This window comes from Eleutherodactylus coqui, chromosome 2, assembly GCF_035609145.1.
Source record: "Eleutherodactylus coqui strain aEleCoq1 chromosome 2, aEleCoq1.hap1, whole genome shotgun sequence".
In the NCBI taxonomy this organism is placed as follows: Eukaryota; Metazoa; Chordata; class Amphibia; order Anura; family Eleutherodactylidae; genus Eleutherodactylus; species Eleutherodactylus coqui.
Window position 1 is genome coordinate 263667118 of NC_089838.1, and position 144179 is coordinate 263811296.

At 45.4% G+C, this 144179-nt stretch overlaps 3 protein-coding genes and 7 non-coding genes across 12 annotated transcripts; 1 reads left to right on the top strand and 9 right to left on the bottom strand.

Annotated features, from left to right (window-relative positions):
• Positions 1 to 3036: 3036 nt before the first annotated feature.
• Positions 3037 to 11297, bottom strand: RPL4 (ribosomal protein L4). The gene is made up of 10 exons (XM_066592925.1): positions 11183 to 11297; positions 8272 to 8443; positions 7415 to 7521; positions 7064 to 7202; positions 5961 to 6085; positions 4539 to 4668; positions 4215 to 4371; positions 3856 to 3939; positions 3529 to 3649; positions 3037 to 3329 (listed from the first exon to the last, which is right to left on the bottom strand). Exons 1-10 carry the CDS (start codon positions 11183 to 11185, stop codon positions 3099 to 3101), a joined length of 1269 nt encoding a protein of 422 aa, XP_066449022.1. The 5' UTR covers positions 11186 to 11297; the 3' UTR covers positions 3037 to 3098.
• Positions 4017 to 4086, bottom strand: LOC136613698 (small nucleolar RNA SNORD18). The gene has a single exon (XR_010790921.1). It is a non-coding gene; the product is annotated as a small nucleolar RNA SNORD18 (small nucleolar RNA).
• LOC136613696 (small nucleolar RNA SNORD18) lies at positions 4443 to 4512 on the bottom strand. Its single transcript, XR_010790919.1, has one exon. It is a non-coding gene; the product is annotated as a small nucleolar RNA SNORD18 (small nucleolar RNA).
• LOC136613697 (small nucleolar RNA SNORD18) lies at positions 5405 to 5473 on the bottom strand. The gene has a single exon (XR_010790920.1). It is a non-coding gene; the product is annotated as a small nucleolar RNA SNORD18 (small nucleolar RNA).
• Positions 6937 to 7006, bottom strand: LOC136613695 (small nucleolar RNA SNORD18). Its single transcript, XR_010790918.1, has one exon. It is a non-coding gene; the product is annotated as a small nucleolar RNA SNORD18 (small nucleolar RNA).
• LOC136613706 (small nucleolar RNA SNORD16) lies at positions 7274 to 7375 on the bottom strand. Its single transcript, XR_010790929.1, has one exon. It is a non-coding gene; the product is annotated as a small nucleolar RNA SNORD16 (small nucleolar RNA).
• LOC136613692 (small nucleolar RNA SNORD18) lies at positions 7597 to 7667 on the bottom strand. The gene has a single exon (XR_010790916.1). It is a non-coding gene; the product is annotated as a small nucleolar RNA SNORD18 (small nucleolar RNA).
• On the bottom strand, positions 8518 to 8616 carry LOC136613707 (small nucleolar RNA SNORD16). Its single transcript, XR_010790930.1, has one exon. It is a non-coding gene; the product is annotated as a small nucleolar RNA SNORD16 (small nucleolar RNA).
• ZWILCH (zwilch kinetochore protein) lies at positions 11280 to 51196 on the top strand. Of its 3 annotated transcripts, none has more exons than XM_066592923.1 (19): positions 11280 to 11295; positions 13669 to 13717; positions 14510 to 14605; positions 17285 to 17400; positions 18384 to 18595; positions 21711 to 21787; positions 22790 to 22945; positions 23050 to 23121; positions 24279 to 24372; positions 26864 to 26916; positions 27866 to 27971; positions 31504 to 31583; positions 39291 to 39447; positions 42378 to 42406; positions 43084 to 43220; positions 44185 to 44280; positions 45440 to 45558; positions 48680 to 48785; positions 50314 to 51196. In XM_066592923.1, the coding sequence occupies exons 3-18, from the start codon at positions 14528 to 14530 to the stop codon at positions 48769 to 48771; spliced, it is 1674 nt and encodes a 557-aa protein (XP_066449020.1). In that variant the 5' UTR covers positions 11280 to 11295; positions 13669 to 13717; positions 14510 to 14527; the 3' UTR covers positions 48772 to 48785; positions 50314 to 51196. The 3 variants fall into 3 exon arrangements, with proteins under 3 accessions (XP_066449020.1, XP_066449018.1, XP_066449019.1); XM_066592921.1 differs by lacking the exon at positions 11280 to 11295 and adding an exon at positions 11683 to 11750; XM_066592922.1 differs by lacking the exon at positions 11280 to 11295 and adding an exon at positions 11683 to 11750 and having other exon boundaries at positions 50317 to 51196.
• LCTL (lactase like) lies at positions 50164 to 90724 on the bottom strand. The gene is made up of 15 exons (XM_066592924.1): positions 90662 to 90724; positions 85513 to 85554; positions 83701 to 83894; positions 83309 to 83469; positions 82088 to 82175; positions 79711 to 79820; positions 77509 to 77637; positions 77300 to 77395; positions 76206 to 76260; positions 59902 to 60063; positions 59195 to 59469; positions 58284 to 58410; positions 57555 to 57754; positions 55142 to 55205; positions 50164 to 50535 (listed from the first exon to the last, which is right to left on the bottom strand). The coding sequence occupies exons 3-15, from the start codon at positions 83822 to 83824 to the stop codon at positions 50420 to 50422; spliced, it is 1707 nt and encodes a 568-aa protein (XP_066449021.1). The 5' UTR covers positions 83825 to 83894; positions 85513 to 85554; positions 90662 to 90724; the 3' UTR covers positions 50164 to 50419.
• Between the last annotated feature and the right edge of the window lie 53455 nt (positions 90725 to 144179).

Below are 144179 nucleotides of genomic sequence, written 5' to 3' on the forward strand. Positions count from 1 at the left end.
TCCCTAGTCCATCCATATCTACCTCATATCTATCCCTAGCCATCTCATATCTATATCAAGCCTTCTCTCATATCTATGTATGAATCTATCTCTAGCCATCTTATATCTATGTATCCCTGGCCACCTCCTACCTAACCCTACTCCATCCATCCATCTCTAATCTATCCCTAGCCATTATCTATTTATATCTAGCTCTCATAAATATGTATATATCTAGCCCCCTCGTATCTAGCCCTGGTCATCTCAACTCTATCCAATTTCTATCCCCATCCTTCTCTCATATCTGTGTATATATCTACCTATCTCATATGCATGTATCTACCAATTGCATAGCTATATCTATATCTAGCCATCTTATGGCTACCTCATATCTATAAGGCTGGGGTCACACAGGGCGGATTTGCCGCGGATTGCCGTTGCATATTCGCACTGCGGCAAAACCGCTGTGTTTGCAGTGCAATGCAGCACAAATGAGATTTGCCAAAAAGCTGTTCTCACAGAGCGGATTTTTTCCGCACAGCCGCAGTGAGGAAATGCAACTTCATTGCGGTTTTAACAGATGCAGCATGTTCATTCTTTGGTCGTTTCCGCAGCGCTTTTTTGTCCATAGACCTCTATGGACGCAGCCAAAACCGCACCAAATACGCGACAAAAGTAAAAAAGCGCTGCGGAAAAAACCGCTTGCAGATTTTTCCGCACGAAAATCCACAGCAAAATCCGCAAGCCCAAATTAACCTTTGAAGCGGTTTTGCCGCAGAAGCAGTTCTTCTGCGTCAAAACCGCAACGGAAAAACCGCAGCAAAACCGCAACAAATCCGCCCTGTGTGACCCTAGCCTTAGAGATCTTTCTATCTCATCTATCACTAGCCATCTTATATAGATAAGATGGCTAGGGCTAGATATATAGATTTGAGATTGGTAGATACGAGAGAAGGATGGATATCTACCAATCTCAAATCTATCTTTAGGCTGGGTTCACACAGGGCGGATTTGCCATGGAAATTCCGTCCGGAATTTCACCACGGCAAATCCGCCTGCGGCCGCTAATCCCGGGTTTAGCCAGCCACGTGGACGAGATTTCTCAGAAATCTCGTCCACACGGGACAGCAAAGCTGGCACTGCGGCGCGGATTCGCCAGCCGCAGCATATTCATTTTTTTTTACTTCTATGGGAGCGCCGGCCGCAGCTAAGTCCCGCAGGTTTTAAGGCAGCGCTTCTCCCGGTGGAAACCTTGCTTTTTTTGCTGCAGCCAAACCGCAAGATTTCCGCCAGGAATCCGCCCCGCGTGAACCCAGCCTAATAGATATCCCTAGCCATCTCATTTATCCATTACCAGATGAACCAGTGCTGCAGGGGCACCATTATTACAGGCATTTCCGTATATTTAGAGGGAACCCCGGCTGCCTGCTCCTAAAGACAGCCTGTCACTGGGGTCATTCTGCCTGAACCATGGCCATCATGAACCCGAGACAGGTTTGCCCATTGCCCCAATGTTGTGTTACTCTAAAATGCTAGTGTTACCATAAACACATTTTTAAGTTTGATTCGTAACAGATTTCCGAGTCAAAGGGGTGGGCTGTGCCGGCCAATCTCTGCCTGCTGCATATAGACTGAAAGGTCATAGGGAGAGCGCAGGTCAGTCTACATACTGAGGGTGGGGAGAGGCTGGTATGGCAGACCCTGTGAATCGTAGCTCCTTTCCAAGGCAAGCTTCAAAGCGTGGTTATTGTAAACCAACGCAGTGTTTCAGACCATCACAGGGCAATGGGCAAACCTATCCCAGGTTCATGATGGCTGCGGTTCAGGCAGAATGACCCCAGTGATGTGCATGTAAAGAGAACCTAGCTGAAACCCACCAGCATATCAACTTCAAGAACGGACTATTCACGTGCAGCTTGTTTATTGTATAATGTGCAAAAAGGGTGGACACCAAAGCATCACTGCTATAGGAGCTTGTGGGGTTCTTATTCCAGAACCATGGGTGTTAGTAGGAACTGGGCTTCCCTCTGTGGCCATAGGTTTCCACTCTTCTGTGAACACTTTCCACAAGATTTTGGAAGGAGTTTGTGTAGAGCATGTACTCATTCAGCCAAAAGATGTGTTCAGTCAAGGTTGGGGTGAAGGTCTGTCTTGTAACCCTCCTTCCAGTTCATACCAAAGATAGGACTGAATTTTGGACTCATGAATTATGTCTTTATGGGTAAAGTCATACTGGAAGAGGGAAGGAGACTTCTTCCCCAACTGTTGTCCTCTAGCATCAGCATTACCCCTCATTGGAAATGGGGTGTTAAACCTCCACATGCAGCTTCTCAACCATGAAACCCCACTTCATGAAACTCCTAAAAAACAGTTCTTGTAGTGTTTACCCCTCCCCCCCCCACCTCTTTAAAGGAGTTCTGTTAAATAAAAGTTCTATACTTACATATTCCTCCTTAGGCAGTCTTCTTACTAGATCTTTCACCTAGTGGCTCTTCCAGTACCCAGGACACACCACCTGCAGCCAGCTAGATTCTTTTCTGTGACGAAGCGTACATTGCCAGCATTCTGCTCCCTGCAGGTCAGTGTACACCAATGTCACTAGTGATGTAGTGTTCACTGCCTAGCAAGGAATGCTGACTCCTTGGCAGCCTGCTTTAGCACACATGTATGAACACTAGCAGCAAGACCCCACACACTAAAGCAGGCTGCCGAGGATTCAGCATTCCTTGCTAGGCAGTGAATGCCAACGTCACTAGTGATGTGCAGGAAGACGAATACTGGCAATGCACACTTCGTCACAGGAAGAGGATCCATCCAGCTGGCGATGAGGTGACCCGGGGGACTGGAGGAGTCAGAGGATCCAGGGGAGATTAAGATCTAGTAAGGCGGCTGCCTGGGGAGGGCTAGGCAAGTATAGATTTCTCTTCTTCCAATGACAAAACCCCTTTAAGGAGGAGCCATCAACATAAGTGACAGAGAACCACCATTTACCATTAAACAAATTCAAAATGAGGTATAGCAATGTAAGAATAGGCAGAATGAAAAAAGTCACATACATTTCATATTAAACAGCATTTATTGAGAATGAATCCAAAACACTGAACTTCAGCAAGTCAGATTTAAGATTTCTTTGCTGCAGCTTTTGCTGGGGCGGCTTCCTTGCCTTTTCCTGCAGGCTTTGTTTTTGCAGCTTCCTTGCCTTTTCCTGCAGCCTTTGTTTTTGCAGCTCCCTTGCCTTTTCCTGCAGCTTTTGTTTCTGCAGCCTTGGCTGCTGCAGCTTCAGCCTTGGCTGCTGCCCTTGCAACAGCTTTGGCTGCTACTTCCTCTCGCTTCTTCAGTTTTGTCTTAATCTGGAACAAAGAAATGAACACATGTTATCAGTTGTGTCAGCAACTAGTTCTGCATTACAAACAAAAAAGTTGTAGACTGACAATGTCTGCCATTTACAGACACCGTTACTCCAAAGCTTATAAGGCGTGTGCTGAGTACAAGTAGTAAACAGTGAGGTACATCGGACCCTGCCAAGACAAGAAAAGATCCAACACTCACGTTGTCAGCCTGGCGCAGGATTGCATTGCGTTTTGCTGTCTTTGCGTATGGATTGAGCCTCATCATGATTCTCAAGTTCTTCAATGGGTTCTTCTTGAGTTCTCTGCGCTTCACCTTCTTCCTGTAATACAAATGCATCCAAGGTCAATTTCATCATTCATAAACAGAATCTAGAGATGCTGCACCTTTATATTACAGCAGCCAGAGCTTTTACTCATGTCAAAGTTTCAGAAGCACGGACTAACGAAGTGGAAAATCATATAAGTGTAATTCTTAATACAGATAAAGTACTTTAGTAACTAATACTCCGCTACATTGAGAACTTACTTTGGAGCACGCAAAGCCTTCTGGATCTCTTGACTCTTCAGGATTCTGCTCAGATCTGTATTTGTCATTTTGTGCATGGGAAGGCTACAAATAAAGAATTGCAGGTTAGTAAGAGTATAACTCAAGAATTACATCTGTAGTAGATGGCAGGCAGATTGCCGTTATTCAGAACCTTCACAAATCATTGAGTTTCAGAAACACGGACGATAGAAATGTAGCTCATCATAGATCAGCTGCTAGATATCGAGTACACATGGACGATGCTGAAGATACATCATGCAGTCAAGTGCCTCAATCCTAACAAAGGCAATACAGCTCACGTAGTGATTTGTACATATCCACCATGCTTATTTACATACTTGTAATTTGCCTTCAGGATAGCTGCTTTACGCCATGTGCCATAGAGATCATCCAGCTTGCGGAAGGCACTTTCTGTCCAGATACAGAACCGTCCAACATGACCACCTGGAGCCAACCTCAAAAGGTTCAGTTTCTTTACACTGAGAAGCGTGATTCCTAGAGGGTGAACAAATATTTCATTTAGAAACACAGGTTTCAGTTTACTGTTAACTTGATAATATACAGCAGAGGTCAGAACTTCCATGAGATCACAGTTTTCAGAAACACGGACCATGAAGTGGAAGATCATCATTCCTGAGTTCACTTCTTGAAGATCTTAGTACCTGGGATATTTCTGAAGGCTTTAACAATGCCACTGTCTTCATTGTAGATAATACAAGGCCCTCTGCGCTGGATACGGCGACGGTTTCTCATTTTACCCTTACCAGCACGCATACGTTGGGAGGCGTAGACCTGGACAGAAATGTATGTTAATAAGTACAGAAAGTTTTTTTTTGGTTCTGAGCAAATCTGCCTGACTGAAGGGTAAGCAGAATCTTAAGACTAAATCATTAAGATCCAAATGTTCTAAGCATAATTGCTCAGTGTCAGTTATACAAGGAGATTCAAGAAGAATGGTGCAGACGTAAAGCCGATTGCTTCATACATGAATTGAAAAACAGCCAGAATGCCACGAAAAGATAGAATGCCAACTTTTTAAATGCACCTTACAGATAGATGTTTGATGTACTATAAATCAGTGGGGACACTACATTATGTAAAACACATCACCGCTACAGTGAAGTCAAACTGGATATTTTGGGACACAGCTGGGTAGTAATGGAAAAGCGACTTAACGTCTGTCAAGTCACCGACGGCATTCACATAGTTTAGTAAGGTGCATTAGAAACCTGAAGAATTCTGTTTTCACGTTTTTCTGGCTTTTGTATATCAATGCTTGTTTGGTTAAATCAATTTTGCATCATTCTTTTTTTTAATCAATCTGTATTGTTAGTTGAGAAAAATCGATCTCACAAAATTCTGACTTGAAAGCTTGTTCCACAAAAAAAAAAATTTTTTTAAAAAGCTAATGTAACCACCTGGAACAGACTTCAAAAAGGTTGTTACTTTACACGGAGGAGCACGATTCCTAGAAACTGAACAAATATTGTTCCATTTGGAGATACAGGTTGACTGATAATTTACAGCAAAGGTCAGAACTTCCGTGAGATCACAGGTTTCAGAAACACGGTACAGAAGTGGAAGATCATCATTCCTCAGTTCACATCTTAAAAATTAAACGCTGTTAGTCTACGTATTCGGTTTAAATACCAATCTTATAGTCATTCTCTTATACAGCGAATATGAATGACTGTTGGCTCTTTCAAATGAGCTCATTCAAAGTGTCTGCCTGTATAAACAGACTGAGCAAACTGACATTCTTCATTCAAATGAGATCGTTTGGTGTAAAGAGACCCTTAGTTGTGATCAGAAGTCCTGACAGTATATTGCAACTGATCACCTCAGACATGCTTTGACAGCAGCCTCATAAGTTTGGAGCTTCCCGTGAAGGATGAAGCACTTAATCTATAAAGAACAATTTTCTACATGACAACCCAAATATTAACGTCTCTTTACCCGGAGTCCTTCACTTTCAAAACATAGCAGCAGGCAATAGGACTGCATATCAAGAATGTGATTGTTTGTAGAACTTTCTGGCACTGAACACAATGCTGCGCAGGTCTGAACCTGTGTTTCTTTCTCACCTTCTTGATGTCATTCCAGGCTTTCAATTTCTTCAGCAACAGGACAGCTTCCTTTGTTTTCTTGTAGCTTTCAACTTTATCTTCGACAACCAACGGGACCTCTGGGATCTCCTCAATACGGTGGCCTAAATACAATATGCAAAAAAGTGTGATACACTAGAAAAAAAAAAAAGCCATGGTCTACAAGCAAGGTTTAGCATAGATAACTCAATAGCTAAAGACATCGACTACTGGTTGCACGCTCACAACAGGCCACCGGGTGCCAGGTAGCGCTGATCGTGAAGACTTCGGATGTAAGTGAATTTTCTGAAAATAGCTGTGGTTACACAGCCGATTTAAAGTCAAAATCTGAACCAGTGGTGCAGATTTGGACTGTTTTAAATTTGCTAGAAATTATGTAAAATTTGCAGTGGACATTTTGCAGTATTTCTGCTACATATAAACGTATCCTAATAGTTATTCTCATCTTACACATTCCTGGCATATCCAAATGTGATAGGTGTGAGTCCCACCAGCAGAGGGTCTCCCAACATCATCCCCACCTGCTGAGGCAACCAGATTACGGAGACAGCACAGTTTGCTGTATTCTGTGGTTTCTGTAACTCCCACAGACAAGAATGGCAACCTGGAGACACTACTGTATAAGCTTGGATCCTTTTACAGTGGTGTAATACTGAATCCTCATGTATTGCATGTCCCATACTGTGACAGGGTGGGCACTTGTACAAGGCACACACCAATAGTGTAGGAAAGCTTGTTCCACTTAAAAAGGCCCTCTACAGAGAACGATTATTGTTCAAACTAGTGAAAAATCATTCAGTGCAAATGCAACCAAAGATCGAATAAATCGAACAAACTTCATAGGGCTCAGTTTCTTTACACTGAGGAGCGCTATTCTAGAAGGTGAGAAAATAATATCCCACTTGGAGTCACAGGTTTCAGGATACTGTTGACTTAATGTAGATAATTTACAGCAAAGGTCAGAACTTCCATAAGATCACAGATTTCAGAAACACGGACCATGAAGTGGAAGATCATCATTCCTCCTTAATGATCGTTGGCTCATCCACTAATCGTTAAGCTAAAATAGTCGTTAGCCTTACCTTTAGACATGACAAGTGCAGGAAGAGCTGAAGCAGCCAAGGCAGAGCACACTGCATATCTCTTCTGAGTTACATTGACTCTACGATGCCAACGCCTCCAGGTCTTGGTAGGGGCAAACATACGCCCACCGCGGCACATCTATAGTATTCGTTAAAGAAAACTGTAGAACATACAAAATCTGAGAACGAAATCCTCTTTTCAAGCAATCTCGCTCAGAGTTTACATTTTTCGTCAGACATCCACACTTGCATTATGACAGCAGGCAACTGTCGCACGGCGTGGAGTAAGACGCAAATTACGACATCATAGCAAGCAGCAAAGCATGGGAAACATCAATGGATAAAGGATACATTTCCAAATGCACCCTGGCCAGAGCGGTGTGTTCCACCCCCACGGACACGGGGAATACGGGCGACAGCCCTGCCTGTTCCCCATGATTCAGCACTGGTCTGGTGACCTAAAAAATAGAAGAAAAAACAAAAAAATCAAACATTGTTTACATCGGACAGTTCATCATTAGTGTCTTCCATTACACGTCAGAACTTCCACAAATATCATTAGTTTCAGAAACACGGACCAATGAAGTGGATCTCATCATGATGAAGTGGAATGTCATGTAGCATGCAACTACATGGGTACTGCGAGGCCTCAGACCGCTATGGTTTGTGCGTATTTTACACTGCTGTTCTTTTTGTAATGTCCACATATTACACAACATAATTCATTCTTTTATGTGCACACAATATACACGAGTGGAACAATGAAAATCAACGTACTTTCATTGACACCATTTACTGTGTATTATGCGCACATAATAAGCAATGCAAATACGTTTGTGTGAGCCCGGCCTTACCCCCAGTTATTGCTTACAAGCAGGGTACCATCAGCAGTCATGTGCTGTACTAATGGCATCACACCTTAGAGATGGGAGCCATGATGGCACGAGTGCACCATGTGACCGCTGAGCAGTCACTAGCAGTACAGTCATTGCTGACCACTTGCAAATAAAGACCAGTAGTGGACTGCCAGAGTACAATCACAGGGGGGGAAAGTACTGGTTCTTTGTTTTGTACCATCTGCAGAGGTTTTCACATTTTTTCACTTTTTCGAGAGCACCTTTAAAATCGGGGATAATACACCCATCTTGGCCTTTGGAAAGTCAGCAAGTTGACAGGTTATGATCCACCCTAGGTAGCCAATGACCTACCAGCACGTTCGCTCACTGCATATGGCTGCCGGTTGTTCTTCCGCAGGTTGGTGTGGACAAAGTTGACTATATCTGGGCGTATAGGAGCCTTGAACACAGCAGGCATGGTCACATTTTTGCCTGAAGCTTCCCCCTTTTCGGAGTACACCGATATCAAAGGACGAGCGCAGGCCTAGAGGGGAGAGAAGAAATAAGTGTTCATATCATCTCACCCCACATCCACTGAACACACAACGTATCGCTCTATGCTCAGACTCAAGTGTCGTCAGTCCGTGGTACGGGCACAATGACAGCAGGCTACTGTCACCCAATACCTGGTAAGACGCAAATTACACCATCATGGCATAAAGTTCTACACAAAGCAAACCAACAGGAAGAAGTTGGAAGCATCCGGCCTTGTTCACATTTGCATCAGTGGGCCTCATTAGGAGAATCCATCAGATTTCACTAAGTTACCAGAAAGAAAATAGCGCAGCACTGCGTTTCAAGTCGGGACTACTGGCACATTCGGTGGATTGCTGCGCTAAAGGTAAAAATGGCAATGTGATTAAGGATAGTAAGACCTTAAACTATCTGTAAGTTGTGTATGCTCACCCCTTACCCCATGTAAAAGATGCTTAAAATGGGTTGTCGAGGGTTAAATAACATCTGCTTTCTTCTAAACAAAGCACCACCCTTGTCCATAGGTTGTGTGTGGTACTGCAGCTCAGCTTCACTGAAATCAATGGGAGCTGAGCTGCAATGCCAGAAACAACCCATAGACAAGAGTGGCGCTGTATTTAGAAGAAAGCAGTAATTTTTCTAAGCTTGGACAACCGCTTTAAAGGGATTTTCTATAACGCATGTGGATGACCCATGCTTAGGATAGATCATATATACCTGACCAGCATGGGTCCCGAGTGGTAAAAACCCACCAATCAGGTAAATTTGATGGGTTCGCAGCACTTTAGGGTACTTTCAGAAGTAGTGGACTTGCTGCAAGCTTCGGTTCTTCCCGTGAAAGGGTAAACTCTGTTGCAGATTCACATCTATTGGTAAGGATTTTGACAGATTTTGGCGTGGATCAGCAACAAGACGCGCCGTTAGGCTACTGAGATGGACAAGTGCAATTTTGGTCAGTGACCAATCTCACACATGGCCACATGTGGCCAACAGCAGCAGCTGCATGGCGGCACATCACTCAAAGCACATGGAAGTAGATACACAACATTGCAGGCCCAGTGACAAAGAAAGGGGGGCTCGTACATCTATGTACTTACCTACTCTGCCGGGTGTTTTGATGCTGAGAGATGCTCCCCAATTTCCAGCAGTGAACTCTAATCTGCTCACCGACCTATGGAGAGAGGGGAGTGCTTCGGGATGGGAAAGCCTAGGGTTGGCGGGTCACTATCAAGCAAAGTGGAGGTGCCACCTTTTCTTCTTGGAGGACAGTCACTTGCCGTCTGCCCTCCTCCTAGGGAACAGGAAGAGTCCTGCCGGCCCTGTGTCCACATCCCTGTAGTCCTGAAGACCTTGTTTGAAGAGGTCTGCCTCCTGCAGACACCAAGCCAAAACTGAGCTAGCTTGGTGCTGGCAGGAGGGGTATAGCTAATGGGAGGAGTTAACACTTGGGTTTAGTGTCACCTCCTAGTGGCAGAAGCTATACCCATGGTTAGAGCTGTGGTCCCCAAAGATGCCGACAAGAATGGTGATTCTCGAGGGGTGGATGTAGCACAAAGACCGCAAATGAAGCGATTTTTTTAAAACTTAGGTGTAAAGTAACCCAATCAAATAAAAGGAGTTGTCCTTCTGGGAACAGGATGGTCCTTGCAGGGGTAGACCCACCGCTGTGATCACACCTGCAGGTAGGGTCACACGGCACAATCCAACCGAGAACTTTCTGCACAGATTCCGTCTGTAAAACTGCAGCAGAAATCCTAGACTAAGCCACACATCCCTGCCGCGCCATCAGCCCCGTCCATGGGCAGACTACATGCGCAATTTCCAATGCGTTCCACACCAAGTATCATGTGACTTCACGACACAGGAACTCCAAGCATGGATTCTGCCCACTGACAGGGCGAAGGATAACTAAGTGTTGCTGTACTCCCCTCCGCCTTCACACAACGACTGGAGTGTTCTCAATGGAGCCTCTCCAACAGCTGCGGGATCGCACCATAATTTGAGCGGAGTCTTCTATTTTAGACGAAAAAACAAAACAAACACAAGACCTCTGCCTTGAGTAGCCCAATAGGAAATCAATGCGCTATTAGCATCACATGCAGTCAGGTTGCACGCACAATGACAATCCACTGGGGCGGCAGCCTTGGATGCAGATTTCTACTGTGGCTTTACAGACTGAATCCACACAGAAGATTCCAGAAGGGATTCCGCCGTGTGAATGTAACTGTACAGGCACACCATACACAGCCGTAGGGGGAGGTACCTATAGAAGGAGGAAAACCCGACTACACTGCTTCACCCCATCCCGGGGCCATGATCACTTAGAAAGTTTTCCAACAATGATAAAAAGTTTGAGAACTTTAAACACTTTCCCTCCTACACAAGACATGTAACATATGACATAATCACATCATATACACACTACATATATGACATATGATATAAATCACATCATATACACACACTACATATATGACATATGATATAATCACATCATATACATTACATACATGTGACACGCACGCAGGGACAGACTAGGACCGCACATAGCAGCCCCACGTGCCGGCGCCGCGGTGCACCCGAGGACTGCGGCCTCCTCACACGCGGCGGTAACGTGGCTGCGGCCTACAGCTCACAGGCCGTCTGGCAGCCCGGAACCCCGCGGGTACTGCCCCGTACAACATACGACCCCTCATGCCCGTTATCCCGAGGTGACCGGCATAAACCCGCAGCCCCAGCCCGTCCTCACCATGCTGACCGCCGCGCCGGTGCTGCCTCTATGGCGGCCACAGAGAGAAAAGGGAGGACGTAGCGCACCGCAGTGCTATATCCGCCCGCCAGGAAGAGGAGGGGCGCAGGCGGGTATGACGGCCCGGGCTCGGGGGATAGAAATCAACTAAAGCCTAATATTATATCATGAAAAATTATAATAGAAGCCGCGCCGTCCGCACCGGAGCGCAGTTAGCGCGGGGCGGCGGAGAGACGGCTAGAATCCAGTCACGGATGTTGGGACTATTTTACGTCGCGGAAGGAGCTGTCGCTGCATGAAATGACGTGTAATGAGAAGTGTAAATATGAACTAAAACAGTAAATATGCGGTCGGCAGGGGGTCCTGAGGTGGGACCGGGGGGTGACGGGCCAGTGTGATGTTGTTTTGTGCGGTTTTATCGGTTTGTGCCCGGTGGCGGCTGGCTGTAGTTCCGGGGGCGGGGTCCTCGCTGACGGCCGCTGCGCGCGCAGTTTGACTTGGGCTGCTGGATAATAATGTGGCAGGAGAGACACCGGGCGGCCGGGGAGCTGTACGGGGCGCTGCTCAGGTGTGTGCTGCTGGGACTTGTAGTCTGCTGCTGGGACTTGTAGTCTGCTGCTGGGACTTGTAGTCCTACACGTAATCAGTAGGCTGCCATACGAGTGATTTAGTTATAAATGTTATTTTATTGCGCTGGCGTTTTCACGTATGCAAGAACCGTCCCTGTAAAAACGCGCACCTTTTTAATTGTACGTTTATGTGCGTAAATTGTACGTGCGGTTTTGTTTTTGTGCATTTTTGATAAACTTTTTGTAAACTTGTTTTTTTAAAATAAAGTTTTAAAGTTCAACACTTTAAAAAAAATTGTTTTAATGCATTTGATCACAAAAACCATACCCGTTAAGATGTACCGCCATACTTTAATACGTTTTGCATTGTCTGTAATTAGAAGAAGATAAAAGTTAGCGTAATTTATTATCTTGTGGGATGGGAAAGTTTCGCAGGCGGGGAGTTTCAATCCTACAAAAAAAAAACCAAAACATGGAAACGTATCCCCTGTGTTTTTAACGCTACATTAATCGCAGTATAACGCTCCCATTTAAATCAATAGGGTCTCACAAACATGCGCTCGATCGTGGCGCTGGACGGCGCTTTCAGGTGGCCAGCGCATCTCATCACCCATCACAATGATGGCGTGCGCTAAAACGTGCTGTCAGACACAGAGCTGCGGCCGAAAACAAAAGTAAAGTCATGACACAGGGCTGTGATTGAAATCTCTCTCCTTCCTCCTGAGTATGCTCGCTCATCTCTAATTATCACTAGAACGATCGCCCATTAGCTCTTCTTTCTTGCGCTCGTCGGTTGCTGTAAATGGGCCTTAACTGCACTTTTAAAAATACTTTTTGGCCCCTCAGAGACCGACGTGTGAAAAGCTTCATTTGGTTAGGATCCGGGCCGAGACCCCCACTGATCACTGAATGAGGGGCTTGCAGCACTCACCCACACGCTGCGCCCTCGTAGCTGTCATCGCTGCTTGTTGGCTGCCCTCGGCAGCTGAAGACGGGCACATGGATGCCCACAGAAGTCTACGCATCTCTTCTCAGCTGCCAAGAGCAGCCGCAGTGGCCACATCCACACCTAAATAGTGCTGCAGTAGTGGATCTGCCATTTGGTATAGCTATACCTGTGAAGTACAGCTAATTTATTAAAATATCACAATATTAATCCCGCATGATGAGTGCTGGCCGTAAAAAAAAAAAAAAAAAGCAAAAAAAAAACACAATGCCAGGATTGTGCTTTTTTTTTTTTTTTTTTGTCACCTCTACAAAAAGCGGGCCCTCAAAGAGTCCCATCGATGGAAAAATGAAAAAAACTATGGGAGTCAAAAGATGGCAACAGAAAGCTAATTTTTTATTTTTAATAGTGCATAAAAAAAACGATATCAATTTGCTGTTGCTATAATTGCACTGATACAGAATAAAGATATCATTTTACTGCACCAACGGTGTGATTACTATTTTTCCCATTTTGCCACTTAAAATTTTCTTTTTAAAGTCTTCCAATACATTATATGGTATATTAAATTTTATCGTGACACCGACGCTAACGCTCAGCGAACAATACAGCTGTTCTGCATAAGCAAACAGCTGTACTGTTCTCCGTTATTACAGCTCGCATCCCTCTGTGAACTACCAGCAGGACATGAGCTGAAAGAATCTTATCAGCGCTTCCGACTGTGATAACAGCCTGCACCGCTGATAAGAGTTCATCCTTCAATTCTAGTTTTCTTGAATTGAGCAATGAACAAGTCATGCTTGAAAACTGCACCATGTCCGTGCATTTAGACTCAACGGTTATCGCTCAAAAGATGTCTTTGAGCGAATTTTGAGCAAGAATGGTTGGGTCTAAATGGGCCTTAATGTATAGGGTAGAATACAGATCTGTCATCCGTGTAGCTGATGATGTCTATATTCTGCTTTCCGCAGCGTTCGTGAGCAGTTCAAGAAGGGGGAGTCTGGTCCTGTTCCATATAAGGTGTGTGATGTGAATAACGCTTAAAGTTTTCTGTAACTTTCTAACATACTTTGTGTGCCAAGTCCTAACTGTTCTTAAGATTCCTGTCCGCTTTCAGTGACTAACAACCTTTCATTTACATCCAGCAAACCTGCTGCAATCATGGCCCACTGCCAAATAATGCTGACTTGTTAAGGCTTCGTTGACAGCAGCGTTCAGGACTGTTCTGCGCCTCCATTGCTGAATTCTGTATAGAGCTTAAACACAATAGTGCTGCATGGAGCGAAACAGAATGCACCCCATTATAGTTAAGGGGGTCCGATCGGCCAGTGGATTCTGTTTTCCTACCTCTATAACGGTGCGGGATAACTGAACCCACAGTGCTAATGTGAATGAGCCCTAAACTGGTTGTCCACTTTCATCAGCTGATATCCATATTTCTTAATAGAGACTATAGACAGTGGTTGTCCTCATGCGAAAACCCTTCTGTGTGTCACAGCTAGCATTTTTGGCCTTGGTGACATTTGCACACCATAAACTGGCTATGGCATTTTTAAAGGCCCCCACATTAGACAAAAGTGATCAGAACCTACCAGTTTAGGTGAGACTGGATGAACCACACGTGTATGGGGCCTCCCAGCTTTTACACAACAAGATCGAGTGTGTTGAATCTCAACATCTTTTGGTCAGTCCTGGAGATAAGCCGTTGCTGGAGCCGTCTGACCACAACTGTCTGGCGGTGCCCATATGCCCTAAACTTCTGGTAGATGTCGGTGCAAAATTAATTGTCTCTCTTTTTTTCCCTCCTACAAGGATGACCTACAGATCCACATGGTCAGTCCTGGCCAGTGCCAGTCCTTGGAGAGTTTCTGGAGTGGGAATGAAACAGCTTTTATGGTGGAGAGAAGGGTATGCTTTATATTCCAAAATAACATTGTGTTCTTCTAGATTAGGGTGTTCTTGCATAACCGAGACCGCATGTGTCAGGAACAGTGTGTAGCTCAAAGGTGAGCGAGAGAGAAAACCAGCAGTTTAAGGGTGGCCATGGATACTAAGTAGCTGGTGGCCAAAAAAAAAGCTTTTGGCCAACAGCAATCTTGCCGACACCCTCATACCTGTGCGCATTTAAAGGGGTTGTCTCACGGCAGCAAGTGGGGGTAAGCACTTCTGTATGGCCATATTAATGCACTTTGTAATATACATCGTGCATTAAATATCAGCCATACAGAAGTTATTCACTTACCTGCTCCGTTGCTAGCGTCCTCGTCTCCATGGCTCCGTCTAATTTCGCTGTCTTCTGGCGTTTTTAGACGCGCTTGCGCTGTGCGGTCTTCTGCCTGGTGAATGGGGCTGCTCGTGCCGGAGAGCTGGTCTGCGCATCGTCATCGTAGCTCCGCCTTCGTCACGTGGTGCTGATCAGCCAATGAGGTGGCTGTATCAGCAGTGGAACGCGGAAGACAGAAGAAGAAACTCCACGGTGCACCATGGGAAGACCCGCGGTGCACCGTGGGAGAAGACCAGCGGCGCCATCTTTAAAAGAAGAAATGAAGAAGCTGCAGAATGCTGATGCAGGTAAGTGCAATGTGCTTGTTAAAAACTAACACATGCTTTCTTTTTCACAGGGCATAATGCAGGGGTCCATTTAAATAAAAAAAAATTCGCTTTCGCCGCGAGACAACCCCTTTAAGGTCCATTTATATGCAACGCTAATCGCTCAAAATTCGTGAAAAACAATGGCATATGGCTGATAATCATTGCGTGTAAACTCTGGCATTGTGCACTGTTCGGTTGAACTATGATTTTAAGGTGAGCTTAAAATCCATTGTTCAGCTGAAGTAAATTAACAGACTGCAGGAGTCGAAGATTACATTGTATTCTGCCAACAGCCCATGGGAGAACAAAGCAGCTGTGTGCAGAGCCCAGCCCACATGCTGGGCTCTGCAAGCAGCTCCCAGAGGCCCTTTTACACACAAATGAAGCTGATAAAGTGTTAATGAACATTAGTGTCCATTACCACTTTATGATCGCTAAAACTTTCAATCGTTTGAAAGATTGTATTTGCGTGTAAATGGGCCTTTAGCATGAATGTGGAGAGGGGAGAACGTTGTTGTCAGACACCTCCGGCAGCGACTTGTCTCCTGACTGCAATAGGATTGGGCAGTTGCTATCCAAGAGCCCAGTCCTTATCTCCCCAACATCTGCTGTCTGATGGAGAGTCAGGAGGCCTCCATACACAGTAGATGAAAATCCAGCCCTGCTGAAATCGAGTGATGCCATTCTACCTCTAAGGCTAGGTCCACACGGGGCGGTTTTGCCGCAGAAGAACCACTTCTGTGGCAAAACCGCTTAAGAGGTTCTTATCGGCTTTGGATTTTCTTTTTGCTTATTTTAGCCGCTTTTTTGGCTCGGAAAATCCGTAAGCGTTTTTCTCCGCAGCACTTTTTTACTTTTGCAGCGGATTTTGCTGCGTCCATGGAGGCTATGGGCAAAAAAAAGTGCTGCGTAAAATCCAAAAGAATTGACATACTGCATATTCTAAAACCGTGACGCACCTGCATTTCTGCACTGCGCCAGTGCAGAAAATTTCCGCCCTGTTAGAACAGCTTTTTGGCCAAACACATTTGCACTGCGGTTTTGCCGCTGCGCGGGTATGCAACGGCAAGCCTCAGCAAATCAGCAACGTGTGAACCCAGCCCAATACGTACAGGAACACTAAAGGTGCGTTTAGACGGAACAATTATTGTTCAAACAAACGAAAGTAAACGATAATCGTTGGGTCTAAACGTGAGCCGACGGCCGAATGAGACTTATTTGCTTCTTGTTCATCATTCAGTTTCTGCCGAACTAACAATCCTCGTTGGCTCGTTCACTTGTTGTCCCGTTTAAACACTTCTGATTCAATGTTTCATATAGGAATGTGAAACGCTGAATGAGAAGTTAACGATTCTCAACCATGAATCTGCCTTTATGAACAGTCCGCACGAACGAGCGGCGGATGACGTCATCGGCTCCTTCACTCGTGCAAACGAGAATTGTGCAGTTCTCATTCGGTGTAAAATGGCCCTGATGGCCTCCCATGGCTTTTACTGTTTTTTGTTGTGAGACATTGATAAAACAGCTTAGTCTACAGTATATTGCACATTACTATATTTATTGCTGGATTTATGTCTGAAGGCCCGTTTACATGGGACGATTATCGCTAAAAATTCGTTTACTATTCGTTCACTTTCAATCGGCCTACAAACTGCCGCTGTGTCACTCAGTATTAATACTCCCCGCTCAGCCCTTTTACATAGAAGGTGAGGCGCTGAGCGAGAAGCCCGCGGTCCAGCGGTGACGTCTGTCAGTCTAAGTGCTGTCTGCGAGCGGTAACGACGTCAGCTCCCATGCAGTCGTTTAGGGACTGTCGTCCCGTGTAAATGGGACATTGCTGATTATATGGTTTGTGCTCTTGATACACATGAGTGTTGATGAATATTAGCCTTCTCTGAGCAGTTTAGCTGAACGGATTCATTTCTTAAATGTAAATTGCTAATCTATGAACCTGTTAGATACATAAATATGACAGATGTTACTCTTAACTTGCAGACTTTAAAACTGGAGGAAGATATGTTGGAAGGGTCTCGGACTAGTGACAGCCACTCGTTGAATCTTTCTGTAGAAAAACCCTGTGATCCGCTGCCTGTCTCAACCATGCAAGCCAGGTACCTGCTCTCTGATTATATTTGGTGTGTACGCTGCAGGAAGCCGATATCTCCATACATTGTGCAGTAATGCAGGCACAGCTCTCATTGAAGTGAATGTAATACCGATCTTGGCCACTGCATGGAGAACGGAGTGACCTACTTCCTGCACAGATCAGCTTTGAGCATGAGCCCAGCGGCTCTGCAAACATCTGATCAGCAGGAGGTCCCGGGCAGCGGTCTATAATTGATGGTCTGTCCTGAGGATAGGCCAATAACTCAGTGAATGTTACAAATGTTAGACCATATGAGTTGTTAAAGTTGATCAAACTGAACCATACATGGCCAATAACACCGGGCGACTGACGAATGATCTTTCTGGGAACATTCTTCTAAAAAGAGAGATTGTCTACCGGATGAAAATTTTAACCACGGCTGAGATCTTTCCAGATGATTTGAATAAACTGATCGTTTATTGTTAAATTTCACCCAGCAAACAGTCATTTTGGTTGAGGTTGTCCATTTTTTTTTAGAATCAACTTTAGGCTGCATTCCCACGAACGTATATTGGCTTGGTTTTCACGCCGAGCCGATATACGTCGTCCTCATGTGCAGGGGGGGGGGGGGGGATGGAAGAGCCAGGAGCAGGAACTGAGCTCCCGCCCCCTCTCTGCCTCCTCTCCGCCCCTCTGCACTATTTGCAATGGGGAGAGGCGGGACAGGGCGGGGCTAAGTTCTGCGAATTATCCCGCCTCTCCTCATTGTAAATAGTGCAGAGGGGTGGAGAGGAGGCAGAGAGGGGGCGGGAGCTCAGTTCCTGTTTCTGGCTCCTCCATCCCCCCCCCCTTCCTCCCCTGCACATGAGGACGACGTATATCGGCTCGGCGTGAAAACCGAGCCGATATACGTTCATGTGAATGCACCCTCAGTTTTATCTGTAGACACAACTTTTTACTTTCTTCTTACACTAATTTTATTCTGGGTTAACGTGTTTTTCTCTATAGGCAACTCCTTTCCAGCTACACTTTGACACATAATCCCAACATGGCGCAGTTTGGGCAGTTTGGTAATGAAAAACCAATGGAGGTTCTTCCACAGTTGTGGGTACGATGCGACCGTACAGATGCAGAAAGTACCTGCTGGCTTGGAGCTGAGCCCATCAAAACCAGCAGGAATGAGATGACGGGGATGAGCTTCCATATGGTAACGTGTGCAGGTCAGTGCAGTGGCTACTGCTGGACGTCTCCTCCAATCTGGGACTTAGTCTCATTCTTCTGCAATGTTATAGAACATAGTTGCTTAAATTAAGACATATTTAATTTAGCTTTTCGTTTTTAAAGGAACATTATACCCAGAAATCAACACTATAAGTAAGGGCTCATTCACACTGGCATTTTCCCTCCAATCAGACTTTGTCTTTCTGTTCAGTTTTTGGAGCAGAGACTGAATTAACCCTTTCCAATCCACTGTCTGATGTCTGAAGACAGTCTGATTAAAGGTTGTACAGCTTCGATGTCGGAAGACGTCCCACAGGGTATTCTTGCTGTATATTACTGGCCGCTCTGTTGTCAGGGGCCTCTCCAGCATGTCACATACCGCAGTACTGGCTCTAGCCAGCAGACGGCGCTATTGTATAATGGCAGAAAGAGAAAGCCCCCTAGGAAACCCTGAATCCAAAAATGGATTGCAAAGGGTTAAAGCAAAAATAAATGTATCTATTGTCCCGATTTAATTTAGTTTTTCTAAATGTAACAAATGGCGTTTAAAAACTGAAACCAAAGGCAATGGAAGTAAACTGAAAGCTTTTTGTTTGCGTTCATCTTTCTAAAACCCCATTGAAGTCAATGGCGGTAATAATGGATTATTTTAATACCCTTTGAACTTCATCTCGCTGCTCCAAAGAAAACTCACAGAAAAGGAAACCGGATACAAGTCCAGACGGGTTCACCCCCTGTTTTTTTAAACCATTTTGGTAACGCCTCACTCCAATCCTAAATGGGTCGTTTAACCAGGTATCGCCCTCAGCTCCCTTTCCTCCTCAGTCACTTATGGCTCATATCACGGTGCTCCCCAAACTAGGGAAAGATCCAGGGGTATGCTCCAGTTACCGCCCTATTTTGCTCCTCAATCTTGATGTTAAGCTATCTTCCAAGGTTCTAGCGGGCAGGTTGGCTCCCATTCTGCCGGCCCATATACACCATGATCAAGTGGGCTTCATAAAGGGGTGTGAACCTAGGGATAATACCAATAAGGCCCTCCTGCTGACTAGTCAAGCCCAGCAGTTGCCGCAGCCATTTTGCCTCCTCTTGGTCGATGCAGAGAAGGCCTTTGACCATGTCGATTGAGTCTTCCTGAGTTCCTCACTGACGCATCTAGGTCTGGAGCCACGGTTTCTGAACTGGATTCTGGTGCTATATGGGAACCCGTCGGCGCAGATCTTGGTGAATGGCCTTCTATCGGACCCGGTACCTATTAGAAACATGACGAGACAGGGCTGTCCCCTCTCCTTTACGCCATTGTTATGGAGCATTTGGCTGTGGCACTGAGGAGCAATCCTGATGTGCGGGGCCTGCAGACTGGTACCTAATCCTGTAAGACGGCCTTATATGCAGATGATCTTCTCCTATTCATGTCTCAGCCACGCACTTCATTCTTGGGAATCATGCGTGGGTTCTCCAATTTTGGGCACTTGAGCAACTTCAAAAGGATTCCACAGCAAATGCCGCCCATAGCATGCTATGGCAAAACACAATATCCTCTAGAAGAGGGGAAATCGATTGTGATTTTCCATTTGCAGAGAGAAATCACAGTATTCTGTGATTCCGTACGGCTTATGTGCGGACAGCTTCTATTGCCGAAAGGTTGCGTAATCCCCGTCATCGCCTAGAGACGGTGCGGCATAATCTGTACTGCATCGGCTGTCACATCCGCAGCACAGATATAAAGATGGCGGACAGGTACGCAGGAGTCACCGGCCGGGCACAGAGTCAGATTCCACTGCGGGATCCGACCCAGCCGTGTGCAGGTGGCTGTGCAGATTCATCCTGGTCTGTAGTTTGTGCTCTGTTTCTCCAATTTGGATTCCATCTGGGCTCCCTGTTCTCCGTGTCATGTACACCACGTTGAAGGATGTACGGGATATTGCGTCAGTGAGTTTGTAGTTCTGTGGTGTGTTGGGTATGTGGATGATGTCCATTGGTAGGATGTGGGTGCATGTCCTGTGTTCTCTGGTGTTACAAGAGGAAAGTGCCAGTCTGTGATGCTGATGAGAGGGCACTACTGACGAGATGGGGTGTAATATTTTCCCAATTCTGTTGTCTTTGTGCAGTATGGGTAACCCCGTCTACCTGCCCTGACAGCTATTACACTGCATACTTAGAAAACTGCCATTCACAGAGGGCAGGTGAGGCTACAAGGCCTTATGAATAAGCTGGACTCCACTCTTGCCAAGATCAGATTTATCAGGGAATTTTCTTTATTTTTTTTTTTTTTTTATAGACAACCTTTTCATATGAGAGAGCTTGGTTTATCATGAATTTTGGGCGAGGGTTAATCCATTTGTATGCAATAGCCTTATGGGTAACAAATAATGTTTCTCATAGAAAAATACTGTGATAGGCAAATAAAATGGGTTTTCCCTCTATTTAGAATTGCTCCACAACCGCTCTGACCTTCCTGGTTGTTGCTGACCAGGACATGTGACTGCTGCAGCCAATCACTAACCACAGCAGTGGCCTTCTATAGCCAGCGATTGGCTGCAGAGGTCCTGGTCAGCAGCAACCAAGAAGTACAGAGTGCTTGTGGAGCAATTCTAAGTAATGCGAAAACCCCTTTAATGACGCTGGCGGGACTGGGATTCCTAATACAGTGGAAATGAGCTGCCTCCAAAAGGGAGTTAAGCTTCGACAGTCAATTATCATGTGTCCGCCAGGAATAGGAGCCTATCAGGAACACACTGGGAATGGTATGCTGCCCATTCTATGGAGCCTAACTGGAATTAGGTAGGCTTGGTGCATAATATACAATTGAGTGAGTCTGTTAGCTGCTGGGAAAACTGAGGTGTGTGACTCCAAAATGCTGGCGCATGTGTTATCATCAATATGTCTTCATCAATATCTAACATTAGGTCATCCGTTTTGCTGCTTGCATATCTAGTAATACTGCATGATATGGGGCAGACATGGGGTTGATGCTGATCTCTTCCTGATGTTCACAGGGCTGCTATGTGACTGCAAAGGATAACTTATCAGGGATCAAACCGCATACAGCAAACTGCGACATTGACAAATACTGTTGCCTCGACTCATTTTGAGTTGTCTTGTTCATTACAGGTCCAACTTCTGACAAATCCTCTTTTCCAAGTCTGGAAGCGCTCAAGAAATCCCACAAGGAAAGACATTCTCCTGCAGTAAGTTTGTGAATTAGATAATGTTTTACATGTTGTTACTTTTGTTTTTTTTCAGTTTATTGTGTAATTGAAATACTGTGTCAGACCCGCACAGCTTCAGTCTGTGACCACCGCAGGCAATCATTCAGCCCCCTTAGACCTCATGCACACGATCGGGTCGGATTCTGACTGCGAAATCTCGCAGCGGAATCAGACCTGGCGCCCCCCAGAGACCCTATGCTCATCTGTCCGGATCTGCTGCGAGTTTCTCGCCCGGCGAGCCAGCATGTGCACGCAGTGCAGAGCATGACCCACTGGGCTGTGACGCAGATTCCTGCGATACTCCGCAGTGCCCCCTGTGCAGAATATCGCGGGACGGATGGCTTCCATTGACTGCAATGGAAGCCGTCTGTGTGATTTTTTTTTTTTTTTTTTTTTCCATACAAATTAGAACATGCTGCGATTTTCCCCCGCGAGCAGAAAATCGCTATTGATTTCCACTCATGGGCAGGGGAGAATCCTTTAACACAGCATGTCTATGGATGGTCATTGCTGCGGAATTTGTGGCCAGGCGTCTAGCCTTGAAGTCCGCAGAGATAATCCGTCCGCTGGCATTAGCCCTTATATATAATTATACATTTGACCTTTGTAGTTGAGAAAACTATTATGTCTTCTAGACTATATTGTTAAACAGGGATCGTTCGTTTTAGAAGACCTGTAAGTGTAATTTTTTTTTTTTTTTTTTTTGAACATTAGTATTTTATTGAAATCAAGGCATGTATTACCAGAGCAATCACATTTTGCTGATATCTTACAATAGTCAAATGATACCGATTGTTCTTCTTTACTGACAATCACCACTGTACGAATTACAATCTGTCTAGACATCTGTATACCGTTATTACTAAACATCAAATTTTATTTAACATATTGCCAATTCTTTCTTTCTGCTAGCAGGACTAATACCTGAACTTCTGGAAGTCTATTTTCTTAACCCCACTCCCCTTTTCTCACCTTTACCAGATGCAAACAAGAGGATTTGCTCGCTATGATTTATTTACCCCAAGCACAATAGAAAATTCTGTTATCGAATCAGAAACTAGCGTCACAGTGGACTTCGTATGGAACGGGGTAGACAGGATCCTTCACATACCACCTCTGACTTCTGCTGCAACACTGGTATAACTTTTGTCTATTTCCACTACTTAGAAACAAATAATTTATTATATTTTTGTTATTTGCATTCTTGCTTGTTTATAAACCTTGTTCTTTCTATTTCCTAGAATATCAGGGTGGAGTCTGGAGATCTCAGAAGTCCCGTGTACCCTGTGTATAGAGAGCTGGATTTCCTTCTGGTAGATCAACTATCTTTCTAATCTTTAGGGCTCATGTCTGAGCGTTGCGGGATACGCCCGTGGATTTACGCTGCAGGGGTACCGCCATCAAAAACAAAAAAAGTGACTGCTGGTGATCGCGGATTTCCGTGGTCTCCATTAATGCTATATTAATGGAGACCTCATGCGGCGTAAATCCACGGCAAATAGAACCTGCTGCGATTTATTTCCCACTGCTCAAATCTGCAGTACAAACCGCATGTGAGCATTGGCAGGAAGAAAGCTATTAGGTTCAATAGAACCTAATAGCTGCATAATTCACGCGTGGATTTCTGCCGCGGGAAACGTGGTAGAAATCAGTCAGTGGGCATTCACCCTTAAAAGGGTTGTCAGGGACTTCTGCTGGGATGTTCTAACCTCATAGGTCCTCAATAGTTGAATGGTGGGTGTCCTTTACTTGGGATCCCCAGTTTATCACAGAGTCCAATGTCAGTGCAGACGGTGCTGGAAGTAGAGATAGCACTGTCCGTATTGCAACAGCCTGCAGACATAGCTTCCATTGAATTCAATGGTATGCCTGTAGTACTAGCCTGGGTCACAGCGCTATCTGCTTCCAGTGCTGTTCTCATTGACAGCAGGCCCGGCGATCAGCTGATTAACTGTAACATGTAACACGTACATTACATGTAACAATTATCACTCAAAATTCGTTCAAATGAACGAATTTGAACGATAATTGTGCAGTGTGAATGCGAAAAAGTTGCTCGCTTGTCGTTCACGGTTGTTTAAGCTGAATTTTCAGTCCGCTTAAAAAACCTTGATACCCCTCACCGGCTTCTCGTCCTATGTAGATGCTCCTCACTCGGCGCTTCCCATAAGAGGTGAAGCACTGAGCGAGAAGCCTGCAAGCCGGCGGTGAGACTTTCAGTTTAAATGCTCTGCACGAGTGGCGACGACCTTAGCGGTGACCTCAGCGGTTGTTTAAAAGACTGTCAGCCATGTGAAAAGGCCTTAATGAAGACCACTTCTTGTACTGAAACATTCCCACCAATCTGCTGCCGTTTGTCAGGAGAAGCTTTGAACAACCATACAGTAGATAACCAGCTGAAAAATAGTATTAACAGCTGGACATTTAACGTCGATGGCCTACTATGGACTCATTGTGTCATTTGTGACAGGTTTTGGCTGAAGCTTTGAAAACTGGAGTAACGGAGTGGCCGGAGACTTTAGAGACCAAATCGGCCGTGGAGCTTGTTCAGGAACTCTTAAGTGGTAACTCCGTATTGCTGCGAAAATCATCTTGTGTTTTATTTTCTGTCCACATATGCTCTTGAAGGTTTATGGTTTCTGCACTAGTTGTGGGTATTGCAAGCCAATATGTTTATTTCTTCTGTATTCTGCATGAGTTATTGCTCCTTGATAGCAGTCAACTAATTCAGCATCACATTTGTTTTCTGTTTAAGGCATTTACTCCGAGGGGTCAAAATTAACTTGCCTGCAGATCTGTGATGTTACATAGGATAAAGAAATATTGGGGGCATGAATCCCTCCTAAACATTAATTTGTAAAATTGAGAGGGGTAACCCATAACAAGGAGTGCTTGTACAAAAGTGTGATATCCACATGCGGATCACCACTATTTGCTGGGCTACACCTGGATCTAATAACTAGAAACTCACAGGGGCAGAAAATATGTCTATATAGTAGAATTTGAGGCCCTTCACAGAAATAGACAAACTAAAATAACTTTTATTCAAGACTCCATAAGATCAAGACGTGGGCTCACAGACAAACAAAAAACATAAGGACTCAGGGACAGATATAATGTACAACGGGGTAGGTCAGAGATTGATCCATCTTCTTACATCTCATGCCGGTTTGTCTTCTATAATTGACGCCTATTGTGGACCGGATATTCAGGTTCTTGTATATATCTACACCTAAGGACTGGATATTTAGGTCCCTGCGTTTATTTACATCTAAAACTCTGGGCTATTATATGTCATTTATAGACCCAGTCACAATATCGTCCTCACTGGATCATAACGAGAGTCAGGTCAATATTCTATTGAGTCTTCAATCTCTGACCTACCCCGTTGTACATTATATCTGTCCCTGAGTCCTTATGTTTTTTGTTTGTCTGTGAGCCCACGTCTTGATCTTATGGAGTCTTGAATAAAAGTTATATTTTAGTTTGTCTATTTCTGTGATGGATCTAATAACTAGTCCAGGTGCAGCTTGGCATTTGGCTTTGATATGCATGCAGTTATCGAAGGACATCCATAATGTATATGGGTAGCTTTAAGCTGCTATTAAGGCCCATTTACAAGGGAAGAATGTCGGGCAAGCGGACACTCATCCCCGCATAAACTCGCTCCCGTGCTGTTGCACAGGAGCAAGTATCGCTGGCTCGCTCACAGAGAGGCCAGCAGGGGCCGGGATGGCTGGAGGAGATTTCTCTTCTCGCTCTTCCCCACCCCTCTCCATTCACTAACACAGTGGCTGTTCAGTACTGAACAGCTGCTTTTTACACTGAACAATCATTGTTCAGGATTTTATGCAGCTTAAATCCTGTTCAGTGTAAACAGCAGCCGTTCACTACTGAACGGCCGCTGTGTTAAGTGAATGGAGAGGGGCGGTGGAGAGCAGGGAGAGAAATCTCCAGCTGCCCCCTGCTGGCTGCTCTGTAAGCAAGCCAGCAATGCTCGCTCCTGTGCAGCAGCATGGGAGCGAGTACACACAGGGACGAGTGTTGGGCATAATTGTAAACAGGTCTTTACACGGCAACATTTCTCAGGGTGAGAAACGCTGTTTGCAGCCGCCACCTGGACTTGTCTTAGTGATTGAACTGAAAAGTCCTAGTGCTGACTGCCATCTACGTGACGACTCCTGTGTTTTACAGGGGAAAAAGGCTTATGTAATAGCACCCTTAGGGTGTGTTCACACAATAGAATTCCACCTCAAGAACAGGGTCACAATCTGTGGCTTTTTGACATGGATCCACATTCGAAATTTACCCTGTCGATGGGCAAAATCCACATGCAGAATTCTGACATGTCACTTCTTGATGAGGAAACCCTTTCCATGTCAGAATTCTGCACGCAGATGTTACCCATTGGCAGGGTAAATTTGGCACGTGGATTTTAATGCTGTTTTTGAGTCGAAATACACCACAGAGAATTCCACAATAAATTACATTGTATGCGTTTTTAGTGTTAATTGTTCTCACTAATGTAAAACGAATGTTCGTTTTTACATGCGTTTTTTAACGTGTGTCTTTTTAAATGTAGAGAAAAACCGCTGCCATGTAATCGCAGGACCCATGTCTCTAATATGTTTAACTAAGTGAGAAGACATGCTGGCAGATTCTCCTTATCTACTACTACCCTGCTGAATTTCTCATCCCTACCAACTTGCCCAATGTTGCTGTTTAAAGCATCTTGTAGAATTTCTCCATTCTTCAGGCCCTCAAAATAAGACCGGTTTAACATATTTGCCTCTATATGTTTTATTTCATGTGTGATCCGTGTTGTATGCCAGCTTGACATAAGGGTTGGGAACCTCTGGCCTATTTGGAGCACAAGATTGCTAAACAACGCATGTACCTCCTATGTAGCGCCAGCAGACTTTTTTTTTTTTTTCAATTGATTCATTCTTCTGCTTAAAATCCTCAATCTTTTTGTTTTACCATAAAATTTGTAACCTTTTCATGTTGTAATGTGCTGTACGATGCAACAAATATATATATATTTTATCTCCCCAGAGCTAAAGAATAAACTAGACGGAGTTAATTCAGCGCCTAAAAAGGAAGCAGAGGTGAGTTCACTTGATACGAATGATTTACGGAATCGCTCTGACTCCGTTCCTCCAGCACCGAGAAGGTGTGTATGTTTTGACAAGGTCAATATAAAGCTATTTCTCTCCTGGCTGCACATTGTAGGTAATACTCAGGAGTAATATTGCAATTATTAAACATGGCAATTACACTGAGTGATGCACATTCCGGCTGCACAATTCAGCTGCGTTGCCTGAGGGTGCATAAAATAAAAAGGAAACCTAAATAAAAATTGATAGAAAGCCACGAACAACAAGCAGGCCTGAGGGGAAATACTTTCATGTCGAGGTCTATTGCTTGTAGACTGCTGAGGATTTACTCTCGAGGCTTGAAGGGTATCCAAACAGCCTCGATAAAATGATTTCCCAGTCATTCGGCTCCGCTCATGTATTATGTATACGGCAGTCTCGCTGCACACATGATGGATGTGGACACTTAATTTCTCTCCGCCATTCTTCATATGTACGACTCTTTAAACAGGTGACTAAGCCATTTAAGTGCTGAGTGGGGCCGGTTAACTCTTTCACTGCTGGACGCATTGCAGGCGAAACCTAGTAAGAGCATAGCTATGGGTATTTACACATTATCGTCACGCTCTGCTGTCGTTCAGATGTTGTCTGGAGCTGGAGGGGCTTGTTCCAGCTCCTAATTGATTAATCATACAATGGATGAAATGGTTACGTTGTTACGTCTGGGCTGATATTATTCTGTCTGCGTAGGCGTTTTTTTTTTTTCTAAAGTCTTAAAATTAGTAAGAAGATGCAGCCAGACTGGCAACAAGGAGAGACAGTTTGATTGAATAGTAACCAGCAGAGCGATGATCAATCACACAAGTTTCTTTGTATCGCCTGCATTGTGTGGCGCTGATGTGGAGCCGCGTGTGAATGACTTCAGCTTGTGAGGCTGACGCTACTCATTATTCATTTCTAGAAAGTAAAGAGTGATACCGCCGCCGTGGACAGCTCCATCCAGTCGTTTGTCACAGAACGGGGAGATCTGGACTTTGCCGAGATGTTGTGGTGTAAAATGAAGAAAAGTAGGTGGTATTGTATAGCTGTCTATTTCTCGATCTAGAGTCTGCATTTTAAGCCATTTCAGACCAAGTGCTGTAAATTTGCAGTGTTAGGTCCTGGGCTTTAAACCCGTGCCAATATGTGGTGTGGGTTTAAAGCTCCTGCAGTCTAGAAGAAGCAGGTTGGGAGCTCAGCTGTCAAACAGCTGAGGACGCCAAGGAGTAGACAGAAGCAGTTTATAAGTGCTTCTGCCTTCCCTTTTCAAGCTTGCATAGCACTCAGTGAGCGCTTTGTGGTGAATAGAGGAAGTGGCAGTGCCTTTTCCTCTATTGCAACCAGTGATCACATGATTGCTGGTGATCCCTGGCATGGCATAGCTGCTGGGTCTTTGCTCAGCTCTGCCAGTGACTATTGTCACACTAATGAGGATGTTTTCACACTTATGGATGCAACCGTTCTATTGGAAGAATGTAAAATATGAAAGAGAAAAAGACTGTGAAAGTCCCCCAGAGGTTTTATATGACATCATTGGGGACATAGATGTTGAGAAAGTTACAAAAATAAGTTAAAGAAAGAAAAATGCCCATGCCAACTTAAGCCGTCACTATAGCCACCCTGTAATCCGAGACCAGACATGTTTTATATATCAAGATCAAAATAAAACGGGAGACCCCCTTTTTTTTTTATTTTTAATTTTTTTTACTTTTTGAACATATTACCCTTTAATAAAACGAAAAAAAATTTCAGTGACAGAAGATATAACCGCAATTATAATTTGGCAGCCCAAGAAAGAAAGTAGGACCACTAACCACCACATGTGTGAAATCGCTAAAAAATGCCTGGTCCTGTAGGGCGGAAAAACTCTGTTCATTAGAGGGGCTAATGGTTCTTGGTTAAAATATACACTGGACTTTGTAATAACTGTATGTTATGGTAATGTAAGGGCTGTGATCAACTACCATACATATCTGCAGACACTTATCTCACAAATCATGGGACACTATAAAAGCCAACCACTAGGCAGCCCCTATACCTACTAGAAGCTTTCAGCATTCTAGCAAAATCGCCAAGATCTGCCAACAAATATTTTAACCCAGTTTCTAGTCTCTAATAGGAGATTCTTTTAACACTTGTCATATTTTTTTAGCACCAAATCGGCTCTCAAGAAGTGTTGCATTTGAAAAATTTGCATAGCATGGTCACGCAAAAAAGAAAATATGCCGACCTGAAAGCCGTATATAGCGAGACAACATTAATGCATAGCCACAATCGAACTCAAAACTGAAGAAAGACGTACGTGGCAGCATAGATGTGCGGTAAACTCCAATGGTATAGTTTATTCCTCCATGATATGTAGCAATGTTGCAACCCCTTAGAAAGACCCTTAGAGGTCGAAACGATGCTACATATCATGGAAGGATAAACTATATGATTGGGTTTTACCGCACATCTACGCTGCCACGTACATCTTTTTTTCAGCAAAACAAAAGAATGGCGCTACATGTAAAGCCCTGTTACGACAGTCAACTGGTCTGCCAATAGAGCTGCTCATCTGGGTCTGATGTGGCAAAACACAGCAGTGAATGCGCTCCTCACAATGTAGTGGCCGCTTGGTATGCTGGGGCGGCTCGCTGCACGGCTTTTTATGATGGGCCAAGCAGATAGAGGAGGTCCATTTCTTTCTAAAAATGTAACCTGCATGGTCGCTGCATATTTTACATTCCCATAGCCTATAATGGTGCGTATTACGCTACAAAATAGGACACGCTGCGGGTTTTGTTCAGGTGCATAATACGCAGGTCTGAATAGCCCAAAGTAGAGGCCTCATGTCCACAGGCGGGTCAGGTTCTGTGGGCGGGAGCCCCACCGCAGGATCCCACACTGCCAAGGGCATGAGGACATTATTACCAGTCCGGATGCGTGCGGGTCGTCCGACGTCTCCTCCGTGCATATGGGCGGGCCCGCTGGCTGGCACATCCCTGCATATGAGCAGTGGAGATTATTTTATTTTTTTCCAAGTCTTCTGCTTTTCCGCGGGACCCGCAGCACATCCAGAGTGACAGTCCTGGGTGTGCAGCAGATCAGACTGTTTCCACTGACATCAATGGGAGCCGTCCCTGTGGGATCTGCGGCAAAACTGAGCATGCTGCGATTTGTTTTCTGGACAGGAAGGTCCGAAAAACAAACCCACATGCTTTAATTAAGCAGTGGGTACCCATGATCGTCTCTGGCCGGCTTGCCGATTATCTGCACGGGTGCCCCACGCGGATCCCGGAATTCAAACCCGCCTGTGGACATAAACCCTTTTATCAATGACATTTTAGCATTCTGTATCATGCAGCCAAAATATGCTTGTGTGAGGGAGCCTTAACAGATCCATAGGTTTAAGTGGAGCTTTCATCACGCTTAAAAGTGTTGGTTAGACAAGTTTCTTTTTAGTATCTGTTTTGTTTGTTTTTTTTTCAACATGACAGCCAAATGGAGACCATCTCATTATTCTTTCCTGTTAAACAGGATCCATTTTTTTGTACAATGCAAAACTATGGCAATAGGATGCTACAGGGTAGGCATGATAAAACCTAAAGAAAAACAAAGGAGGTTTCAACCAGATGAAGAAACTGGTGTGAATCTAGCTTAACTCCTTAGTGACCACCCCATAGTGTTTTTACGTCCTGCCTAAGTGGGCTTTAATCCCTGAGGATGTAAAAAACATGCATCCTCTGTGGATTAAAGCTCTGCGGGCTCCAGGCTGCCGACTCCTGGAGGTAGCAGACAACCTGGAGCTGTCATGGGGGGCCGCGGGAAGTCCCCACCCCCACACCTCGGTCACGATCGCATTAAAGTCAATGCAAAGTTAAAGTTTCAGCTTCCCTTACGGATCGGATCCGTAAGGGGAACTGAGGATACTTCCCTCCATCCTCTGCAATGTCCCGCGGTGTTCTCATCCTCTAGGACCTGACGCTGGCATCAGTGCTAGCGTGCCAGATGGCATGTCACATGCGCATGCACAGATGGCCGGGAGGCCTGGGAAATTTTAAAACTCCCTGCTCCCGGATAGTACGAGTAGCCGAGAGCTGTTGCTGGGAGCCGCTGTACTACTTTGACAGTTGGTATTATTTGAAATCTCCGGGGCTTGCTGCGCTGAGTATGCAGTAAAAACCCTGGAAAATTTCAGATGACAACTCAGTAGTCTGCACATTTCAGCACTAGAGCTGTCCACGGAAATCTTCCGGGGTTTAACTGCATGGTCAGTGCAGCAAGCCCTGGAGATTTTCCGGGTGTTCCACTAAAGGGGTTAAAGCACATGTCATAATGCCTGAATATCTACAGGCTTCCTTAAATTACTAGGCACTAAGAGTCAGTTACCTCATAGCCATGACTAGTGATCACGAGATGGGCAACATTTACCTAATACTGCACTGCCAAAATAATAATCTGTCAGTATGACCCTTTATGTTTAAATTGTAAAAAGCCTATCGATATTACTTGATGTAGAAATATCTGTTGATCCCGACCAAATGTCTACAGCTATTTTTTTCTGTTTGTTGTCTGAAGGTGTATCTTCTTATCAAGATGTTGTAAACTGCTTCTCACTCGTCATACAATCGCTGATACATGGCGATGTGCACCCCTGGGTAAGTAGGATTCCCTAGTTGTTTGTTTTTAAAATCTTTTTGATTTTGTAAAACTACAGTAATAATAAAACTATAAATTTGGCATCTTCCTAATCGTACGGTCCCACAGAATAAAGTTATGTCACTTTTGCTGCATGTGTGTGTTCACCCCCCATGTTACTCTAGTTAGACGCTTTTCTAAGTTTTCCACTAAATTATGTTTTGCATTATGGTTCAAAATGTATTTATTGGTTTTATGACAACGAAAAACAGATTGACATCAACAGCAACAGCAAATTGGCATAGATGTAGCAGTAAGGCGAGCTAAGTGAACTTAGTGTAGCATCATTGAGAAGTTGAGAAATTTGACAGCCTGTTTGCCGACATTCCGGCGTTATTAAAGGGCTGCTGCTGTATGAATTTGGTGTTGTAACATTATGAGAACACTACTAGTAACATGTCTATAAAGTGGGTGGGGGTATGGGAGCAAGGTAAGGGGGGGGGGGCAAATTGGGAGTGTAATGGGGGGGGGAAGGGGGGGCGGCCGTCGGCGACCAGCGCTCTGTGTCAGATTCCAGAAGTTGCGTGACAATGACGCAACCGATGTAGATTAGGTTAGCGGGGTAAAGTACCTGTTAGAAGCCATGTCTTTAGGTCGGGGGAGTTCCTGAATACAATCCAGGCCGTCCAAGCGGCGAAGTACTTAGGTGAGTTTCCTTTGTCCGCGGCACCAAGGTCCTCCATACGGCAAATGCTGTCCATGATTTCCAACCAGGAGGACCTCGTGGGAGACAAGGTTGTCTTCCAGAGTCTTGGTATGTTCTGTCTCATGGCTATCAGAAAGAATCTGAAGATGCTTTTCTTTGATTTGGAGATAGGTCCCCGCACCATGGACAGTAGGGCCGCCTCAGGTGTCAGGGCCACATTGTCTTTGTAGATTGCGTTGTAGAGATTTGTGATTTCCTGCCACAGAGGCGTAATCATGGGGCAGGACCACCATATGTGAGTAAGATCTCCCTTGCCGCCCTGGCATCTCCAGCATGCGTCCGAGGTTTGTGAATACATTTTGGCTAGCTGAGCCGGGGTTCTATACCATCTAGACATGATCTTATAGTTGGTTTCCTGGAATTTAGAGGCGGTTGCCATCGCATGGGTTAAAGTGAAGGCGTTTTTCCAAGCCTCTTCCTGGAAAGACTTCCCTAGTTCCCTCTCCCAACTAGCGACAAAGCTCGGTGGGTCCTCTCGTGTCTCCGCCTCTAGGAGGAGGCTGTAAAGAGCCGACACTTTGGTTGGCCTGTGGGTCGAGGACATGCATAGTTGTTCGAAACTAGAGAGAGGGGCCTGCAGGGAAGCCAGGGAGCCCAGAGATAGGACAAAATGTCTCATCTGTAGGTACTGATACCACACTCCGGTCCGGGGGCCTCCCCCCTCCAGCAGTTAACACATTGATCGGACCCCCGACGGCGACACCACGTCTCTAACCCTAAGAGGCAAAGAGGACCCCTCTGAGAAGGTCGTGTTGCCCTTCATAAAAGCCGGCAGTTCTGGGTTGCCTGTGATCGGAGTAAGTGGACCGGGGCGGGAAACCAGACCCAGGTGTGGGGCAAACCCGTTCCAGGCCTCCAAGACCCGTTTCAATAGGGGCGAGATCGAGTCCATTTCAGGCACCTTTGACGGCGGTAGCCAGAAGGAGCCCTTTGCTATTTCAGGGAACTCTTCCCGCTCTAAGTCCACCCATAGCTTGGTTGGGTTGTTATGTATAATGTCCAAAACGCATCTACATATGGACGCCTTGTAATATGTGGAGAAGCACGGTATACCTACTCCTCCATCTCCTTTCCTTCTGATGAGCGTCTTGTATTTAACCCTCGGTTTAGATCCTCCCCAGACAAACTCCAGTGCGTTCTTACGGAGTTTAGCTAAATATAGGTGCGGGATTTTTATCGGGAGGGTTTGGAAAAGGTACAGGAGCCTGGGCAGAACATCCATTTTCAGAGCGTTTATTTTCCCTAGCCAGGAAAGGGTGAGGGGTTTCCATTTGGCAAAGTCCTTTCGGAGGCTGTCGAGCATATGCTTATAATTTGCTTCAAAAAGGTCTTTGGGGTCTCTGGTAATCTTTACTCCTAGGTATTTAATGTGGTCGTCTCTCCACTTCATGGTAGAGAATTTGCTGACCGCAGAAACCACCTCAGGGGGGATTGAAATATTGAGAATTTCTGATTTATTTATGTTGATTTTGAAATTGCTAACTTTCCCGTATTTTTCGAATTCTTTTAGCGCTATTGGGAGGGCAATTCTGGGGTTCGTGATGAACACTAAGAGATCGTCTGCAAATAGGGAAAGTTTATGTTCGGTGGAGGCTAGCTGTATTCCTTGAATGTTAGGGTTGTTTCTTAGGGCGTTGGCTAGGGACTCCATAACCAGGACATAGAGAAAGGGGGAGAGGGGGCACCCCTGTCTTGTCCCGTTTTTAATTTTAAATGGTGTGGATAGGGTCCCATTGACTCTAACTCTGGCTGACGGGTCGCGGTAGAGTGCCATGATCCAATCAATAAACCTGGGGCCCAGCCCAATCTTCCGCAGAGTCGCCTCCAGGAACCCCCAATGGACCCTATCGAACGCTTTTTCTGCGTCTACTGACAGCAGACACAAGGGGATCCCCGAGAGGCGTGCCCGCGAGATCAGGGAGATCGTTCTTTTAGTGTTGTCCCTAGCCTCACGGCCCGGGACAAAACCAGATTGCTCACAGTTGATTAGGGATGGGATGAGGGGCCTCAGGCGTGAAGCTAAGATTTTTGAAAACATTTTGGTGTCGATGTTTATTAAGGATATAGGGCGGTAGTTGGAGCAGAGCATGTGGTCCTTCCCCTGTTTTGGAATAATAGTGATAATTGCTTGGAGGGCCTGGGACGGGAAGGGGCATGATCCAGAGATAGCGTTGAAGGCCTCGGCTAGTGGGGCGGATATGAGGTCTGCGAACACTTTGTAGAAGCGGGGAGTGAACCCGTCCGGGCCAGGACTCTTCCCCAGTTTGAGGTTTTGGATTGCTTCTTTTATCTCTCCCTCTGTGAAGTTATTCTCTAGGCTAGTCGCTGTGTCTTCTGGGATAGAGCCCGGGGCGAACCCGTCCAGATATTCTGCCCTCGCCTGAGACTGTGCGCTCCCCTCATCTCCCTGTAGATTATATAACTTCCGGTAGTATTGTTTAAAACAGTCCAGTATATCCTTATTTGAATGGATTGTTCCCTTAGAGGGGGAGTTGAGAGATGCTATGTATGGGGTGGATGTCCTAGGATGGAGGGCCCCAGCCAACATTCGCCCGCATTTGTTACCCTGTTCATAGAAGTTACCCCTCCATCTGTCCCTAGCGCATAATGATTGTTGTTCTAGGATGGACAGCACTTTGTTCCTAGTATCTGATAGTTCTGCTCTGGTAGCCTCAGAGGGCGAGCTCTTATTAGCTGTTTCTAGACTACCTAGTCTGGATAGTAAGGTTTTCAACCCTTGCGTCCGTTCACGCTTCAGCCGCGCGCCGTGGGAAATGAGGACCCCTCTTACAACGCATTTTAGGGCCTCCCATTGGTTGGGGCGAGACGTGGGGTCGTGTAGGTGATCCGTCATGAAGTTCTGAATCGTTTGTTTAACCTCGTCGAGGCAGAGAGGGTCCCTAAGAAGATTATCGTTGAGGCGCCACGATTGGCAGCCTCTCCTATCCGTAAGGCCCTGTAGCGACCCCAGGACCGGAGCGTGGTCAGACCAGAGGAAAATCCCAATTGAGCTAGAGGGTGATAGATCCAAAAGGTCGTGGGAGATGAACAGGTAGTCTAGGCGGTTATAACTGTTGTGAGCTAGTGAGTGGTAGCTAAAGTCTTTGGTTTTGGGGTGCAGGAGCCTCCATAAGTCCACTAGTTTTAGGGAGATTAGTGCTCTTTTAAATTTTCTAAGGTCAGAGAGGGAAACCCCGGACTTACCCGCTGCAGAGTCCAGGGCGGGGTCGAGACAGAGATTAAGGTCTCCTCCCAGGATTATCCGTGAGCCTGTGGCGAAGGTCGAAAGGGCTTCCAGAGTCCGGATACCAAAAGGAACCTGAGCTTGATTGGGAAAATAAACATTTGCAATAGTTAGGACCCTGGCGCCGACAGATATTTTGAGAAACACGAATCGCCCCTCCGGATCTATCTCCGAGGCAATGACTTGGTGGGGGAGGTTTTTATGGATTCCTATTGAGGTGCCGCAAATTTTTTTCTCTGGGTGGGAGCTATGGAACCAGGAAGAATAAAATTTGGACTTACAGTTAGGGGTATTGTTCAGAGTAAAGTGAGTTTCCTGAATGAGCGCGATCATGACTTTGTTCTTGTGGAGATGTCTGAGTATTTGTCCTCTTTTGGAGTGTTTGTTCAGACCTCTAACGTTGTAGGTACAAAACGTTAGGCTATCCATTATCCTTTTTTGCGAAGAGAGCACTGGTCACCGACAACCTAGGAGAGGACAGGGTAGGGAAAGAGGGGAAGGTGCAAACACAAAAACAAATTATACATCCGGGAAAACCCAGAACAAAGTAGGCCATTCCCAATCAATGTCGGGTATTGGACCACACAAGGTGTCGTCCGGCCAAGTGGAGGTAGTAGTTGACAACAGCGGGGCGGAGTGCCCCCGTCCGTCACTTGTATGAGTCAGGTGTCCCCCTACCAGAGTAGGGAGGGGGACCAAAGTGGTACCAGGTTATTAAATGACAAAGAAGATTAGTTTTGAGAAGCAAGGCAAATCAGCTAGGTGAAAAGTAGCAGTAGGACAGGTGGTTTTAGTTTGTAGGAGAAGCGTATAGCACGCGAGTATTGGTTATCTATAGGTATAGGCAGAAGAGACCAGGAGCGGGAAAGGAGAAAGACGTGGGACAACGAGACGAAACCCCGCAAGTCGTCCAGGGAGTGGCGTCTTGTGTTCCCCTTCCCGGACCACAAGGGGCTCAGGGGTCCCCTATGTGGGGGAGACATGGAATCCTCATCTTGGTGGTGTTCTGGGCTTGCGGTCGTTTCGCCTGCGTGCCGGGCCGGCGGTTTGCCAGGTCTCCGAAGATGCTTGGGCTGGCAAGAACGGTGGAGCCGGCCAATCTGGAATGGACACCATCGGGATTTCGAAAGTTCCCAGGAAGTTGGGGAGGTCCCCTAGGGAGCGAAAGGTGGCTGATTTGCCGTTTTTCCAGGCCGTCAGTTGAAAAGGGTATCCCCATCTATATGGGATGTCCTTCCCTTTCAGGGCCTCCAGGACCGGTCTCAATGCCTTCCTTAATTGGAGAGTTCTCTTTGCTAAGTCTGGTAGTAGTAGAATGGGCCGGTCTTGGTGGACTAGGTTCCCCGCTTCTCTTGCTTTTTTCACTATGTCCTCTTTATCCTTATAAAAGTGGATGCGACAGATGATGTCTCGGGGTCGTTTTGGGTCGGGGTTTTTGGGCCCGAGGGATCTGTGGATACGGTCGATCTCTATAGGTTTGTCGCGTGGTCTTTGTACGAGGGTGCCAAAGAAATCCTGGGCCCATTGCTCTAATTGCGCATTAGTGATATCTTCTGAGAGACCCCGCACCCTGATGTTATTTCTTCTGTGTCTATTTTCTAAGTCATCAATATGCGCAAGAATGCTGGTAATCTGGGTAGAGTGTGACATGATGACTTGTCTATGGGCTTCGATCGTGGCGTTAGTTTGCTCTTGGGCTTCTTCTATGGCTAGTACTCTATGCCCGATTTGTTGTATGTCTTTTTGAATCTCTGCGACAGCTTGTTTGTGAGTTTGTTCAAGATGTGAGAAGGAGGAGTTGATTTCCGCTCTGGTAGGGAGAGCTCTAAGATGGGCCTTCCAGTCCCAGTCGCCGTCGTTTGAGTGTGTGCTGGGTGATGGGGAGCGTGAGGCCCACTCTCCTCGTGTTTTCTGGGGGGAGGGGGTGTGGATAGTACCCGAGCTGTTAGTGCGATGGCTGTGGGGACTCCTGCCTGGTATGTTTTGAGGCATGGGGTTGGGACCTCTGGAGGCAATCATGCCTTCATTATACTCTGCTGGCAGCTGAAGGTGATCATGGGGTGTAGGTCTTCCCTTCCCTGGGGCTCCACCAGCTCCACGTGGGTGGGGGGGCTCTATGTCCGCCATCTTGTGGGTCTGTGCTCTGTTTATAGAGCTTACTGTCACTTTTGTGCGAGTCCCCCGTGTTCCCCAGCTCTCTTCTGTCGCCTCCCCCCCCTCCTCCTGTGACACACACCTTGCAGCCCTCTGGGCTCTGTCGGCTGGTGCGTCCGGGATCCCGGCAGTGAAGGGGTGTTCATGCTTCTGCCCTCCGTCCGTCCCGTTCGACTCCCCGGAGGTGTCTGGTGCCGCTCCGCTCTCCCCCTCCTCGCTCTCCCTCCACGTCGCCCCCTCGGCTGCCACTGCCTCTGGTTCGCTGGGCTGGGTGAGCTGTGTCGCTGCCTGTGGCGGTGCCAGCGCGTCCCCCCGCCGTCTCTCCTCCATGCCCGCCCCCGCTCCGTCCTCCGCAGCTGTAGCCGCCGGGCTGAAGAAGCGGTTAATACCGCCGGGGTCTCTCTCTGCTGGTGCCGGTGTGCGTGGCTGGGTCTTCCTCTTGCCCATCCTGTCGGGTAAGTGCTGGTGGGGTGCCTGCTTCTGCGCTGTAAACCTGGTTTTTTGGTGCCGGTCCGGGAGCTCGTCCTCAACGCCGCTTATCCCGCCATTGGCAAGCCACGCCTCTATGTTTTGCATTAAATGGTACCATTGAAAAATACAATTTATCCTGGAAAAAAAAACACGCCCTCATGTAGCTAGTAAATAGAAAGTTATGAAAATTATTATTATTTTTTTTTTTTAAGTGAGTAGGAAAATCAAAAAAGTGGAAGAAGAAAAGAAAAAGGGCTGTCTCCTTTACACTGCACTCTCTGAGGACAGCATAGGGTAGTGACCTCTGGACTGTAATGCCTTATTGCTTACAATAGCAGTCATAGACCATGGCAAGTAATCGTGAAGTGTCAATATCGGAGGAGCGCGCTCCCTCTGTGAACCCTGCTGCGATATACTTTGATTGCGGCATGTAAGGGGATAACAGTGGGGATCGCTGTTCTCATTGATCCCCCACCCCCCATGTTGCAGCGGGAGGCCACCAGTCAGTCATAGCTGGCTCCCACTGCAGGATGGTGTCGGCTCACTTCTAAACCCGCATCATCTACTGGACGTAAGTTTACGTCCTATTGCATTAAGTATCATGCATCCATGACATAAACTTACGCCCTGTAGCGTTAGGGGGTTAACCCTTTCCAATCCACTGTCTGACGTCTTCCTACATTCTGATTAAGGTTTGTACAGCTCCAATGTCAGAAGACGTCCGACAGGGAATTCTTACCGTCTATTACCAGCCACTCCACTGTTGGAGCCTCTCTGGCGCATACACACTGGCTTTAGCCAGTGTATGGCAATGTTGTATAATGGCAAAAAGAGAAAGCCTTTTAGGAAACCCTGAATCCAAAATTGGATTGGACAGGGTTAAGACCAGTGACACACCACTATATTTTGACACAAAACCACCAGTGAGGGATTATCCCAAAACCACTACACAGGCAGAGGCGTAAATGAGCCTTATTGTAACTATTTATTTGATTGCGTCTGCAGTAAATGACAAATAAGAGATGACAATAAGACTTGTGTATTTTTCTATAGCATGAATGAGGTCTCTGAATAATTGTTTGCTTCTTCTAGATCCATCGTGGGAGCACCAGCACGCTGAGCAAGCTAATTCAGCAGTCCTTCCATGGGAACATGCAAAACATCTCCCTTTCAGGCCTCACTCCCATCCGCATGCTGCTAGAGATCGGCCTGGACAAGATGAAAAAAGATTATATCAACTGCTTTATAGGTTGGCAGCCGGTGATACCTCCCACTGTGCCATTACTCACACACAATGCACCCGTCATGTTGGAAATTAATGTCAACTGTTTTGCTTATTTTTTTACTGTTTCTTTTGAAGACTGTAATCACTGTAAGTTATGTCCCTTCTGTGATGTGAGACAAACTCGAGGCAGCATAATTTATTCCATAGATCACTGGAAGTAATCCGAACTGAGAACAGTCACTGGAAGTTACATTCTGGCCTCATTCACACGCGCACCAAAATTATAGACCCTTTTTAAATGATAATGATCAGAATGAATTATTTATGTAGTTCCAACATATTATACAGCTTCTTACATTGGAACCCCACCTGATCTGTAAGGAAAGTGATTTATCTTTAAGGCTATGGACACATTTTGGGGGGCAATTGTTTTCACTTAAAAGGAACTTGTCACCTCCCTATATCACCACAAACTGAAAAGTCAGATTTTCATCCAGCGTGCAATCTTCAGTGGTGGACACTGTGGTAACCAGGGAGCTGGTGAGTATACAAAAAAAATACAGCAACCGGCTCCCTATCACCACTCCTAACAGTGCCGTAACTTAGTTTACTCGGTTGCCTCTGCCCTGTGCCGGTCACTGCACTGGCTGCCCGTTAAATACAGAATTCAATTTAAACTCACTACCTTCATCCATAAAGCCCTCCACAGCGCAATGCCACCCTACATTGCTTCCCTCATCTCAATCCATCACCTAGCTCAGTCCCTCCACTCTGCTAACAAAACCAGACTGAGCGCCCCTTTAATTTGAACTTCTCATTCCCGCCTCCAAGACTTCTCCAGAGCAGCACCGGTCCTCTGGAATGCACTACCAAAGGCTACCCGGGCAATCCATGATTTGCAAAACTTCAGGCGTGCTCTAAAAACGCACTTCTTCAGGGAGGCATACCATATTCTCTAAACCAAACCCCTCTGTACTCCGCCTGATAACATGTCCCTGTCCCACAGACTGCAATCGCTGCTAGCCACCATCAACTGCCCCCTGCAGACACGCTGTTTTTGCCGTCACACGGCTTAATGCCTGACCATTGTCTGTGTATAGCATCCCTCACTCTTCACCTCTCCATACCAGGCACATCTCCAGCCCCTTTACCTTCTGTATCACCCCACTATTAGTAGTATAGAAGCTCATTGGAGCAGGACCCTCACCCCTACTGTCTCCATCAACTGATTACCATGTAACCGTGGTTCTTTAGTTTTTGTACTTTTGTCTTTCCGTATTCCCCATCTTTGTAAGCGCTGCCGAATATGTTGACGCTATACAAATAAAGTTGATTATTATGATGATGTAGGGAAGCGACGGGTTCCCTGTAAATGTATTTTGGGCTGAAAATTATTTTTGCAATAGGGTTTCTTTAGACATTTTTGCATTGTTTGTCTTCTGAAGCTTATACACTTTATGTAGACCCTGCAATCAAAGGGTTACTTCATCTGGGACAATTGTCCCACGACTATCGCCCCTGTATTCTCACACAGGAGCAATAGTCGTTCAGTGAATCAAGGTGGAGCATGCCAGAGATGTATTTTGGCCGTCCGCGTCTATTCACTATGAACAGGTAGTCATTCAAAGATGAGCGACTCCCTGTTAACACTGAGGAAGGGCTACTCATTAGTCGCATTGTTGTCAGTGAGCTGAAACAAAGCCACTACTGAGCTGTTTCTCACGCAGTTGTTCAGTTTAAACATGAAACCTGACAACATACTATCACTTAAAATCGCTTGTTTGAGCTAATTTTTTGGCTGATACTTAGGGCCCACGTAAATCCCCTTTTGCACACAACGATTGTCGTTTTAAACGAATGACTGAACAAATTAACCCCTTCCTGGCATAGAAATGCTAGGCATTTATACTTCAAGATAATTGTCTGAAATCCTCTCCATTTCCCTCATTAGCTAAAATCATCAGTGTATATGTTGTCTGCTCAGCTGGGCGTGTGTTCATAGGAGGAATCTCTAGTAGGAGGTTTTTAATTGGTGTGAAGAAAAGCCATTGTCTTCGGCCCCCAGGAGTAAACAAGTAGTCATTGTGTTTAGCTGGGCAAACAATCACCCCTCCTCTCAAGTCATTTAGTCTTTCAAGACCTAAAGAATCTCATGTGAACGTGCGAAAAGTAAACTAACAACCGTTTTTATGCAGGCTGAAACTCCGCAATAAGCGACAAGTGAACGAATACCACACGATGGCTTCACATTTACACGTAACGATTATGGCGCAAACTCGTTAATTTGAATGAATTCTGAGCGATAATCGTTGCGTGTCAATGGGCCACCATTTCCTTCCTTTTAGGATGAAACTCCTAAATAGGTCAAATTCACAGTAGTGGGCCCCTGCCAATTGGGCATCTTTGGTATGTCCTAGCGATGATGGATGAGGAGAACTAGGAACGCCTGTATTAGTGATTACTGGGACCCCAGCGGATAGATTCTAACTATTAATTGATGGAAAACGTCTTTAAATAAAATATAATCTATACAGTTCTATGTGTGTATTGCAGATCAGCCCTATTCCATAGACTTTGTTTTCTTTTTGACCCTTTTATTTCTTTTAGCTATAAGTGGATCCAGCGGTATATGGTGGCCACTTACCTCCCTGTATTAATATTTGATAATGATGGGAGAGCCAGGAGTGTTAGTTCACCCCTATCTAATGTGTGTGCACATCTTTCAGACTATTTTGATAGTAAAATCTTAATTAGTGATACTGGTGATTACAGTAAATATCTAGCCCTAATGAGATGTGTTAGCAGCAGCAAGTCTGCATATGGATAGTTTGCAGATGGCAACAAATAAGGGCTCCAATGTGGTAATTAAGAGGATACCAAAAATTGTGAATGTTTTTGACTATACAATCCTTTGGAATTAAATGTTAATTAGCTGATCGCTTGTCTTTTTACAGGCCGAGACCTTGCAACATTCAATTACCTGGTAAGTGTCATAGATAGTATCACTTTGTTTCAATTTATCGTGCAGAATGTTACCAATTTAGCTATTTTTGAAATCTTATTTTATTTCTTCAACAGCCAAGCAGCTCTTCCATGTCCTAACTCTTTATAATTTTCAGCTAGGACTCTACAAGTGCTCTTCACAACCAATCAAGTCACTGCTTTTATGTACCAAGATGCCTGGAACTGCAGTCTGATCACTTTCTTTAAAGGGATTGTGCAAGTTTAGTTTTTGTTTTTTTTATTTTTCAATCCCTGCTCCCCCCATGTGTCCCCGCTGCTCCAGCGCCACATCTTCTGGTTTCCCCTATTATGCTGTGCTCACTGGCTGCAGTTAGCCTGTGTATGAGATGTCAAAGGTTGCTGCAACCAATTACAGACTTCAGCGTTTGAGAACTGAGGTCTGCGATTGGCTGCATCAGCCTCTGATATCCCTTAAACAGGTTGATTGCAGTCTATCAACAAAGACCCAGGGTGGAGAATGGAGCTGTGGGGAACCAGGAGAGGTGAGTTTACCATCTTTTATTTTTACAGATAGGGGAGCAGGGGTTTACAAAAAAAAATTGCTTGGACAACCCCTTTAAGCAAAACCTACTTTTTGTCCTTTTGGAATATTATTTATATATAAGGCCTGTTGTAATCCTATCCTTTCCTTCTCAGGATTACTTCATCAGCACATCAGTAGATCTACGGGAACAGGTGCACCGAGTCAGGAAGCTCCATCATATGCTAGAGATAGTTGTAAACTGCAATGTCTTCCTGAACCTGGAGCACGAGAACCTCTTTCCACTGACACAGTGAGTCATTGCTAGAAGGATACTTAATGTAAAGATGCATGGATTAATGCAATCCGATCTGCTAAAATACAACCTGCTCACACAATGCCAACAACACAAACTAAATTTAACTTGCTATTGTCAGCTTAAAGTTTTTTTGTTTTTTTTCCTCTCGGGCCACATAATGAATGATGGTGATCTCTGGCCTGAGAAGGGGCCGCAGCACTCGGGGCTCTGCAAACAGCAGCTCAATAGAGGGCCCAAGCGGTGGACCGCCACCAACTAGATATTAATGTCCTATACTAAAGATGGGTCCTCAGTATTGGAGTCCCTAGAAACACCCTTGTCTATCGACAAGGTTTACAAGTTTATTGTTTTGCAGGTCTTTTTGCTGTCCTCTTAAAGGGGTTTTCTCACATAGAAAACATTGGTGGCATATTGGGCATGCATCACATAGAAAATAAAAAACAGTACTCACCTCCCGCTGCCACCACAGTTCTCTTTTTACTTTGGGCTGTAGTGGTCATGGGGTTTGTTTTACGCACATTACCTCTGAAACCAATAGAAGATCCAACAGGGACACCATCAGGGACCTCTGGTGAACTTGCCTAGGGCTTCTACATTAGAAGCCATGTGACAGGTTTATGGGACATCTGGCTGGGTGATCAAACTGTTTTTGGTAGCATTCCCTCATGCAGATTGAATGTGGTGCAGTGTCCCTCCATCCCAGACTCGATAGGTATTAAAACACTGGTTTTGAATGCACTTAAAAATTTATTTGCCAGTTCCGGTCGGGTGATGTCACCTGTCAAATGCAGATATATATATATATATATATATATTTATATATATATATATATATATATATATATATATATATATATATATATATATATATATATATATATATAATCTCCTATAACCATATTTTGAGTTTCCAATTTTTATTAACAATCACTGAGAAATCATTCTTCTTTCTGATCAGGTCTTGTTTAAAGTACTACAAAGAGAACCCATGGAATGAGCAGCATGTGTTTCAGCTCCCAATACGACCAAGTGTCATCAGCAACTTCTACCAGAAGTAAGTTGAGATGTTGTCAAGTTTACCTGAAGTGAAAAAAAAAAAACTGCTGCTATACTTCGATAGAAGATTTTAAGGACTCGTCTTATGAGCATGTGTCTCTACTGGTGAGCCCTCCTGTAGGAGATAAACGGGAGAGCTCTTCTGTTAGAGCAGCTTCCTCTCTGGTGGACTTGTCATTTGAATGTCCATCATGTAATGCTGTGTGCTAGGAGTAGTACAGTGCGGTTGTCATTAGATCTTTATTCTGAAATCTCCAAGACTTTACAAATGCCAAGAAAAAACTTATCAGGAAAGACTTAAAGACAACCTTTCAAAGGATTGAAAGATTGACAGTTCTGCAATTATTTTGCATAAAGTACTAATGGGCAATAATGCACATTAGCACTTTAGCAGCTTGATTTGCATGTAAATGAGTCTCCAGGAGCTGTTTGCAAATCCCAGCATGTGGTCTGGACTTTGCACTTAGCTGCATTGTCTGTGCATGATCTGCTGCGGGCTACCCGCTGAATACAATGCAATCGTCTGCTCCCAGGGAGAATACAGCCTGCGGTCCCTTCTATCTCTCTCCAGCTGAACGATGGATTTTATGCTCACCCAAAAATTATCATTCAGCCGAAGAATGAAAGATGGAAGCGTTTACACATAACAATTATCGCCCAAAAGCCATCGTTTGAATGAATTTTGAGTGATTGTTGCGTGTAAATGGGGCTTAAATTTGTAAAGCCTTTTTTTGCACCAGGACATTGTTGCTTGATACCTACAATTATCTGCCATATTGGCTCTAATGGTCACCTGATAACTCATAGGTTCTTTCACTGACTGTACTTCCTGGGCTGTCAGTCACAGAAAAGGGAACTTCCCTATCCCCCGTATACAGACCTGCTTGATTGGCTGTGAGCCTCTAATATGTAAATCATGATCTAGGACTATTAACCAAATATCAGGTGTCAAAAAGAGCCAGTCTTCACCCTACTCTCTAGGGTCACCAGTTTTTTTTGTTTTTTCTGCAAATTGAAAAACAAGTACGGTAATCCTGGGAAGATCAGCTGTAAGTGACGGTGCATCCAAACGTAGCAGTTCTAATAATTAACAAGTGTTCTACTAGATCTTGAATATTCAGCTTAACAAGAACCTAGTAACAAGGATCTTTCTTCAGTTCTCACCCACAGATATGGAGAGTGGAGATCCTCAGTGGACATGGGCAGAAGGAAGTCAAGACTATGTGGCAGCTAAGTGCCAGACCTCCTGTAGACCACGTGTCATTTGATATCCCAGGTACTGAATCTAAGCTCTGGTATAACCCATGTTTGTATTGTATGAAGTAAGTGCCGAGTGTTTCTTCTTCGTGAAGCCATGCTTATGTTTAACCTCAATTCGAAAATTAAACGGCTAGTGACCCTTCTGAAGCTTGAAAACATACATGTCGCGTACACACTTTCCCAGCAGGTGACGTGCGTGCGACTGCAAGGGGTTAATCTTTTTTCACTTGGGTTACAAATGGAACATAAATGTTACCCTAACACAGTCTGTATACCCCCAAGTACACATTGCCACCACTCCTTGAAAATGGGAAAGGAGTTCTATACACCCTCGCATACTGCTCTCCAGCAGTCAACGAGTTAACAGTCTCACAGGCTATAGCAAAATAAGATGATATATTGTACAAGCAAAAGGGGTATTTTACTATTTTTGACCTATCCTTAGGATAGATCATCAATAATTGATCGTGTGGGTCTGCCGTTCGGCATCCCTGCCGAACATCTGATCCTACAGCCCATTGTCAGTACAGCCAAGCAGGATGTCTGTATTGGGGTCAGAGACAGAAGTGGAATAGAAAGCTTCGCTCCTATTGAAATCTATGGCAGAGGTACCTTCAATTACACTTCTGGCTAGAGGGGAATAGCTCCCATTGAAAGCAGTAGGAGCAAAGCCTTCTATTATGCTTTCAGCTCTGACCCCAATGTGGATGTCGGGTTCAGCCACACTGAGAGCGGGCCGGAGGATCGGATGATCAGCGGGGATCCCGAGCGGCCGCGCCCACTGATCAACTAATGATGACCTATCCTGAGAACAGGTCATTAATAGAGATGAGCGAACGTACTCGGATAAGCACTACTCGTCCGAGTAATGTGCCTTATCCGAGTACCGCTGTACTCGTGCTGAAAGATTCGGGGCGCTCCGCTGCTGACAGGTGAGTCGCAGCGGGGAGCAGGGGAGAGTGGGCGGGAGAGAAGGAGAGAAAGATCTCCCCTCCGTTCCCCCCCGCTCTCCCCTGCAGCTCCCCGCTCCGCAGCGCGTCCCGAATCTTTCAGCACGAGTACAGCGGTACTCGGATAAGGCACATTACTCGGACGAGTAGTGCTTATCCGAGTACGTTCGCTCATCTCTAGTCATTAATAATAAATGCCTGGAATATCCCTTTAAAGGGGTTGTCCCGCGCCGAAACGGGTTTTTTTTTTTTCAATAGCCCCCCAGTTCGGCGCGAGACAAACCCGATGCAGGGATAAAAAGAAAAAAACGGGTAGTACTTACCCGAATCCCCGCGCTCCGGTGACTTCTTACTTACCTTGTGAAGATGGCCGCCGGGATCTTCACCCTCGGTGGACCGCAGGTCTTCTGTGCGGTCCGTTGCCGATTCCAGCCTCCTGATTGGCTGGAATCGGCACACGTGACGGGGCGGAGCTACGAGGAGCAGCTCTCCAGCACGAGCGGCCCCATTCAGAAAAGAAGAAGACAGGACTGCGCAAGCGCGTCTAATCGGGCGATTAGACGCTAAAATTAGACGGCACCATGGAGACGGGGACGCTAGCAACGGAACAGGTAAGTGAATAACTTCTGTATGGCTCATAATTAATGCACGATGTATATTACAAAGTGCATTAATATGGCCATACAGAAGTGTATACCCCCACTTTGTTTCGCGGGACAACCCCTTTAAGGTCTTTCTGCTTCCTTCAAGGTCAAAAGAACAAGGGGACAGATATCCTATTTAGATGACCCCCAAAACATGAGCTCAATTTTATTGTTTAAAACATGTTATAATTCCGGTCCCTGTATCAGACTTCAGAACTGCCCATTAGTTCATGATGCGAATCTCTTGTTTAGGACTGGACAGTGAGCTAATAAGGGGTAAATGGTATGACTATTAGAGTGACCCTCCAGTCCATCTTCTCTGACTGATGTACACTATGCACTGGTGTCAAATGCAGCACTCCGCTGCAAACTACTAGAGCAAAGCTAAAGTGAGCCTCCAGCTTCAAGACAAAATTCTGACCCGGGAACGGTGGGGGTATATTACCTGTAGATGAGCTAATTGGCTTTCTCTCCAGTTTGGCATTTCTAGGTTCCAATTCCTGGCAGCCAAGATAGCTGCTGCAACCTTTAGACTACCTAATCATGCATACTGCATTGATAGTGTTGGGTCTAACAATGCACTATACCTGCTCTGTGATTAGTCAGTGCTGTTCACATGATTAGCGTTGACCAATCACAAAGTAGTGCATAGTCTAGTTAGAAAATGGCGGCGGCCATGTTGGTCACCCATAAATGAGATATGGAATGAAGGGATGGCTGAGGAAATTGTCTATGGATAATATAATCCTCTCCACCAGGGGGTTGCTTTCACCTTTTGGATGCCAAATGTACTCAGTTATATATTACCTTTTTATCACAGTGTAGCCAGCATCCATTTGTTAATGTGGTATAGAAATGCCCATGAATTAGATATCATGATGCTTCAGAACTGCTGGGCTGCAAAGGTCTTGGAAATCTATTCTTCACCCCCAATGTTGTTATCTACCACCAAACTGTTACTGGAGGTTCTGGAGATTTATGATATAGCAAAATGAACATTGATTTGGGATAGTCTGAACTAAAGGATGATGAATTGCAAATGGAAATAGTTTTTTGTTTTTTTTCATTCCAAAAAAATATTCCATTAGGGTTTATTAATCTTGATTAAAATCATAAAATGTACAACCTGCAAAGTTGTCTGGCTGCACAAGAAAATTGGGGTTTAGTTGGCAGCAAATATTTGCAAATGGGTTCGGGAAGGGTATCGTTTTGTCTTAGGAGAACACTTAGAAGGTGTTAGGAGACTTGTAAGGCCGTGCATGCTCCTCTGGGAAATATGCAAACGGGGAAATGGAACAATATCTCTGCAGCGCAGGCAGGAACGTTGCCTTCCACTAGGTGGCGCTGCAGAGGTACTGTGCTCCATCTTCCTATTTGCAGAGGAACATGCACATTTATTTATGGGCAGGAAACCCAAAGAATATACTGTCTATGGATATTGTGGATGTAACTTAAGGATCATTTTTCTGCTTGTGTATATATTTTGAAATGCTAATTGACTAGTGGACGTAACATCTTGCTGTTTTTGTTGTTGCTTTGCTAGATGTCCAGGTAGATCTGACAATGAATGGAGAAAGTGAAGACGTTCTTTATTACCAAGCACAGAGCAGCTGCAGTCAAGTACATTTCTTATAAAAGCGACCAGTCAGGTAATACCATGTATTCCCACTGCAGAACTTCACTACGAATGGAGTCTATTGTTCTCTAACCATTAGTGATGGGCTTTGGTTCCACAAACGGGAATGGTCAAATATTACCTGGATCGCTGTACTGATCTCTATATGTGTGTAAAGCATAGGTGCTGCTTGTATGCTACCTGTTCTTCAGGTTCCATAGTCCTGTGACAAGCTAATAAGACTTTGGGTATGGTTCTGTTGTGGGGTGGGCACTGGTAAAATCACCTACCAACTACTGGTTTCTGTCTTAGAAATCTGACACCGTGTATAGATGGGAGGAATGACAAGCGATCCGTTGTTTAACTGTAAATTTATTAACACAATTTGCAAAAATAAAGTTTTTCCACATTGTTTTTATGGACTCCACCAGCAGCATTGACCATAGTCCTCGTCCAAAGGCTTTAAATCAGTCTATGAAATCATGAAGATCAGTCCAATGAATTGCACACAAAACATCCAGCAGTGTTCCCCCTGCTCCCCAATACTGTACACCTTTTTGGTACTCTTGTAGTCCTTAGTAATACAATGTGCAGTTGAGAATCTTATGTAAGACTTAAGAAATGCAGAGTTCTTTTCGATATTGGAATCTTGGAAAGACGCTGTATCCTGGCGTAGAGTTACAATTTTGTGATAGGATTCTGGGAACCTTGTGCATAAGACATTAAAGAGGAGCTGTCGCCAATCCTGACATGTCTGTTTTAGTAAGTATTTGCATTCCACATGAAATAACCGTTCTGAATAATCTTTTCTGGGAACTCCTTGTTGTGCTGTTCCTCTGGTATTCCTTCCGGAATGTCTATGAGTAAACTGGCAAATGGGTGTTTCCATTCACATTTTCCAGTGGGTGTGTCCTTACCGTTAACACTGATTGGACAATGTCAGACTGTGTAAAATACATCCCCAACTGGTCGTACCCAGGGGAAGAGTGCAACACACAGATCTAAGGCCGCCTGCAGATGGGCGGAAATTCCGCGGCGGGATTTCCCACGGGATTTCCGCCGCTGGAAGCCTGCATAGGATTGCGTTAAGAAACGCAATCCTATGCAGACGGCCGTGGTTTGGCCGCGCGAAATCTTGCGCGGCAAACACACCGCGGCAAGCCCCGCACAGAAACGTCACTGACCCGTTTCCGGTCTGCGCATGTGCTGACACATGAAAGATCCGGAGCTGCGGGGCGCGGGTGAGGTCGCGCTACTCTCTGCAGGTGCTCCGGTCGGGTGCCGCGGCGAGAATTCTCGCTGCTGGATCCAACCCGGCCAGCTGCAGGCGGCTTAAGAAAAGATTCCCCAAACTATTTTTCATGAAGAATACAGGTATTTACTAAGACAGACATATTAGGAGAGCTGATGGGTCTTCGTTAGTCGGGACCTTAAACTTAATAAATTGTAGGAAAATCCATTCCGATATAAAAATCGCTACCCATCAAGTGTATAATACTCACAATCCTCCTCTGAAAATACCGTATAGGAGGTACACTTATCACAGCATGCCTTTTCTTTAGCAGAGAACCAGAAGAGGAGGTCTTCAAGTTAAAGTCCTTGTTCTGGGCGGAGTTGAGAGCACTTGTCAGATGGGGATTTTATCTGTGCGCCACCATGTGGGTTGTCCTAGCTCTTTCTGCGCAGGAGGATCATCAAGAGCACAGCGCTGATGAGTATGCACAATGTACAGACTGTAGGCACCACAATCTCGGTCACCATCTCCATGTGGCTGGTCAGCGGGTCTACGATGAGAAAAACTCAACATATGAACATGACTGTGTACTGTGTTTGCAGTGCTTAATAGTGCATGATCTAGCCTTTTTTCTTATATTAAATGGCTTCATCATGCTTCCCTGATCCTAATTATCTGTCATCATGATGTTCGCCATAATACTATTTAACAAGAGAAGAGATTACACATTTTAGGTTGCCCATAGACATGCTATAATTGCTCACAATCAACATGACTATCTCCCCCCCATTAAAATGCTTGTGCTGTAAGGCCCACTTACACGTAATGATTATCGCTCAAAATTTGTTAAAACGACTGAAAATGAGCGATAATTGTTACATGTAAACTCAGGCATCGTGCACTTTTCATTTGAACGATTATTTTAAGGTGAATTTAAAATCCATAGTTCACCTACTGGAGATGAAGCAAACATGTTTATCTCTTAGTAGACCGCAGGCTGTTATCTCTGCGGGGAGCTGGTAGGTAACATTGTAACTTGCCGGCAGCTGCCACAAGAACAATGCAGCTGTGTGCACAGCTGGGCGTGTAATAAATCTGCAAACAGCTCCTGGAGGCCCTTTTATATGCAAATGAAGATGATAAAGTGTTAATGGTCATTAACACTTTATGTAAAAAGATCACTAATAGAGATGAGCGAGTATACTCGCTAAACGCAATTGCTCGAGCGAGCATTGCCTTTAGCGAGTATCTCCCCCGCTCGAGACTGCAGGTTCGGGTGCCGGCGCGGGGGAGCGGTGAGTAGCGGCTGTCAACAGGAGGGAGCAGGGGGAGAGAGATCTCCCCACTGTTCCCCCCCGCAGCTCCGTGCCCGCTGCTGGCACCCGAACCTTCAGTCTCGAGCGGGGGAGATACTCGCTAAAGGCAATGCTCGCTCGAGCAATTGCCTTTAGCGAGTATACTCGCTCATCTCTAATCACTAAATCTTTCAGTCATTTGAATTATTATCTTTGCGTGTAAATGGGCCTTAACTTGAACTTGCATAGTAATTCTATGGACTCTTATAATGCCGATTTGTCTCATTGAGACACTCTAGAAAAGGATTATTCCCAAATTATACTAACCTGTCTATTTCCCCCTGAATATCAAATGTCTGGGGAGGATCTGGCAGCCCTCATAGACACGTTTAAGCTCAACGTGTAGTTTTTTGTTTTTTTTAAGCTTATGTGCATCGGCTACACATTTGCCATTACTATACACATGGGCATTATGTATGCAGATTTTTCATGCAAAATAACTGATTTTCCTGGAGTAAAGTGCATTTATAAAATAAGAACTTTCATAAAGGCCAAATACACCATATGGGTTTCTGAAAGCACATCTTACCATAAATTAGCCGCAGTAAATTTGCAGCCGCATTCCTCTGTTCCTCTGATTTTTCAAGAAGAAAACAAACAAAAGTGGAGTGAGCTGAAAGAACTGATGACATTAAATCCTGCACGTTCCCACGTTACAGCTCCACGACACGTGGCACTCTAAACAGGTGCTCTCCAATTTTAAATTAGACCTGTCATGTCCTCATTTCAGTAGGGGCCGGTTGCATAGCTATAGTCCTGCTGCCTCTATTGCAATCTGATTTTTGCGCTGCTTCTCAGATTCGGCTCCCGGTGCCTCACCACTCTTTGTCAATGTGCGACATCAGATTTGATTGACACTGAGCAATGGGGACTGCCCATCTAACACATTCGCAGTTCTGCAATCTGAATCTCGAGAGAGTAAGATCTCGGAGGGTAAAGGTGGGGTATGAATCAAAGAAAAGCTGCAATAGAGTGAGCAGGGCTGTGGCTACAGAGATGTGCAAGTGCCTTGCTGGCAGGAGGACTTGGCAGGTCTTTAACCATGTACAGTAGCCTTAGTACATGTTTGCAGCATAGGTAACAGTACATTGCAGAAATCACCAGATTCCAAAACTGTTAGAATACTGGTTCCCACATGCACTAAGTCATTATAACTTTTTTTCTGTGGATGCAGCTCAGTCACACAGAACTCTTGATGCAAAATTGAAGCGAGTCTGCTGATCAGATGTTGCAATATCTGAGCATGGAGTATGCTGGAATGAACATGGCAGCAGTCGTCTTGTATTGATGTCAATGATCCCATTGTAGAGCACTAATCCAGTGTGTCAGCTCACCTTGTATGAGCACACGGCCTCTGTAGGCGCTACCACGTGGGGTACAGCTCAAAACAGCACAGTGTAGGAATGCTACAAGATGACCAATGAGCAGCCCAAAAAAGGAATATTGGCCTTGCAAAAGTATTTTAGAGCAAGCACGAACACAGTTCTGTATAAATTGCCTCAATGTTATGTAACCCACAGAAAGACAAATATATAATATGATTATAAAGAAGCTCTTCCTGGAATCCCTGTTTCCTGACCTTTTGAGCCCCATAAATTAATTTAAGGGGTTTAAAGGTCATGACAGGTTCCCTTTAAGGAGGAGGAAAAATCTGCTGGAAAGGTTCATACTTTTCCAGTTAACTCCGCCCACTTTTCCACCACAAAACTGGCAAGTGAGGTGAAAAGTTACACATTTTATCACAAATATAGCACCCCTAATAATGACATATAGAATTCATAGTTCAGAAGTATGACTTGCGTATTGGAAAGACTGACTTGTTGCCCATCTAACTGTATGTATAGTATAGGGGTTGTCTAGTTGTAAACTATTGATTGCCTCTTTTTAGGATAGGCCATCAATAGTAGAATGGGAGAAATTTGCTTCCAGGGACCCCTACTGATCAACTGCTCACTGGGCCGATGCGCTCATGCACTGAGCTTATTTCTGTAGGAAGTACACAACTTCGTTCTCACTGCAGTGGTCAGGCTTGGTATTGCCGGCTGTGTCCAATTCAGTTCAATGAGAACTTTACCTGTAATACCAAGCCTGGCCACTACAGTGGGAATGGAGCAGTCTGCTTCCTGCAGAAATCGACTTGGTGCACAAACACACTAAGCCAACAAATAGCTGAATGACAGGGGTCCCAAGTGGCAGACCCCTGATAATATACTATTGATAATCCCTTTAATTGTTCGCTGTCCTTTTAAATTATATATCTAAAGTTTTTCTTGTTTCTGTGTTACATTATGTTTATATTTATCTGACTTTTTAAAGCTTATGAATCTAGCACTAATTTTGATGTACTAATAAAGGCAAACAAAATGAAGCCTCATGAATGTGATTGCAAAATGCAACAATATAAAATTCATTCACAGCGGTCTAATGTCAGCTTAAATGTCGCCATCAAGGGCTTTAATCTGTTAGTTTCAAAAGCTATTGAATCATCCATAAGGCTGTAGATGTCCATACAGATGGCCAAACGCATTGAAATCCTCCAAACTCCTTTCTTCCCAATAAGTCATACTTGCATGAGTCCACAAAGCCAAGATATGGAGAGTTGTTTGCAGGGTCTTTGCACTGGCTGTTGGGCCATACCCATGAGATAAGTCAGCCATACCCATGAGATAAGTCAGCAAAAGCCACCTATTTTTGTTGAATCGGCTGGCAATCTAATGTGAATGAGAATTCCCCGACTGTCATGGGAAAGAGGGATTGGGCTGGTTTTAAAGGGTTTTCTGAAAAGAAAACTGAAAAAACTATGGACAGGGATTGGGACAAAATGGTAAACTAAACAGTACTCAGCGGTTAGCGTTTTAGCTAGTGATGAGCGAGCATACTCGCTAAGGGCAATTGCTTGAGCGAGCATTGCCCTTAGCGAGTACCTGCCCCCTCGAGAGAAAAGGTTCGGGTGCCAGCGGCGGGCAGGAAGCTGCAGGGGAGAGCAGGGAGGAACGGAGGGGAGATCTCTCTCCCTCTCTCCTCCGCGCTCCCCCCTGCTGACTGCCGCAACTCACCGCTCCCCGGCGCCGCCACCCGAACCTTTTTTTCTCGAGCGGGCAGGTACTCGCTAAGGACAATGCTCACTCGCTCATCTCTAGTTCCAGCACAATGTCTCTGGCCCCCACCACACTGATCTAGGGAGCTCCTGCAGCCTTCATGTGCCATTCATTGTTCCTTTGACGGCTGCAGCCAATCATTGACCATGTACCGTTCATGGAAGCATCACTACCGAAGCCAGTTATTGACTGAAGCGGTAGCGTGAAAAATGACTGGCACTTGGCTGTAGAAGCTTCCAGGACCATGGCGGCTGCACTGGACTGGTAGGACAAGTAACCGGTGAGTACCACTTAGTTTGCTATTCTGTCCTATATACTGCCCATACATTTTTTTTTTTAATTAAATCTCTGAAAACCCCTTAAAAACCTTTGTTCCCATGGGAGATAAGCTGCTGTCAGAGTTGTCTGGCAGCTGCTTATTCCTTATCTTCCAGTTAATAGAAGCATACAAAAAAAAAACTGAACTGGATATACATGTTAACGGTGACGTGGTGTAATACTATTGTGTGTGAAGGAGCTCTTGTATAGCTGAAGTACAATGACTTGATTGCCTGATGGATGGTTTCCAGAATTTGAAATATATTCGACCCTATTAGACAGTGTAGACGTTGTAATAGCGGGGACAGTTTTGAGACCACATTTTCTATTATCTTCCACATTACAGATTAGTGGCAATGCAAACCGACAGCTCCTATCTATTTACCTGCAGCTAGCAGTTGGTTGGTAGTAGAACACGTCTCGGTAGATATACGGTGCCAGTTTTCCACCTGATGATAAAATCAAGTTTCAGTGAGTATGTGTGCCATCTTCTTAAAGCAGGTATGCCAGTGCAGCTTCTGTATGGTCTCATGGTTTGTCTTCTGTAGTGTAAGAACTAGGCTTTTCACATTTTTTATATAATTCAATAGCTATAAGTGTACCAAAACTGAACTTGAGGTTTATATTAGAACAGAATTTGTATTACTTTGAAGCATACCCACACTTTCAGAAGACGCTGCCCATATGTTCATTAGGAATAGCACTATTTATGGACATTATAGGACTTGTATCCTGCATTTATCACCTGTTTTCCTCTCTATAGGCTCCATTTCTAATTGTTAGTCTTCCCTGAGCTGCTGGGTGGAGACTTGCTGTTATGTTGTCTCCCATACACTGCACACACGAAGAGGAGATTTTGCTCCCTAACTCCATATAGCAAATTGTCAGCAGAAGCAGCATGGAGAACATTTTACTGTAGCATTGAGCAGTGTACATGTGAATCCAGCTCTGGGGTGAGAGAAAATACTAGAAGCTGCAGTCATGTCTCCCTCCTCCTGACCTTCCCATAGACACACACACACACCAGTCTTGGTGTCTCTGTTGCTAAAGACAGATTTGACTTTACAACAGACAGTGGAAAGCAATTTAGAAGAAAGTGAGATTCTTCATAGCCAAGACTTAGGAGCCATTTTTCTGCATAAATATGTCTTTAGATAAAGTCATTTGAATTCTTGCAAGTCATCACATGGGCGATTATATAAGCACAAGTTTGTTGAAAGTACAGTGCCAATTTTAAAACAGCAATGCCCAACCACTACATAGGAGTTATATGTAGTTTTTGGGCTTACTGCACTTCACCCTGTATGTAACTTAAAGGGGTTGTCCCGCGCCGAAACGGGTTTTTTTTTTTTTAACCCCCCCCCCCCCCCCCCCCCCCCGTTCGGCGCGAGACAACCCCGATGCAGGGGTTAAAAAAACAACCCGCACAGCGCTTACCTGAATCCCGGCGGTCCGGCGTCTTCATACTTACCTGCTGAAGATGGCCGCCGGGATCCTCTGTCTCCGTGGACCGCAGGGCTTCTGTGCGGTCCATTGCCGATTCCAGCCTCCTGATTGGCTGGAATCGGCACGTGACGGGGCGGAGCTACACGGAGCCGGCATTCTACACGAGCGGCCCCATAGAAGACTGCAGAAGACCCGGACTGCGCAAGCGCGGCTAATTTGGCCATCGGAGGGCGAAAATTAGTCGGCTCCATGGGAACGAGGACGCTAGCAACGGAGCAGGTAAGTATAAAACTTTTTATAACTTCTGTATGGCTCATAATTAATGCACAATGTACATTACAAAGTGCATTATTATGGCCATACAGAAGTGTATAGACCCACTTGCTGCCGCGGGACAACCCCTTTAAGATACTATTGTGCACTAATAGAAACAGGGAGCTAATTCTGTTAGTAAAATTGGTAGCAGGGTCAAAACCAAATCACTAAGGTCAGAGCCATATCAATTAGTCATAAGCTTTTTCAAATTTTAGATTGATTGTGGATCCTTACCATCTCATATTTCAAAGGGTTCCAAGGTACAAATTGGTAAAGACCTCACTTTTAAGAACTGAACTTGACAACTATTCATGGTAAAGAATGTAGGCTACACCAGTGTCTATTAAACCGGAGAGCCAGACAAAGTTTTTGAAAGCTCCTCACAATGCTGTACAAACCTAAAAGAAGTCAGACCCACCTATCTTGTTCCACCAATGCCTGGCAGAGAAGTTCCAGGTCCCCAATTGGCCATCTCCAACCAGATCCATGGAGCAGTGCAAGATCATGAATTTGCCAACAGCGGGATTTTGAAGGACTCAAGCGCTCCACAGGATGTGCAAATGAAATTATTTCTTTATTTACAACAATATGATAAAAACATCTTCAAATATAAATTCTTACTTCTTTCAACCGGTTGTATCATAGCTCTTTCTACTTCCTGTTGCAGCAATAATGCCACCACCATCAGGGATATGTGTTGGCTGCTGACAATCACAGGCTCGCTCTGGCCAGCGATTGGTTGCAGGTATCACATGTTCTGGGTGCAGAAGGCATTGCTGCTGCAGCAGAGAGGAAGAAGCAGCGGGAGATGGGGTGAGATTGACTACTATTATGTTTGTATAGCATTGTCAGCAGATTTACAAAAAATAGTTTGCTTGTATATAACCCATTTAATACAAGTCCTTGTTTCTGTGAAGTATGGGTTACAATGTGGCTCCCACATGGGTTGGTCGCCTAGTTTTCATAAGGTTCTCTGCAAATGAAATCCTCTTTCATTGTATGACGGGTCTGTTTTATACTAGTGGAGAACCACTTACCTCTCTGACATTAGGGAAACCATTGGCTTTAATGATCTTTTTGTAGAACTGTACAGAGGCCTTTGGATAACGGGGTTTGCTTTTGCTCTTGAATTCAACATAGTATAGTCCAAATCTTTCTGAGAAGCCTTCATCCCACTCAAATTTATCCAACAATGACCAAGCCGTGTACCCCTGGATGTGAACCCCGTCCTTTATAGCTGTCACAAAGCCAAAAGCCACTTAAGTTAGAGGGGAATTGACACGAACAGTCACACAGCTTCTACCACACACATGTTACGTTTTCTGTTGCATATTCTCTATTTTCATTAGGAACACACTGACTTAATGTTTTCGATACTAAAGTTAAGTGAAATATGGAAAAAGTCACAAGGAGTTATTCTTGGGCCTTTATATTGATGACTTATCGTTAGAATGGGGGGGGGGGGGGGTGTCAGATTCCTGGCACCCCTGCCAATCACTATTTGCATGTGCTAAGATACAGTGGAACATGCATAGCTTTGGACATTTAATAGCTGCTCTCAATGCCACTGTAAGCCCACTGAGCTTGCAGTACTTTTCCTGGCCACTACACTATGTACGGAGCTGTGCTAGTTTTGCTGCACCATGGCTCTTGCAAATTGCTGTTTAGCGGGGGGGGGGGGGGGGGAGTTGGAACTCCATTTATATGATATAAAAGTCCTAGAATACTCCTTTCATATCTACAATTGTTTTTGCCATGTCTCTCACCTTTCAACATCTCATTGATGTAACCCTTGAGATACTGTATTCTCCATTCATCACACAGCTGGGCACACAGCATCTTCTCCGACACTCCATTCTCAGTTACCAACACCATAGGGTTTCCATACTGGGTCTAGCAGAAAAATATTGAATGCAAAGTGCTAGACTATTCAATATTATGGAATTTTGAGAAAGAAAAAGTGAGGAAAAGTCACTTTAAGGCATCATCCAACAGTAGATCACTGCCCTGTAAGAATGTCCTGTGCCACATGGAGACCCTACAGTTTCAACTGCAGCGCTGTGAGCAGTACATGGGCCACCATCTGCTGCTGCTTCCATATGGCACCATATTCTCTCCTATGAGCAATGCTTGTAGAGAAGAATATTTCTGGAATATGGCAAAATTTTATATCCTCCATATCAATTTGTAGACATATGAAACTACAAAATGGTAACATACATACTTTTGTCGGATTATGGCTCCATCCAGCTGGGAACTTGTATGGAGCCATAATGTGGTTGTGAGGCCTTAGGGTAGTTTTAAACAATACATTTTTAACATGGTTTACAAATGCCTATTTAGAAGCTGAAATGAATGCCAAAGGCAAAAAGTGATTCCCTCTACTACTTTTCCTTTATTACAACAGCATGTGAAAATATGTTGAAATTAAAGATAATGGGGCACATATATTAACATAATTTACACCAGAAACTGGCATAAATGTTAGCCGAAATCTACGCCGGATTTGGGGCAGGGCTAGCTTAAAAGTTGGGACAAAGGTACTGAGAGGCTTGTGCCTTATCATACAGTTGGCGCACTTCATGGCAGCACTATCTCTACTTAGAGTATGTAAGTAAATCTCCCTATGACTTTACTGCATTGATGATCGCAGAGCATAATAATATTTATAAATTACCTTTACAAAATTTAGCAGTCTCCGAAAGCCCCACGGGACAGAATACAGCCACTTTGACTCTGGCTCAGGCCACTTGGGGTCCACCAGCTCTGTCAGGTCTCGGTCTGTGAAGTAACTCGGCCCTTGTGTGGCTCGGAAGTTTCTGCTTGTGATATATCTGGTGGTAAAGTGACCTATGCCAAGAAAGTCACTTGTACCTTTAATAAAGGCCTTCTCCTGAGAGGTAAAGCTAGGAAGTCTTGATATTCCCAAACCCTGTTGTGAACTCTTCTGTCCTGCATGGAGGAAACACATACATGAAAGTTAGGACACTGCTACAACAGTCAAAAAGTACCATAATGTTTCCTAATAGAGATGAGCGAGTATACTCGCTAAGGCACATTACTCGAGCGAGTAGTACCTTAGCCGAGTATCTCCCCGCTCATCTCTAAAGATTCGGGGGCCGGCGGCGGGGGGAGAGCGGGGAGGAACGGAGGGAGATCTCTCTCTCCCTCTTTCTCCCCCCCCCCTTCCCCGCCGCAACTCACCTGTCACCCGCGCCAGCCCCCGAATCTTTACTCGAGCGAGTAGTGCCTTAACCAAGTATCTCCCCGCTCATCTCTAATGTGCCTTAGCGAGTATACTCACTCATCTCTATTTCCTAATTGAACCAAGAGACAATGGGACTTTACCAGTCAACTGCTTACAACTCCTCTGTGTTCACTTACCTATATATTCTTTCATGATCTGTGGGTAGTCGCCATTGTAAAGAGTATTTGCAAACCATCCAAAATTAAATTGCACAAATCTTTCTGCAGCCTCAATGTCCTTCTGACTGGAGATATCCACTGGTTCTCCCCACTCTGTAGTCAATGAGATCCCCACCAATCCTGAAGAAGGGGATAGCAGGAACTAAATTTATTGTGCAATACTATATGCCATTTGATACATTTGTTAGAACATCACCTATATTAGAGTTGGTTTGGTAACATTCTATATTTGGTTAGCAACTAAAATGATGTAGAAATAAAATGGATACAGAAATAAGCCACATTATTAGAGATACCTGCCCTTTTGCAATTGGAGCTTCCCTGTATGCAAATTAGCTACATGACCCTGGAGTGCTGCATAAAATCAAGTGTTTCTTGGATCAGCTTTAGAGATGAGCGAACGTACTCGTCCGAGCTTGATATTCGTGCGAATATTAGGGTGTTCGGGATGCTCGTTACTCGTAACGAGTACCACGCGGTGTTCCGGTTACTTTCAGTTTCCTCTCTGAGACGTTAGCGCGCTTTTCTGGCCAATTGAAAGACAGGGAAGGCATTACAACTTCCCCCTGTGACGTTCAAGCCCTATACCACCCCCCTGCTGTGAGTGGCTGGGGAGATCTGATGTCACCCGAGTATAAAAATCGGCCCCTCCCGCGGCTCGCCTCAGATGCCTTGTGAGTTAGCTGAGGGACAGTGGTATCGTGCTGGAGCTGCTGTAGGGAGAGCGTTAGGAGTTAGTGTAGGCTTCAAGAACCCCAACGGTCCTTCTCAGGGCCACATCTAATAGTGTGCAGTACTGTGTTAGCACTGTATTTTATTTTTTTTTTTCAAAATTGGATCTGCAGAGCATTGCGCCCTGCAATAGGGACAGAAGTGGTGGTTAGGCAGGGAGAGTGTTAGCAGTGAGTGTAGGCTTCAAGAACCCCAACGGTCCTTTCTAGGGCCACATCTATCCGTGTGCAGTACTGTCCAGGCTGCTGTTAGCAGTGTTGCATATTTTTTTTTTTCTCAAAACCGGCTGTGCAGAGCATTGCACCCGGCATTAATACTTCAGGGATAGAATTGTGTAGGCAGGGCCAGAAGACATACATTATTCATTGAATAGACGCAGTGTGGCTTGTCCTTTGAAAAACAAGGGAAAAAATTCTATTTCGCCTGCCTCTGACAGTCCTCAGGGCTCTGGGTACGTGTGTGCTGCATGCAGAATGTTAAAAAAAATCAGACGCAGCCAGCTACGTTTTACTGCAGGCTTGCGCCAATTTTTTTCCTGCATGGGAAATCCCTGATCTGCTGGAGCCAATAACTTTGCATCACTGCAGTTCTCTGACACATTTGCAGGGCCACAACACAGTTATTAAACTTAGTAGTATTCATTGAATACACGCAGTGTGGCTTGTCCTTTGAAAAACAAGGGAAAAAATTCTATTTTGGCTGCAGGCTTGCGCCACTTTCTTTCCTGCCTGGGAAATCAAATCACTGGTAATACACCATGCTGAGGGGTAGGGGTAGGCCTATAGGACGTGGACGCGGGCGAGGACGCGGAGGCCCAAGTTAAGGTGTGGGCACAGGTCGAGCCAGTGCGGTGGCCAGGGGTAGAGGTAGGGCCAGACCGAATAATCCACCAACTGTTTCCCAAAGCGCCCCCTCGCGCCATGCCACCCTGCACAGGTCAAGGTGCTCTACGGTGTGGCAGTTTTTCACAGAGACGCCTGACGACCGACGAACAGTGGTGTGCAACCTTTGTCGCGCCAAGATCAGCTGGGGAGGCACCACCAACAGCATGCGCAGGCATATGATGGCCAAGCACCCCACAAGGTGGGACGATGCCCGTTCACCGCTTCTGGTTTGCACCACTGCCTCTCCCCCTGTGCCCCAACCTGCCACTGAGATCCAACCCCCCTCTGAGGACACAGGCACTACCGTCTCCTGGCCTGCACCCACACCCTCACCTCCGCTGTCCTCAGCCCCATCCAGCAATGTCTCTCAGCGTAGCGTCCAGACGTCGCTAGCGCCACAGTTTGAGCGCAAGTATGACGCCACGCACCCGCACGCTCAAGTGTTAAACGTGCACATTGCAAAATTGATCAGCCTAGAGATGCTGCCGTATAGGCTTGTGGAAACGGAGGCTTTCAAAAGCATGATGGCGGCGGCTGCCCCGCGCTACTCGGTTCCCAGTCGCCACTACTTTTCCCGATGTGCCGTCCCAGGCCTGCACGACCACGTCTCCAGCAACATTGTACGCGCCCTCACCAATGCGGTTACTGCCAAGGTCCACTTAACAACAGACACGTGGAGAAGCACAGGCGGGCAGGGCCACTATATCTCCCTGACGGCACATTGGGTGAATTTAGTGGAGGCTGGGACAGAGTCACAGCCTGGGACCGCTCACGTCCTACCCACCCCCAGAATTGCGGGCCACAGCTCGGTGGTGGTATCTGCGGCGGTGTATGCTTCCTCCACTAAAGCACCTTCCTCCTCCTCCTCCTCCTCCTCCAACGCAACCTCTGTCTCGCAATCAAGATGTGTCAGCAGCACGTCGCCAGCAGTCGGTGTCACGCGGCGTGGCAGCACAGCGGTGGGCAAGCGTCAGCAGGCCGTGCTGAAACTACTCAGCTTAGGAGGGAAGAGGCACACGGCCCACGAACTGCTGCAGGGTCTGACAGAGCAGACCGATCGCTGGCTTGCGCCGCTGAGCCTCCAACCGGGCATGGTTGTGTGTGACAACGGCCGTAAGCTGGTGGCGGCTCTGCAGCTCGGCAGCCTCACGCACGTGCCATGCCTGGCCCATGTCTTTAATTTGGTGGTTCAGCGCTTTCTGAAAAGCTACCCCCACTTGTCATACCTGCTCGGAAAGGTGCGCCAGCTCTGCGCACATTTCCGCAAATCCCACACGCACGCTGCCACCCTGCGGACACTGCAACATTGGTCTAATCTGCCAGTGCACCGACTGCTGTGCGACGTGCCCACACAGTGGAACTCTACGCTCCACATGTTGGCCAGACTCTATGAGCAGCGTAGAGCTATAGTGGAATACCAACTCCAACTTGCGCGGCGCAGTGTGAGTCAGCCTCCTCAATTATTTACAGAAGAGTGGCCCTGGTTGGCAGCCATCTGCCAGGTCCTTGGAAAATTTGAGGAGTCTACCCAGGTGGTGAGCGGCGATGCTGCAATCATTAGCGTCACCATTCCTCTGCTATGCATCTTGAGAAGTTCCCTGCAAAGCATAAAGGCAGACGCTTTGCGCTCGGAAACAGAGCCGGGGGAAGACAGTATGTCGCTGGATAGTCAGAGCACCCTCCTGTCTATATCTCAGCGCGTTCAGGAGGAGGAGGAGGAGCATGAGGAGGATGAGGAGGAGGGGGAAGAGACAGCTTGGCCCACTGCTGACGGTACCCATGCTGCTTGCCTGTCATCCTTTCAGCGTGTATGGCCTGAGGAGGAGGAAGAGGAGGAGGAGGAGGATCCTGAAAGTGATCTTCCTAGTGAAGACAGCCATGTGTTGCGTACAGGTACCCTGGCACACATGGCTGACTTCATGTTAGGATGCCTTTCTCGTGACCCTCACGTTACACGCATTCTGGCCACTACGGATTACTGGGTGTACACACTGCTCGACCCACGGTATAAGGAGAGCCTTTGCACTCTCATTCCCGAAGAGGAAAGGGGTTCGAGAATGATGCTATACCACAGGGCGCTGGTGGACAAACTGATGGTAAACTTCCCATCCGACAGCGCTAGTGGCAGAAGGCGTAGTTCCGAGGGCCAGGTAGCAGGGGAGGCGCAGAGATCATGCAGCATGTACAGCGCAGGCAGGGGAACATTCTCCAAGGCCTTTGCCAGCTTTATGGCTCCCCAGCAAGACTGTGTCACCGCTCCCCAGTCAAGGCTGAGTCTGCGGGAGCACTGTAAAAGGATGGTGAGGGAGTACGTAGCCGATCGCACAACCGTCCTCCGTGACGCCTCTGCCACCTACAACTACTGGGTGTCGAAGCTGGACACGTGGCCTGAACTCGCGCTGTATGCCCTGGAGGTGCTTGCTTGTCCTGCGGCTAGCATCTTGTCAGAGAGGGTGTTTAGTGTGGCTGGGGGAATCATCACGGATAAGCGTACCCACCTGTCAACCGACAGTGCCGACAGGCTTACACTCATCAAGATGAACAAAGCCTGGATTTCCCCAGACTTCTCTTCTGCACCAGCGGACAGCAGCGATACCTAAGCAATACGTATTATGCACCCGCGGATGGAAGCTACGTTCTCTCTCACCATCCAAAACGGGGACATTTCTGCTTCATCAATCTGTGTCTAATATTCCTCCTCCTCCTCCTGCTCCTCCTCCTGAAACCTCACGTAATCACGCTGAACGGGCAATTTTTCTTAGGGCCACCAGGCTCACTCATCTAATTTTTCTAAACAATTTTTATATGTTTCAATGCTCTTAAAAGCGTTGAAACTTTGGGGGCGTGACTAGCAGCCATGCTGTAAAGTCGCACAGAGCCTGAGCTCCGTGGCAATCCCCACCATCCTGCACCCATCCTGACTGCCCGACGAGAATAACCCACAAAAGAACTCACCCGGACGCAGGTGACCACCCCCAGCGAGGATAGGAGAGACTTAGCGGGCATCCGACGGCGAAATCGACAGATACCGGCCGCGGGCCTGCTCCCTGGACTCCGGCCCCGGCACTTCCCGTCACGGCAGACGGCGCGCGCTCCACAGCTACCCCACATAAGAAGACCAGGCGGGACGCCGGAACCCTCTACAGCGGCAAAGCGCAGGAACGGGAGACCGAGCAGAGCGGCGAGAGCCACAGGAAAGCCGCGACTGTGCAGCCCTGAAGATCCGGAGGCTCCTCGCGGCACAGAAAAGGAGGAGGAGCCTCGGAGAGAGGCAGACACCGGCCGGCGCCGGGCTCCGGACCCGACGCCCTGACACAGCGGGTACCCGGTACAGCGGTGAGAGGCGGTGGGGTGCTGTGGGGAAGAGGGGAGGCGACACAGCGGCCACCAGATTGCCCTCTCTGCACAACAGGGACCGAGGGGAATACAGCCCCCCCCCCCCAGCCACAACAGTACCCCGGCACAAAAAGTACCCCACAGACAAAACGAGCAAGCACCCCCCACAGCTGAATAGGGCCCACTGGTAACCTGCACCACCTCAACATAAGGAGCAGGGTGGACCCCATCCGTCTGGGCATTACTCCACCAGACCACACAAGGTGATTGCCAGTCACCCCACAACGTATGCACCCCTGAAGCAGGGAATCAACATATAACTGGCACCGTCTGCAACCCACACTACCCCAGCATAAGGGGTAAGACGGCACTCCATCTGCTAGGACACCACTCCAGCCTGGAGCGGGCAATTGCCACCAGGCTGTACGTAACGTTGGCTGACGACCCTACAGCCACCCTACCCCTAAAGAGGGCAAACAACTAGGGTGCACCCATCTCTCACTGCAAGGAGGTGCTGGGGCACGACTGACGGCATACCGACGTCCCGCGAAAACGCAGCCACACCAGCTGAACCCTGACCATCACAGCCGCCAAGTTCACAACCCAGCGCGACCCTCAGCTGTAATTCTGGCTGTGGCAAACAGCGAATATTGAATATACTCCACTGACAACTAGCCAAAGCAAGCAGCTCAGAAATTTCTGAATCCTAAACTTCCCACCCTACCACAACGGAGCGTATTCATACATCTCAAACCCTCGCTCACAAGAAGATCCTCTACTGACCTACCAGTGCATAAAGACCGCAGACATACCACCACCGCTCCCCTCCCACAAGCGGGCCAGCTCAGAAATTTCTGAATCCTAAACTTCCCGCCCTGCCGCAACGGAGCGTATTCATACATCTCAAACCCTCGTTCACAAGAAGATCCTCTACTGACCTCCCAGTGCACGAAGACCGCAAACGTACCACCACCGCTCTCCTCCTGCAAGCGGGCCAGCCCAGAAATTACTGAATCCCAGACTTTTCACACCACCGCAACGGAGCGTATTTATACATCTCAAACCCTCGCTCATAAGAAGATCCTCTACTGATCTCCCAGTGCACGAAGGCCGCAAACATACCACCACCGCTCTCCTCCCGCAGGCGGGCCAACCGCAAGTCCTCCAGGATGAGCCACAACACCTCTCCACCGATAACGGAGCGTCTCAAAGCCTACGCGCTCGAGCCGGCAGCAGACACCCCACGTCGACCACCCAGATCAGACGAGGATGCGAGCGGGGCCTCAGGCTCCGCCCTCTCCCCAGAGACCGAAAAGGAACCAACGCTCAGGCAGGTCACAGCACAGCTCCTAGAGGCCATACAAACCAGCACTACCTCCCTAACCGGTAAAATCGAGGAGGTTAAAATTGATGTAGGACTGTTGCGACAAGATATGCATAACCTCAGCAGCAGGGTAGGAGAGGCCGAGACACGTATATCGCAACTCGAAGACACCATGGCTCCAATACCAGACAAACTCACAGAACTCGACAAAGCGGTGAACACTTGGTCCCAGCGAGCAGACGATCTGGAAAACAGGCTGCGCAGAAACAATCTTCGAATAATAGGACTACCGGAACGCGCCGAGGGTCAAGACCCCTGCTCATTCATGGAAACCTGGCTGAAGGAACTCTTGCCAGAGGCCAAATTCACCGCGGCCTTTGCCATTGAGCGGGCCCACAGGGTCCCGGGCCGCCCCCTACCTCCAGGAGCACCCCCAAGACCGATGCTGGCAAGACTCCTCAGCAGCAAAGACAGAGACATTGCCCTCCAGGCAGCGAGGCGAGTGCAGAACCTCCAATATCAGAATGCTAACATTTCTCTCTTCCCAGATTTTTCGGCCGCTCTTCAGAAAACCAGAGCGTCCTTCGTGGCTGTCAAGCGCCGTTTGAGAGAGGCCGCCATACCGTACTCCATGATGTACCCAGCTCGCCTGCGCGTGGTGCATAATGAACGAGCCACTTTCTTCTCCACTCCAGAGGAAGCTGAGGACTGGCTCAACCGCATGCCAAGATCGCCCAGACGTCAATGATCTCCTGACAGGTCCACCCGGGAGGGGGGAGGGGGGATGAAGGACTTGGGTGCTCGGATACGGTCAGTCTGATATCTCATATATTTTTCAAGATCGTAAATGTATGCACCTGTGCCCGTTGCCTGTTTGCCCCCCCCCCCCTCTCACCCTCTTGACTACCGTTGTCCCCCCACCCCCCCTCGGACCTAGACGTCGGCGACCTCCTAACAAGCTTGCCTGGGGGGGAGGGGGTGGATGAGGGGCCAGGACGCTGGACCACGACCAATTTAACGCCCCCCCATGACCTCTAAGATCGCACACGCATACACCGGCGTCTGCTCCCTGTCTGTCTCCTCTCTCCCCCCTCCCCGCCACCACCATCCTCCCATCCCCCTGAATGCCACTCCTCAGCAGCAGGATTTAACTGATAAAGAGAAACTATAGAAAGAACCTGCTACATACTTAGTAAAAATCATTACCGGTAAAAATAAGTACAAGAAACTCCAGTCGGGCAGAGAAGTATATGTACCTGGGATAATGGGGGCCTAGAGCTCTAAGCAGAATTAATCTGCCTGACTGTGCCCAGATCTACCATCGTTTATTGGGTGCACAGTCTTCCCCGTTATCACACGCACGTTCAAGTTAAGTTAAAAGTTATGATGTTTGTAAAACCTTGGCAACCTGTTATTGATGTAATCACAATTGTAAAGTTTTTGATAAGTTTTTGCAGTACAATATATGGAATTTGTTTCGGTCGGAGCCGGGGGACACATCCCTCGACCTTTGTTCGGGGGGACCGGGTGGCGGACCGAGCGCGGGCTCAGCCTGATATACTGGGGAGCCCCCAGCCGCATAAACATAGAACCACACGAACCAAATGGCCAATATAAATATTCTCTCCTGGAATGTGAGAGGGATGGGAGCCCCTAGAAAAAGATCTATGATCTTCTCTTACATCAGAAACCATAACCCACATATAGTATGCCTCCAGGAGACACATATGATCTCTGAGAAAACAGGGCAGCTACAGAAACCATGGGTCCAATGGGCTATCCACTCAACCTATTCCTCATACGCCAGAGGAGTATCCATACTAGTCCACAAGCGATTGCGATGGGAACCGGGACGCACAGTTAGAGACCCAGAGGGCAGATTCTTGTTCATCCAGGCATGGATAGAGTCCCTGCCATACGTACTAATTGGGATATACCTCCCCCCACCGGCCAACATAACAATTCTGCACCAGGTGGCCCAATTCGCCACCCAATACCCCAATGCCTCTGTAATATGCATGGGCGATCTAAACCTGGTGCTGGACCTCCAGTTGGATAGGTTCAGCGCCCCGCACGCCCACCCGGCCCAGACCAACCTGACACCCCTGGCGCAATTTTTGCAAGAGGTTGGGTGGCGAGACGTTTGGAGAGTTAGGCGACCGGCGACCCGTGAATACTCCTGCCACTCTGCTGGCAGGAATACTCTCTCCCGGATAGATTATTGCCTCGGGAACGCCAGATTATGCACTGCAATAACCCACATTAACTACCTCCCTAGAGGCATATCAGATCACTCCCCTATGCTTATAGAAATCTCCGCACCTGACGCACATGCCCATAGGCACAACTGGCGCGTACACCCATTCTGGTTAAACCTATTCGGAACAAATGACAGAATCCCCGACCAACTCTCCGTCTTCCTAGACCTTAACCGACCGGACACCGACCCGATAGTGTTGTGGGAGACATTAAAGGCCTTCTTAAGAGGCGCCTTAAAATCATCTATATCATATATCAAAAAGGAATCCTCTAAGCTAGAGCGCGAGATGGCGTCACAATATGAACGCCTGGAGACAAGTTACATCGCAGACCCAACGGACGAACGTAGGGAGCAGTGGCTAAGACAGGGCAGGCAATATCTAACCTACCTACAAGAGAAGGCTCGTAGAGCCTCCTTCTTTGTAAAACAGCGATTCTATGAACTGGGCAACCAATCCAGCAGCCTACTGGCCACCCTGGTGCATCAAAATTCGGCATCACCGTCGATACTCCGTATCGCATCGGAAACAGGAGAAATTCTCCATGAAAAAAACTTGATAGGAGCAAGATTCCAACGCTTCTGTAGGGACCTGTATGCCACTGGATTCCATGCCACACAACAAGAACTAACAAGCTTCCTATCTAGCCTCAATTTCCCTACACTCTCCCAGGACCAACAGGCCCTAATAGATGCCCCATTCACACTGACTGAACTCTCAGAAGCCCTTCAGGAAATGTCCAACGGTAAAGCGCCGGGTCCAGACGGCCTACCAATAGAGGTATTTGCAAAATACCAAGAGACACTCTTACCCACATTACTTGATACGTACAATGCTGCCTACGGCAACAAGACTCTGCCCCCTTCCTTCTACGAGGCCACAATCGTGCTGATTTTAAAACCGGGAAAAGACGCTCTAGGCTGCGGATCATACAGACCCATCTCCCTCCTTAACTCGGACTATAAACTACTGACAAAAATGCTAGTCCGACGCCTCAATGGCGTTATTCTAGACCTAATACACCCAGACCAAACCGGATTCTTGCCGGGCAAATCTACAAGAGAAAATCTGCGGAGAGTCCAGGCAATAACACAAATCGGATCGGTGGACAAAACGGACTGGGCCTTGGCTTCACTAGACGCAGCTAAAGCCTTTGACTCCATAGAGTGGCCCTTCCTGCTCCAGGTGCTGAAGAGATTCGGGTTCGGAGACCGTTTCATTCAATGGATCTCCCTAATCTACAAAACACCACTGGCAGCAATCTCCGTGAATGGCACCTGTTCTGCGTACTTCCCCCTGTGCAGAGGTACTAGACAGGGATGCCCTCTCTCCCCGCTTCTCTTCGCCCTGGCCATGGAACCGCTGGCCATCATGCTACGGACGTGCCCATTGTATCACGGGATTAAAATAGGAAACCGGGAGGACCGGGTGGCACTATACGCCGACGATCTCATGCTATTTATGTCAGACCCAACAATTTCCCTGCCCCGCGCCATAGATATCATTAATAAATTTGGAACCTTCTCAGGTCTGCAGATCAACTGGTCAAAATCCGCTCTAATGTTCGTTTCGGCACAAAACCCCCTACAAAACACGGACTCACTGTGCGGCTTACGAGTATCTAAAGACTTCAAATATCTGGGTATCCAGATCACCAACATAATTTCCCGAACCCTAGACCTGAACGTTTACCCGCTAATAGATCTTTATAGATCCAAATTCAAAATATGGGGATCACTCCCCCTATCAGTTGCAGGTCGAATTAATCTGATAAAAATGATAGTCCTACCAAAGTGCCTTTATACACTGCAACACATTTCGGTACCAGTCCCGATGAAGTTTTTTCGCACTATGAACTCCCTCATGATCTCTTTCATATGGGGAAGCTCCCGCCCAAAACTTAAGCTCTCCACGCTACAGAGACCCAAGGATGAGGCCGGGGCAGCACTCCCTGATTTATTCCTATATTACCTTGCTGGTCAACTGATACACTTAAAATGCTGGCTGAATGACAGCCCACTGCCCAATTCAGAGGCTCACCTGGCCCAGGCTCTAAACACCTCCAGCCTCTGGCCGCTGCTGGAACTACCCGCCACAGTAAAGGGCAAAATACTACCCATCCATAGGCTGGCAATGCGAGTTTGGCGCCAGGCTAGAGAGGCGAGCGGATTTTCTGACATGGCCGCCGACGTGCCGCTGTGGAGGAACCCAGGGCTAGGGGAACTGCGGCTATTAACAGACTTAGAGGTATGGGAGCAGCATGGGATAGCTCACCTAGGAGACCTTTATAATTCTAATATCCTGATATCCTTCGAGCAACTCCAGGCCCAATACCAAATACCCCGATCCCATTTCTACAAATACCTACAGATCCGGCATGCGCTCCAGACGCAATTCCCGCCAATGAGTAGTACCATATCTCATTACCCGTTAATCGGAATATTAAAATCACGGGGGCCCCGAGGACTCATCTCGACACTATATGCCCACCTAACAACTTCAAAAGCTGCTAGGGAAATCCCTCCCGCCCTGACTAAGTGGAAATCTTTGATTCCAACGCTGACGGAAGAGACCTTCCAAGAGATATTGGAATCGCCTCTATCTGTCTCCCCCTCAGCAAATAATAAATTGACCCAACTGTACATAGTTCATCAATGTTACCTCACCCCGGCGAGACTACATAAGATGGGCAGGACCCCATCCACGCATTGCATTAGATGCACCTGCACATACGCCGATTTCTGGCATATGATCTGGGACTGCCCGCGGATCCGATCATACTGGGACGAAGTTATAAATGTGCTCTCCGCGGTCCTCGATATCCCGGTCCCCGCCACCCCAGAAACCTGCCTTTTCGGAATCCTTGATGAGGAGCAGTGGCAACACTACCACAGAATATTCCTACGGGAAGTCCTGTTTATAGCCAGGAAAGTTATCGCAATGAGATGGATGGACCAGAGAGGCCCGACCGTGACAATGTGGAAGAAAACCACAAACTCGATCATACCCTACAACAATATAGTATACAAAGCCCGCAAATGCCCGGACAAATTCCAAAAGGTGTGGGGTCAATGGTGCGACTCCTCACTGACCCTGTTCCCTCCGCAGCCGCTTTCATCGGCCATATCAGCGTTACAAAGACGGTAAAGTCCCCGGGGGGGTCGTGGTGGAATCGGGAGAGTCTGCCCCGTGCTCGGTCGGCCACCCGGAGTGCAATAACATACCTCCTCCCCCCCTTTTTTTAAAAGGGAAGAAAGCACCTTGATGGCCCCGGCTCCGTACCGCAACATAACCGGTTAATAATTATAATTTGGTGTAAAGGTATACATGCCTACTTATGGCGACTCCTATAGCAGACATATGCTTTAAAATATGCCTCAGCACGGCTACATCTTCCCGTATAGACCCCTCGCCACGTCCAGTCTCCCTCACATACCCACCCACCCCATGGCATTTTGTGTTCTTTTTAATTCTAGCCAACCCCCCTATTACTTCTGACCAATGAAACGCCAGACATGATGTACACTGTAAAGCACAGGCCCGACCGGCTTATACATCATACTCAAGATTATGTACTGCACAATGTTCTGTTATTGTACCTGATATGTTGTTAACCTGTCAATAAAACGAGTTTAAAAAAAAAAAAGCGTTGAAACTTTAACTTGAACCAATTTTTAGTTAAACTGGGCTGCCTCCAGGCCTAGTTACCACTTAAGCCACATTAACCAAAGCGATTAATGGGTTTCACCTGCCATCTTGGTTGGGCATGGCCAATTTTTACTGAGGTACATTAGTACTGTTGGTACACCAATGTTTTGGGGCCCTCACCTACAGTGTAATCATAGCAATTTGTATGTTCTTCGCCTGCACTCATGGTACAGAAGTGTGTGTGGGGTTGGCCTACACTTTAGCTACATAAATGTAACTTGGGCCTTGGCTATACTGCAGCTACTGAAATGGAACTAAGACTGCGCTCCCACTATACTGCTGCTTTGGAATTGTTCCTGGGGCCTGTGTAGGCTGCTACAATGACTTAAATGGAACTAAGACTATGCTCCTCCTATACTGCTGCTTCGGAATTGTTCCTGGGGCCTGTGTAGGCTGCTACTATTACTGAAATGGAACTAAGACTGTGCTCCCCCTATAATGCTGCTAGTGATATGTTAGTGGGGCCTGTCGCTAATGCTACGGCTGAAATGTTACTAATTCTGGGCTCTGCCTATACCGCTGCTAATGGTATGTCTCTGGGGTGTGGAAACAGAGGCTTCCCAAAGACATGATGGCGGCGAGGCCATTTCCCACCAACGCTGTTACTGTTAAGGTGCATATAACCACGGACACGTGGAGAGGACACGTAGTGCCTCCAAAACATCCCCCGCAACGGCCCACTTAATCCTGGCCACATTCCGAAAACCAACAAAATAAAATCGTGCTACTAGGTCCGCAGTCACCACCACATTACCACCAACGTGGTTACTGTTAAGGTACATATTACCAGTCTGACTGGGGCATGCAGTGTTGGCCGGAGCCCACCTGCATTAAGCATGACATTACTACCTCAGCTGTGTTGGGCAATGCAATGGGATATTTCTATGTACCGCCGGTGGCTTCCTGGCACCCACCCATGCTGTGGGTCCACAGGGAATTATAAATGCATCTGTTTCCACTTGTAAAGAACCCCAGTCTGACTGGGGCATGCAGTGTGGGCCGAAGCCCACCTGCATTAAGCACGACATTACTACCTCAGCTGTGTTGGGCAATGCAATGGGATATATTTATGTACCGCCGGTGGGTTCCAGGGAGCCACCCATGCTGTGGTTGCACAGGGAGTTGTAACTACATGTGTCCACTTCTAAAGAACCCCAGTCTGACTGGGGCATGCAGTGTGGGCCGAAGCCCACCTGCATTAAGCACGACATTACTACCTCAGCTGTGTTGGGCAATGCAATGGGATATTTTTGTGTATCGCCGGTGGGTTCCAGGGAGCCACCCATGCTGTCGGTCGACAGGGACTTCACAATAGGGAGTTGTACCTGCCTGTGTCTATGAATTAAAAAGCCCGGTCTGACTGGGGCATGCAGAGACACCTTGACAGAATGAATAGTGTGTGGCACATAGGTTCCCCATTGCTATGCCCACGTGTGCAGCTCCTGATGGCGGTGGCACAGGATTCTATTTCTCATTGCTTCTGTACAGCATTGTGGGCTATCGCCCCGTCCCTTTTAAAGAGGGTCGCTGCCTAGCCGTGCCAACCCTCTGCAGTGTGTGCCTGCGGTTCCTCCTCATGGCAGACGCACTTCTAAATAGACATGAGGGTGGTGTGGCATGAGGGCAGCTGAAGGCTGCGCAGGGACACTTTGGTGTCCGCTGTGGGGGGGAGGGGGGGCGGTTGGGCAGCATGTAACACAGGAGAAGTGGCAGTGGAGTGTCATGCAGGCAGTGATTGTGCTTTGTTGGAGGTAGTGTGGTGCTTAGCAAAGGTATGCCATGCTAATGAGGGCTTTTCAGAAGTAAAAGTTTTTGGGAGGGGGGGGCCCACTCTTGCCGCTATTGTGGCTTAATAGTGGGACCTGTGAACTTGAGATGCAGCCCAACATGTAGCCCCTCACCTGCCCTATCCGTTGCTGTGTCGTTCCCATCACTTTCTTGAATTGCCCAGATTTTCACACAAGGAAACCTTAGCGAGCATCGGCGAAATACAAAAATGCTCGGGTCGCCCATTGACTTCAATGGGGTTCGTTACTCGAAACGAACCCTCGAGCATCGCGAAAAGTTCGTCCCGAGTAACGAGCACCCGAGCATTTTGGTGCTCGCTCATCTCTAATCAGCTTCAGTGTAAATCCATATTAGAATGAGAAAAATGCGCTACTTCAAATGAGGCCTGGTCATCAGTGTTAGACTAGATGGGGCCTGAATTTCAAAAACTGTCAACCTTGTAGAGTTCTCTCAGGCGATGGTGTGGAGAGTATACCAAGAATAGTGGATCGAGGAAAAACATCCAGCAAAAAGGGCTTCTGTGGATGTAAACAACTCCTCGAAGAAAGTAGAATTTCAAGAGTCATTCTTGTGAACAAGTGATTCACAGCCAAGCAAATTGTAGCCGAATACAACATTGAAGCTCCAACAAAGGTCTCCAGACACACAATTTGTCCTTCTTTAGCACGGCAGTTGATCAGTTTAAGTCCCATTGGGGTCTAAGAGAAGCATAAAGACAAGATTCCAGCGCGTAAAAGTTGGATAACTAGAAAGTGGAAAAACATTGCCTGGTCGGATGAATCCAGATTTCTTTTGCGCCATGCGGAGTCAGAATTCGACGTTAGCAGCATGGATGGATGAAACAGTTCCTGTCAGGTGTCAGTGGTTCACGCTAGTCGAGGTAGAGTAATGGTGGAAAGGGGAATTTTTGTTGGCACACCCTAGGTCCTCTAATACCTGTGGATGAGCACCACAATGAATTGCTGTGGTTCTGAAGGCTAAATGAGGTCCAATGTGCTACTAAATCTGGAATACTGTGTCCAGTTCTGGGCACCCCAGTTTAAAAAAATGACAAACTGGAGCAAGTTCAGAGAAGAGTTACCAGGATGGTGAGCGGACTGCAAATCATGTCCTATGAGGAACGGTTAAAGGAACTGGGAATGTTTAGCTTGCAAAAAAGAAGACCAAGAGGAGACCATTAGTTTTTCAGTGGGGTTGTCAAGAAGAGTGTCCTTAGCAACCAATCTGCTATGCTTTTCACCATCTTTTATTGCTGTATTAGTTTGCTATCACACCTGCATTGGGGATTACGCTGTCACGTCTACTAGGTGCACCTTGCCGCAGCACGGACGCAGGACAATGTTAATACCAAAGGCAGTTGTATTACACCATGCACTGTAGAACAGTGAGCACTACTTCAAGAAGATGAAAGCCTGTCCCTAACCTACCAAAGGGGGTAAAGAGTCCCTGTCTAAAAGTGGAGTCATCGCCTCGATAAAGGCGGCCCCTCTACCTTTTTCCTGGTCCCTGGCTATCCCTGTAGGAACCCCTGGAGAGATGAATTGACACCATAAAGCAAAAACAATAAGGGAAACCAAAATACAACTGATAACAAACAACAGCACTTATCTGTATACAGAGCAATTCACCCAGCCTAGAGGAACACCAAACTCCAGCTTTTCCCCCAGGGAACTGAATAAGCAGCAGGGAGCAGTAAGAATATAAAGCTCTCCACACCTGAGGATTGGAAAAGCAACTAGAGGACCACACCCCTAACCTTCTCCCAGGAATACCTAATAGTCAGCATGCAACATAGAGAGACAGCAACCAGCAGTCTCTGCACATTGTGCATTAACCCTTGTCCTGCATAACAAGGCGACAGGTCTTGGCCTGCGTTGAGGCCACCATACCACGACGCTGTTGTGACTGACTAGCCACGACATCCGCTTTCCTGCTCTGCTCAGGGAGCAGGAAAAGGGAATCCGCACGACTGAGCAGTTCCATCTGTGGAGGAACCGAACAGCGCCGGGCAGACCCTGTTGATTATAACGCTGTCTGCCAGCTTTCTGCCAAGCTACCAGTCTTTTGGACAGACGAAAAAGCGCTGCATGCAACACTTTTTCTTCTGGTATTTTCAGATGGATCTGCGATGGTACCTCTGGCTAGAGGTTGTGACACAGATGTGAAACCACTTTAAACCATATTATGTAATGCAGTCCAGTTAAGTTTTAGTATAGTATAAATGCTTCATACCATTCTGCCTGCTGCGCCAGTGCTTGTTATAACTGTGCCATACTTTTGCATGTGCCTGCAATATATAAAGATCTGGTTAATAGAAGACACATCATATACATTTATTATTGGTGGTACAGTAGAATTCTGGCATAAATTGCACTTTTTTGTGCAAATCAGTTTAGACAGATTTACTATTAATTTGCACCAAAAAGAAGAGATGTTACACCTCTCTCTCTCCAGAATTAAGGAAAAAAAAAGGGGGCGAGGTTTGAGTGAAGTAAAGTTTTTAGAGACATCTTTGACATGAGACTTTTTAAAAAGTCCCCAAATTTTTGTGCAGCCTCACTCCACTAGCTGAGTGTGAAATCTCATAAATTTCTCGAATCTTTAAAATCGAGAAGGGAAGTAAACCTGCCGGAAAATTGGTGTCAAAAATTCTCTAATAAATTCCCCCCAATGTATATATTGTATGAGCATCCTCCCTATAACCTATGTGTAATTAAGGCTTAGGCCCAATGTCCATGTGCAAAATAGAATTTGTAAATCCACGCGGGTGTCCCGCACGCATGATCTGCGCCCATAGGGAATCATTGGACACCCGCAGGTAATTAAAATACTAGCGGATGTCATTTTTTCCTGGCACGGGAAAGCACCTGCAGCATGCTCCATTTTGTGTGGGTCTCCTGCACGGACGGCTCCTGCGGCTTCCATGGAAGCCGTCCGGTCTCGCGGGACACCCGCCACTGTATCTGTGCTGCAAGACTGTGGGAAAGCAGGAGTTTCAAAGAAAAAAAAATGTGCATGGCGTGCCAAGCACATCCGCTGGGTCGAAGAAAGAAGATCCAGCCGTGATGGAGGGCAGATCCGCAGCGTCCGTACAGGTAAGTATATCTGATTTCTTGGCCTCATGTCTGCGGGGCAGGAGGGACCCGCTGTGGGATTCTGCATGGGGAATCTGTGCGAGCCTGAATTTCCCTGTGGATGTGAGGCCTTAGGCTACTTTCACACCCGTGTGAACCCCGTGTGAGTTTTGTGCGTTGTGAGACACACAAAACCGTCGCAAATATGAGTCATACACATGAGCGAAGTTTTCCCTCCCAGCGATGACTTACCTTAATGAGGTGGTGCGCAGCCTTATATACTCCAGTCCCTCTTAGCTTCAGCCCTGGTGCATGTTCTCCTGTCTCGTATCCCTCAACAGCAATGGACTAAAAGATAAAGCAACACTTTCTATGAAAAAGTTCCTTTCCCTAGGAAGAAGGATAATATTGCACGATTATAATTTTTTGGCCACACTTTTCCTTGTAGAGAAATTACTCACCCAGGGATTGCTAAATGTGATCCAGTACTTCACTCGGTCACCAAACTTCTCAAAGCACAAGTTAGCATAATCATTAAAGTAAGTGATCATGGTGATGTTCTGCCAGCCACCAAACTTCTCCTGCAGGGTCTAACAGATCACATGCGAAATATTAAACATGATACCATTGTAAGGAAGGCCTTGTATAGATGGAAATGGACTTTAATATGGAGCACTTGTCCTAATCTACACATGGAGGTGTTGCACTGAAACTTGTTCATGTTGATATTTTTGCTGGAGGCTTATTGAATATCTAAGTTAAACTAATAACAATATCACATTCTCTACTGGGTTCGGCATAATTCATTCATTCTGTTTACATCTGCATTTTATTGCCATGGAGGTGTTACGTCTGCTGCTGAGACCTGTAGTACTATTGTTTCTAGCAGCACAGCTACACAGGTGCTGAATGATTGAGCTGGCTGGGTGTGGTAATCTCCTGCTAGCCAATCCTCTGGGTCTTTGCTCACATATAAACCCAGCTCTTGACAGTCTCTGTCTAGTGTCCAGAGTGAGCAGTCATGTATCCATGTCCATTACAGCTTGCTGTGTGTTTGGTGTTCAGGGTAAGCAGTCATGAATCCTTGCTGTGTGTTTGGGGTCTTGTTGGTTCATATCTGTTTGTATGTTTTATTTTCTGTCAGTTTTGTGTCAGTTTGTTCTGCTGGACTCCTGGTTAGTGTAGGGACTAGCGGTATAACCAGGAGCCGTGAAGTGGCCCGGCAGCTTAATCATTCACCACCTGTGTAGCTGTGCTGCTAGAAACAATAGTACTACAGGTCTCAGCAGCACACGTAACAGTAGGCTTTACCTGATACTTTGTTCCTACAGGAAACAAGCTGCTGTCAGTGGTCTTTGGCAGCAGCTTAATCTATTTGCATATTGAAATAAACATGACCGTTCAGCCAAGCATGCTGGGAGCCCCCAAGCTATTTGTGGTCCCGATCTATTGGATGCAGAGCACTAGTTTCAGCCCAAATGCTTTTTCAACTACACATGCAGAGACAGCTCAGCCAATATGCATGCGTTTTGAATGGGGAGCTGCAGAAGAATTGGGCATGTTGAAATCCAATTGATCACAATTCTTAACTCCACCGAGGGCAAGAATCAAATGGTCCCCATACATGTTGATAGTTGGCTGATCCCACTGAAATTTGGCCAGCATTAATCTGTGTATGGCCAGCATAAAGGTTTCTACATGGTAGAGTACTAAAGTTTGGTACCATGAATAAAACCTGTGTATATGATCTACAGCAGAGGTCCCCAACATTTTGTACCTTGCGAACTACATCCAACTTTGAGTGATGGAGGTAATTTGAGTAAAAATGGAGATAAAACTTTAAATGTGGACACAAGAAATTGTGAATTCAAAAGACATTTGCTCCATCCAAAGATTAATAACTTACAGTAAATTCCAGTGCATAAGGTTATAACTCAGGACTCCTATAGTGAGCCACATGTGGCTCTTGAGCAAGTGGTTGGGAACTTCTGATCTAGAGCAGGGGCACCCCTCTTATGAGGCAGCCAGAGCCTGACACCTCAGGCAGCAGTCTGCAGCACCTCAGGGGTGCAGTGGGTTGGCACCCGGTCACTGATGATTACTATTATGGCCAACAAGAAATAATTGCCAGCAGCTACAAGCCGGCTTGGCAGCAACCCGAAAAGCATTCAACTCCCTTGCCCCATTGCCCCTGTTCGGCGGCGGTGGTGGCTGCTGCTACTATGATCAGAATGTGATCCAGGAACTCTCCCCCTGGTATGTGTGTTCCTGCGGAGAAGTCAGGGGTCACACTTGGATCACAGTTGCAGCAGCTGCTGCATGGGAGCAGTGGGGCCAGTGAGTTGAATGCCTGTGGGTTGCTGCCCAGCTGGAGGTAGGCTACGGGGGACACTATTACGACTGGGTCACTATGGGGGTCATTATTACTATTGGGACACAGAACAAGGTCATTTTTACTAGTGGGGGCCCCCAACAGGGGTCACTATTATTACTGGAGCCACTATTGGGGCCACTATTACTGTCACTTCATGGTTATGTTGTTTTTTTTTGGTATGAGTTTTTTTTGGGGGGGTGGCATCATTTCACACCTTACCTCGGTATAAAGGCTTGGGGCACCCTTGATCTAGGGTAAAACTGGGCAGAATGGTTCAGTGCAGACTTACGTGTGGCAAATCCCAGTGATATAAAGTGACTATCGGTGTAATCTTGTTTTCAAGAAGAACATCGATTAAATCATTGTAGTATTTTATTCCCTTCTCATTAACACTTTCAGCTGTGGAAATAAACATGGGAGAATTACAACACAGAATATACTCAATCACCATTGTAGTTACTGTGCTATCTTTGGCATGAATCATGATTTCAACTAGCTTTTTATATGTAAGTGGTCTTCATGGTCCTCTTATTATCCAAGCTATATAAATTTGACACCTTATGTCTTCCCCATTGCAAATCTTCTGACATCTTTTGGCTTTGGGGGCAATGGAGAAAATTAGGCAAAATGCATGAGACCATTGGGGACAGTATACTGTTGTAAAAGGCACAAGGGGTATCTGCTCTGCCAGGAATGCAAGATATTAAGTAGGCCATTTTGAGTATAAGCACCTCTTACATCCAAGCTATTTAGGTCTATGATAATAATTGATGCATTACATGTTTACTAATGGGAAATTCTAGCGGTTTGCATTTTATTGTAGGATAGCTTTTGTCGTATACACTATCCTATCAAAAATACTTGATCACCCCAATCAGTAGAATGATCATGTTTTATTAGTATGTCACATGTCCTGAATCATGCTACATAAAATGTAGACCCTCTAAGCTGTGTGCCATATTTTTGTGACGGGAACTACACGCTATTGGATGTTGAGGTATGCCGCTGCCCACAAGCCATTTCTCATGAAGCTCAATGCATTGGGCCATCTACAATGGTGCAGGGAGCATAGTCATGGGACAACTGAGCAATGGAAGAATGTTCTATGCAGTGACTAATCACGCTACTCTATCTCCAAATCAGATGAACGTACCCGAGTGTGGAGGAGGCCTAGGGAATGCCTTTTGCCTAAATGAGTTGTGCCAACAGTTAAGTACGGTGGAGGTTCTGTTATAGTCTGGGGATGTTTTATGTGGTATGAACTTGGTACGTTGATTGTAGTGGCAAGAACCATGAATACTCTGGGAATGATCAGCAATACTTCCAACAAGACAACACACGGTTTTATGTTGGTTTGGGGATACGGATGTTCCATGATTGGACTGGCTACACAGAGTCCCAACCTGAACCCTACTGAACATCTGTGGGACAAACTGGAACGTCTAGAAATATGAACAGCGTCCATCTTCTCTGAGAGAAGTCAAAAGACGTTTGTAAGATGAATGGAAGGAAATACAAGATGAAGTGTATCAGATGTTAGTAGAACGTATAATGTGATTGTTCTCAGTAAGAGAAACCAAGTAATCTTGTAGATATGATACCTCTTAATGGCTAACAAAAATACATAATGTTATAGCGAGCTTTCCAACCTACTCAAGATTCTTCCTCAAGCTTAAATGGAATAGCTCAGAAGAGGCGTGTGTATGTAAATATACACACATGCATATGACAAGGCACAGACATAGTGTGATTAATTTGCACTAAAACAATACCAGAGCAGAATGAGTAGAGGAGTAAATACTTAATTGGTCCACTGATTACCAGTACCAAACTTTTTTCGTTTTAGTAAAAGTATGTCACGGAAAGTAGCCGATGTCATTAAGACCAAAGGAGCCCCACTAAGTATTAACTTATGTAAATAAATACTCCTTTAGATTCTTGTTTGATAACTAGTGGTGAGTTATTCGTGCTCACCAGATTGCCGTAGGCTAGCATCCAGTGTCAATTACTCATGGTTTCAATAAAGCACAGTTCAACTTTACGCAGCACTTCAGAGTTTCAGTCTACATCAATCATTGACCCAACTTTTAAATACTTTGCTTTACAGTTTTGTACCAATTTTTAGATAATCCATATCTTCCATTCATAGGTTTTCCTGTAAATATGGAAGCCTTGATAATTCACGGCTCTCTGGTAGCAGGAAGTTGCCCTGGCTGCTTACTGTAGATATGACTCTTCTAAGAACCCCCTGCCATCAGTTGCTATCACTAAAGATATAGGCATTCTTGTCCATTGCAGAGTAAATGGAATATTAAATCCTATCCTTTCAAATGAATGGCTGACCTGGTTATAAGCTGGGTCCACCAGCGTGAGAGCTGCTTTTATTTAGCGGCTCTCAGCTCTGGCTGATGAATAGCTGTCCTGAGCAAGGGCCAAGAGGATGAAACAACTCTTAACTTTAGATGTGAATGCAGAAGAAATTTCATGTAATCAGTACAAGATGAGTACAGCAAGGTATTTAGTTACATAGCTTCAAGTGTTAGAGAGAAGAGTTTTTCTTTTTAAGTTTAATAATGGATTAAACTTACATAACAAATAATAAGAGGATAGTAAAGTTCCACTGTACTAAATTCCACAAGCCAACAATGGACTAAATAAAGTCTTACCTCGAATGCCTGTAGGAATTAAACGGGGCCAAGAGATAGAAAGACGGTAATGAGAAACTTTCAATTCCTTCAGCAAATCCATGTCCTCCTGCAATTCGTAACATACAAAGTAAATCCAAATAGAAGGTGAAATTCTGCAACCCTGAAGTGAGAACCCAAGCTCCATTGATTTTGGGAAAAGATGAGCATAATGGATAGGAAAGCAGGTTTGAGCAGACGTTACTGCTTCAGGATGGGTGATCAATAGTTGATCGTTGGGGGTCTACCGCTTGGGATCAGCTATTAGCAGGGTGTACTGTCAGTTTGGACAGAGCCAGAAGCAGACCGTTTTGTCTTTCGTGCAGTAGCCCTGGTTGGTATTGTAGGTGCAGTTTCCATTGTATTCAGTGCCATACCAACCTGGGTTGCTGCATTCTGGCAGAGCTGTTTGCTCCTTGCTCTATCCACAATGAGAGCTGGCCTGATACCTGCTAATCCGTGGGGATGCTGAGCGACGGACCCCTGCTGATTAACTATTAATGACCTATTCCAAGGATAGGTCATCAATAGTAAAGTTCTGGACAACACCTTTACAACTTATTTCCTTATCTAACCACTGGGATCCCCACTGATCATGAGCTTGGAGGTTTCCTGTACAGTGTAATGGATAGAGCACAGATGAGCTCTGCTCTATTCATTTCAATGAGACCACCAGAGATAGGATAGCGGTTAAGTGTTAAAAATTAGCATAACCCCTTTAACATGGCCATTAATAATCCAAACCATTGGCCTTAGAGGGGTTGTTCAAGAATTAGAAAAACATGTCTGCCTTTTTCCAGAAACAGTACCCCTCCTGCCAATGAGTTGTACCTGGTATTGCAGCTTAGTTCCATTGAAGTAAATTGGGTTGAGTTGCAATACTGCACACCAGCTGTGGACAGATGTGGCGCTGTTTTTGTAAATTAAGCAGCTATGTATGACTACGTCATTGAGACAAGCACTCCATCATTGATACATGTTCCTGTTAACTGCATACATGTAAAAACATCTACACACAGAGAACTGTTGTAGTCTTAGCACTGCTTTGATAGATGATGTATGATACTCTCCTGTCCATGGTCATTAGTGGGTCATATAAATTCAGGGGTGTTTTTACCCCAAATTCCTTTTGCCTTCCTTGGTAACTCTCCAATGAATTGTCAAATGAGCGTGGTGATACCCCTAAAAGGCAACTGTTCTTACCTGGACTTTGTAATACCCATCACACGAGGAATCTGCGGTCTGGTTCATAAACGTTTTTCCCTTCTTGTGTGTGAACACATCCCAAATACTCTGTCCTTTTCCATCCTTGTCCCACGCACCTTCAGTTTGGTATGCAGAACTGCCCACTCCCCATGTGAAACCTGTAAGGAGAAGATACACAGTCAAAGAACAGGGAGAAGCGGAAGGGGTAGGCGGGGAAGCCGTCGCCTAGCGCCTTATTGAGGAGAGGAGGCAATTTTGGCATTTCAGAAAATAAACTTTAGGGACTGAGCTTCAGAAACCATAACCGTCAGCAACAACATAGCTTGTTCCACCAATGAGTACAGGTGATATGGTTGCCACAGGTAGAAGAGAGCAGATTAAAAACTTACCAGGTGGGAACATGCCATAATAAAAGGATCCTCGATCGGTCTGTGTCCACTGAAATTCCTCCTCGCCCCAACTACACAATGCCAGGAGCAGCAGCTGGGTCGCATGGATGACTGGAAACCTCATTCTATGGCAGAGGCGATGATCAGCTCACAGTATCTCCAACAGCAGATGTTTTCTTCTAGGTATTCCGTTTCTGTGATATTAAAAGACAGTTTACGTAAATCGCATAATTTCCTGTTCTTTGTTTATTTCATCTCAATATATTTTGATCAGACGCTCATGAAATCCTCCATTTTCACACACCATTCATATTCTTTTCAACTGCAACAACTTGTCTGTTTAGATGAAAATTAATGTCAAGTTGTTACAGTTTTGCCTCAATATAAGATTCTCCGAATAGCAGTGGAATATTTTCCAGAAAAGGCAATTTTCCCTTTGTTAAAGGGCTATCCACAGGATATGCTATAATGGTCTGACAACGGGCAGCACTTTTTCTTCCGTCCAAAAGACGGGCAGCTAGGTGGAAAGCGGGCGGACACCTTTATAGTCAATGGGGTCTGCCTGGCGCTGCTCGGTTCCTCCCAAACAGAGCAGGAATCGGAATCTCTGTCGCAAATGTGAAACCACCCTAAGACAACCCTCCTAAGGAATCTTAAAGGGGCCATATCAATGCTGAAATTGTGCCAACAACTTTGTCTACTAATAGTCCTAAAGTTAAATTTATTTATATGCAGTACAGTTTTAGTATTTTCAAATAGTTCTTTTTTTTCTGGCTATAGGTGATATCTGTTAAAGCGTACCTAATAGAGATGAGCGAGTATACTCGCTAAAGGCAATTGCTCGAGCGAGCATTGCATTTAGCGAGTATCTCCCCCGCTCGAGACGAAAGGTTCGGTGCGCGGGGGAGTGGTGAGTAGCGGCAGTCAGCAGGAGGGAGCGGGGGGGGGGAGAGAGGGAGAGAGAGATCTGCCCTCCATTCCTCCCCGCTCTCCCCCGCAGCTCCCTGCCCGCCGCCGGCACCCGAACCTTCAGTCTCGAGCGGGAGAGATACTCGCTAAAGGCAATGCTCGCTCGAGCAATTGCCTTTAGCGAGTATACTCGCTCATCTCTAGTACCTAACTTTTCAGAATAAGGTGCTATGTGTGTACATGAGGTATAACACTACTTCTGGCCATTATATGACTTGTATCCTGCATCTTTCACTGTTTTCTCCGCTGTAGGCTACATCTCTGATTTTCAGTTCTCTCTAAGCTAGTGGGACAAGCCTGTTGTTATGATGTTTTCTATACACTGTGCTGAGATAAAACTGCAAATTCTGCTTCCTCTCTGTCCATAACACACACACAGATATTACATCATCATGTAGGACATTAAGGCCACCTGCAGACGGCCGGGTCAGATCCCACTGCGAGAATTCTCGCAGCGGGACCCGACCTAAGCCCCTGCAGGGACCAGGTGGGGCTCACCTCTCCCGCGGCCCCGGCTTTTTTATCGGCCGGCCAGCCGGCGCATGCGCAGAGCAAAGCCGGGGCACCAGGAGTGACATTTCTGTGAGGGCCTTTGCGACACCCACACAGAAATAGAACATGCCGCGATTTGTTTTCCGCGTGTGATTTCGCGTGGACAAATCACGGCCGTCTGCCAAGGATTGTGTTTTTTAATGCAATCCTATGGCAGCTTCCATGGGCGGAAATTCTGCAGGAAATCCCGCAGCAGAATTTCCACCCGTGTGCACGGGGGCCTAAAGCAGTACTGAGCTGTGTGATGTGATAGCAGAAGCTATAACACAGTAAGCAATCATTTACTATTACCTTCAAGCGCGGCTGTGTGAGTCTGTTTGTCTCCATCAATCACTGAAAGGTACCATAAAATATGACTTAATCACATCAATTCAAAACTAGTAATTATATATTTAGAGGTACAAATAATAAATATAAATCAGGCGAGAAATTCTTCAATAATAAAGAAAAGGGAAAACCATCAGCTGCTACAGTATGCAAGTCTGATACAGCCACATATAAACATATGTATGCTATATAAAATTGTGCCAATGATATCCCCATAAACAGGCAGGAAAAGGGAAGGAACCTGGTATCTGGTCATATCGTAAGTGAGCAAGCAATAGGTGATTCAGTTGATACAGGGATCTCAATAAATTTAAACAATTTAATTCCATTAGATAACACAATTGATACACAGATCTCAAAAAGTAGATCCTCTAGTTACAATCTCAATAGATCATCTAATTACAATTCTCTCTAGCAACTCCCTCCACCACCCCTCTACTCTCTGTAGACTTCAATGAGCCATCACTCTCTTCCACTTCTTGTTCTCTATCTTGTTATCTCTGTTACTACAGATTGGCATCACTTGATGGCAGATAATGGACAGCAAATTAAAGGCCCATTTACATGCAAAGATAATCTTTGAAAGACTGAAAGATTTAGCAATCTATATGCATAAAGTGTTAATGACCCTTACTTATCCTCTTCATTTGCATGTATAAGGGCCTCCAGGAGCTGTTTGCAGAGCCCATCGTGGGATTAATCACATGCCCAGCTGTGCACACAGCTGCATTATACTGTTCACGGCTGATGGCAGATTACAATGTTATCAGCTATCTCCTGTGAAGATAACAGCATGCGCTCTACGGAGAGATAAATGTGTCTGCTTTACCTCTCAGTAGATGAACAATGGACTTTAAGTTCACCTTAAAATCATTGTTCAAACGTAAAGTTCGCAATGCCCACATTTACATGGAACGATTATTGCTCATTTTCGGTTGTTTGAACAAATTTTGAGTGTTAATTGTTACGTGTAAGTGGGCCTTGAGGGCTTTGAGAGCTCAACATGAAAAGCTGTGATTAGAAGCAGTGTCGTGTCTCCTTAAGGAGAGCACCCAGAAGGGGTGTGGGGATACCTAAAAACTAAGTAAGGAGACTTATTAGGCAATGCTCCTCTGCGAAATTTATGCAAATCAGAAAGATGAAAAAATACCTCTACAGCGCCATCTATTATGCACGCTGGAAATTCCCACAATCATAACATGGGGAATAGAACCCATTGATTACAGTGAGTTCATTCTCATTTTCTTTTTTTTCACCCACTGTTCTCGCAGATGCGAAAAAATAGGACCTGCCCTATCTTGTGCGTGTGTGCGCACCCAAGAGCTCCATAGAGGTCTGTCAGAGGTACGCAAACATCTGCCCACGCAAAATACTCATTCACTATGCAAAAAATTACGTTACGTGCCCGTCTGTCGACGCCCTAAAAAGTAAGGGTGCTTTACAAGGAACGATTTATCATTTGCATAAATGAATGATGTCAGAGTTTGCCCATTTGCTCGTGCAGCCTGTTTATACAGGCAGATAAATTGTTCACTCACTAAATGGTTCAGTTATTCACATTCACTGTCCCGGTGAATGAGAATGACTGAACGATTGGTATTTTACCGAGACAGGCCGGCTGCACACGGCCGTGACGGGCTTCGCCGCGGTATTCCGCGGCGGAGCCCGTCACGACGCCCCCCAGAGACCCCAATACTTACCTCCGGATCCTGAGTCTTCTGTCCCGCATGACGCTTCGGCGCGCATGCGATGCTCCGGCCGCGTCATATGACACGCCCACAGCGTCACATGACGCGCCTGGCGGTGGGAGGGGAAGCGGTATCACGCTATCTTCCGCTATGCTACAGCGGAAGATAGCGTGACGGACGGGCTTCCATTGACTGCAATGGAAGCCGTCCGCGCGTACACCCGCGGCAAATAGAGCATGCCGCGGGTAAGGACGGGAGATTTCCGCCGCGTAATAGCTCAATGCTCACGGTGCGGAATTCCATCGCGAAATTCCGCACCGTGAGCATTGAGCTATTACGCGGCGGAAATCTGTCCGTGGGAAGGAGCCCACAGTGTATTTCTTATGTTATGTCAAAACTAGTCACCGAAAAAAGTAATTAAAATTACTAACTTTATTTATATATTACTTAAAAACACCAATTTTGGATAGACTTACACATATACATAGAGTGAGGTGGGAGTCTAGTTAATGGATAGGAACCAGAAATCCTAACACCTCATAACTAGAGATGAGCGAACGTACTCGTTTCGAGTACTTACGCACCCGAGTACCGCCATTTTCGAGTACTTCAGTATTCGGGTGAAAAGATTCGGGGGGCGCCGGGGGGCGGGGAGAGGCGTGGCGGTGCGGGGGGTAGCAGCGGGGAACAGGGGGGAGCCCTCTCTCTCTCCCTCCCCCCCCCCACTCCCCACTGCTACCCGCCGTGCCGCCACGGCGCCCCCCGAATTTTTTCGCCCGAGTACGGAAGTACTCGGAAATCGCGGTATTTGGGCGAAAAAGGGGCGTGGCCGAGCACGTTCGCTCATCTCTACTCATAACCCAAACTTTGTGATTATACTTCGCTACGGGTACTACATATCCACCTGACTAGTATAGGTATTGGTGCCATATGTGGAAAACCCTGACACCACAATGGCGCTGTGATATCACTGGATTGGGAAGGCACTTCCTTTTTATTGTCTGAGAACCTCCTTATTAGCTTCACAGACTACAGATTGTACAGGGACAACCTGCATATATAGAAATTTCAATTAATCCATCAGAAATAGGCAGTGGTTCTTTATATTATATCAGTGATTCCCAATCGAGAGGATAATGCAACTCTCAACTTACTTTACTTAAGTTCATCTGGACCAACAAACGTTCTAGGATTAACCACACTATAATGTACTACCATCGATGAATGAGAGGCTTCTCTGTGCCCCATTTAGTCAAATACTACAAATCAGCACAACTGGCCCAATGGGCTACATGCCTGGGTAGCACAAATAGCCCGCTCTGGGCTATTGAGAAAAGACATTGAGAAAAGACGTATATAGCCACACCTGATTCTGTCCTTAACCTGGTCCATGGATCCGATTCCTCCAGGATCGCCTCAAATGAGCCCCCTTTCCTATTATTCCCTTTTGTTGTAGAGAAGTTCTCGATTTAAATATAAATTGTCCTCTAAGCCCTCGCCGATGCTACCAATAATCCCCAAAAAAAGGTGTGGGAATCCAGACACATGGATAAAATTTTTCCTTTGCTTTATTTCACATCAGGCTTGCATAGTCAAGTACATGGTTTCACAGGTACATGGTTTTACAAGTACAATAATCCCCAACCCGCAATTCCCACCGAGTCTGGACCTATGCTGTTTCACATGGTGGAGAAGCAATGATATAACTACATTATGGCACTTCTACTATAAGTCAAGATTCATCACCAAACACCATTTTTTGACCACATTCAAACCACCCATACAGGAATACCTATGGATCAATCAGATGTTCCATTTTATCCAATCCCTACCTCTGCTCCCCCTTTCTTCCCAATCTCACACCATGAAAACATTTGTGCTAATGACCCGTCTCAGAAAGGTTGTCTTTCATATATATATATAGTATGCTGAACCTATAGCGGGGGGAAAACTTTGGTTCATGAGAAGGTGGGAGGAGGATCTGGGGATAGAGATGACTCTAGAAAGATAGCATTGTTATTCCACGATCTCTAAGGGTAGCCACCAAGTTTCTCCTATGGAAAACTTGGTTAAAATTCTTCATAGAACGTATTTAGTTTGACAGAGAGTCCACCGTGTGTACTCATCCTCCTCCCCACTCTGTTTCTAAGCTTGCCGAGAAGTTGGGAATATGCTCCACACCTAGTGGTCCTGCCCGGAGGTTGTTAAACTGTTGTCACAAGTCCACAGGATGATAAATTGCTTGTTTGTGGGCCCAATTCCTAAATCTCTCAAGTTCTTCGACCACCGAGGCTTAAATTTAGAGCCTATCGACTTATTCAGGTTATCTGTATGGCCACAAGGATCCATATCGCTTCCAAATGGAAAACCTCGAGTCTTTCCTTTCCTGAGGTAACCAATAGAATATCTACAATGATGCTCTACGAAAGGATCCACGCTATCAGAACGGACGCCCTACCCAATTTCTTTAATACATGGCAACCCTGGATTGACTTTCTAGAAGTCCCAGGGCTACATTATCATTTATCTTCTACCTAACCATACTACCAGAAGCCAATCCCTGATATTGAGTATACAAGTAATAGAGAATTGATATGGATCCTCGACGACCCCGTGTTATATAGCCTTTGTTACCCGTTCAAGGTATTCCATTTTGACGAGTACAACGTTATAATAAAAATGACAGTACTTCAAGTCAGTAATAATGAGCCCCCTACGCGGGGAATTAAGAATGTGGCACACCAATAATATTTGTATGAAAATTTTCAATAAAAACCGTTGAAACTAATTTGAAAATTAACCCTACTTTTAAAAGCTGGACCATTTTGTATTTTCTAATACATATAAAGGATTAAAGGAGAAATTATTTTAAGTGTATCAAAGGCCCATTTACACGCAACAATTATTGCTCAAAATTCGCTCAAAAGCCATGATTTGAGCAATAATCATTGTGTGTAAATGCTCCCATCTTTCACTCTTTTTTAGGTGAGCATAAAACCCATCGTTCAGCTGGAGAAAGAGATAACACAGACCGCATGCTGTGTTTGCTGTCCATGGTGCTGTATTCTCCACAGGAGTGCTGATTACATTGAATGCAGCTTGCAGCCCTGTGGCAGAACAAAGGAGCTGAATACAGAGAACAGACCACCTGTTCTCTGCATACAGGTCCTGGAGGCTCATTTGCATGTAAATCAAGGTAATAATCTGCTAATGGACATTAGTAGCCATTATTAGTTTATGCAAAACAATCGCTTAAAACCTATCTTTTGAACGATTATCTTTGCGTGTAAATGGGCCTTAAGCAAGAGGGAACAAAATCTTTTAAATCTAAAAAATTGATGAAAATTGTAAAAAAAATAATAGTTTTTGAATATAACTTATCATCTGGTGGCTCTTAGTTCTATACATTTAAGGAATGTAGTTACCTTACTGACATCCATGAGAATACAAAGACTGTATTACGTGTTTCCATGTGAGCTCCTGCAGATAACATATGCAGTCTGAAATACAGAAATGTCAGTGACCTTTTATCTGTCGCAGGATTAAGGTCGCTTTCACAAGGCTGAGAAAATCACGTGAGATTTGTGCATTGTGAGACGCAAGGGAAATAGAGTAATTTCTCTTTTAGTAACTATTGCAAGAGCTCATCTCTTAAAAGGGGTTGTCTGAGGGACCTTTCATGCATGCGGAATATGCCAAGAAGATAGTTCCTGAACTGTCTTTCCTGGCTGGTGTAAAAAGCGCCTGTCCGAAAAGCGCACCGTATGCGCTATCTTGGCTGGACGAGCGCTTTTACACAGCAGGAATATGTCCCTCTGAACCAATGCATCAGATGGGCAGCGTATATCGCCCGGCCATGAAAGCGCAACCGATCTACGCTCGTGTGAATGAAGCCTAAGGCAGATGGAGGCACTGTTTTTAAAGTCTGGAATTTGCCCTTGAGGAAGTGACTTGGCGTGCCTCTATGGCCAGTATGCCACTGGCTCCTATACTAGAACAAGTAGAGCAAAAATGCTCATGTTATATCATGGTAGCTTATTCTCATAACACCGAAGCTCCTCAAAGTGTGAAACACAAACTTTATCATATCTTCATGACTATCTATCTCATATCTATCTATCTATCTATCTATCTCATATCTATCTCCTATCTATCTATCTATCTATCTATCTATCTATCTATCTATCTATCTATCTATCTATCTATCTATCTATCTATCTCATATCTATCTATCTATCTCATATCTATCTATCTATCTCATATCTATCTATCTCATATCTATCTATCTCATATCTATCTATCTCATATCTATCTATCTATCTATCTATCTATCTATCTATCTATCTATCTATCTATCTATCTCATATCTATCTATCTATCTCATATCTATCTATCTCATATCTATCTATCTATCTATCTATCTATCTAGTCTGTATGTCTGTCTGTAGATAGAAGTGATGCAAGGCCTTAGGCATTATTCACAAGAGCGTATATCGGCCGCCGTTTTCACGGCCAACCGATATATTCTACCATCTGATATATTGGACTCTAAACTATCTCCCCCCGCCTGACGGCATTGCAGCCTCGGCATATATGCGCTGGGCTGTCTGAACAGGCACACAAACATTAGATTTGTGCGCCCATTCACGCGTTTTTACATCGCCAGTGGGCGAGCGTAAAAATGCTGACCCCATGTGAAATAGCCCTTAGGCTGTATTCATACAAGCGATTTTCATGAGCGAGTTTAAGGGCATTTTCAGACAAGCGTACGCACAAATACGCTAGCCTCAGACACAACATATTTGCGCATGGAACGAGGCATGTTCGTCCGTGTGCCTGCGTACTTTACTGTACGTATTCGCGCAGCCACGGCATCTTCACATGGGTGAGGACTTCCCCGCCTTTATTTAACAGGCTATTTAGGTCCAGATGTGTTCCTTTCTCCGCGGATCCCTATTGACCTCTATGGGGCCCTTTAGTGAGTGAATACACAGTAAAATAGAGAGGTCGCATTTTTTGCGCACGTGAGAAATGCACATGCAAAATCATGAAATGAGAATGAACTCATTAACATCAATCAGTTCTATTCCCTTTGTATTCTGCGCGTATATTTTGCGCATGCAAATATGTCCGTCCGAAGACATCATGAGATGGACAGAACTCGCACGGAAAAAAAACACCTTCATTTGAATGGGTTAATTCCCATGTGCGATTTTTCATTCATACCAATAGTCAGAGTGTGAAATATCGCTGCATGTCCTATTTTTGCGCGATTCTTATTCAAGAATTGAGCATTATTTTTTATGTGATCCATTTTTAACATGTTACTGTGGGGACCATGTGAAAAAGTTAACGAAGTGCAGAGCAGTGAAAAACGGGAGAAAAACATAAAACGGATGCAAATTGCACGTGAACATTAAAGAATGCATAGCAAATACATGAAAAAAATCGCACTAAAATTGCATCTGCCCATGTGATACACCCTTAGTTTTCGATAGCACTCGGTCAGTGTAAGGTTGAGTGCATTTAGGTCCGAGTTGCAGAACTGCAGTTTTTATGAAAGCGCAATGCTTTTTAAGAAAAAATCGCAACACACTTGCATCACCGCACTTGTGACTTACACGGATGTGAAAATTTCCCACTATTCCCTATGGGAGAAAAATTGCATCGCACTGGCATGCGTATGCAAACACGATACAATTTTTTTTCCTACTCCCACAGGGAAGAATGGGGGATTCTTAAATGGAATCACCAAAAAATAGGACATGCTGCAATTATTTTCTCACTTCTTGTATGAGAAACATCACACATGTAACTGCCCCCGTTGATAATAATGGGTTCTTTTCCCGTGCGATCTCACAACGCATGAAAAGTCGCCCGTGTGAATGCACCCTGAAGTAGTGTCTGCACTTACCTTCAGTCTTCAGAGATGTCTTCATTCAGTTCCTTCCATATATTCCCATCCGATAACTTACACCACAAGCCACGAGTTCCAGTTCTGCTCTAGTGAAATCCCATAGAAGCCTCTCGTTCCCAACCCTCTCGCTGCAGCAAAACCCCAAACAAAACAGAACTATCCAGGCTGGATGAATCAGCTGAAGCCCACAGAATGGAGTGCGGAGGCTGCTGGGAGAGGCGAGTACAGCGAGGGATCCTCGTACTGTTATGTCAGAGCTGTTCAATACCCTAAATGGAGGTTTATGAGCCCGGAAAATGGGAATGCTTGGGATTATTGTACTAATATAATGATAATGAACAGTTAAAGGGATTCTTTACATGACAGTATGCGTAAAAACACTCGCTGCAGCGCATTTACGCATGAACGAGGTTTGCAGAGGTAGATTTGAGTGCGTGTCTGTGCATATTACTGTACTTGATGCGTATGCATGGCCAGTTCACAGGAGCGCAGCACCCTCTTACCATGGACTAAAAGGCTAATTAGCTAATTTCCCGCATATATTGCGCAGTGTTTCACGTTGTGCAATACACATAACAAGATGGCTAGACAACTTTGCACAGCGCATCTACAAAAGGCATGACATGTATGACACTTATGGAGGGGCCAGCAACAGACTTCTGGCCACTACAGTAGTTTGGGGGGCCCATGAAGACTGCTAGTGCGGAGTTACTACAGCGGGCACCATGCCTTGGATGACAGAATTAGCACAGCTTCACATCAGTTTATGTGCAAAAGCAGTCACCGCAGCACAGCGAATTTGCACATGAAGGTACATTTACGCCTGCGCATATTACTGTACTTTATGTACTACGCATACAGGGCCAGTTCACATGTGCACGCGACACACACCCTTTCTGTGGATTAAAAGGCTAATTAGCTTACTGAGGTCCAGATGTGTTCTTTTCCCCATGTTTTCCGCAGTGTTTTTTTACTCCTCCCCTTGTGTATTTGCGCACCTCCCATAAACGCCTATGGGAGCCTTTGCTTTGCAAAACGCAGATAGAGTGGGTTCAACTTTTTTCCACGCGCACAAAACGCGCTCATGAGAACGAACACATTAAAATCAATGGGTTCTATTCTCTGTGTTTAGCGCACGTATTTTTTCCGCGTGCAAAAACGCACCTGTGATGAATCCCTTAAGGTGGGTAGCAGAGCACAGTCCTTTTTTTAGGGGCTGGAGCAAAGCTCGGACTTTCACACCCCATATGCCAGCAACAGGACCATTCCGAGCGTGGTAAGCCCACTCACACAGCTGGCACCACGCAGACATTGGTCTTCGGTGGGGGACCCAGGATACATATGCGCAGAAAAGTTAATTCATTACCAGAACTCACAACAGGATGCAGACTTTTCCACGGCCACAGTTTGTTGATGGAGATCCACAGCGGCTCTAACTGGAGTCTGGGTTCAGAATACAGCAAGGGGATTCCCTGTAGTTTGCAATTCCATTCGTTAGGGACACACAAACCAGTAGCGGCATGTGCCTTAGTGCTGTGCCAGAGGGCCTGATTCAGTGTCCCAACTGTCACCAATTCCTCACTATTTCCGAAGTGCTGCAGTGCTACTCCGCTGCAACGATGCGTACGAGACGCTTTATAGAGTGTGCATGAGCTTTGGGATGCCCCATATGTCCAACCACAGCCAATCAGCATTAACAAGTATACATTTAAGGGTCCGTTTACACCAAACGATTATCATTTGAATGAATGACATCAGCGTTCGCTCAGGCAGCTTGTTTATACAGACAGATACATTGTTGGCTCGTTCAAAGGAGAAATCGCTCAGTCATTCATATTCGCAGTACATGGGCTACAAAATCACACAGGAGTTAGCCGCTGCTGGGGAATTCCTTCTTCCCTGCAGGGGAACCCCTCTCTCCCCACTACGGGGAAATTCCTTCTCCCCTGCAGGGGAACTCCAGCATCTATGCTGCTGGGGATATCCCTCCAGCCCTGCAGGGAAGGGGTTTTCCCGGGGCTTTCTTTCATCTTTCTCTCCTCCTGGAGCTGCAGCACTTTTTTGCTAAAACATGCAGCTCCCAATCATTTGAATGGGCAATTTCACCGCTAATTAAGCTTGGGACTTGATAGCGAGAAATCATCCATTCACACAATTTTCTGCAGTACTAGCTGCAGGCTATTTTTGCGCAGCTAGCTTCTGCATGATTTTGTAGCCCGTGTGAATAAGCCCATAGCTACAGAAAATCGTCCATGTGAAAGAGGCCTAAGTGAATGAGAGGGACTGAACAACCGCGATTTAAACTGAATGATTAGTGAATGAGCCAACAATGAGTTTTTTGCCGGTATAACATGAGCAGCGAGCAAAAAGTGAACGATTACCATTCGTCATTCTGCTGTTGGCGTGTTTAGGCTGAAGGATTATCGTTCACTCATTTGAACAATTATTTCAACGATAATCGTCCCGTGTAAAAGGGCCTTCACACAATGCAATTATTTAACGAGGACCACTAGAGATCCTTGTATAACACAATTAAGGGCAGCTTTACATGGGTGTATTTGCACACACCTACGCAGAGAATAGAGCCCATTGATATCAATGGGTTTGTACGCATTTACATTTTTTTGCACATGCATTTCTCTCACATGCAAAAAATAGGACCTGCTCTATTTTTCTGTGCATTTGCGTACCAAGGGTGCCTATAGAAGTCTATGGGAGGTGCGCAAATGTGAAATATGCTGCCAATTCTGTGAAAGAAAGACTAACTAGCCAGTTAAATCAGGACATGTTTATCTGCTGAGCGCAAATGAACATGCCTTGTGGCCGTAAAAGTATATTAAAATTTGCTGATACACGCGCAAATCAACCTTGTTCACAGTCAAATACATCGCTTTGAAGCGTTCGCATTTGTGCACATACTTGTGTGAAGCCACTCTTAGGCTGGATTCCCACGAACGTATATCGGCTCGGTTTTCACGCCGAGCCAATATACGTCGTCCTCATCTGCAGGGTGGGAGGATGGAAGAGCCAGGAGCAGGAACTGAGCTCCCGCCCCCTCTCTGCCTCCTCTCCGCCCCTCTGCACTATTTGCAATAGGGAGAGGCGGAACGGGCGTGGGGCTAATTCTCGGAACTTAGCCCCGCCCCGACCCGCCTCCTTTCATTGCAAATAGTGTAGAGGAGGCAGAGAGGGGGCGGGAGCTCAGTTCCTGCTCCTGGCTCTTTCCCCCTCCCCCCTTCCTGCAGATGAGGACGACGTATATCGGCTCGGCGTGAAAACCGAGCCGATATACGTGGATCCAGCCTTACATAAACATGCAGGATTGTTGCTTCACGACCCATTTTGGAGGGATGACCATGCAAACCTTTAGGCTGGGTTTACATGTGGCAGAATTGCCGCAGAATTTCGGTGCGGGCTTTCTGCACAAAAAATCCGCCTGTAATTCTTATCCCGGGATAAAGCAGCAAAGTGAACGAGATTTGCAAAAATCTTGTCCACACGCTGCGGCCCATCCACTACAGCCAAGCCATGCTGAAATTGACATGCTGCATGGAATTCAAAGCCGTGGAATGTCAATTTTATCGCCGTTTCCGCTGTGGCCACTCTCCTCTCCATGGGGAAGAGCTGGCCGCAGAGGAATAAACTGCTTGAAAACCCACGGGACTTCAACCTGCGTAAATCTCGCTGAATTTCCATGCAGTCCCGCTGCAGACATTCCCTGGGATTTCCGCTCCATGTGAACCCAGCCGTAGGCCTCCTGCACATGGGCGGATTTGCATTGCGGAGTGTGCGTCGGGAGTCTGCATCCAGACTCCACAGCAAATACAGCCCATAGTATTCAATAGCAAAATGCCATTTCATCTCCACAAGCGGTAATCGATTGCGATTTTCCACTCACGGAGAATAAATTGCAGCATGCTGCAATTTTGTGCGTGTTACGTATGGCCGGCTTCCATTGAAGTCAATGGAAGCTGTCCGTCCAGCGGCACTGAGTATCGTGGGATACGTGTCAACCCCCAGCGCCGCAGTGAGCATTGCAGAAGTATCGTGGGATACACGTCACCCCCCCAGCGCTGGCGGCTACTGCGCATGCATGACGGAGTGCCAGTCGGCTCTGCATCGTGTGAAGAAGCCGCCGGACAGGTAAACTGGGGTCACCGGCCAGGCACCAGGTCGAAGTCCGCTGCGGGAATCCCACATGCAGGGTCTGACCCACCTGTGTGCAGGAGGCCTTACATAGTTATTTTTTCTTTGGCAATCCTTACATAGGCTTCAGGTTCAAGACCTTGTAGTAACCAACAAATATCATGTAGTGGCTTAAATAGCAATTTCTTTGCAGGACTCCTGCACGCAAGTAAATGCATATATACTAGAGATGAGCGAGCCTAATCAGTAAGGCAGTTACTTGAGCGAGCATCGCTCTTCTCGAGTAACTGCTTAGTGATCCAAGCAGGCTCGGGTTGGCTGCGGGGGTGTGGGGGTGTGGGGTGTGGAGAGCGATCTCTCTCACTCCTCCTCCCACTCCCCCCTGCCCCCCGCAGCCCACCCGAGCCTGCTTGGATCACTAAGCAGTTACTCGAGAAGAGCGATGCTTTACCCAGTAGGCTCGCTCATCTCTAGTATATACGTTTGCAAGAGGATAAAGTGATTGTGCTCTGATTGAAGTGCGATCATTTGCTTTTGCGCACGTGCCCGTGCATTTTACTCTACCTTTTTGCACTGCTGGGCCCCTTTTGAACCAGCTCAGCAGTCTAATTAGTCCCCAGTGTTAGCACTTAACACTGCAAAATCACACAGTTATGACTCCTATTGAGCCTTGGGTGCGCAGAGGAGCATGTTGAGTATTTTTACGCCCAATGGAAATGTAGGCGCAAAAGCGCTCAGTGAGAGAGCCCATTGAAACGGGTTCTATTGTCTGTGGTTTGCAAAATCGCCTAAGTGCAGGAGCCCTAAGTACAGACAGCTGTATTGGGGTTTCTTGACCCTCCTCAGTGTGCAGTAGGTTTCTGCCTTGGCTAGTGAGAGGCCTACAGACATGGGCTGAGAAGAGTATCATTTGACCTCTTACTAGCCAAGCCAGAAAACTACTGCACACTGATGAACAGGGGAAAAACAGATGTCTGTGTATGGTATTTTGGCTTGGTTTTTAATTCCCAGTCATTGTTTCAAGGCTTGTCTAAAGAGTCTGACATTGACTTGCAGGAAGGCTGCCTTCCAAAAGGAGGCGCTGTAAAAGGTATTGTTCCATCTCTTATTTGCAACTGATGTAAGAAATGTAGTAAAACTAAGCTACACATGGAAAAGACCTGGAGGTGGCGCCACTGACAAACAAAAAACAAATACCTTTATTTGTGATGGACAATGATGCGGAAACAATCCTTTAGGCTACTTTCACATGACCAAGAAAATCACGTAAAATTTGTGTGTTGCGTGGAGTCATATACATAAGTGATTTTTTTCCCCTGCATCACGGGAAAAAAATCACGTTGTGTCATGTCCTGTCTCTGGGCATTCCCTTGGATCGCCCAACGTTTTCAATGGGGCTGGTAAAAACATTGCACGGCGTGTGAGGTGTACACGAGTCTGATGCAATGTTTCCCATTGAATACAAGGGCATGTTGTGAATAGCGTAGCAGTAACCATACAAGGGTAATACGAGTGCATCAGAAACAAAAAACTTTTACTTTTCATATATGTACATGCTTCACTCCATGGGAGGACACTTTTACTACTAATGTTGCAAACACAGTCGCAAACGATATACCTGCATTAGCCTAGCGCCCACCCCTGCAAAAGTCTCTTTATACATGTGGGCTTGTCACCCAGAGAGATATAGTCCTTTTTGCTATCCCCAGTCCCAAGGGTGACCTCTGATACAGCATTGATGTTCTGTTTAAGCGGTTTATCATCAGTCTTTAGTTCTGACTCGCTGTTCCGCCTGCACCAAAGCAGCAGGGCATTTGCTTGAACAGCCTCCGAACTTGGCCTGGTCTGCCGCTTGGCTTGATCTGCAGCTGTTGTCACATCTGGTCATGGTGAGGAAGACTTCCGTTTTCCAACTCGCTGGTGATTTGCACCACCTGGTCATCAGCGGCCATCCTTCACTCACCACGGTGTGGACTCCGGCTGGTCTTCCTCCTTCACCTGTGCAGGTGCTGCACAGACCTTTAAGCTTGAACCATTCTGGGCCTCTATATTTCATCTGGGCCCACCTGACTGACTCTGGGCACTGATCTTCCTAGCCCTCACCGGTCACTACTAGCCCCCCGACCGCTTCCCAGTATGGGAATGCAGCCACACATGTGACTAACACCGGTCTCCATTACACAGGAAATGACATTTTACTTTCACACACATACAAAAAAACTCAGACAAGTATAGTAAGTTAATATGAAATTTATTATAACTGTGTTTTGGTTGTTACCTCTCATTACTCACGAAGAGGGTAGAGCAGGACAAGAAGAACCCAGTGGAGGAAACCTGTAGGGAAACCATGACTGCTGTACTGCCCTTCCTACGGGCATACTAATGGGGGTAACACTATAGTCACAATCACACTATAGTGATTGTGTGTGTATATCTACCTATACGAGTGTGTGCCAGGAATGTGTGAGACGGTGTCTGTGTGACTATAAAGAGGATACAGACGGTCTTCATCTGTCACATCTTCTGGCTGGTTCTCAGTGGTCATTCCTCCTCCTTTATGGCTGCCTCTCAGACTTACTCCTTGCATGGAGGGAGACGGATGATCCTACAAAGCCTGCAGGGTGGAAGGCTGCTCCATGGGCCATAGATGGTGACCCACTGAACATTTCTCCTGAACATGGGAAAAGCCCGGCTGTGATAGATGGGCCTCTCTCTTCTCCATGCCCAGTGTAGAGGATCTATTGGCGTGATCTAAAATCAAACAATACATGGACAACATTATTATCACCGCAGACCCTTCATCACAGACTGAAGTGCTTTGAATCATTAGTACTAACCTGCTCACAGGTGTCCCGCTCCACCCAAGCTCTGAATCCAATCCGGAGGAGCAACAGGTTGCGTTCATGGTGGAGTTGTTCTCTCTTCTGCATCCAGGTGGATCCCAAGACCCATTGGTGGATCTCACAACAAAAGCAGACTTCCTCTTCCATCTGGTTGGCTAAAAACCTGGTAGAAAAAAAGTAAAACAAAAAGGACAAAACGCTACTTATTTCAGTATTAATTTTATATTTCTTCATCAGCATGTATATATTTATATATATAACTGTTATAAAGAAACTCACAGAGCTGGGAAGAAGTTATTACGATATTCCTCAGTATGCAGTCTGGCTCTGATGAAGTAAACGAAGACCATTGCCAGGAGATACTAGTAGGATGAGAAGGACAGTTAGGACTTTTTACTGTCACCTGATTTTCCTATTGAAGCGCCTTTCTGTATCCTTTCTACCTCTATAAATGTGTTATGGATTAGCAGTGTGGACCCACTTGACCAACCAGGCAGCCTGGCCTAGACCTGGTCTGGTGTGGTTGGCAGCTGGCTCCTGCAGTAAGAGAGACTGCTACCAGGAAATGAGAGTCTGTCCCTTGGCTGCAAAGAGAATGGGAAAACCCCTACCTACAAGCAAGGCGATTGCCCCGATAAGGGCAGCCCTGCACTGGAACCTCTGGCATTAGATGGAGGAGCACATAAATGCAGGAAAGGACAGCGGCAAACCATAAAACAGGAATGGGAACTGACTAGAGATGAGCGAGCGTACTCGCTAAGGGCAAATACTCAAGCGAGTATTGCCTTTTGCGCGTACCTGCCCGCTCGTCTCAAAAGATTCGGGTGCCGGCGGGGGTTAATGGTGAGTTGCAGGAGTGAGCAGGGGAGAGAGAGAGATCTCCCCCCCCCCCCGTTCCTCCCCGCTCCCCCCCCCCGCTGCTCCCTGTCCCCCGCCGGCACCTGAATCTTTTGAGACGAGCGGGCAGGTACTCGCAAAAGGCAATACTCGCTCGAGTATCAGCCCTTAGCAAGTACGCTCGCTCATCTCTAGAATTGACAGAAATCAAACGTACACACAGAAAGATATACATAACCTACACAGGGAGACTGAAGGAGACCTACAAGACACAGTGCAAACAGTGTACACAGAAGTAGGCAACCTAGGAAAGCTGAGTGTCAGAACCTAACACACACCAATTCTGAGGCGAAGAGGAAGTGCCACAACCTATCTTAAATAGAGAAGTAACGCCTATTTAATCCAACAGATGAGCTGAGAGCCAGAGAACTGGTTAACCCTCTCAGTGCTGGATGAAAACAGATATGTAGGATCCATACACACAGACAGAGTGGAGCGATGCTTGCAGCTGCCTGGAACCACAAGAGGACGGCAGACACGAGTGGCAGATCTTACAAAATGTTCCAAGGTGGTCACACATGCTCAGTCTTACTTCTCTGCAGTATTGCCATCTCACTCTTATTACTTGCTTATAATCTTTTCTAACATCTGAGTAAATAAAGCCGCTGTCTCCTCCTCTTCCCGGGAAGCTTAAAGAGAAGGAAATATTACCATGTATATATGGGGATGCGGATGCTTCTGAAGATTTATATACATCTATTGTGAGGGTATATATATATATTGCCATATGTTTTTTTTATGTTTTATACCTATATGCAAGTTTTAGTCAATTCCAAATGAAAAAAAACTTATATGTCGCCTTACATCAGATATTCCAAGGCTTTAGAAGGCTGAGAGAGATGTTCTAGAAATTCAGAGAAGAAGAACCAGACATGAAGGACGCGTGTACTTGGCCATTTTCCCAGAAACAAGATATCAAGATGTTCAACCATGTACATAATTTTCACTGTCTTAGGCTGAAAATCCGGACTTCCCATATATGGTTATGAGCCCATCACCCCCTGGTGGGGATGGGAAAAAGGGTATAAGATCTCATGTAATCTGTAATAAAACGACGTGGGCACAGCCGAGAGCCATGTCCCGTGTGAGGAATTATACCAGACCTCTGTGTGGTGTTTTCTTCTTATCGCCGGCAACGGGGCAAGTGGGGTGGGCCCGATTGGTGCTGTACTTAGAATTTTAACCCTGATAAATGGCGCCCGAACGTGCGGCGACAAAACCGGAGTTTACAACGCATTCCACCCGGATCCACGCCGCAGAGAAACCGTCCTGCTGCAAACCGAGCCTGATCAACTCACAGAACTCCAGGTAAGACAAGCATATATTTATGTTGTGTTTTACACTGCGAGTCTTGCAGCAGGAGGGACTATCTGTGGTTTGTGACCGGACGGGTTGGGTTAAGAGTTCTACACGGTAATTCGTGTGGGCTCCGGGTTTGCCGTCATGGACCACTGACCGTGATATGCGCACCAATCGGTCACCCAGAAACTAGTCTGTAGTTTATTTGTACTTTGAAGTCCGTAGCGTTTTAGCGATAGTGGAGATTGTTTGATTGTTTGTTGTATCTGCAGAATTTTTTTCCTCTTTTCATTTGGTCTCACAGAAGGAGGAACCCTCAGTTAGTTTAGTTGTTAATGGTTTAGAGGAGAGGGAAGCACTCTGTAAGACAGGTCCCATTGACGAAGGAACCCTCCGTTTTAGTTTAGTTTAGTTTAGTAGTTAATGGTTTAGCTGAGGAGAGGGATGTACTCTTTGGGACTGGTTCCATAAGAAGAAGATGCCTTCGGTTGTATTGCCATATATAAGGGGCTGACAATTTGGGTCAGAAGGATGCACTCTATGGAGCGTGTTATTATTATTATTGTTGTTGTTGTAATATGCGTAAGACCTTATTAAAGAAGACAGAGCCCCTCAAGGGCTGCCGCCGTGTGGATGAATCTGTAAAATGGAAGAAAACTCTAATGAAAATGTGTGACACCGACCCGCACGGCAGATTACAAAATGGTGTCTGGGAGGAGGTCTTTAGGACCGAGAGGTGCCTTGGAAGATCAAGGTTTTCTAGAAAGTGGAGGAGAAGGAGAGAGAGAGAGACAGTCAGAGTAAGTTAAGTATATACACATTATTTGTTTAAGAAAGTATCCGTAAGTGAAATGTTGAAAAGTACAGTAAGTGATTAAGAGGGCGTCAGGAGAGTGTCTATTAAAGGTTATATTGGCAGCTAGGTAAGGGAGAGAAGTATGAGTAACAAGCAAGTCGATAAGGAAGTTACAATGCATGTGATTTGTTGGCAAAGAAAGAGATGAAAATGTGTATAATACAAGATAGATAATAGATAATATGTATAATCCATACTAGGTGGATATATATGTATATATGTATATACTGTAAGTGCAAATAGTTAACTGAGCTTGCTTTTAGGGGAGAAGAGTTTGTTGACATGTAGCTGCGAGTCTGTGTAGCTTTCCAAGGTCGGAAGATAACAGCGAGAGAGAAAATGCAATAATAACCCTGGATAATATCTCTGCTTGCTGTAAAGGAATGGAGGCTTGAAATGAATTTAATTAGTTATACTGTCTTAGTAGGCAGGGAAATATAGTAATTTCTAATGTATATTCTTACTTATACAGGGGTTGAAAATGAATGTTGCAAGGTCCCAGGATGTGGTAATTATGATTTCAAAATGCAGGCAATAGTTTAAGCTAAAACTTATTCAGTCTGTGTTTCATATTCGCGGAGAGATAACAGTCAGGGTCAGAGAAACGAACACACTTCAGCGTTTAATACAGCATATAATAGCTTCAGTAGATAAGAAATATAGAATGTATCAGCAAACTTTTTTCACATAATTTGTCAAAGATAGCGCTCATTCACAATCTCATCTCAATAGAATTATGTACTTTATAAAATTATAGCACTCACCTCAATGTTTTTCAGCTGATGTATGTATGTTTGTCAAACTTTTTTTGTCTGTGCATCTGTATGTACTGGTACACCTCCAAAGGGGGTGACGGAGCAGACTTGAGAGCATGGATGGATGAGAGTTAGTGACCCGTGTTCAAGCTGTGGTGGAATGTGTGATGCAGATAATTGACTGGGGATAAAAGTCCTCCCCATGCATGGGACTTTGCTTGGTTGAGATGTGGACGTGTGGACTGTTACGCTGAAAGTGAGCTCTGAAGAAAGTCGCAAGGAGCCAATATCGAAGGGGTGGAGCTAGATGATGTAATAGTACGTAATGTTTCATCCTTCTTGTCCAAGGGAGGAGGTGAGGATCTTGAACAGCTAGTAAAAGTTTTGTTGTTTTGTTTTTTTTTCTCTCCTGTCTGAGATTTTATAAGATATTGCAGGCAGGATCAGACTAATAATGAATTCACTTAAAGGGATATCACATTTCCAATATGAATAGATGTTTTGTAGATTATTCTGCCCTGATGTAACTCATGTTTTTGTTATAGGTGCTAACATTTTACAGGCCTTATCTGCATCCATCAAATCTTTTTACAATGTTGTACTACCTTGAAACCGGGTGCTCTTGTTCCAATTGAGTACCCTGTTTCAAAGGGGGGGGGGGGGGGAGGAGAAGGCATAGGTGATCTAGGTATTGCAAATCAGCCATTTTTAAATTTTTTGCAAGTCAGCCATTTTTAAATTTTTTGCAAGCCATTTTTTCATTTTTAAATTTTTTGCAACAAGATTCTGATCTTTTTGAAATAGAATACCAGCCTGATTGTCTAGCATTGATGCAACAAGAAAATTTAAGTTTTAAAAAGTTACTGAAAGCCCTTGTTAATAATGCATATTTTGAGTTGTTTTTTATAGATGGTACCCAGGGTGATTGACGACTCCACACTGGATATGCAGTGGTTACACAACAAGATGTCCTAAAAAGCAGAATGTCTCCGCATGTCGCAGTACAAGAAGCGGAACTAAAAGCCCTCGCTGAGGCGTGCAGAGTGGCCACAGGTAAGACGGCAAACATTTACACTGACTCCCAGTATGCATTTGGCATAGCTCATGATTAAGGCCCAACATGGAAGGCCAGACAGTTTTTTACCACAGCAGGACAGCCAATTAAGAATGTTGCAGCGGTGCAGTCTCACGGAGACCCTACTTCTACCTGACAAAGTAGAGAGCTCACACCAATTCCTACACCGGAGAAGCAAGAGGCAACGCCATCACAGACCACACAGCAAAAGCAGCGGCCCTTAAGCCGTGGAAGAAAGAAGAAAGAAGAATTTGACAATAGCTTTGGACTTTAATAAAAATCTTGGACTTTGATAAAAATCTTGGACTTTGATTTGAACTTGGACTTTGATAAAAACTTGGACTTTGATAAAAATTTTGGCCTTTGGTATGCTAAAGACTTTACAGTTACGAGCCAGCAAGGAAGAAAAGACAAATGGACTAAAAAGGGATGGTGTATGGTGAACAGTCAACAGAACTTGCTTACCATAGTCCCTGTGCCCCATGATGGCCCAGCTGATGCACGAAAAGACGCACCTCTCAAAGCAGTAATGATGACGACGCTTGAACAAGGACGGGTGGCTCCTTGGTTTTCTGTAGCTGCTGCATCATTTGTCCAGTTTTGCATGATCTTTGCCGTAAGCAACAGGGCAGAAGTAAATTTGCCACACCACACTTGCCTAGACCACTCTACTCATTTCAGAAATTGCAAATTGGCTACACTCAGCTCCCACTTGTTGGGAAGCATGAATATGTGCTTGTTATTGTTGATGTCTTTTCAGGTTGGAGACCTACTCTGTTACCAAAGTAAATAAGCAGATAACCGCACAGAAGCTCATGAATGAGGTAATCCGCAGATATGGGGTACCGGAAGTGATTGAGTCAAACAAAGGTACACACTTCACAGGTGAAATAATGCAACACATCATGTCTGTTTTGGGTATTTTCCAGGCTTTTCACACACCCTACCATCCGCGGAGTAGTGGGAAAGTAGATACAAAAGGCAATAGAGAAAATGGGCAAATTTTGAATTGAGTGTCTTCTATTAGTTTTTCTTTTTTCCAGGAGGATACATGCCACAGTAGCAGAGTTTGGGGAATGATTTTCTTGTTAATGTTGTCATAGGTCTCTCCAAGGAATTGTCAATAACGCATTCTGCAGTCTCTGCTTTTCTCCCAGGTCCTACAGATGAGTGTCACAATCTGAAACCAGGTGACGGGGTCTATGTGAAAAAGTTTGAGCGAGAAACCCTGTTTGAATGTCCTTACCAGATGTTGTTCACCACCCCAACTGCAGTCAAGCTCGAAGGAAAGCCCACTTGGATCCACACTTCGCACTGAAAAAACTAATGATCCTGCATATCCTTTACATGCTATAATGTGGTACAATTCCTCCAACACACACCTTTGACTACTGTACACTAGCCCCCTGTTTCAGAACAAATTAATATAATCAAATGTGCAATCAATAATCCTACACTGAGGGTGAGAATCCAACACCGCATCGTGCTAGGAGAGACATTGACACTCAAGGTGGTAACTTTAATCCACATGTACACATAGATACAATAGGAGTGCCAAGGGGGGTGCCAGATGAATTTAATTCTAGAGATCAGGTTAAAGCAGGTTTTGAGTCCTTATTTGCCATTGTCACTGTTAATAATAATGTAGATTAGATGAATTATATCTATTACAATCAGCAGAGGTTTGTAAACTACACCAGAGATGCTTCGCAAGGGTTAGCTGACCAGTTAGGGCCCACTGCATCCATGGCGTTCCAAAATAGAGTGGCCCTGGATATGATTTTAGCAGAAGAAGGTGGGGTATGTAATTTCCTGTTTGTGTATTATCCCTTTAATGTGACCAAAATTTCCCTTGTTTGAAAAAGATGAAGAGCCAGTTCCGATAATGGCAACCACGTATGTTACCAGAAGAATGGAGAGATGGACTAGTACTGTGTCTGCCTCAGTCTCATAAGATGGACTGTCAGTGGACTTCCCATTTGCCTAGGGAAAGTGCAGAAGACCTTAGGTTCCGGCGAGAGCACACCCTGTGGGGTGTTAACTCGTACAGATAGAGGGTATGGATGCCCGGAAATAAGCCCAGGGAATCCATGGCCTCCTTCTGAGGTGAGGTAGGGATCCCTCCCTTTTAGGAGTAGGGACTTACGGGCAGTGGAGAAACCCTGACGCAAGGGAGAGACGACCGAGGAAGAGTGCAAAGTCTGATGCTTGATCTCCATATTAAGTTTTTTAGGGGGGGTTTGTGAGGGTATATATATATATTGCCATATGTTTTTTTTATGTTTTATACCTATATGCAAGTTTTAGTCAATTCCAAATGAAAAAAAACTTATATGTCGCCTTACATCAGATATTCCAAGGCTTTAGAAGGCTGAGAGAGATGTTCTAGAAATTCAGAGAAGAAGAACCAGACATGAAGGACGCGTGTACTTGGCCATTTTCCCAGAAACAAGATATCAAGATGTTCAACCATGTACATAATTTTCACTGTCTTAGGCTGAAAATCCGGACTTCCCATATATGGTTATGAGCCCATCACCCCCTGGTGGGGATGGGAAAAAGGGTATAAGATCTCATGTAATCTGTAATAAAACGACGTGGGCACAGCCGAGAGCCATGTCCCGTGTGAGGAATTATACCAGACCTCTGTGTGGTGTTTTCTTCTTATCGCCGGCAACGGGGCAAGTGGGGTGGGCCCGATTGGTGCTGTACTTAGAATTTTAACCCTGATACTATCATACTAAAAGCCAACATTATATGATACTGAAGCCCCATTCCTCTGAAGGGTAACTTACACTAAGGGGGCCTTCACACTGGCAATCGCAATATCGTTGCATTTTTTTTTCACGCGAATGTCAATAGGACTTTCTAATGTTAAAAATGTATTGCACAAAATTCACAAAGCACAAACTTGCGAATTCTGTGCGATGCGTTTTTACTATTGGAAAGTGCTATTGACATTTGCGTTAAAAAAACGCAACTTTATCGCAAGTGTGAAGGCCCCCTAAATATATTATGCATTTCAGTACATGGAGATCATTACGGAGCTAAGAATGAAATAATGATGAATTAGTTTCTATTTTGTCATGATAGCTCTTGTATGGTGTCCCTAATCCTTACCAGGGGAAGAGGAAAGGGTATATTCCGTAAGGACAAACACTACAGAGGGAGGGAGGAAGTTGAAAAAAATTAAAAATTCATTTTTAGGCTCCTTCAGTCGCCCCACATCAGAAACTGGACGCCCTAGGCACTGGACCTCTGATGCCTACTGCCCTGACACTATAATAAACTTCATAGCTTACCTAAAGCCCATGTCGTCTCTTGCAAACTGGAAACGCAGAAACTTTGTGATGGCGTCCATAATCCTTAACAGGGAAAATGAAAATTAATTATTCTGTTAGCACTAACTTTTTATAGATAAAGGGGCAGATTTATGAGACTGTCAAAAGAAAAACTCTTAGTTGCCCCTAGCAACCAATCAGAGATCAGCTTTCATTTTACCAGAGCAAAATGCAAAATGAAAGCTGCTCTGTGATTGGATGCTAGAGGGAACTAAGGCAGTTTTTCTTTTAGACAGTTTCATAAATCTGCCCCTACATGTCCACCATAACTAAAGTGTGGGTCCCTATAGGCCCTATCATTATATTATGTATGTATGTCCTGTCCCTCCCTGTATAATAACCGACCACCATAATAAACTTCATAGCTATATTCATACAGTCACTCAAACACCCCCATAATAATTCAGAACTATTTAAAAACCTCCATATTTATTCATTATTACCAAAATATCTTCATATTTATCATCCAGCCAAAAATCTCCATAATTATTCAGAATCACCTAAATCTCTACATATTTATACATTGTAGTTTTCCCATATTCTGGTTAAGCATATGGATCATTTACAGTTTCCCACTAATACAGGTTGACAAACTCTCACTACCTAAAAAGACATAAAGCAGTAATGACATTTGTCCCATTTTGGCTTCTTACTTTTCTTGGCTTGGCGGTAAATCTTCCTTCTTGCTGATGATGATCCGCGTCTCGATCGAAAATAGAAGTTTTGTAAATGGCTGTGAGAGTAAAGCGGAGCTGCTCTTTTCTCTATAAGAGCAATCGCTGACTGGCACCAAGTGACGTTTTCCTTTGCGGTTTGAATCCAAATCCTGCAATTCTATTGGCTGCTGCTGGTGGCATGTACCTTGACGGTTCACACAGCAGGTAATGGAAAGGGAAGCCGCACACTTATCATCTCAGTTCAGAGACTTTTTTTCTGGATGGTCCATATTTGTTACTAGGTACACATTGATGGTGCCAGTCCAGCAGAATTAAAGGGATGGCCGTGGCAGAGTAGGGTCACTTTGTCACATAACATCTGCACCTCCATGTAGTTACTTCTAAATACCTTGGGGGCTTAAAGCTAATAATGAATGGAGGCTTGCAACAGAGGCCAAAAGCAATAAAAAAGGATTTTGGAGGTATGTCAAAAGCAAAAGAAAAGTCAAAGATGCTACTGGATGCTTACAAGAAGAAAATGGTGAATTGGTTAAGAATGATGAGACGGCTGAACTTTTAAATTCCTATTTTGTATCTGTTTTCTCTCAGAAAGTAGATGGAACATCAACTGATCTTCCCTGTGCTATTGGGGGAGTCAAATAATGCCGGCTATCTATAAGCAGAGAGATGGAGAGGGAACACTTAGCTAACTTAAATTAATTCAAGTCTCAAGGTCTGGATTAATACAAGTCCCAGAAGATTGGAAAAGGACAAATGTTGTCTCTATTTTCAAAAAAAAAAGGGAAGAAGATGGATCCAAGAAACTACAGGCCTGTGAGCCTGACGTCTATACCGGGAAAGATCTTTGAACAAATTATTAAATAGCATGTATGCAAGTACTTGGATGAAAATGGAGTAATTAACCAGAGCCAGCAAGGGTTTGTAACAAACAAGTCATGCCAGACTAATCTAATTTCCTTCTATGACATAATCACCGACTGCGTTGATCAGGGGAATGCGATGGATATAGTATATCTTGACTTTAGTAAAGCATTTGACAAAGTATCTCATACCATACTTATTGAAAAAATGACCAAATATGAGATTGACAAGGCAACTATTAGGTGGATTCACAACTGGCTGAGTGATCGTACTCAAAGAGTGGTCATAAATGGCTGCACATCCAAGTAGAAGAATGTATCAAGTGGGGTACCACAAGGCTCTATCCTAGGCCCGGTGTTGTTCAACATTTTTATAAATGATCTGAAGGAGGGAATTGATGGGAAACTGATCAAATTTGCCGATGACACAAAGCTAGGAGGGATAGCTAACACTAGCCCCTTAAGGACATGGCCTATTTTGGGCTTAAGGACGCAATGATTTTTGGCGGATTTTCTTCTCGATTTATCAAAAGCCATAACTTTTTTATTTTTCCGTTGACGCGGCCGTATAAGGGCTTGTTTTTTGCATGACGAACTGTCGTTTTTATCGGTGCCCCTTTTGGGTATGTTGACTATACTGTAAAACTTTTTTTTTTTTTTTAATGATAGCAGGGAGAGAAAACACATCAATTCTGCCATAGATTTATTTTTTTTTACAGCGTTAATCATGCAGCATAAATGACACAATCCATTTTTTCTGCGGGCCGCTATGGTTACAACGATACCAAAATTCTTACTTTTTTTTAGGTTTTTCCGCCTTTCTGCAATAAAAACCATTTTTTGGAAATCTTTTTTTTTTCTAAATTGCTGCATTCAAAGTCCTATAACTTTTTTTTTGTAATGTATGGAGCTATGTGAGGGCTTATTATTTGCGAGACAAGCTGTAGTTTTTATTGGTACCATTTTGGGGTACATACGGCTTTTTTGATCACTTATTGTGTTTTTAGATTGCGTTCTCATTTATTGCGTTTTTAGGGAGGCAAAATGCTAAAAATTAGCATTTTGCCTCAGTTTTTTAGCGTTTTCTTTACGCTTTTTTCCGTGCACACTCAAAAGCACGTGCAGCTTATTGTACGCGTCGTTACAGATGCGACAATACGAAATATGTGAGGTTTTAATTTTTTTTAACCTTTTTTTATGCTAATATGAGAAAAAGCATTAAAAGTTTTTTTTTTTTACATTTTTTTTAATTCATTTTTTAAATCTTTTTTTTTTACACAACTTGTGTCCCCTTGGGGAACTTTAACCACAGTACTGCCCATCGCTGTGATAAGGCATGGCAGGGCAGCCATGCCTTTTTGCTTATACAGCGATAATAGGCATTGGCAATACAGGACGCCAGTGTCTGACGACAGTGTCCTGTTGCCATGGCGACAGGCCGGACTCTCGCGATAACATCGCAGGAGCCGGCTGAAGACACAGAGGGAGCGCGCTCCCTCTGTGAACTCTTTCCCTGCCGCGATCTACTTAGATTGCGGGAGGGAAGGGGTTAACAGCGGGGGGGGGGGGGGGCGCATCTCCAATGCCCCCCCCCCCACTGTTGCAACGGGACGCCGGCTGTGACTGACAGCCGGCTCCCGCTGCGGGATAGCGCGAGATCATATGTAAACTTACGCCCTGGAGCGGGAAGGGGCTAGGGAAGAGAGAGAGAGAGTATTCAAAAAGATCTAGAAAAGCTTGAACAGTGGGCAGCGACTAATAGAATGATATTTAACAAGAAGAAATGCAAAGTCCTACATCTGGGCAAGAAAACGAAGAAAGCGCATACAGAATGGGAGGAATTGGGCTAAGCAGCAGCACATGTGAAAAAGACTTAGGTATAGTAATAGATCATAGACTGAACATGAGTCAACAATGTGATGCAGCAGCCAAAAGGGCAAACACAATTCTGGGATGTATTAAGAGAAGCATAGAGTCTAGATCACATGAGGTAATTATCACCCTCTACTCTTTCTAAGTCAGACCTCATCTGGAATACTGTGTCCAGTTCTGGGCACCCCACTTTAAAAAAGACATTGACAAACTGGAGCAAGTTCAGAGAAGAGTTACCAAGATGATGAGCGGTCTGCAAATCAAGTTCTATGAAGAACGGTTAAAGGATCAGGAAATGTTTAGCTTGCAAAAAAGAAGGCTGAGAGGAGACTTAATAGCGGTCTACAAATATCTGAAGGGCTGTCACAGTGCAGAGGGATCAGCACTATTCTCATTTGTACAAGGAAAGACTAGAAGCAATGGGATGAAACTGAAAGGGAGGAGACACAGATTAGATATTAGAAAAAACTTTCTGACAGTGAGGGTGATCAATGAGTGGAACAGGTTACCATGGGAGGTGGTGAGTTCTCCTTCAATGGAAGTCCTCAAACAGAGGCTGGACAGACATCTGTCTGAGATGATTTAGTGATTCTGCACTGAGCAGGGGGTTGGACCCGATGACCCTGGAGATCCCTTCCAACTCTACCATTCTATGTTTTCCTAGTGGTTAGTAATACTTAAGTGACCTGCTCACTGATGGTCATTCATATTGTCAGTAGCACTCCCAGTAGCTCCATTTCCATTTGAAGCAATTTTTAGGCCGTGTGGTGTTTTTCCTTTGAGTTGCTGCATTCCCTTAATTTTTCAAGTAAAGTGTAATATTGAAATCTCAGACTAAAAACATGATATGAACCAAGTCTAAAATACAGATGCGAGAAAAAGTATGTGAACCCTTTGGAGTTACCTGGATTTCTGCATGGATTACTAGCATAGCTATAGCAGTCGTAAGAGTCACAATTGTGACTGGGGAAATGTGCAAAGACAAATCATGGGTGAAAGGCATCTTCATGGTGGTCTAGGCAGGGATAGAGAAGAAGAAAAAGAAAAATGGATTACTCCAATCCGAAGAGACATAAGCTATGATCAACTGGAGATAACTGCACTGTAATCACTGTCACTGTACAGAGCTGGTATCTGACTATCTGGTGACTCCATTATGTAGAGATATCCTAGCATTCAACCACTGTATCTGAGCCTGCCGTGTTGTTGCAGTTGACTTATAGATATATATATATATTTTTCTTTTATTTCGGGGTGGGGTAGGAGTGAATATATGTTCTGATGTTTGTGCTCATGATCTTTTAAGGTCCTGACCGCTAGTACTGTATTGATGAGTCACTTAAAAGGGGCTGTCTGTGGCTTTTACTATTGATAAACTATGCTCAGGATAGGTCATCAATAGCTATAAAACTTTTTTAAAAATTGTTTTGATTTTGTTAAATCATCTTTATGTAGTTTTTTGCACAGATTTCAAAAATGACATGTTTTTTTTTCTATCACGTAAGGCTTGCCTACAAAATAAAGTTGAAGTATTTGGAAAAAATACAAAAAACAGAAAAATTTTTATTTGTTTTTGTTATTTTAACATGAAGTAAAAGCAAAACAACCCCACAATACCTAGCTAAAATAAGCATAATAGTGATACACATGTGTTGCAAAGTTATTATAAGTCTTTGTAAAAAGATTTTCTTTTTCCATCAAAGCTTCTTTTGGTACTTTTTCGGCTGTGTTCTTGTGAATTTTCCCTTTTTAACATCCAACAGTAGTCTGCCATCATGTTGACATTCCATCGACCTTGGTATCTGCGCTCCATTTCTTTTAGATCTTGATGGAAACGTTCTCCTTGTTCCTCACTTACAGCCCCAAGATTTTCTGGAAAGTAGTCCAGATGTGAGTGAAGGAAATGGACTTTGACACTCATGTTGCAGCCCAAGATTTTGTAGTTTTGTAACAATTCAGCAACCAAAGTTTTGTAGTTTGGGTCTTTTTTATTTCCAAGAAAGCCTGTTACAACAAGTTTAAATGAATTCCAGGCATTTTTTCTGCCATTTCCATTTTAGTGACAAAGATTTCATCTTTTAAAAGTTTTCTAATGTCAGGCCCAACAAAGACTCCCTCTTTCAGCTTAGTATCTGATAGACCAGGAAACTGTTCACAAAGATACTTGAAACATTCTAATTCTTTGTGTAATGCTTTCACAAACTGTTTCATTAGTCCCAATTTGATATGAAGTGGTGGAAGTAAGATCTTTTTAGGATCCACTAAACTTTGTCTTTCAACATTTTTAACTCCAGGAATAAGAGCCTTTCTGATTGGCCAGGTCTGCTTGACATAGTGTTGTTTCCTGTCACGGCTATCACATTCACAGAGGAAACATGGAAACTTTGTGTAACCACTTTGTTGACCTAGTAACATGGAGATAACTTTCAAATCCCCACAAATGGTCCATTTATGGTCAGAGTAGCTGAGCTTATTAAGAACAAACCCAAGATTTTCGTAGCATTCTTTCAGATGGACTGAGTGTCCAACAGGCACAGAAGCATATTGGTTACCATTGTGAAGAAGTACGGCTTTCAAACTCCTTTTTGACGAATCTATGAAAAGTCTCCATTCCTCTGGGTCATACGTTATGTTGAACATTTCCATGATTCCAGGTACATTGTTGCAGAAAACTACTTCACCCTCTTGTGTAAAAATAGGAACAAATTCCTTTTCTCTAAGTCGGTACCATGAAAATGAAACACTGGAGGCTAACATATGGCTTTCTTTAAGTCTAGACCCTAACACTTCCGCTGAATCCTTTGGTAGGCCCAGATCTCATACTAAATCGTTCAAGTCTGATTGAGAGAAAAGTTCAGGGTCATTGGTACCTGGATCATAGCTGCCATCATTATCGCTGCTACTATGTGACATTTGGTCTAAATCGTCTAAAATATTGTCCAGGGTATCCGGAGGTGAAGGAATAGGCAAGTCAGGTCCATGAGGAACAGGGCGAATAGCCGAACGTATGTTGGTTGGGTATGAAATGTCCTTCCTGTTTTTTAAATTGAAACCTTGCACTGAACAAGAACAAAAATAACAGTCATCACTGTGATTTTTAGGCTCTCTCCAAACCATGGGTACTCCAAAACGAAATGATTTCTTCTTACCTTGAAACCATTATCTCAGTTCTTCAACACACACAGAACACACTATATGGGGAGCCCAAGATTTATCATGGTCCCCTAATTTCATACCAAAGTATGCAAAATACACCTTCTGAACAAAATTAGAAATGTTCCTTTGTTGCTTCTTGACGGTATAAGACCCACAAATATACCAGAAACAGTTAGGAGAGTTGACACATCTTCTAGTAGCCATTTCTTCTAAATACCGTATCACAAAACTGTTTGATGCGTACAACACAGTGGCTGGCTCCACACTGAGTCACTGACTGCAGTCAAGGTCACGCCTAGCAGACAGTTTAGATTCGTTGTCGTACGCGTACCGAACCTGAAAAACCCTGAAAATAAGAAACTTTCAGGTGAAATTTGTGACTTATCTAGGGGTGATGGAATTTTTTCACTATTTTTACCGTAATCAGCACAAAAAATACTGTTAAACCCACTAATTAAATATGCTACAATTTTTTCATCGCAGACCTGTGTAGTTGTTCAATAGGGGTGCACCACTTGAGATCCCCACCTACCCGCTGTTCACCAGGCTGGCTGTCTGTGAAGACAGCTCAGGAAGCATATAGCTCTGTCCATATTGCAGCAGCCCGCTTTGATTTTGCAGGCACAGCATCCATTGAATTCAATAGGACCTATCCCTGCAGTACTAAACTGGGCTGTTGCAATGATGACAGCGCTATTTGCTTCCACCACTGCCTGCACTGACAGTCAGTTCAGCGATCAGCTGATTGGCGAGGTTCTTGAGTGGCGGACCCTTGTTGTTTGACTAGTGATATGTAATCAGCAGCACAAACCTAGCACCGCAATCCAGGGAAGTGGCTAAATGTAGGCTCAAAATAAAGGATCCTGGCCCTGGATCCAACTACATGTCCAATACAAAAAAGGTCATGGGCAGTGTAAGTAGTGCAAAACTTGACATTAATTATGATTAGAGATGAGCGAACGTACTCGGTAAGGGCGATTTCGCAATCGAGCACCGCGATTTTCGAGTACTTCACTACTTGGGTGAAAAGCACTCAGGTGCGCTGTGGGTGAGCGGGGAGTGGGGGGGGGAGAGGGAGAGAGAGAGGGCTCCCCCCTCTTCCCCACTGCTACCCCCCGCTCCGCCGCGCCTCCCCCTGCCCCCCGGCGACCCCGAGTAGTGAAGTACTCGAAAATCGCGGTGCTCGATTGCGAAATCGCCCTTACCGAGTACGTTCGCTCATCTCTAATTATGATACATCTTTTATTCCCCCAACAACAAACAGCGACATTTCGACCTTTTGCAAAAGGTCTTTCTCAAGGTTTTTTGTATTGGACTATTTTGAGGATAGGTCTTCAATATTTGCAGTTCTGAACATCCCCTTTAAGAAACCCAGAGATGCAGAAGAGAGTCCCTGACCACGACTGGCAGCCATGGAGGGCACTTGCCCAGGAGGGCCCGAGTTGAACATTTGCAGCAAGGCCCATGTGTCTTTAGCTACGCCCCTGTCACTCACTCTGGAAGACCTGTCCTCCATTACACAGACGTCTCATTGCTTAGAATGGACACTGTATAATGCGCACTATCCCCTGTGGTGATGCTGCAGGGAAACCGAACACTCATTGCTAGGTTTCCGGACATACAGCAGCTGATCACTGGGGTGCACAGCAGGAGGGGCACTTTGTGGTCTGCTTATTGTCAAGAGGCCCTTCTAACATGTGGAGACCCCTTTGACTCCAACTGCTAACATCAGGTGAACTTAATGGCATATGCTCATTACACCGTGCCAAATGGAATTAACCCTTTCCAATCCACTGTCTGGCGTCTAAAGACATTATGATTTAAGGCTGTACAGCTCCAATGTTGCAAGATGTCCGTCGGAGTTCTCTTACTGTATATTGCCAGCCTCTCTGCTCTCGGAGCCTATCCAACGTGTTACCTCATGCAGTGCTGGCTTTAGCCAGCATATAGCGCCGTTGTATAACAGCAGAAAAAGAGTAAGCCCCCTAGGAAAACCAGGATACAAATTGGATTGGAAAGGGTTAATGGATAGTCAATATAATGCATATGACTGTCCAAACTAGGCAGATTACAGGGAAAATACAAGACATTTTTTCCTTCATCTCTTCTTTTGTCATCCACCCTTTTTTTTAGTAGCCCCCTGTAAATTATTCAAGGGGGCAAAACTGTGATCTTGAGAGACCACAGAAATGAAAGGATCATTTAACAAGGGGTGTTATACTGAAAGATCAGCAGAATGGTACCTCAATACAAGTTACAGCTTTGAACGTACACAGCAAATGAGAACTAATCTGTGTTTTATTTAATGGGTTTCTTAAGGGTGGGTTCACACCTGCGTTGGGGATTCCACTTTCCTGCTCTGTTTGGAGAGCAGGAAAGGGGAATCCCTGCAGCCAAACATTTCCGTCTTTGGATGGAGATTCTGATGCAGGTGTGAAACCACCAGAAGAGTTTCATAAAATACTGGAAAATAATTTCACTTACATTCACTTTCCTAATTGCAACAATTTTAACAAATAAACACTGTGTACAGCAAAAATAGTCAGAAAAATCAATGTATTGGTAAATACCTTTGTATAAAAAAAGAGATAGGCCGCCTGCAGACGGGCGGGTCGGATCCGGCGGCGAGGATTCTCGCCACAGATCCGACCCGAGCGCCTGCAGGGACCAGCGCGTACTCACCCGCGCCCACCGGCTCCGGCTGTTTGATGTGCCGGCTTGCCGGGCAGCCGGCGCATGCACAGACCGGAGCCGGCGGCGGGCGAGTGACTTTTCTGTGCGGGGCTCGATTTGTTTGCAGCGCGCTATTTCGCGCGGCCAAATCGCGGCCGTCTGCATAGGATTGCATTAACAAACGCAATCCTATGCAGGCTTCCAGCAGCGGAAAATCCGCGGGAAATCCCGCTGCGGAATTTCCGCTCGTGTGCAGGCGGCCCTATAGTAGGAGTGCTACTTTGCTTGCAAATACAATATTTCAGTTTAGCCAATTAAGCTATCACTTCAACAATAATTTTGTCCATTTTACACAAAAATATTTACCAACACAACAAAATAAACACTTATATCCCATCTATATGGCAGCAGGCTGTACATTTGGGGTACAGAATTCACAGGTCTGCATGAAAGTTTGTGGCAGAACTCCAAGGCTTAACCACGGATTTCTGCTGCAGAATAAAGTTTCAGATCTACATTGGAAAAACCCGACCTGGATCTGACACTTCAAATGCCATGTGAACAAGACCTTAGCCACCAGATGGCGCCCAAAGTACAGTTTGACAATGCTGGTATCAAAGTGCTGTGGGGAGGCCAACCAAAGTACTGCTCAGACATTTTTCAGCTTGAAGCATAAGTAACTATTTGGAAGCAACAGAGGAAACTGGCTGAAGTAGAATGTGATCAATTCCTATGATTCTAATAAGGCCACCTGCACACGAACGGGTCAAATTCCGCATGCGGGAGCCTACAGCGGAATCCAACCATGTGCCCTTCCAGTATCCGCATGTACCTGTATTGCGGATGAATAATCTGCAGGTGGACCTGGCGGCTCGCCATCAGACATGCGCAGTACAGATTTTTTTTTCAATTTCTTTTTTCCAACGCCGTTGCTAGGCGATGACGCAAAGTCTGTGACCTTTCTGCAATTGTGGAAGGGCCATGGGCCGGACGACTTCTATTGACTTCAATGGAAGCCATCCATACGGAATCCGCAGGAAAATGGAGCGTGTTGTGATTTCTCTTCCACTCGCGGAAATCACAATTCGTTTCCGCAAGTGTGCAGGTAGAACCACTTTTCCATAGCATGTAACGAACAGCTTTTGCTGCCGATCCGCGGTGCGGATTCCACAATGCAAATCCGTTCGTGTGCAGCCGGCCTAAGGCAAATACAATATAGTTCTGTTCAACGCTGAGCCGATGTTCTTGAGTGAGTTTTCTGCGCTGTGAGACACACAAAAAAAACCCCAATTGTTTGCAATGGGTCTATATATATGGGTGATTTTTCTCTTGCAGCAATGCTGTGAGATGGAAAGATTGCAGCATGTCCTATTTTCATGCAAGTGTTGCATGGGAATACTACATGCAAATGTGGAGTGTCCTGCACACCCATCCACCTATCTTTGTTGGGATATGAACCCAGGACCCCTGCACTGCAAGGCAGCAGTGCTAACTACTAAGCCACCCATGATTAAAGCTTTCCTATCGTAGAGCACATGTTGTTGGAAACAGACCCAATTAGGGGACCTTGGAAGTTGAAATAAGAGAAATGCTAAAGCCCTGCCTTTTGAGAATAAAACTAATGAGTACTGCTAATTGAAGCAAAGAGTGCACACCACATTTTCACCAAATGTCACCAATATTCCTTTTTTTCAATTTATTGCCTCATAGAAGGGGCTTGAACAACTTTGAAGGACATATAGCTGATATAATGAACAATAACAGAAACACTGGCTTCAGCACTCATACACATTTAACATCTGAATAAAATCATAGAACTGTTGTTTATAGTAACCACATAAAAATGCAGGATTCTTAGCCCATATTTGATCAAAACATGTAGGCCCATCTGCCATATCCAGGTGAACCTTATTGGATGAGTTCCTAGCTCTATAGACACCTCTCTTTGGGCTAAAAGCCTCCAAATGAATGGGAAGGCAGGATACCTGGCTATGTACTCTCAATTAAGCATCTGCGACAAATGGGTGAATGGAGTGCATGACAGAAGTGTAAGCAGGCATTCCTACACAAATGCACAGGCAACAAAAATGAACTCAGCTCTTTAAATAAATAAATTAAATGTAATGGTGCACATAAGCTATGAAGAACAAATTCAGTAACAGAATCACACATTTCCGCACTCATACGCGTTTAATATCTGAATAAAATTGCCCAACTGTTGTTTATCTGTTGTTGCTCCATTTACCCATCTGTCCCAGGTGCTTCAGTGAGAGTATATAGCAAGATACACCGCTTTCCTTGAGTTCATTGGAGACTTTGACCAAAAGAGAGGCATCTTTTAGAGTTAGGAACCAATTCAATAAGACTCACCTGGGTGTAGCAGATGGGCCTACATGTTTTGATCATGAAATATGCTCTAAGAATCTTGCATTTTTATGTGGTTAGTAAAACAACAGTTGTGCAATTTTATCCAGATATTAAATGTGTATTAGTGCTGAGGCGTGTGTTTCTGTCACTGTAATTGTTGCAGTCATGGCTTATGTACACCTTCACATGTAATTTATTTGTTGGAAGTGCTAACTTTTGTTTTCTGTTGCTGATACAATGTACATCAGGACAATGCGGTATTTTTTCATGAAGAGCCAACCTATTTTAGGCTGCTTATAGAGATAAGTAGCTTGAAGCTGTTGAGTCTCAATGCAATGCATGAGTATGCCATCTAATAGGGGCCAGCTATGTATTCCACCTTACGTCACATTATATAGGATCTATACACAGCGCATTATGAATGGGCTGTCTCATCTGCAGTGTACACACACAACTCCAACCTAGCCACATTTTCACTGTGGTGTAAATCCATTCAAATAGACGTAATAAAGGAACCCCACAAATAGTGGCCCACAACCGTTTCTTGAGTACTGCAATATAAGAAGCTCTCCTTTAATATAATACACTTGCACAAATAGTGCAATCAAGAGCCATATGCCAATGCGAAACAAAGAGTGCAAGCCACTAGGAAATTCTGTAAAGGGACTATGCTTTTTCCAGTCCAGCAGAGCGCACTGTGAAGCAAGGAGCGAACTTTAGTAGTTCAAACACTGAGAAAACTATAGGCTTCTTTCACATTTAGTTTTCTGCTCCAGCGCTGGTTATGTCTCAGGTTTGCATCTTCTGTGTAGAAACCTGTATAGGGTCGGAAACCAGGACGACATAGCCTTTAATATGAGAGATGGGGGCTTCTTTGGTCTCTATTTCATATGCTTTCTGTCCATATCAGTTTTTAAAGCTGCATAAAAAAGTTCTGTCCTCAAGGTATCCGTCTCACACATTAAAACCTATGGTTCTGTCCCGGTTTGTATCCCTGTGCAGGTTTTTCCATAGAAGACAGAAACCCAGGGCGGAATTGGAGCTGGAGCAGAAAATTAAGTGTAAAAAGCCTAATTGACATTACATTATTCACACTAAATGGGGTGTATGTTATATATTATATGATACATGGGGTATTTATACTAAATGGGGTGTATGTTATATATTATATTATTCATGGGGTATTTATACTAAATTGGGTTTATGTTATATATTATACTATTCATGGGGTATTTATACTAATTTTATATATTATACTATTCATGGGGTATTTATACTAAATGGGGTTTATGTTATATATTATATGATACATGGTGTATTTATACTAAATGGGGTGTATGTTATATATTATATTATTCATGGGGTATTTATACTAAATTGGGTTTATGTTATATATTATATGATACATGGGGTATTTATACTAAATGGGGTGTATGTTATATATTATATGATACATGGGGTATTTATACTAAATGGGGTGTATGTTATATATTATATGATACATGGGTTGAGAAGTCCCACTCAGGTGCAAGTACATTGTACCTATTTGTAGGCAATAACAAGTTGGAGGCTTTCTGCTATGTAGCACTATTGTGTGAGTGATTTCATTTATGGCGCTATTATCCATACTTTTAATTATTGCTACTTGTACTGCTATTTCACTTTCCTGTCATTAGATTAAGGGGATTTAAAGGGCCTCTCCGGGAAAACTTTTTGTCATTCCTTCTGTGTGCAATTGCCATGCCAAGCATACTAGAGCAGAAAACCTACTTACCGATTGCTATATTGATGTGATATCGCCTCTGATCCCCTTTTGTCCAACATAACCGATGTAGTGCTAAGCCGAATCCTCCAGCAGACCAGAAGTCACTTTCTCTATTCATTCCTATGAGAAAACAAAAAAAAAATTGGTACTGTGTTAGCCAGTAGAGCAAAATGTGATTGTTCCCAGTAAGAGAAACCAAGTACAAAAATACACGATGTTATAGCGAGCTTTCAAACTTACTTGGGGTTTTTATTCAAGTTTTAATGTGCAATGTTAAAGGGTTTTTCCGTGGAAAATACTATTGATGACCTATCCTCAGGATAGGTTATCAAAAGTTGATCGACCTCTGTTATTTTAAGTGTGGGATTTTTGCTGCTATTGCTCACCCTGTTGCGCAGTGGAGAATATTCCCCAAGAAGTGCGAGATGCCCATACACTAAAAGAGGCTGTATTATTAGACTCTAAGGATTGGGACGACTGTTAAAAAAAACTTATACTATCTTGTTTATACAGTGCAATACCTGATTGGCTGGGGTCTGTCGCTCGGAACCCCAACCAATCAGCTGAGCGGGCGCATGCTGTCAGCGCCGTAAGTACACAGAACTCAGAGCAGAAGTCTCCACACCATCCTATGTGTAGTGGCCGGCGCTTGTAAATGCAGGCACAACTTGCGTTGTTTTGATGAGAGCCGTGCCTGCAGTTACAAGCGCCGGCCACTACACAGAGGGTGGTGTGGAGACTTCCGCTGCTTCTGCTCCGAGTTCTGTGTACTTACGGCGCTGACAGCATGTGCCCGCTCAGCTGATTGGTCGGGGTTCCGAGTGACAGACCCCAGCCAATCACTGCTCCCTTTTATTACACCAGCAGTGATCCGTCCTCACCGGAGCCACCAATGACCCATTGCTGTAAGTTCCTCACACCGCGCATCATTTCTCTGCACTCCGTGGCTCTCTCTCAGCTTATGTGGCCGCCTCTTTCACTCCACAGTGTTGACTTGGAGGGCCTATGCTCACTCTTTCCATTCCATAAATCTTCCTGCATCACCAGTCCCGTTTGAGGATGCTCTCTCAATCCCATCCAGCCCCTCTCCAACCACGTGATCCGAACACACCAATCAGCAAATTGCTCAGGAAAAAAACACACAAAGGTGTTGTTATACAAATTGGCCACTAGATGCCACGGTATTATCAAGTTCTACATTAACTATTTTGGGTTTGCTAGCTACAACTATTATTTGTACATTTTCAAACATTCCAGCAGGGTAGCACCCTACATTGTCTTGACCCCTGCTGGGCAAAGTGTGTCCTACAACAGACCCCCTTGGCATCGTACTCGCCAAGACTGTTGCATTGCAGATAACTTTAATCACTTTTGAGCAACCAGAACAGTTTTAAAGTCCATGCTAGCAGTGCGTGAGATATTGACTCTCATGATTAGAGATCCGGCAGTGTAATCAGAGTCACAACCCGCTTTAGCAGTTTCGGTGCTATCTCTCGGAGGACTGGTTAATGTACAGCTCCACGACTTTGAAAGACAGTTAGTAGTCTTTTGCTTTGTGGCTCGTTGTCCACATTTTCCTGTCACAGCACCAGCTAGGACATATCACTGGATATCACAAGTGCACAAGACTCCACACAGGATAGGATGAATTTATAGCCTCCTATTTTTGCCTTTTCACGTGAGACTTGGCCTCTGTACTCCACGCTCATCTAACAGACCATTCACGGACACAAATCAAAAGTCATAGTTGCATTAAAATAATGATTATATTGTTAAATGACCCAACATACTGCAGCTTGGCCCCATTCTCTACTTTATGTACATTGTTAACATGTGCAAACAAGGGTGCATCCAGCCCAGGGGTTATTTATTTCCTGCACAAGATGGGGAAACTACTCTTGATTATATGACCCTGTTAGCCACTTAAAATGAACACTGTACTAGAGATGAGTGAGTACCCAAATGCTCGGGTACCCGTTATTCGAGTCGAGCTTTTCGTAAAATTCGAGAGCTCTATTCAAGTTACGAACCCCATTGACTTCAATGGGAGACTCGAGCATTTTTGTATGGGACCCGCCGGGTGCCGAGCTTTTTTTCCCCCTCTTTCTCTGCGCACACACGTTGCAGCGGGGAGAGGTCAAAATTGGGGTCGAACACGGCATGGTGCTCACTCGAGTATCGAGCATCATCGAATATGCTAATACTCGAACGAGCATCAAGCTCGGAAGAGTACATTCGCTCAACTCTACACTGTACTTTGGACAAAATATATATATCCCGTAAACTGATCCCACTTACTACTCCCAATTGCTACTTACAATTAGAATTTAAATACGAGTATCAGATATTGTAAATTTCTCCGGCGGTCAACGTGGTCATTGCAGATTCCAGCATGAGCTCAGCTCTCTGGCACAGCCATCGGTGCCAAAATGACAGAAATTCCTGACGTTTCCTATGGAACTGAGCGTCCCATTCAGAACTAGGGATTACCTCATCCCAACCACTGCACCTGGGGAGCGGAGGTGAACAGGCCAAAAACCTGGGGTGGAAGAATTTAAGGTACATTGCCAAAATGAGCTTGCTACTATTGCTTGCATAAAATGAAGTCTTGGATAAGGCTTCCCATTTTTATAGTACCTTGCAAAAAAAGCTGGATGCATGAATGTACCTCCAACAGGGATGTGCAACAACTTAAAAGTAACACTGCAGTCTAGAACAGCCATCGGACCGTACATAAGTGCATAAAATAAAGTGCACCACCCTTGCCAGTCACAGCAATGCTTTGTTTTTTACGCTGACCCTTTTCCATTGCACTCTGTGGAATTCTCTGGCAGCGGAGAGAACAAGATTGCTGGGATTGTGCGGAGAAACCAAAGTGAAATGATTTGGATCAGCAGAACAATGCAGACATTCAGTGATGAGGCAGGTTACAGGAGCAGAATCAGCTTCTTCTGAACATCTCAAACATCAAAAGAAGGAGAAGTCTTCTGAGCCAAGCCTCACCCCCCCCCCCCCCCCTCCTCTCTACCCCCCAGGAACTCCTCTGCTTTCTGTCACGGTCACAGCCACAGGCAGTTCCAGCTCCATCTATTTCTGATTATTTCTTCTGGTTATTTAACCTGCCTGGAATGCAGCCTGTGAAATCACATTAAACTCTGCTTCTCTTCAGAGGTCTCAGGGCCTGGCGGTGCTTGCTGGAATCTGCAAACTTTCTTACTCAGCTACTGCCCAACTTTTAAGATTCCTGCTCTGGGATATGAACTAAAGTGACAGCAAAACAGAATTGTGTGCTCTTCCCTTTCAGAATCTGGAGTGGAGTGAAAGAGAAAAATGTTAATAATCTCTGCTTGGAAGATCAAATTTCCTATTCTGTTCTTCAAACATTGTGGATTGAACAAGAGCTGTGAGGCTAGTTCAGGCAGGGCCGGGATGGGAAAACAGGGGCTTAGGGCAAATAGAACCATGAATGTATCACTAGAGTAATGTGACAACAGGAACAGAATCTACGGAGATTCTGGATAATAAACACCATATGGGACTTGGAGAAAGCCTTGCTGCATGAATATGGGATTCCTTCAGAATAGACCTTCAACTATCAGAGAAGTGCAGCAAGGAGTTAAAAAAAAGTTACAATTGTCAAAGAGTCATTTGTGATGGTCAAAGAGTTGTCACTTCCCATCCCCCACACACAAGTAGATACCAAGAAGTTGACTGGACCATGCTGGCATTGTATCCTTACTAGAGATGAGTGAGCATACTCGCTAAGGACAATTACTCGAGCGAGTATTGTCCTTAGCGAGTACCTGCCCGCTCGGAAGAAAAGATTTGGGTGTCGGCACGGGTGAGAGGTAAGTAGGGGGGAGTGGGGGGAGAGAGAGATCTCCCCTCCGTTCCTCCCTGCTCTCCCCCGCCGCTCCCTGACCCCCGCCGGCACCCGAATCTTTTCTTCCGAGCGGGCAGGTACTCGCTAAGGACAATACTCGCTCGAGTAATTGTCCTTAGCGAGTATGCTCGCTCATCTCTAATCCTTACCCCATGTTGCTTCCTATAATGAAATCATTTAGGCCATGTTCATACGGGGCAGACTTGCTGTAGATTTTCTGTTCAAATTTTGCATGCAGAAGATCCTCAGCATTTATGTAGCAGCAGGGTGGAGGAGATTTTCTGTCCAGACGCTGCGGAATTTTTTTTGCAAGAAATCAGTACAGAAATTAACCTGCAGTGTGGATTTTAGTTCTGCAGTACATCAAATTTAGCAGATTTGCTGCTATAGGTTTTATTGGAGAGAGGACAAAATCTGCATTAAGGGCTTATTCAGATGACCGTATGTTCTGTGCATAGTACTGTACTTTTTGCACATGCAGGGCCAGTTCACACACCTGCGACACACCCTTTCTGGGGATTAAAAGGCTATTTAGCCTAATGAGGTCAAGATGTGTTCTTTTCGCCACATTTTGCACAGTGCGTCATGCTCCCCCTAGTGTATTTGCGCATTTCCCATAGACTTTATGGGGGCCTTTCCTGCGCAGAAAAACAGAGAAGATCCTACTTTTCTCCACGCGCTTGAAATGCATGTGGAAAAGACGGTTATGAGAACGATGGCAAAGGAATCAATGGGTGGCGCTATCAGTGTTCTGTGTGCTTATATTTCACAAGCGCGAAAAACATGCACAAATATGGTCATGTGACGGAGCCCTAAATCTGCACTAAATTCCGTACAGAAAATATGTAGATAATCTGCAGCAAAATTTGCTACAAATACACAACAGTATCCATGGGTTTTTAAGGGCTTATTTACACAGGTGTGTTTCCCATGCGAGTGCAGTCCTTTTTTCCGTGCAAGTTCAGTCTGATTAAAAATAGAACACATTGATTTCAATGATTCTATTCATATTAGTGTTTTTTATTCGGACAAACAGTCTAAGTATAGAAAAGAATGGAGCATTTCCTATCTTGGGGCTGGTACTGTTGTGTTATGTCTCCACCAGAAGCTTGAGGTGGAGTTATAATTGAGATGGGGTGACGCCCCCAGCTTTTGATTGGCTGTCCCCGCTGCCCTGCTATCTCCGTGTCTCTGCTCTCATATGCCGTCAGGACCCCACTCTTGTCAGTGTCCGATCCTGCTGCCTCTAGCAATTGCTGTACACTGTCAACGCAGGACAGCAGCGGGGGTCTTGACTGACAGCAACAGAGGAGCGGAGCACATCGGCAATCGCCAGGGAGACGGAGGACCAAAGCATATTTCCGATAGTCGCATGACGGCAGACAGACAACAGCGGGGTGGTGAGCACAGCAGCAGGGACCGGACGTTCCAGTAGCGCGCGGGGGGGGGGGGGGATCATCATCAGCTGGGAGGGCAGATTAGCCTACAGCGGCGGCAGAGCCGAAAGCTGGAGATGGCAGAGCAGCAGGGACAGGCAATCAACAGCACAGTGGCAACAGCGGGGTCTGGACGGCACATGAGAGCAGAGACAAGGAGATAGCAGGGCAGCGGGGACAACCAATCACAAGCTGGAGGCGTCACCTGCATATCAACCCAGCTCAGTTATGTCTTGCATATCTGCCATAAACCTATATGACAGTTTTACTGTGCAAAACACAGAAAAATAAAGCAGGATCTATTTTTTTGCTCATGCACAAACGCACTTATGAGAGATCGAGCCCACTGAAATCAGTGGGTTCTATTCTGTGTTTAGCATACGCAGATTTTGTGTGCTCAAAAATGTGCGAAGAAGCTCTAATACTGCTAAAGATACCGACTCCTGACTCTACCGAAGCTACCAACTACCGATCCATCTCCAACCTCTCCTCCATCTCCAAACTACTAGAATGCCTGGTTTACTCCCACCTTATTACCCATCTCTCAGAAAACTCTCTTCCTGACCCCCTACAGTCCAGCAGCATTTGACACTGTTGACCACAAACTCCTCCTCAGTATGCTTCGCTCTATCGGCCTAAAGGATACTGCTCTCTCCTGGTTCTCCTCATACCTATCTGACCGCTCATTCAGTGTCTCCTTTGTTGGCTCCACCTCCCCTCCTCTTCCCCTTGCTGTTGGGGCCCCCCAGGGCTCGGTCCCCGGCCCCCTCCTCTTCTCCATCTACACAGTCCCTATTGCACAAACTATCAGGAGATTTGGCTTTCAGTACCATCTCTATGCTGACGATACCCAGTTATACACCTCTTCCCGCGACATCACAGCAACATTCCTCCAGAACGCCATCAACTGTCTGTCCGCTGTCTCTAGCACTATGTCCTCTCTTTATCTAAAACTGAACCTCTCAAAAACTGACCTACTGGTATTTCCACCCTTCTACTAACTGACCTCATCCTGACATTTCCATCTCAGTGTGTGGAACCACCATAACTCCCAGCACGCCCGCTGCCTTGGGGTCATATTCGACTCTGATCTCTCCTTTACCCACTATATGCAATCTCTCTCCCGAACATGTAACCTGCACCTCAAGAACATCGCAAGAATCAGCAGTTTTCTCGCCGTGGACACACTAAAAACGCATACTATTGCTCTCATCCACTCCCGGCTCGAATATTGCAATTCACTACTGATCGTCCTTCCCAGCGCCAAACTCTCCCCTCTCCAATCCATCCTTAATGCTGCAGCCAGCCACTCCCTGTCCAGCTACTTCTTGGACGCCTCTGCCCTGTGCCTTTCACTGCACTGGCTGCAGCATTAAAATACAGAATACAATTCAAACTCCCCACCTTCATCCATAAAGCTCTCCACAGCACCACCCCGCCCTACACTGCCTCCCTCATCTCAATCCACGCTCCAGCCCGCTCTGCTAACGAAATCAGACTAAGTGCCCGTTTAATTGGAATCTCTCATTCCTGCCTCCAAGACTTCTCCAGAGCAGCACCAGTCCTCTGGAACACGCTACCTCAAACTATCTGGGCAATCCATGACTCACAAAACGTCAGGAGTGCTCTAAAACGCATCTCTTCAGAGAGACATACCATATCCCCTAAACCAAACCCCTCTGTACTCCACCTGATAACATGCACCCTGTCCTACCAACTGCACTTCCTGCTAGCTGTAATCAGCTGGCACCTGCAGTCATACCGATTCAGCCACTATACGGCCTGACCATTGTCTATGCGTATAGCATCCCTCACTCTCCATTTCCCCATACCGGGCACATCTCCAGCCCCTTTACCTTCTGTATCACCCCATTATTTGTAGTATGTAAGCTCGTTGGAGCAGGACCCTCACCCCTACTGTCTCCATCAACTGATTACTATGTAACCGTGGTTTTGTTTTTATTTGCCCTGTCTTGTAAGCGCTGCGGAATATGTTGGCGCTATATACATAAAGATTATTAATCCTGTGCACGTCACGCACGCCACCTTCATATGCACGCTACAGCACTTTCTATTAATTCATATTTTACAGCTGTTTTTTCCCACATTATCATTTTCACTGAAATAAATGGAAATCCTAAAGGATCCTGCGGAATTGTAGAAAACCCCACTTGTAGATAATATCATTTTTTCCTGAATTTTCAGTTCTGTCTAGCAGTTTGTTATGTCACCTGAGCAGCCCAGGTAATCTAAAGCTCCCCTGGGGGTCTCACCATGGATTCAGTGTCACTGTATTCACAACTCCTGCAAGTTCTCAGCCTTCATCCTCTTTCTGTCTGATGGGTTTTTGTGGTCGTGAATAAAAATGTCTTCTGGACAAGATTGTGTGAATGTGTCTCAGCTGTGCAACATCCATATAACATATCTGCTGCTGCACGAGGATATGCTGCATGTGAGACCACTTATATCGGCCGTATGCTGTCGAAAATGTACAATTTTTGTGTACCTTTGTGTTTTATGTATGTGCTACAAAATGATCATCTGTATAAGTACAATTGTTAGAACCAATCACATTGCGCATATATATATATATATATATATATATTTATATATAAACATACATACACACATATATATATACCGTATATATATATATATATATATATATATATATTACATGTATATGCGTTGTGATTGGTTCCAACAATTGGTGCTTCATGCATTATTCAAACTGTCGTATTTTATGTCTGCGTATGTCACGGCCAGCGGACGAACCCTTTACAGCTTGTGATACTATTCACATGGGTAATAATAACATGTCCAATTCCAGTCCTTATCACGGATGATGTGAATAGGACATGCAACGTAAACCGTCCCCACAGATTGGACAGCACACAAATTGGTGTCCATGCGCCGTCTGATGCAAGTTGCGCCTGAGACTCTCAGGTGCAACTCACATATGGCCATCTGAACGAGTCCTTATTAAACGGCTCCTATATGATCTATAATACATCTGCCGCATGTATCTGTAAGGGCTCCTTCACACAAACATATGCGCTTTCTTGTGTGTGAATTGGTATATTTCACTTTTTCTTGCCCGCAGGGCATGTTCATTTGCGCATGGCATTCAAAACGTACTGCTTGAAATGGCTAATTAGTCCCAGGTGTGTTTTATCCCAGCGGAATTATGCAGCGTATTACACATCCCCTTGCATATTGCGCATCCCCCACCCCTACCCCAATGACTTCCATAGGGACCTTTGGTGCGCATTTCCGTTGTGCAGAAAAGTAGAGCATGCTGCATTGTATTTTTGCATAACCGAACTGCGCACACAAATATGGAAATGTGAATGAACCCACTGAAATCAATTGGTTCTATTCCCTGCATATTGTGCATGCAAAGCTGCCAGTGTGAAGGAGCCCTAAGACATAAAGGTATAATCTGGGCATAACTAAATAACGAGTATGGCTGTAATAGTATGGGCGCATGCACACCTGTTGTACTTGCCTAAGGGCGGCTTCAGATGAGCGCATGTACAAATACGCTCACCTCCGCAGAACGTATTTGCACAGTGAACGAGGCTTGCTTGTGCGTGTTCCTGCGTACTTTACTGTACCTATTTGCGCAGGCACAGCATGTTCACATGGATGGGGAACAGACTCCCACCCTGATTTAAATGGTTATAAAGCCTTCCTGCGCTTTGCGCAGCGAAACCGCCGTAGAAGTCTATAGTGGGTTCGAAATTACACAAGAGGAAGAGTGTGTTACTGCGCAGGAAAAGAAGACAGCTGGTCCTTATTAGGCTGAAATAGCCATCAAATTCCACAGAAAGGCTGTGTCACACGCACGTATGTGAACGGGCCCTGTCCGCAAACAATTACATGCGCAGACACGCTGATTATGTTGTTTTTCAAACCTTGTTCATGTGCAATTACGCTGCGCTGCGGAGAGCGTATTTGCCCAAACACTCGTGTCTCTGTCCTTGGACGACTCTCACACAGCGAAAATTTTCACCAAAGTCCGCTATGAAATTTGCGCATGATTTGATTTGGATTTAGCCACAGGGTTTCACTCATTACTTTGAAATAAAGGAAATCTGAAGTGAATTTTTGTAATACCCCATTCACGAACATTCTACAGCGTATGGCTGCAGAATTTCATCGAGGAAGAATTCCACCACTAGTTCACAATGTGTCAAACTGGCCTTACAAGAGAATACAATCTGATGGACCAGCAGCACTGGGGTCCTGGGTTCAATTCTCACCAAGGACAATATCTGCATGGAGCTTGTATGTTCTCCTTGTGTTTCCTCCTACACTCCAAAAACGTACTAATAGATGAACTTAGGCTGCCTTCACCAAGCATATCCGTTTTTGCGCATGCATGAGTGCAGCATTTTGCTAAATGAAAGTGCTTTTTTGTGTGCTCATCAGCATATTTTACAGCAGTTTTTGCACATGCAAGACATGTGCATTTATGAACGACAAATATAAAGCACCAATGCTCCCAGCCATTGATATGGCTAATTAGTCTAATGAGTTCAAGATGTGTTATTTTTCCTGTACAATTACGGCGTGTTTCACAAATCTCCTAGTGTGTTGCATGTATATTTGCACCTCCGTATTAACTTCTATGGGAACTTTTGGTGCGTGAATGCACAAGAACATAGAGCATACTGTGTTTTTTTGCGCACCTGAAAGTACTCGCGTTTGAACGAACCCATTGAAATTGATGGGCTCTATTCACTGTGTATTGTGCACGCAAATACGCTTGTGTGAAGGCAGCCTTAGATTATGAGCCCTAATGGAGATAGAACCCAGTATCAAGTGATGTACAGTACTATGCGATCTAATAAAAACTACGCATGGAACGACTTTGGAGTTTGTGTTACTGCTGACTATTAGAAGTGGCAGAGATTCAGTTCTGGATGATGCAGATTAAACATTTGGACCTTGATGAAACTTTGCGCACCACTTTGGGTTTCTACTTCTCACTGAACATATGTTATACCTTGACATTGCAAGGTCAATACATAGTAACATAGTATGTTAGGCCGAGGGGAGACAGAAGTAAAGATATATCTTGCCAAAGAAGACCATTGTATGGTGTGGACTTTGCTTAAGGGCTCATTCACACCGGCTGCGCAAAAAAGTTACAACTCTAGCTGCAGAAAAATCAGCTAAACATGCGCTGCTGGAGAGAGAGATGAAGGGGGTCCCCGGGATTTCCCTTCATCTCCAGGGACTCCCTTCATCTCAGCGCGGATGGAGGGGTTTCCCTGCAGGGGAGATGAATGGATTCCCCAGCAGCGCAATTAGAGGGGTTTCCTTGCAGGGGAGATGAAGTGATTCTTAAGCAGCGTAGCTGGAGGGGTTCCCTGCAGGGGAGAGGAAAGGATTCCCCCAATGGAATCCCTCCATCTCCCCTGCATGGGAACCCCTCCAGCTGCGCTGCTGGGGAATCTTTTCATCTCCCCTGCAGGGGAACCCCTTCAGCAGCGCTGCTGTGGAATCCCTTCATCTCCCTGTGCATGCCTTTTGTGCACCAAAGATAGGTCAGGACCCATATTTTCATGCTGCAGGAAATTTCAATCGTTAATGTCCTATATTTTTAGGTGCATATTTTTTTGCGCAGCTGAAATTCCTTTATCTGAATGTTTCCATAGAAAACCATTGGTTCTAATAGTCACGTTTTTTTGCGCATGTAAGTTAGCAGCGCAAATTCCCTTGTGTGAATGAGCCCTAAACCACTGTTTCCCAACTCCAGTCCTCAGCGCCCCCGAACAGGTCCTGTTTTCAGGATATCCTATACTAAGAACACCTGTGGCAATGTCTGAGGCGCCGACAATTACATAACCTGTGCAATACTGAGAAAATTAAAAAAAATGTGACCTGTTGGGTGCGTTGAAGACTGGAGTTGCGAAACAGTAGTTTATAGAGATCCTGTGTAGAGATGAGCGAACCTACTCGGCCACGCCCCTTTTTCGCCCGAGCGCCGCGATTTTTGAGTACTTCCGTACTCGGGCGAAAAGATTCGGGGGTTGCAGCGGGGAGTGAGAGGGAGAGAGAGAGGGCTCCCCCCTGTTCCCCACTGCTACCCCCCCCCCCCGCTCCGCCACGCCGCCCCCCGAATCTTTTCACCCAAGTACGGAAGTACTTGAAAATCGCGGTGCTCGATCGAGTAATTACTCGAAACTAGTAGGTTTGCTCCTCTCTAATCCTGTGGTCTCTGAATCTGTCTGCTGATACGTGATACTGGTCATTTCAACCAGTCAGGGACTGTGAAATCAGCTTGAGGATATGACTACAGAGCACAGAGCTAACAAGCACAACATCCTAATATGCCATTTACACTGACAGATGGTGGCTCAAAAGTCTCTCAAATGGCAGTTTGAGTGATCATCTTTGCATAGTCTATAGTAGCTAAGTAGCTACTAAAGAGCTATGCAAGCGGAGCAGGATATCGCCGTTATCGCTCTGCAAACAATACAGCTGTTCTGCAATAGCAAATAGCTATAGTCTTATCTGCGCTTACAGCCCTAGCCCCGCTGTGAATTCATAGCAGGATAAACGCAGAGAGAATCTTATCAACGCAGCCGGCTGTGATAATAGCCTGCTCTGCTGATAATAGCTGATCCCTCAATTCAAGAAAACTTGAAGTGAGCGATCAAGGACTCGTTTACGAAAACTGCATGATGTCAGTTCATTTAGACAAAACAAGAATCGCTCAAAAGGTTCCCGCATAGAAATGAGCAAATATGCTCGTTTAGAGCAATTACTCGAACGAGCATTGCTTTTTTGGAGTAACTGCCTACTCGGGCGAAAAGATTCAGGGGGCGCCGGGGGCAGCAGCGTGGAGCAGTGGGTAGCAGGGGAAAACGGGGGAGCTCTCTCTCTCCCCTGCTCTCCCCGAATCTTTTTGCCCGATTTAGGCAGTTACTCAAAAAAAGCGATAATCGTTCGAGTAATAGCTCTAGACGAGCACGTTCGCTCATCTCTATTCCCGTTGCACCTCCCATTGCAAACAGCCGGAGGGGTGGAGAGAAGAGGGAGGGAGTTTAGCAGTCACGGCAATAGGAGCCCATGCAGCAGCCAATGTATTCCGGCCCAAAAGATAGTTCCAGGACTATTTGTGTGGGCTGGCGTGAAAGCACTCGGCACTATATTGGCCCGTCCGGGCGCTTTCATGCCACGGGAATACGGACATGTGATCTGGAATCCAATGCATCAGATCAGATCGTAGCGTATATCGGCCGGCCGTGAAAACGGCAGCCGATAGAAGCTCGTGTGAAAGAGGCCTTCGGGTAAGCGCTTTACCTCTCCCTTGCATTTTCCATTTTTGCACAGATAATACCCTATTACAGAGGACCTGTCACCACTACTGATATATCTTATAAAATACTTGTATTTTCTTTGAATTCTGTATTCTGCCATTCCTCTGTTAGCTCCCTTTTACACGGACTGATAATTCGATCAGATTCTCGCTGGATTGTGGGTATCTGAACGATAATTGTTCAGCGTAAATGCTGGCAGCGACTTAACAATGAACGATAATTCATCCTTCAGTTTAGGGAGGCATAAAAGCTGAACCACAATCAGCCCGTGTGAACAGGCAGTCATTCATCTATCAACAACTTCCTGTTTACTGTGGATGGATGGAGATGGGCAGCTAGAAGAGATCTCCGGGCACCTTGCTCTCATTCACTGAGCGATCATCAGTCCTATATGAGAGCACTGGAGCCACTTTTATCACTGGGCCAACTGTTGGGCGCTTCAGTGCCCGACAATCATCTCATGTCATAATTACTACTAGAACTGTATGAATAAATTAAGAACTGTGTGTTATATTCCCTTGTCAGAGAGGTGTACTCAAACTAATACTGATTGGATACGGACATGGAAGTTGTACATGGTATTTTTCATAAGGGCCCTTTTAGATGGAACGATTATCGTTCAAAAAACACAGGGACTGAGCGATTCTCGTTTTCACGAGCCAACGATGTATCTGCCTGTCTAAACAGGCTGCACAAAGGACCCTTAAAACCAAATCAACGTTTAACCCTTACATAGTGCATCGTATGATTATCTGAGCCCGCTTTACACATGACACATTCAATAAAAAGTTACATAACATTCAGGAGGGAAGTAAATTTATTAGGAAGCTGAACACTAGATCAAGGGGGCGCAATCTGACATTAGTTGAGGAAGATCAGAAACAATGATAGAAATTATTACTTTACTGTAAGGACTTCTACCCACTAGCATTTTTTTTACGCTGCGATATCGCTGCGTTTTTTTCAATGGGACTTTCTAATGCTAAAATCGTATCACACATAAATCACAAAAGCACAAACGTGCAATTTTTGTGCAATGTGATTTTAACATTAGAAAGTCCCATTGAAAAAAAATGCAGCGATATCGCAGCGTAAAAAAAAAACGCTAGCAGGTAAAAGCCCTAATAGCAGTGAAACTATGGAACTGAGGACGTAGTGATGGCAAAGTCACTAAAAGAGTTCAAGAGGGGTCTAGATGTCTTTCTTAAGCGATACGAAATTACATTTAATAGTCACTAATTACTTCAGAAGGGTCGGTGATCTGGGGATTATTCTGATTGCCAGGCTTGAAATTATTTTCCCCTAACATTAGGAAAATTGGATTCTACCTCATTAGGGGGTTTTGCCTTACTCTGGATCAACATAGATCCAAGTCTTTTTTCAGCCCAAAATACTATGTTACTATGTTAGTACTGTGTTTCCCCAAAAATAAGACCTATCCTGTTTTTTCAGTATTTTTTGGGAGGTTTAAAATATAAGCTCTAGCCTGAAAATAGCCCCTAGCTGCACTACATTAAAAAAAGGAATACATTACCTAGTAGGCTCGGTACAGGCCCCTCTCGCTGCTCTCCAGACCTCCGTCACAGTTCCCGCAGTCCTCGGCCGCTCATACATCCCCAATGCCTGGTTACGGAATTCATAAATCCCGCCTCCAGAAAGTGATGGCTGTGATTGGTTCTTCAAGCGCTGCTCAGCCAATCAATTCAGTGCTCGATGAACCAATCAGAGCCATCGCTTTGTGGAGGTGACTAATGAGAAATCACTCATTAGTCACTAGTTGCTTCATTTCAGCTCACAGAAACAAAGTGACTAGTCAGCAACTTCTTACTCAGAGTAAAAAAGGCAATCATTCAGAGATGAATGACCGCCTGTTCACAGTGAATGGAGGCGGGTGGCCAGAAGAGATCTCCATTGCGCTTCTCCATTCACTGAACGACTGTTGCTGCTGTGTGAAAGCGCAAGAGCGATAGTCATTGGAAAGTCTGCCGAGCACTTAAAGGGGCTGTCCAAGTTATAAGTCCTGTTTAAAAAGCAATCACCATGCGCTAACATAACAAATAGGCCAATACTTACTTCTCCTCCTCTCCCCGCTTTTTTGTCCTCCGCGCTTGTGTTTGTTGTCTGCAGTCCTGCTTGCTTTACTGGACATCACCAGCATTGCCAATGCAGAGCTCAGTGATTGATCGCGATTGGCGGCAGCGACGTCTTGTAAACAGGCTGGAGCAACCTGTAAGTGTGACATCAGAGACGAAACCCGGAGCAGCGCCGCGGGACACTTGGGGAGCGCAGAGAGGTGAGTATAAGCCTATTTGGTATATTAGTGCATGGAGTTTGTATTTTAGGCCTCGGTCAGATGACTGTTTTTTGCCGTGATTTGCGGATGCGCATGCGATCTGCGCATATATAGAACCATTGCTTCGCAATGGGCTCGGTCACATGGCCATTTTTTATGCGGATGTTCGATAAATTATAGGACACGAGGAATCGCAGATCGCGCCTATCTGCGTTCTGCGATTCCTTGTGTTCTATATATGCCCTTAATGGGGCCGGCGGCAGCAGCGCCGACCCCATTGAGAACATATACTATAAAGATCATTCTCCTCTGCCACATACTATAAAGATCATTCTCCTCTGCCACAGCTGTAACAGCTGTGGCAGAGAAGAATGATGTTCGCCCATTCAATTCAATAGAGCCGGCAATACAGCAGGTTCCACTGAAAGCAATGGGCTGCCGGCGAGCGCAGGATGAATTTTCGGGAAGGGCTTAAAAAAAAAAAAAAAAAATTATACTCACCTTTTCCAGCAGCCGGAGTTCAGCCGCGGCCGGCCGGCAGTTCTCCTGAACTGCTCTGTGTAGTATTCAGCAGGCGGGGATTTAAAATCCCCGTCTGCTGAATGAGCTGCCTCTGATTGGTCACAGCCCTCACCAATCAGAGGCAGCTCTCACTCACCCATTCATGAATTCAGCTGTCATTCAATAGCTGAGAGCTGCCTCTGATTAGTCGGCAGCCCATTGCTTTCAATGGAGACGGCTGTATTGCCGTCTCGATTGAATTTCAATGGGTTGGACAGCGCTCCTTTGATTGGGCCGTTTCGCCGAAAACGCTGCTAGCTGCAGATTTTTCGGCGAATCGTCCGCCCGGTCACGCGATTTGCGGATGCGCATCCGTCATGCTATCCGCAAATCGCGGCAAAAAACGGTCGTCTGACCGAGGCCTTACTCAGGATTTATAACTCGAACAAACCTCTTAAAGGGGTTGTCCCGCGCCGAAACGGGTTTTTTTTTTATTCAATAGGCCCCCCGTTCGGCGCGAGACACACCCAATGTATGTGTTAAAAAAAACAAAACGTTTAGTACTTACCCGAATCCCCGCGCTGCTGCGACTTCTTCCTTACCTTAGCAAGATGGCCGCCGGGATGGAATCGGCACACGTGACGGGGCGGAGCTACGAGGACCAGCTCTCCGGCACGAGCGGCCCCATTCACCAGGGAGAAGACCGGACTGCGCAAGCGCGTCTAATCGGGCGATTAGACGCTGAAATTAGACAGCACCATGGAGACGTGGACGCCAGCAACGGAACAGGTAAGTGAATAACTTCTGTATGGCTCATAATTAATGCACGATGTACATTACAAAGTGCATTAATATGGCCATACAGAAGTGTATAACCCCACTTGCTTTCGCGGGACAACCCCTTTAAGCATCCAATAGTTGTTCTGTGTTCCCCTTAGGGCTCCTTCACACTGGCGATTGTGGTATTGCCGTGAGAAAATCGAGGCAAAATCGTGATTTTTTTTTTCCCTGCGATTTCTGAGCATCAGCGCTGCTTATTCTCACAAAAACATTGCTGCTACTTGCGATTTTCTTTGTTTTGCCTCGATTTATTAGCACGAAAGTCGATAGGACTTTCTAATCTTAAAAATGCATTGGATCGCACAAAAAAATGCAAGTTTGTGCTTTGCGATGCGATAAAAAGGAAACGCAAAAAACGCAGAAAGATAGGACATGCTGCGTTTTTTTTTTCTTGCAACATCGCAAATGTAAAGGAAACCATTAAAAATCATTGGTTTCATAATTCAGCGTTTTTACGCACTCTCGCATCACACGAAAATCATGCTATTTTATCGCCAGTGTGAAGGCACCCTTACTGGATCCAACTGAGCATGCATGTCTATGGGGGGGATTGGAAGAGACAGCTGTCGGCCAAAGAAACTAAAAATGAAATAATATAAGGCCCATCTAGTCTGATGGCCATCTGGTCATTTTCTGGCGTCAATCTTTTATGTTTCTAAAGAGGCACATAGATGGGTAAGCTACCCCAAGTTTACTCCGCCCGGCTGTGCCCCCCTCCTAAAAACAAATTTGCAGAAGGCGTAACATGGCAAATTTGGTACAGACTGCAATACAACATAGGACACTTTTATAGATGTGCCCGAATGTTTCTAACACCTCATGCATATAGTACAATCATCTGCGCCATTTTTAAAGCCTGGATGAGGACATTTCCCTCCGCTGGGACTTTTTATACATGTGCCCCTGTGTATTTTTGCATCTTGGAGACAGAACATGGCAGGAGAGAAGGAAGGGAAAACAAACATGTAGCGGGGAGAGAGAGCAGTGCCTGCTGCCAGCAATAACAACCCAGGCATGGCAGAGCCCTGAGCAGTGTGGGGTTAGCCCGACTGGCAGCGAGGGGGTTAATGAGGCTGGCGCCTGGCTGCCCTCTTCAGAGGGACACATGAATTCCCAGGACTGTGGAGCTATCAGTGTGTGGGAGCAGCCTGGAGACATGTCCTGAGATAAGCAGCCAGCACCCTCCTCCTTCTCCCGGGTCACCTCTCCTGCTGGGGGGTCAGCCAGTGACTGTAGATGCTGCCCAGATGCCCACTGATACCAGCACAGAGTGGTGATGTCTCTAGAGAGGGGCTCTGCCGCTTGCTTTAATCTTTGTAACAATTTATCAAACATTTGTTAAAAAGAAAAAAGTTTGCTACAAAGTAAAAAAAAAGTTGCAGAACAATAACATCTCAAACAATTGATGAATGATTCCCAAAGTAAACAATCCCAGCCACCCTACAAGCTTGGGCCAAATGCACACGGGCGGAATTTCCGTCGTTGCATGCTGCCATAGGATTGCATTGGTTTATGTAAACCTATGCAGACGTCCGCGATTTTGAAAACTCACACAATAACAAAATCGCGGCATGTCCTATTTCAGTGGAAGCCTCGCAGAGGCTGGCACTGCCGTGTCATCGCTGACGTGCCGACTCTGCATTGTGCATGTACGCCAGCCGGCGCATCCGCATAGCAGAGTAAAGACAGGTAAGTGAGACCTCACTGCAGGGGCACAGGTCGCATCCCGCTGCGAGAATCTCGCAGTCGGAATCGGACCCGGCCGTCTGCATTCGGTCTTACTATCACATACACATATATAACGCCTTCTTGCAAATGGAACAAACAGGAGCGATAATTATCAGTGAATGGAGGCTGAGAGGTTCGGAGATCACGTCCGGACATCTTCCTCCATTCACAGTAAACAGGCAGTTCTTCATAGATGAACGATTGCCTGTTTACACGGGACGATAGGCATTTGATTTTTATGCCTGTGAAACTGAACAATAAGGGAACAAATGATCATTTGTCATTCAGTTACTGGAAGTTTTTACACTGAGCGATATAGTGGAGATTCACACAATCCCGCAATAATATCATTCCGTGTACAAGAGCCCTAACATTGAATATCTCGTGACAATGGCGCCTGCCAAGGAGTGGGATATACACTCTTTGTCAAAAAAAAAAATTGTGCCACTAGAAGGAGTTGTCGTTTTACTGCAAAACTCTCATGCAGTTACATCTCAGGCAGATATGTATATGATTAGCGTTAGGCCGCCTGCACACGGGTGGAAATCCCGCCGTGGGATTTCCCGCGGGATTTCCGCCGCTGAAAGTCTGCATAGGAGTGCATTACAATACGCACTCCTATGCAGACGGCCGCGGTTTGGCCGCGCGAAATCTCGCGCGGCAAACAAACCGCGGCATGTTCTAATTTTCTGCGGGGCACGCACTCACCTGGCCGCCGGCTCCGGTCTGCGCATGCGCCGGCTGCGCGGCAGCCGGCACATCAAAGAGCCGGGGCCGCCAGGCGCGGGTGAGTACGCGCTCGTCCCTGCAGGCTCTGGGGTCGGATCGCGCGGCGAGATTTCTCGCTGCCGGATCCGACCCGCTCGTCTGCAGGCGGCCTTGTGGTGTGATTAGATGAACGGTCTTGCCACTTGAAGCTCATAAAGTGGCCCTCCCCTTGGCTCATAAGAGGCTCTCGGAGGCCCCTTGTGTGTAGTGACCTCTTCTTCCGCTTGTGTAGAGCTTGTTGACCACTAGACGCCTCTATGACGCAGAGAAGTGATTTCACCCCGTTACCAGAGTCTGAGAGGGGCGCATTATTGGGATGTGAGAAGCCGGATGGTTCTATTGATGATTTGCGCCACCTAGGTCGTTCTGACCAGACTGTTAGAAGGTGTGGGGACCAGTGGATGTGTGAGGGCACACAAGGCGACCGGGCTCAGGACCCCCCGACAGATCACCAGTAGAGAGGATTGTCTGATCGTCCGACAAGGATTTCATTGTTCACGATACAGAGACGGGTGGCACCATCCGCCCCTGTGTTTATTGCAACTATTCCCAGGTGGTTGGTTGAGGCATATTTAGTCTTATAGTGTCCATTACGTACATTATCTTTGACAGTCACCCCCCCATCGCCTCGGTTTTCAGTGGTATCATGAACAACGAATCTGGACTTCTATGGAGTGAACCGGGTTGTTTTCAGCGACTAATCCAGGTTATTTTGGGCACTGACGATGGCCGTGTTCCTGTCCGGAGATCTGGGGTGAATCCTCAATCCTGCACACTGTCCGCTGCTGGTGTGATTGTCTGGGGGGCCATCGCATACAACAGTCGGTCCCCCCTAGTAGTGGTAAGAGGGACAATGACAGCTCAGCGATATGTTCAGGACATCCTGCAGCCACTTGAGTTCCTCTCATGGCGGCTTCCAAGAGGCAGCAGGATAATGCTTGGCCGCAAACACAAGGGGGTCACAGCGTTTATAGTACAAGCCATGTGGAGGAAATTGCAGATTCTAGATCCGCAGCATGTCTATCTATGCTGTGTGATTCAGCCCTTGAAATACAATGCTTAAATTCCGTTTTTAATTGCAGATTAAAAACACAGCCAAGTCCTCACCATTTCCGTGTGGATTTGGCCACTGCATATTCATAGAGTAATTGCTGCGGGGTTTCTGCTCTGGAATGCCCTCAGCGATCATGTTATGTGTGCAGACGGCCTAACAGTAACTTCCCCCTGACGAGCGCGATATGACGCAGTGAATCCCGCCCCCATATCACACTCTCCACCATGTGAAATCCCCAAGGATGTGAGGCATATTCATGTTAAAACAGCCTTGTATCACTTTGGGGAAGAAGCGATCCTCCTGCCGCAGTTATCATGGTGGAGGATCGCAGATTTTGCCCGACACTTGTACAGTGTAAATGGGGTTTAAGTGTCGGTTGCACCAAAGTTTTGATCTGAGATCAACAAGAGGTCTATGACTAAGTAGAAAAATGTTGTACCAACACAGTTTAGCCAATGAACTTGTTTTAAATCTAGATTCAATTTGATCCCCAATTTTGGTGGATCAAACTAGTTGAACTTAATTTAGCAGCCGAAATCAAACATGGCGGCTAGGCTGATAGCCTAAGTGAAGAAATTACACCCATGTTTGCTGCTGGTAGTGGCCGTGTTCTTTCTATCGCTGTAAATGCTAGGAGGATCGCTGTGATTGCTGGGAAGATCACCTGACCAGAGTCACCGATCACCGTGAACGACATATTTCTTTTAGTTTCAATCTTTGATTGTGGATCAAGTGAACTTGGTTTGGCAAATCTTAGATAAAAAAGTTTTGTTGCAACACTTTTTCCTTAAACCAAGTATAACTGATCACAGTTTAACTAAACCAGAATCAACAGCAAGGTTGGTGCAACCAGCCCTGAATAAGTGATCCAGGGTTGTGAAGTATTGGAGAAAGTGGACTTAGTGTCCACCTTGACTGCATTATTTTTTTCGTATAATATTAATGGTCGAGCCTCTAATGCAGAGGTCCCCAAACTTTTGTATCTTGTGAGTCATATCCAACTTTGAGTGATGGTTGGGAGCCACATTCAAATAAAAAATGGAGGAGCGAAAATTTTTAGGCTCGGGCTACATGGCAACTTTGGCTACGAAACATGGTGCCCAGTCAAAGATCACACTATGGCCCTGCTACATTGCATTCTAATGTACATGAATTCTGTTTGCTATGTAGCAGGGCCACAGTACAAGGTTTGATGTGTGTCATGCCCAAGGTTGGCGTGTAGCCCTAGCCTAAATGGAGAAACAAGATATCGCGAAATTGCAAATATTTGCTCATAAATATTTTAATGTACAATTTGACACTAGTATTATGCTATCCAAATGGGCCCTGGTTGATGATTAGGGTTCATCTGCAATAATACTAATTGGCAGTGCATATGGTTATAGTAACATAGTATGTAAGGCCGAATGAAGACAATGTCCATCTAGTTCAGCCTGTTTATCCTCCTGTGTTGTTGATCCAGAGGAAGGCAAAAAAACCCAATAGCTCAGGACTCCCTTGGTGAGCCACAATGGAACAGGTTGCAAGTCACATGTGGCTCCCAAGCCACTGTTTGAGGACCACAGCTCTACTGGTAACCTCAGAGAAGCAGAGGGGACATTATTTTCATCTAGACTACCTCATGAATCCCCCTTATCTACATCATGGGGATGGCTAGGTGTGTTGCTTACCTTTGGAAGAGATAGCATCAGGAAGCATGGTGAGAAGAAAAGACAAGCCATTAAAGGCAGTACGATGCTAGTGAATCTTGGGTCCTAACATTCCTGTGGATGTTAGTTTGACATACACCACTTACTTAAATATTGTCGTAGGCCAAATACACAACTTCATGGTAGCAGTATTCAGTGGTCTCTTTCAGCAGGACAATGCATCTTGCTGAAGAGGAGTGTGACCGAGGTGAGGATGGGAGGGTTCCCCTGGCTTCTACCTGTATCGAAGACTAGGCTAGGTGGTACACGAGAGGTCACCAGGAGGGTCACCTCCATCTGGATCTGGAAATGTACAAGGGACGGGAAGATGGTTCTCTGGTCCCAGGTCTCTACAAATAGTGATATCAGTCCTGCATGACCCGGAACAGGCAACATGAGGTCCAGTACTGGCTGCACTGAAGTATCTCCTAGCAAGGGGTATCCAGCTGGATTAGCCTGGAAAATGGGTATACTAAGACATCGGTGCTTTTGTAAAGCTCTGAACTTTTATTAACGATTCAAACTTGGCCGTTCTGGCCGTAACAAAAATAGCAACCATGAACCTAAGGCCCAATGTCCACGGGGCACTCACACGGACGATCCGCAGTTCAAGCTGCCCATAGGAAAACATGGGCGTCCGCACCTGAATTAAAGCATGTGGATTTGATTTGCGGATCTTTGGATGCAGAAATCAAATTGCAGAATGCTCCCTTTCAGTGCGGTTTCTGCACGGACAGCTTCCATTGAAGTCAATGGAAGCCGTCCAATCTGCAGTCCATCTGCAATTGACATTGTGGACGGTTCGTGGATTCTGTGGGAAAGCAGGAGATTCAAAGAAAAAACCCTCTAATGCGCATTTGCGCCAGCGCAACGGATGGCTCTTCTGCTCACATATGCAGTAAAGAAAAAAAAAAAGAAC

Bases quoted from the DNA above. Each gene is read 5' to 3' on its own strand.
- ZWILCH (XM_066592921.1), top strand. From the start codon at position 11,698: ATGTGGCAGGAGAGACACCGGGCGGCCGGGGAGCTGTACGGGGCGCTG. The intron at 22,946-23,049 runs GTATAACTTTTG...TCTATTTCCTAG, and splicing joins TGACTTCTGCTGCAACACTG to AATATCAGGGTGGAGTCTGG. The intron at 26,917-27,865 runs GTGAGTTCACTT...ATTCATTTCTAG, and splicing joins CGCCTAAAAAGGAAGCAGAG to AAAGTAAAGAGTGATACCGC.
- LCTL (XM_066592924.1), bottom strand. From the start codon at position 83,824: ATGAGGTTTCCAGTCATCCATGCGACCCAGCTGCTGCTCCTGGCATTG. The intron at 79,821-82,087 runs GTAAGACTTTAT...TTATTTCCACAG, and splicing joins AATTCCTACAGGCATTCGAG to CTGAAAGTGTTAATGAGAAG. The intron at 55,206-57,554 runs GTAAGTGGTTCT...TTTTATCATCAG, and splicing joins GTTTCCCTAATGTCAGAGAG to GTGGAAAACTGGCACCGTAT.
- RPL4 (XM_066592925.1), bottom strand. The intron at 7,203-7,414 runs GTATCCTTTATC...CGAATACTATAG, and splicing joins GCCAGGGTGCATTTGGAAAT to ATGTGCCGCGGTGGGCGTAT. The intron at 6,086-7,063 runs GTAAGGCTAACG...TATTGTATTTAG, and splicing joins TGCACTTGTCATGTCTAAAG to GCCACCGTATTGAGGAGATC.